The sequence below is a fragment of the Micromys minutus genome (assembly GCF_963924665.1).
Source record: "Micromys minutus genome assembly, chromosome: 18".
Classification (NCBI taxonomy): Eukaryota; Metazoa; Chordata; class Mammalia; order Rodentia; family Muridae; genus Micromys; species Micromys minutus.
Window position 1 is genome coordinate 31,571,629 of NC_137953.1, and position 141,054 is coordinate 31,712,682.

Here is a 141,054-nt window from a genome sequence, read left to right on the forward strand (position 1 = left end):
GCTGTGAAGACAGGCCTTGCCTACAACTCTTATTTTTTAAAAAAAGTCTTTAACTGGGAGCTGGCTTACAGTTCCAATGATTAGCCCATTACTGTCATGGCAGGTAGCATGGTGGCACACGGGCTGACATGGTGCTGGAGAGGTGACTGAGAGTTCCACATCCGGATCCAAAGACAGCAGGAACAGACGGCACCAGGCCTGGCTTGAGCATTTGAAATCTCAAAGCCCATGTCCCAGTGACATACTTCCTCCAACAAAGCTACATCTCCTAATCCTTGTCAAGTAGCGCCATTCCTTAATGACCAAGCGTTCAAGTTTATGAGCCGATGGGGGCCATTCCTATCCAAACCACTACAAATGTCTTATTACTAACCACTTAGATAAGTTGAGTAGATCCTTATGAGTCAAGGCATCTTTGACAATCAAGTTTGATTTGCAACAGATGAGAGCATTTTCTCCCACGGCTCTGTTGGCAGAAGTTTTCACTGCAGAACGGGGCCAGACACACAGGAAGTACTGAAATACCTGTCAACGAATGAATGTGTGAATTAATGAATGTAGAATGTGGTTTACAAAAAGAGCCACTCAACTTTGGCAAACCCATTTGCCTAGGGAATCGGAATCTGGAAACAGAAGAATTAAAATAAAAAGTTTGGCCCTATGAGTAGTGTGACAGTGTTAACCATGAACTGAAACAGACTGGAGATGTTGGTGAGTTGAGGTGGGTGAAACAGTCATCAGCTGAGCCAGTCTCACTGTTTTGAAAGCACTCCTTGTGTGAATGCTCAATCTTGATTCTAAAAGCAAGGATCCAACCTGGACTCCTTCTGTGCCCAAATCCCTCAGATCAAGTATGTGTCAAGGTCTATCCAAGTTGCCTTCTTGCCCACCAAGGCCCTTCTCTTTTCTTCCTGCCCCATCTTCCTCCAGCTACAGTCTCCTGTCTGGACAAATCTTCCTTTCCCTCTGCTCTGGTATCCATCTTTCCTGTCAAGTCTATAGCTCTGGACACAAATACTGAATATTCATGTGCTTTCTGCTGTAGCTGCTTCTTGCCCTGGTTGTACACCTACCATTTGTCATAAACCATTTGAGACAAATAATTGTATAGTGGAAAAAATACATGTTTCGATGTAAAACTGTGTTGTCTAGAGGATACCCCCCAAGCCATCTAATTCAAGCTTTTCCTTGCTAGGCAGTATCTGAATATGGTACACTCTGCCACACTATCTATTTCTAGCTCTGATCATTATCTTCGAGTTGTTATAGATCATGTGTTAGTATTTCTATTCTTTGAATTCTCTTTTGAACTAGTTAGAACATCTGCCAATTTCCCTCACTGCATGTTAAATAAAGTCTTTAATACATATTCATTATAGCTCCATAAGAATTGTGATTTACTCTTTTTAAAAGTTTGTCTTTTAACACACTTTCTTCCCACAGCCTGCTTGCATTACACGGTACTTAGGTCATCGCTGTAGAAGGAAGTACCCGGGTGCAGACATAACAGTTAACATGCCGTGGCTCACTACCTTCTTTGACTAACTACCCTCAGCACTAATGGTTTTTCTTTGTTAGGACTTTTTATTATAGTGAAAACACGTGTCTTTGTAAACTGTTAAACCCTTTTAAGAATTGTATGCACTTACTCATTAAAGCCATAATTTATTGGTTTTCAGTATACTCACAGCATGTGCAGGCACAGATACCCACTCTAGCAGACGATCATCTACTTTAAAGAAAGTCCCTCCTAAATCCCCCTCTGAGACACAGCCACCTCCACCCTTCCAGTTTTTGGAAAGCACTAACCCACGTCCTGTCTCGGTGGCGCTCCTTGTTGTAGGTGAGTCATATAAAGTGAACTATTCACTTTGATCACCATGTTTTCAGGATCAGCCCATGTTGTTATAAGTATGTGCTCTTCGTTTCCCTTTATAACCAAATTAAATCTTATTTATAAATATACTACATTTATTTATCCATTGACCAACTGAATACTTGGGGTTTTCCACTGTTTAGCTACCATTAGTAATGCTGATGAGAACATTCATATACAAATTTTTCTATGGATATTTTCTCTTGAACATGTAGCTTCACTGTCAAGACTATTTCCAAGGTTATTGTTTAATCTTCATTTTTCAACACACACACACACACACACACACACACACACACACACTTGAGGGGTTCTGAATTGTCCATTTGTTTGCCAATTGTCAACACTGTGATTATCTGCCCTTTTATTATAGCAATTTTAAAGGTTTGTAACTAGAATTTGAATGGAATTTTACATTTTACATGATCAGTTTACTTGAAAGTACATTTTTTGAGATGCCTTCTGGAATACTTTGGGAAGGAAGATGAAGTTGTTCTAGGGCACTCCTTTGTGAACTCACACCAGTACCTTTCCTACTGCATTCCTGTCTTATCCATAGGATACTACCTTTCTCCACTACCAGGACTGCCATTGTCTGTAGAAGCTCCATCTTTCCCGAATTCCTGTGAACAATGAGGGAAAGAAGTTAGCCTCATACTCATTTTAAATACCATTTTAGAACCATATATTGACATGTATCTAGTTTTTTCCTAAGCTAGACATGGTCATTACTCCAGGTATAATCTCGGAGCTCTATACCAGCACACATTTTGTGCAGTGGGGGTGCGAGGGGAGATGGGATGTTGTGGATATAGGGGAAATCAGGGAAAGGATCAGGGATGTTTATGATCTAAATACATGGAATGAATTACAGAATTACCAAGATAGTAATAAAATATACATTTTCAAAAGAACATAATCCCAGTCTCAAAAGAAAAATATGTACATTAAATCACCATCTAATATAGAGATAAGGGCATAGCCCAAGCATGGCTGAGAAGCTTGAGATAAGCTTGAGATAAGCTTGAGATAACTTTGAATCCCTGGCAGCAAGAACTATCTTAGCAATTCTAAACTATATTTATACTCAGTTTGCCGTGTAAGAGGGAAGACCTTTGTTTTAGCTCTGATTACTATACCTCATGGTAGCTGCCCCTGACCCACAAATACATGCACACATGCTTCCTCACACACTTTTGAACACTAAGTGAAGCTCTGCCCACCAACCTAACCTTTATAGACATCTTTAATAATCACACAGATTAGATTTCCTATGCTCAATTTTAGCTTTTTATTCTTTTTCTATTGCTTAATGCAGTAACTTTTTCCAGGGCAAATTTACTTCTTGTCTTTCTTGAAGTATTTTATGGATATTTATGTTTCATGAGGATTTCCTTTAAAAGTGTTTTCCTATCTTCCTAAGTGACTAATAAAAATACAGTATTTATGACACTGACTCAGTATACATGCACTTGTTCAGCTAATTTTCTTGAGCCAGGGTCTCGCCTGGGATGACCCGATAACAGCTATGTAAGCCAGACGTAACTTAGGCGTCTTGATAAATAGGGTTAGGAATTTATGGCAATCCTATTGTCTTAGCCTCCTGAGTACTCAGTTTTCTGATATGAACACACACACATACACACACACACGTTCGTGTACATACACACATGAAACCAAGAAAAAAGTCAATCTAAAATCAACCTACAAAATTTAATTCCTCTTATTTATCAGTTTTTAAGGCAATATATACATTGTCAAATCTTCCTTTGTTGGCTCTTGTCAGAATCTGACATTCAAAGCTCTATCCAGATGTTTGCTCCCAACTTCCAGGCGATCACAATCTTTAAAGCCTCTGCTTCATATATCACTAGGAGTCGGTTGTCTCTGGTTTTCTTTCTTAGTATCGATGAACATCTTCACTCTCACAATGCTGGATTGTTTTTAAAAAGAGCACGAACATTAGTGGCCCCTTCATCGATGAGCAGCCATACTGTGGGGGGTTGAATAGGTTTGGCCCCCATAGACTCATGTGCTTGAATGCTTGGCCCATGGGGAGTAGCACTAGTGTTAGGTGTGGACTTGCTGAAAAACTGTGTCACTTTGGAGGTAGGTTTTGACTTGTCCTATGCTCCATCTATGCTTAATGTGGGACAGTCTTTTTCTGCTACCTTTGGGTCAAAATGTAGAGCCCTCAGCTCTGTCTCCAGCACCATGCTGTATGCTTCCTGCCGTGACAAAAATAAACTGAGCCTATGAAACTGTAAGCCAGCCCCAGTTAAATGGTTTCCTTTATGAGAGTTGCCTTGTTCGTGGTGTCTCTTCACAGCAATAAAACGCTAAGATGTATAAGTAAATGATTTTCCCCAACAGGTACATATGAGCACATCATGTGAGAATAAGACATCAGAGTGGGGGGTTCTGTGAAGTATGAGCTCAAGAAAGACACAGCTTGCTACACGTATGATTTCCTTTCCTTTCACTCAATTCTGGTAACAAAGCAACAAAGAAAACTAATGACCATAATTGCAGTCCCTGCTTCCCCTTAAACTGGTGTAAGAGTTAATTGGCTCACTTCAGTCTTTTACTTAAGCTAAAATTGGCAATTCTGTATTCCACACTAAATTTACTTACCAGCTCTATAGAAATGGGCTTAGCATGACTTTGTCTGAAAAACTAGCTTCCAGCGGAAACTGCTTCCATTAAAAGAACCATGTGTCTTAAGTGCACTATCTTCATTTTATGAAAATTAAACATGCACAGAATTAGCACTTATTTCATCAGATGTAGAGTGAACATATCTCAGTGATCCAAGAAAACCATCTTCACAACTAAAAATAGCAAGTGTCTCAGTACCAATGCAGCCAAACGTCTGAGAGCTGAAATAGGAGCAATCTGTTTGGGGTACAGAGACAAGCCTTCCACACCACTTCCAAACGTAGGGGAATTCTACATTTCATCCTCAGTGTAAACATACTTAGACAGAAATAGTTGAATTGTACTCCACTGTGAACTCACTCCTCAACCAGGAAATCCTCAGGGAGGGTTGGTGACACCAAACTACCCTAACAGCATTTAGAAAGCAATTCTTGTTTGCTTTTACTGTAGATGCTGGAGGCTCTCTAGGGTGAAGATACATAAGGTTGTGAGCATCCATCCATATCCTACACATTATCTTTCTTTAAACATTTTTTTAATTTTATATGTGATGTGTCTGTATGTTTCTGTGTTTCTCTCTCTCTCTCTCTCTCTCTCTCTCTCTCTCTCTCTCTCTCTCTGTGTGTGTGTGTGTGTGTGTGTGTGTGTGTGTGTGTGTGTGTGTGTGTGTGTGTGTGAGTGTGTATATGTATGAGTTCATGTGTATGCTCTTATGTGTGCAAGTGCCCATGGAAGACAGAAGAGAAGAGTCAGATCGCCTGGGACTAGAGTTACAGAGTTATAAGGAACCCGGTGAGGACTTCTTATAAAAAAAAAAATTGAGTTGTATACATAATTTCTTATATGATATATGTGATCCATGCCAAGACTGTCATATATCAGGGCTAAAGAGATAGCTGAGCAGTTAAGATCATCCACTGCCTTTGCAGAGGAACCAGGTTCAGTTCCCAGGACCCATGTGGTGCTTCACAATCATCTCTAACTGCAGTTCTAGGGAATCTGGTGCTCTCCTGCCCTCTGTAGGCACTGTGTGGCATGTCACACTTAGCCACATTTATATGCAACGAATGTAAAGCCTATGTGCATTAAAAATAAGTCTTAAAAGAATCGTGTGTCTCATACCTCACTCTTTTTCCTCCATGTGGCATGGTGCAGGGGAAAGGCTGGTACCTTTCCCATCTTGCACACCATGCCGTTAAATTCTGTGTAGCCTTCAACTGGGAAATACAGAACATTTATAGACTTAATAAAGGTCTCAGGCTAAATGCAGGAGACTAGGTAGATGCAGCTAAATGGGCAGCCCTGTCTTTGATTTTGCCACAGACAAGAACCAGGGCAACAAAGACAAAGCTGACCTCTAAGAAGGCTGCTAAGAGGATTCTGTAAACCATCCAGTAAAGGGAGACAGCATGGAGAGGCAGAAGGGCAACCTAGAGAAGGAATGGCAGCCCACCTCCTCAGCAACCCATCCTGTTAGGGAAAGCTAAGAGAAGAAGCCACCAGGAATCCAAGTATCTGAATCCAGTCTATTGCCTGGTTCTCACAGGCCTTACCTCCACTTTGGGGAACTGTCTTGTCTAAGCGTAACAGCTCTGCTATAAACAAGGATCTTGCACTGTGCCACTTCCAAAGCCAAGAATCTAAACTGCAACAACAGCCCCCAGTGGATGATAGATATCATCTTGCCTTAGGGGCTGGTAGCTGTCCCTCTGGTGTTTGTTGTTGGAAGTGGTTGGGCCAGTATATCCCTTACTATGTAGATGACATCCTTCAGCTTCTGGAGCAAGGGCTTCCATGGCCATAAGCCTGGGCCATGCCTACCCTTGTCCATTTGGAACTAAGGATCATCTCCAGGCTACAGCTGGAACTGGAGCTCCTAGTAAAACTCCCAGTTTCACTCATTGTATCCTACAGTTCTAGAATTGTGACTGTCAACACTGCAAGCTTCAGCACCATCAGCCTTTTCTTCTGTGGACATTCCCACCCACCTCTTGAAATCCCAGGATTATAGATACCAAAAACACAAGACACAGCACCACCCATGCCCAAACCAAAGACCCTTACATATCTACAAGTCCTCCAACTGCAGGGGCAGGTATCCCAGCTCCGTAAGTGCAGGTGCTACTTTCATGTGTTGTGAGGAATATAGGGAAGGTTCCTCTATGATCCAACAGATGCTGCTGACAAAAACCCTGGCCTATTTTTTTATCCACTGGACACTGGAAAAAGTATCATCAGGGACTCACAGATCTGAGAAAGTGGCTTGTAGGACTACAAAAGCCAAAGGCTAGAAACATCACTGTGCAACCTTAGAACAGTTTTTTTCTACAGTTTATAATCTTGAGGTTCATGGTTAATGATGACACAGATTCCAGTATCACCTGTACGTATTCATGGGAACATGAAGAGGTTCAAATCCACCCAGTAAATATCTACTGAACAATGGATTCTGGAGCCAGTGGTACAGGGTCACCAGCACTCACCCTGCGGGTCCTAAGGAAGGTTTTCTCCACATTTTGTGGCTCTGAAAGCTTGAGTTACTGGAGCCTCAACACTTGGTGTCAATTGTGTACACCCCATAAGACCTGGAGACAGTATTTGGCGCCAACATGATAACTGTTACCATAACCCCAGTGCCATCAGTGCAGAGCTCTGTGGGACCTGCATATATGTTCCTTTAAAAGCTCATGTCCACTACATAAACCATCTTCATAAACCCCTCCAGTCTAGAATCTTGAGACACTAATAAATACGGCTGACATTGATTAAAGGTTTTTTTTGAAAACCACAAAGACTACATTTTTTTAAATTTCTTTATAACCAAAACCAAAGCATCTACTCAAATGACACCATCAAATGACACCATATCCTATGTAAACAATGACAAAACATTTTTCTATCAACCTTATACCACTAAATGGGAGAAGTCAAATATTATATAGACAGTGCAGACATCAATACAGGGACACAAGCATGAACTATGACATCCCCAAAGGAAAATAGTAATTCTCCAGAAATAGTTCTAAACTTGAGAGAAATCTATGAAATTCCCAAAACAAAGTAAAAAATGACCCTACAGACACAAGAGACTACAGAAAACCAAAAATACAATGAGAAAAAAAAATTCAGAAGATGAGTGAGAAATCCTCCAGAGACAGAAGTCATTTTAAAAAATAGACCTGTTAGAGCTAAAACTTCAATGAATAAAATAAGAAACTAAATATCTACCAAAGTAGACCACAACAAGGAAGAGAAAGAAATTCTGAACCTGAAGACAGATCTTTTAAATAATCTAATGATTGAGACAAAGGGAAGAGAAGAAAAAAGAATAAAGAAAATACAAGACTTATGAACCACCATGTAGCAAACTGGTATTTTCACTGCAGGCATTCCAGGTGACAGAAAAGAGGAAAGGCTCCAAGAAATGATCTTCATGAACTAAACACCCAAGCATTCCAAAACTCCAAATACATATTGCATGTTTAGATGTAAAATGCTTAAAGTACCAACTAGGTTCGACCAAAATAGACTATAATATATATATATATATATATATATATATATATATATATATATATATATATATATATATATATTAGTAAAATGTCAAAAAATGATCTTAAGACTAGCAAGAGAGGGTATTAAGTCCATAGAAGAGGGAATTCCATTAGACTTTCAACAGAAGACAGTTGAAAGAAAATGGGATGACAAAACAAAGGTCCTGAAACAAAGGGTGGTTATGGTGGGGAATCTCCAGCAAAATGATCAAAAATATCACTAAAGAATAAATGAGGGGGTTGGACATTGTGGTGCACACCTTTAGTCCCAGCACTCAGAAGGCAGAGGCAGTGGGTCTCTGAGATTGAGGCCAGCCTGGTCTACAGGGTAAGTTCTAGGACAGGCAGGGTTACACAGAGAAACCCTGTCTCAAAAACAAAAACAAAACAAAACCCAAAAAGCAAAAAAGAGATACAGAAGGAATAAAGACTTTTTTATGTAGTTATAACTTTCTTCTTCTTCTTCTTCTTCTTCTTCTTCTTCTTCTTCTTCTTCTTCTTCTTCTTCTTCTTCTTCTTCTTCTTCTCCTCCTCCTCCTCCTCCTCCTCCTCCTCCTCCTCCTCCTCTTCCTCCTCCTTCTCTTCCTTCTCTTTCTCTTCCTCCTTCTCCCCCTCCTCTTCCTTCTCCTCCTCCTCCTTCTCCTCCTCTTCCTTCTCCTCCTCCTCCTCCTTCTCCTCCTCCTCCTTCTTCTTCTCCTCCTTCTTCCTCTTGCTATTTTTATAGGTTAGAAAACAACATAACAGATATCATTATGGCCTTTACATTCATCTATGTCTTTATGTTTTTGGTGTCATTGTTCCAGCTGATGCAAGAGAAACACATCCCTCAGCTCAATGCGGATAAGAGATAGTCTGTTCTGGAATAAAACACAAATGGCCATGGACCAGAAGCACGGATTTAGGGTTCCCATTCAGCTGTCCATGAGAACACTTCCATGAAGTTCTACTGTAACAGAACAAAGACAGCCATAACTTAGAGTGCTTTTCAAATGCCTCAGTAGTAGCAGACTGCAGCAAAGGAGGGACGTCTCTGTGGAGGCCTCGGAAGCCATCTGGCACACTCAGCCTCTGCTTCAAAGAAGCCGGTGCTCTGGCAAGTTAATACATCCCAAAATGTTTTACTCACCTGTCACTGTGATGTTAGGTCAGACAGAGGCAAGCACAAATGCTGTTAAGGGGGGCTGAAGAGAACCCAAGATGCATTGTAATGAGGCTGTGGGCCTGCAGCAGTCAAAATCTCTCCACCATCAATACACTTCTAATCAGTTTGTTAGCCTTGTGGAAGGTTCCGTGTAAGGTGCAGTTTCTTCATAGACTTCCCAACCCCATCTCCCATCCAGATTTGCCCCCTCTGGATAGTTATTCTCTCTCTCTCTCTCTCTCTCTCTCTCTCTCTCTCTCTCTCTCTCTCTCTCTCTCTCTCTGTGTGTGTGTGTGTGTGTGTGTGTGTGTTTCTTCTCTTAATTCCCTCAAGATCACCTTCTACCTCTCATGAGTCCCTGTCTAGTTTCATGATCTATACACTTGTATACACACACACACACACACACACACACACACACACACACACACTATAGATAGATAGATAGATAGATAGATAGACAGATAGAGATATAAAATTTTAACCCAGATTCTTTATAGAAGAAAAAGTATCCCATATTTGCCCACATCTTGTTTAATATCATGGAACTGCTGATTGCCCTATTTCATTATTATGGATAGATTGTATACATGTATCAGATGACCATAATGGAACCTATAAACATACAGATGAATATCGAGTTCCATTTTTAAAAGTTTTTAAGTGAATAAACTAAGAACCCAGGTACATTTGCTTCGATTTTGTTTGTCGCTTGGCTTTTGGGTCAGAGAATGAAACCCAGGTCTTTGAACATCCAAAGTAAACTACCACTGAGCATAACTCAAGCCTCCCAACTACACTTTAAAATCAATGGTTCTATCGGTGCCTGAAGTTGCTTAACTGACTAAAGCTACCTATGACTATTCAGATCTCCGTGCCATAAACCACAGTTTTCCCGGCTTGTAAAACTTTTGAAATTTTGTTCAGATCACTACTTAATAATCAATTTGATAAACCCTCTAAGCATACCTTTAAGCAAGCTATAAAATGGGGCCAAAAGTGATTAACGAATGCAGATAGAGAGGGTTGTCTAAAGTTTTTAGAACATTTCACAGTAGCTCACGGGAAATTACCTAGGCTTTCCACTAAAACCAAGTGCCATTCCGTGTTTATCACTGTAGCCAAAGCGTAGGCAGGGTTTAGAAAAGATGCAGTGGAAATAAGGTTTGGTGAATCACATCAGATTGCCACTGATGATACAAGCTGTGACTCAGGCAAGTACCAGCATCGTGACCAAGATGTGCCTGCACTTTCCACAGGCCATCGTTGGCACTTGTGAGATAAAATAAATGGAGTCACTATCGAATAAAAAATCAATCAGGATGCTCAAGGCAGAAAAGCAAATAAATATCAAAGCGTTGCCCTGCATAATACCCGGGGAGTTATGAAAGTACGATGGTAGCAAGAAAACATATATCTCAGCATGAAGTGTTTTAAGAAATAGTTTATATCCCCAGAATGCCTGTTGGAACCAAAAATATAAGTCTGCAGCAATTTTCTCCAAAGTAACTAGACATAGCAACAAGCAAGTAGGAGGAGGAGAGAGAGATGGGAAGTGATATGGAGGTTCTGAGGCAGGTATGCAAAACCACCTGTCTATGAAGGCAAGAAAATGCCTTCCCAGCCATCCACTGTCTCTAGAGCCAGAAACACTCAACTGTAGAAGAGCTGGGAAAAATATCATGTGGATCTTTTCACCCTCCACCACACTGTGAGCTTACTGTGCTGAATTCTCTTCTGTGGAGCAACAGGGGCCCCTAGTGTTTGAGCGTGTCTCCACCACCTGTACTCCTTGAGAAAGATTTCTTCAACTTATGCCCAAATCCCCAAAACTTTCATGAAGTGGAAACCTCTGGTTCTTTGGAAAGCCAGTTATGTCAAATGATGATTTGCTGGGGCACACAGGTGAAAAGGATGTCTTGCTAATGCAGACACATCACAGGATGTTTTCCTGAAGGAGACACAGGTGAAAGGATGCTTGATGGAGCAGTATAAATATGACCTCCCAGGCAGTGGGAGGAGCACTGAGCTTGGGTTGCTCTGTGTCACTATTCTCCGCCAACCATGCATGTATCTGGTCACCTTACACAGTATTATTATTCCTGACGATGCCACTATTGAGGAAAACTCGCCCACACACTGCTTGTGAGATTTCTGCAGCAGCTTGCCACTTCTGCAGCCTCGACTCAGGCCTGTTGGTGTTTGTGCCTGGTGTCTGCCTGTGGAAAGGACTGGACTGAAGCTGCCAGTTTGTGTGTGGTATCTGCCTGCCTAGAGGACAGGTCTCCAGCTGCTGAGTCATATTTGGTGTTTGCTAAGGGACTGAACTGCTGAGAAAAAAGATGGAGCTCACCACCAAAGAACTATTGTGGAACAGATCCTCTTCCCCATTAATAACTTTTCTCTTCCACTACCTCTGCTGGGTGTTGGGCTAGAGGAGAGGTGGATTCCTTATTAAAAGTAGGGTGCAAAAATTTATGCCTATACTTTCTCTGTGAACTGCTATGGAAAATCCATTTTTCACCTACACATATCAAACTCCTTTAAAAATGCTTGAAATTGGACATCCCTCCCTACACACGCTCACAGTTGTTCTAATACACAGTCTTATTAACTGGCCACACTATTGGATTGTTTTCCACCATTTTATTTCCTAATAAGTAGGGGGAAATTAAGAAATGATGATATTCTAGTATAAACTTTCTATTTAAGGGAAAGAAAACTTTTTTTTAATTAAAATAAATTTTAAATGGGTAGATTGTACCTCCTTTAAACACGGCTTATTTTTAACATCCTGTTCACGCTGGCCCAATATGGAAGTTCCACTGCTCCAGGCTAGCCCAGGTTGGCACATCCTGTACTCTGGTCTGGCAGAAGTGTAGATCTCATTCATCACCATGGAAGCTTTCTTTCCCCATAGAAGGAAACCATTACAGAAAGCAACTACTGGGAGATCCAGGGATGCAGACCTGGTGGAATTGCTCTGCAAGTAGACAGGACACAGAGAGATCTGAGCTAAGCTTGCAGAAAGCACGCCCCCTACACCCAAATGATTCAGGGGAACATGAACTCTGCCATAGGGACTCAGTTTCCACCTGGAGGGCCAATGCATGCAGACCAAACGCTCAGGCCATCTGCCACCAGGAACAGCAGAGATCCAGGGACACAGGCAAGGGACACGGGAGAGACAGGAACCAATCACTGACAACAAGACCACGTATAATCACAGACAACAAGATGGCAAGAGGAAAGAGACAGAACTTACCAAATGGAAACCAAGACAACCTGGCAACACCAGAACCCAGCTCTCTCATCACAGTAAACAGCAGAATGCCAAACACTCCAGAAAAAAGAAGACTCAGACCCAAAATTATACCTCAAGAGGTTGATAGAGATCCTTAAACAAGAACGAGAGGAAAAGCATAAAGAAGAGAAGCTTTTAAAGAGAAAACAAGAAAAACACTTAAAGAACTCAAAGAACTAGAGGAAAACAGAACCAAATAGAGGAAGGAATTGAAGAAGGAATTTAAAAAGGAAATGGAAAAAAGAAAGAAAACATTAAAAGAGACAACACTGGAGGTAGAAAATCTAAAATAGAAATCAGGAGATGCAAGCATCTCCTACTACAAGAGATGGAAGAGAGAATCTCGGGGACTGAAGACAACATTGCAAACATATACAAAACAGTCAGAGAAGATACAAAAGCCAAAAAGCTCCTAACCCAAAATGTCCAGAAGATGCATGACACAATGAGAAGACCAAACCTAAAAATAATAGGAATAGAAGAGGGAGAAGAATATCAACTAAGAGGCACAGTAAATATTTTCAACAAAATCGTAGAAGAAAACTTCCCTACTCTTTAGAATGAGATGACCATGAGTATAAAAGAAGCCTTCAGAACTCCAAATAGAGTGGACCAGAAAAGAAATTCCTCCCGACACATAATAGTCAAAACGCCAAGTGCCCAAAGCAAAGAAATATTACTAAAAGCAGTAAGGGAAAAGGGTCATGTAACATATAAAGGCAGACCAATCAGAGTCATACCCAACTTCTCAACAGAGACTGTGAAAGCTAAAAGATCCTGGACAGACATCATACAGACCCTAAGAGAACACAAGTATCAGCCCAAGCTGCTATACCCAGCAAAATTCCCAATCACCATAAATGGAGATACCAAGATATTCCAGGACAAAACTAAATTTACACAATATCTGACCACAAACCCAGCACTACAATGAATTATAGGTAGAAAACCGAATACAAGGAGAAAAACTACATCCTAGTAAAAACAAGAAAATACCTAAGGAAGAAAACCAAAAGAAGAAAGACATACAGGCATAATTCTACCTCCAAAAGCAAAAATAGCAGGAAACAGCAACCACTATTCCTTAATATCTGTTAACATAAATGGACTCAATTCCCCAATAAAAAGACATAGGCTATCAGATTGGATACATAAACAAAACCCAGCAATATGTTGCATACAAGAAACTCATCTCAGAGATAAAGACAGACACTATCTCAGAGTAAGAGGGTGAGAAAAAACCTTCCAAGCAAATGGCTCCAAGAAGCAAGCTGGAGTGGCCATTCTAATATCGAATGAAGTAGATTTTCAACCAAAAGATATCAAAAAAGATAAGGAAGGACACTTTTTACTCATTACAGGGGAAATTTGTCAGGGAGAACTCTCAATCCTTAACATATATGCTCCAAATACAAAAGCACTGATAATCATAAAAAAAAACCCTACTAAAGCTCAAAAAATACATTGCGCCCCACACAATAATAGTGGGAGACCTCAATACCCCACTCTCACCAATGGACAGATCAGGGAAACAAAACTGAACAAGGATACTGTAAAACTAGCAGAGGTTATAAACCAACTGGAATTAATAGATATCTACAGAACATATCATCCTAAAAATAAAGAATGCACCTTCTTGTCAGCACCTCATGGCACCTTCTCAAAAATTGACCACATAATTGGTCACAAAACAGGCCTCAATAGATATAAGAAGATTGAAATACTCCCATACATCCTCTCAGACCACCATGGTCTAAGGCTGGTCTTTAACAACAGGGCTGGAGAGATGGCTCAGTGATTAAGAGCACTGACTACTCATCCAGATTTCCTGAGTTCAAATCCCAGCAACCACATGGTGGCTCACAAACCATCTGTAATGAGATCCGATGCCCTTTTCTGGTGTATCTGAAGATAGCCACAGTGTACTTATATATAAAATAAATAAATAGTAAATGTTTTCCTTAAAAAAAAACAACAACAAAGACAACAAAAAGCCCACATACACATGGAAACTAAACAACGCTCTGTTAAATGATAGCAGGGTCAAAGAAGAAATAAAAAAAAAGAAATCAAGGATTTTCTAGAATTAAAAGAAAACAAAAACACAACATACCCAAAACTATGGGATTCAATGAAAGCAATACTGAGAGGAAAACTCATAGCTCTGAGTGCTTCCAAAAAGAAACTGGACAGAGCATACATCAACAACTTGACAGCACAGCTGAAAGCTCTAGAACAAAAGGAAGCAGATACATCCAAGAGGAGTAGACAGCAAGAAATAATCAAACTTAGGGCAGAAATCGACCAAATAGAAACAAAAAGAACCATTCAAAGAATCAACAAAACCAAGAGCTGGTTCTTTGAGAAAATCAACAAGATTGATAAACCCTTAGCCAGACTAACTAGAAGGCAAAGAGAGAGTATCCAAATTAACAAAATCAGAAATGAAAGTGGAGAAATAACAACTGAAACTGAGGAAATTAAAGAAATCATGAGATCATACTACAGAAGCCTATACTTAAGAAGCTGGAAAATCTGGAGGAAATGGATGAATTCCTAGACAGATATAAGGTACTAAAGTTAAATCAGGACCAGGTAAACCATCTAAATAATCCCATAACACCTAAAGAAATAGAGGCAGTCATCAAAAACCTCCCAACCAAAAAAATAAAGCCCAGGTCCAGATGGGTTTAGTGCAGAATTTTATCAGACATTTATTGACGATATAATACCAATACATTCCAAAACTATTCCACAAAATAGAATCAGATGGAAAACTATGTAACTCATTTTTTGAGGCTACAATAACCCTCATTCCTAAACCACACAGAGACCCTACAAGGAAAGAGAACCTCAGACCAATCTCACTTATGAATATTGATGCAAAAATACTCAACAAAATCCTTGCAAACCGAATCCAAGAACACATCAAAACAATCATTCACCATGACCAAGTAGGCTTCATCCTGGGGATGCAGGGATGGTTTAATATAAGGAAATCCATCAATGTAATCCACCATATAAACAAACTCAAAGAACAAAATCACATGATCATCTCACTAGATGCTGAGAAAGCATTTGACAAAATTCAACACCCGTTCATGTTAAAAGTCTTGGAAAGAACAGGAATCCAAGGCCCATACCTAAACATAATAAAAGCAATATACAGCAAACCAACAGCCAACATCACACTTAACGGTGGAAAACTTGAAGCAATCCCACTAAAATCAGGGACTGGACAAGGCTGCCCACTCTCCCCCTACTTATTCAACATAGTACTGGAAGTCCTGGCCGGAGCAATTAGACAGCAAAAGAAAATCAAAGGGATACAAATTGTAAAGGAAGAAGTAAAAACATTATTATTTGCAGATGACATGATAGTGTATTTAAGCGACCCCAGAAATTCCAGCAGAGAACTCCTACAGCTGATAAACAAGTTCAGCAAAGTGGCTAGATATAAAATTAACTCAAACAAATCGGTAGCCTTACTCTACTCAAAGGACAAACATGAGGAGACAGAAATTAGGGAAAAGATACCATTCACAATAGTCACAAAAACTATGAAATACCTTGGTGTGACTCTAACTAAGCAAGTGAAGGACCTGTATGACAAGAACTTCAAACCTCTAAAGAAGGTAATCGAGGAAGATCTCAGAAAATGGAGAGATCTCCCATGCTCATGGATTGGAAAGATCAACATTTTAAAAATGGCCATCTTACCAAAAGCAATCTACAGATTCAATGCAATCCCCATCAAAATTCCAACCCAGTTCTTCACTGAGTTGGAAAGAGCAATGTGCAATTTCATTTGGAATAATAAAAGACCTAGAATAGTGAGATCCATCCTCAACAACAAGAAAACATCAGCAGGAATCACTATCCCTGACCTCAAGCTATATTACAAGTTTATTGTGCTGAAAATTGCATGGTACTGGTAGAGAAATAGGCTCATGGATCAATGGAATAGAATAGAAGATCCAGAAATGAGCCCTCACATATATGGTCACCTGATTTTTGACAAAGGAGCTGTAAACATTCAATGGAAAAAGGACAGCCTATTCAACAAATGGTGTTGGTCCAACTGGCACTCAGCATGCAGAAGAATGAAAATTAACCCTTTCTTATCTCCTTGCACAAAGTTCAAGTGCCAGTGGATCAAAGATCTCCACATTAAACCAGGTACACTGAAACTATTAGATGAGAAAGTAGAGAACACCTTAGAACTCATAGGTACAGGAGAAAATTTCCTGAACAGAACACAATGACTCATGCTCTAAGGTCAAGATTGACAAATGGAACTTGATGAGATTGCAAAGATTCTGTAAGGCTAAGAACACTGTCAAGAAAACAAAATGGCAGCCAACAGAGTGGGAAAAGATCTTTACCAACCCCACATCTGATAGAGGCCTAATATCCAAGGTATACAAGAACTCAAGAAGTTAGACACTAGAGAATCAAACAACCCTATTAAAAAATGGAGTACAGAGCTAAACAAAAAGTTCTCAATTGAAGAATATCGAATGGCTGAGAATCATCTAAGGAAGTGCTAGACATCCTTAGTCATCAGGGAAAAAGAAATCAAAACAACCCTGAGATTCCACCTCATACCATTCAGAATGGCTAAGATCAAAAATTTAGATGACAGCAGATGCTGGCGAGGCTGTGGAGAAAGAGGAACACTTCTCCACTGTTGGTGGTGTTGTAAACTGGTACAACCACTCTGGAAATCAGTCTGGTGGTTCCTCAGAAAATTGGACATAGTACTACCTGAAGACCCAGTTATTCCACTTCTGGGTATATACCCCAGAGACGCTCCAACATACAACAAAGACACAAGCACCACAATGTTCATAGCAGCCCTTTTTATAATAGCCAAAAGCTGGAAATAACCCAGGTATCTTTTAGTAGATGAATGGATACAGAAATTGTGGTATATTTACACAATGGACTACTCAGCTATCAGAAACAATGACTTTATGAAATTCTTAAGAAAATGGATGCATCTAGAGAATATCATCCTGAGTGAGGTAACGCAGTCACAAAAGAACAGACATAATATGCAGTCACTGATAATTGGATACTAAACCCAGAAATATCTGAACACCCCAGAAACAACTCACAGACTATATGAAGTTCAAGAAAATACAAAGGCCAAAAAAAGAAAAAAGAAAAAGAAAATGAAAAACCATTATGCTTACTCTTTACACATGAAGAAAACTTTGACTATTTCCAGGTTACATCTTGTTTTACATGTACTTATGATAATTGTAACTAGTAAGATTTTAAGGCATACTATCAAACATTTAAAAAATCAAGTACTGACAAAAATGTATTCATATACTGGTATGCAAAAATGCTTTTTAAATCTGTACATTTATCTTTGTTATTTAAAATAAAGTTGCTTAAAAATTAAATAAATAAATAAATAAATAAATAAATAAATAAATAAATACTTTTCTTTCTTACCAAAAAAAAAAAAAAAAAAAAGCCACGACTGTTCAGAGCACAGGGAACACTGACGGTGGTATATGGTATACTGCCCCCAACTGTACATGAGCAACACAACCCTACACCCAGGGCTCAGGGAATACTACAACAGAGGGAGGAAAAGACTGTACACAGCAGAGTAACGCCTGTATATCACAGGAGATACACATGTGTCTTTGATGTGACACAGAGAAGTTGTACTCAGGAAATCTCAACAATCCAGTTGCTTAAACAAGACCTAAACTATGCTAATACCAGTCGACATGCTGACATGACAAGATGGATGGGGGCCATCCCGCAGGGCCCCATCCCTAGAGGAAGAGCTACCGACTATTAGTGACTGGTCAGAGAGGGAGAACTAGCCTTCTTCAGGGATGAGCACCCTAATTGTTATCTTACACCAGGTGATCGGCCCTAAGAACATATATGCAGACAACACAGAAAAAACTCAGCAGTTGCATTTATGTATTTATTTGGTGATGTATAAATAAGCAAAAATAATAATAAAGGGGTTTATGAAGGAAGGAGATGATGTAAATACAGTGCACATCTATGAAATTAAAAAATAAGCTTGAAATAAAAACTTTTTTGTAAGTAAATAAACAGTAAGTCTAAGGCCTGTTTTTAGACATTTGATGGTACAATTATTGAATGAATAAAGATGGGAACAAGGTCATTCTTAAGGTGATTTAACAACTATTACAAAATAGCCTCTAGTCAAAGGCTCAAATTATTCTTCCCACATATTCATTCAAAAACAGTTACTGGATGCCTTCTTACACACAGGCTCAATGTCTTCACATAGTTTATACTTACAGAGATGCAGAGTTAACCATTAAACCACACTAAAGAAAATGACTTGCAATGAGTTTTGACTGCACAAAAATGTCTGAAGCCTGAATATCCATAAGTAACTTAAATCCTCATGTTCTTAATATCATTCCAAAAAGCTACTTACATACACATACTGCCCAGTAACCTTTCAGCCTGGCTACTGTTGAGTAATAAAGTCACGTGCAAGGCAAGAAATTGTGATAGACAATTTGGGGCGATAAAGAAAACAGAGAACCAATACATACGTCATTGGAGAGTCTTCTGGGCACGGCGCTTGGTTCCGTATTCCTTTGATATTAATGAAGGATACCTGTTTACTCTCCCCTCGTCCTTCTCCAACAAACAAATCAAGTCTGCTCTCCCTCAAAACCCAATGCTTAGACTTCCTGGGCCTGGATCAGGTTCAGACACCACAGGGTTAGAGCGACACCTGCTGACCATCTGCAACCTCACACAAACCCATTCTACACCTCAAAAAACTAAAAAGAAAGGAAAGGAAAGGAAGGAAGGAAGGAAGGAAGGAAGGAAGGAAGGAAGGAAGGAAGGAAGGAAGGAAGGAAGGAAGGAAGGAAGGAAGGAAGGAAGGAAGAAAGAAAGAAAGAAAGAAAGAAAGAAAAAAAACCAAACAAACAGAAAAAATGTGCTTAACCGAAAGTCCTTCAATTAGCACACTCGAAGTGAAGCATGGACGACTCCCTGTCCCCAGGAAACAATCTGGAGAAAGCTAAGAGCTAGGAGAAAAACGGTGGACAGTCTAAAAAGGGAGGGAGTGATACCACGATGTCCAGTGGGACACCTGCACTAGCAGAAGCCGGGGCAGGGGTGGGAGTAGGGAGGAGCCCCCTCTGCTTGGCCTGGAGAGCACAGCACTAGCAAGCAACAGAGCAGACACAAGACAGAATTTTGTGGAGAGCCGTTTTGGCACCTCTGAACAGTTGATGGTGGAGTAATATTAATATTATCCCAGGACATTTTAAGGCTAGCCAAGGCAGGAATCTGGCCTCTGTGCTACGCCCTGTAAGGGCTATTATTTTCATCTGTAGCTCTAGGAAGGTTCTAAGAATACGGAAGTTCATCTGCATCTGAAGTATGGGGCAGGGCCTTTTAGAATGCAGCACAGGGAAGTACATTCGTATTTGATGCTCCAGGCAGCGTCCTTAGAAATGCAGCTCAGGGCAGGGTGGATTTCGGAATGTAGGGACAGCAGTGTCCATTTCTGTCTCTGACCTTTTCACCTAACCTCCAAGATTGTTAACTCGTTTGATCCCTGTCTCTGAGCAAGTTGTTGCCATTTTTGCATGTAATTAAAACGGTTTAAAAAGAGGACAAATAAAAAAGCTTCACTTCGGCCACAAGGCTTGGGCCTCAAGTCCGGCCAAAGTCATTTCAGCTTTAACTAACTTGCCTTTTTCTTTCAATCCTCACTCTGGTTCTGGGAGGACCTCTTGAGAGTTCGAGCTGGTCTCAGACAAATTTCAAAAAGATTCTATAGAACATTTCAAAAAGATTCTGTAGAACATCTTGGCAGCCTCGGTGAGCACTCTTGGGAAAGCAGACTGAAATTCGTGGACTCTTCGCACTGAAGCCTGACGAATAGATCTTGTGGGAATGCAGCAGAAAAATTCCGAATCAGATCTGCATACCGTTCAGCAACTTGAAAACCTGGTGGGAATCAAACTTTAGAAAGTAGCTTTCACAGGGACTCCATACAGCAAGCAAGACACTGGCAAGAGCTGCACAGAACCAGCAGCAGCCCAAACCTTGAAGGAAATCGCAGGGTGTGACCAATGCCTGAGACTGCCTGTGAAAGACTTCCCATCTGCCAGGACAGCACGGTGATTTGAACTAGGGAAGACTCGGGGTAGAGGAAAATGGAACTCCAAGGAAAAGAACGGGTTCTAAGACGGTTGGAGGAAACATGAGAGTCTGAGAGGAATCCAGCAAACATCTACATCTTCATTCAATACTCCTTTTGGTAAGCCAGTTTAGCTCTGATACCACTCAATGCATTGCCTTCTCAAACATCTTTACCTCTCTCTTTCCACATACCTTCAGCCCTGCCCCCCACCCCCTGTTCTCCCCCACAGATCCTCTCCTCTGATTTATCAGCCCAACACTAATCACCAGTCTCATGGTGTCATTTTCCTTGTGTTCACACTTAGAATGACTAACATATTGTGCACACAGTGTTAGCAATGTCCCCTTCCTCACTGCAGAGGTTAACACTTGAGCAATTGTTCTGCAGCTGACTCCTGCTCTCTTCTCCATTGCAGTTCTACTTACTCCCAACAGCAGCTTCTGTTGCATAGCTTTCTGCTCTCATGGGAGAGCTGGGGTACAGCCTCTGCCTGCAACATCAGCCTAGGTAGAAAATGGAACCTCAGCCCTGTGTCTATATATATATATATATATATATATATATATATATATAATCAACCAACAACCTACCTCTGAAGTGGAAACTTTAGAATTCTTTGGAAAGCCAGTTGTGTTGGAAGGTGTTTTCTAGGGCAAACACATGAAAGAGTGTTTTCCTAAAGTGGACGCAGATAAAAGGCTGAGGTAGACTTGTGAAGGAACATTTAGCTGAAGCAGACATAGGAAAAAGGATGTTCTGCTAAAGCAAGCATATTAAAGGACACATGATGAAGGAGTCTTTGCTAACAGCTTGCATGTGTTGGTCTGCCTTCCATTGTGTAGTTGAGCTGCATTTGCTGGGACTCCATAGATTTCTGGTGATGTGCTGCGGTTTCTCTCCAATTCCTCGGACTTGGGCTGATTGGCAGAGTGATGTCAGCTGAGACAGACGCATGTGCTGAGGCTAGACCCATGGAGGACACGTGATGTCTGGAGAGAGTATGAATAGAACTCTGCGGACAGTGACGGAGGCTGAGCTTGGCTTGCTTATAGAGCTCGCTGTGCAGCACTTGCTGCTCTTCTCCGCTCTTCAGTTTGCTAAGAGGGGCACAGCTGAGAACTTCTGGAGTTCCTGCTGGTCACTGCTGTTGACTTGTGCTAAGGTTGAGGCCCGGCTGTCTCTGCCACGTAATGCCACTGCTGCTGGTTCATGTTTGCTATCCTGACTCTACTGAACTGAACTGCTGGTGTATCTGGGAAGTGTTTGCAAGTTAATTGAGCTGATGCTGCCTGCTAACCTGTGAACTGAACTGTTGGTTTCTAAACAACAGTTGGGAGTTGCTCCAAAGAACCTTTCTAAACAGATCCACTTTCCCCATATCCTTTCCTTCCCACTATATCTGTTGGGCGGTGGGCTTAAAGGGAGATTAAAGAATTTAAGAACCATCATTAAAAGTAGACTTTGAAAAAAATGAAAGTTACATATCTCCTGATGTGAACGCTTCATCCAAAAAACAAAAAAATAGGAACATGTCCCCTTAAGAAAGTACTGACCCCAAGGGCCAGAGAGATAGATAACTCTGTGCTTAAGAACACAAGTTACTCTTGCAAGTGACCTAGGCTTGATTCCTAGCACTCCGCATGGTAGTTCACAACCTTCTGTAACTAGCATCAAGGGCTCCGATGTCCTTGTCTGGTATATCGGGGCACTAGACACCCATGTGTTCCAGGGACATACAGGGAGGCAAACACCTATCCATACACATAAAATAAAGATTAAAAACTGTAATGACTCTCAATAAGAGAGAACTACACAAAATGCTAGATCAAGAATTCAGAAGAACAACTGTAAAAAGGTTCAAAATAAATGGTGCAAAACTCTTGAATGAATTTCATGAGAACTCAACAGCTGAATTAAAAAGTAGAGTCAATACAAGAAGTGAAAATAAGTTCAATGAAGAGAAAGGAATATGGAAGGAAAAACAAACTGATGCGGGATTTGAAAGTGTCAAGTCAAAAGTTCAGTGGGAAGCCTAGTTAACAGCACAGCCCTTTGAGAGGACAGAGTACCAGGCTTGACGGGAAAGGAAGGAAGAGGAGGAGCATTGGTTGAGGACAATGATAAAGTATTTTTTAAAGCACAAAAGGAATTTGCAAGATCTTTAAGAAGCCATGCAAAGAACAAACCTTCAAACTGTAGACATAGAAGCCAAAGGTGTCAAAAATATTTTCAATACAATTACAGCAGCAATGTCACCAAATCTAGGGAAAGGGAGGCTCATCCAAACACAAGAAGCATATAGAACACTAAATAAGACAAAGAAAGAAACTTCTCAATTCATCTTATAGTTTAAAACATTATATATACTGAACAAAGGGGATGTCCTGCCGCAAGAAACAAGTCACATATAAGAGCAACCCACCAAGGAACAGATGGCTTCAAAACAGAAATTTGAAAAGCCAAAAGAAAACAGGATGGAGTATTTCATGTTCTGGAAGACTCTACCAACCCAGACTGTTAGATGTAGTAAAACTGTTTCAACTGGTGAAGAAAGAAAAAAATTTCATAATAAAACCAGGATAAAGACATTTAAAGCCACTAACACAGTTCCACAGAGGGTTCTGGAAAGAGTTCTTCAGACTCAGGAAAATAATAAACATACATAAGAGGGCACAGAGAAGAAAAACAAAGATAGAATATTCAAGCAAATGTTAAAAAATCAATTTAAATGATAACAATTAAAGACACCTCTCAATATTTACTCTGAATATTAATTCCCATGTCAAAAGGCACAGAATAGAAGAGTGAAGAACAGGACCAATCTAGTTGCTGCCTCCAGCAGCAGATGCTGAAGCTTGCTTTAGCATCACAGTATCTTACAGTGAAAGGGTGATAAAAAGGATTCAAAGGAAATGGAATTCAGGAACGAGGTAAGACAGATTCCAAACTAAAATAAGTCACAAGAGGCACAGAATGCCACTTCATACTTTTTAGGGAAGATTCATGTAGAGGACATGACAATTTTCAACATATATACACCAAATATGTTCCCAATTTTATAAAATACTACATTTATAGACTCAGATTGATCCCAGTGCAGTAATAGTAGGTGACTTAAACATTCCAGTTTGACCAAAATACAGGTCATCCTAACAGGAAAATAAACAAACAAACAAAAAAAAAAATACCCTTAGAGTTAAATTCCATCACAGGTCAAAGAAACACAACAGACTTCTACAGAACATTCCATCCAAACACTGCAGAATACACTTCTATTTAGTTCATTATTTCATTTATTATCATCTGGTATTATTGTCCAGTTCCTTATATACACAATTTTAATCCTACCAGGTGCACAGCTAGCTGGCAGAGGTATTCTCCCATTCTGTAAACCATCTCTTCCCTCTGTTTGCTTTGCTGTGTAGAAGATTCAATGTGATCCTATCTGTCAATTCTTGCCACTATCAGCTGTGCTTTAAAGTCAAAATTAATTTTAAAAAACAAAAGAAATTTTAAGAAGTATTCAACAAATTGGATTAAAAACAAAAACAGTTGAAAAAATCACCAAGAGACTGGATCAAGTAGAAGAAAAAATATCCGGTTGAAAACCTGCTGGAGGAGTACTAACATTCAAACATGCAAAAACAAAACATAGCCACAACTCTAAAGACCTAGGACATAATGGTTGGCTACAAGCATCTGAATCTGCATTGGTCAGGTGGTGGAAGAACCTGCCAGGGAGGGAACAGCCACACCAGGTTTCTGTCAGCAAGAACTTCTTGTCAACAGCAACAGTGTCTAGGTTTGGGTCTGCAGACAGGATGGATCTCCAGGTGGGATGGTCCCCAGATGGCCCTTTCAACTCTGCTCCATTTTTTTTGTTCTTGTCTTTCCCTTTGGACAGGAACATTTCTGGGTTAAAAACTTTGAGATGAATGGGTGGCCCATTACTTGACTGGGGGTCCTGCCTATCTACTGGAGGTGGTGTATACATGTTCTATCTCCCCTTAGCTATGCACATTTTGGATAGTCATCCCCATTGGGTCCTGGCATCTGAGACCCTCCAGTGGCTACCCCCAGTTTCTCATCCCCCACTGTCACATAATTTTGAGTTCCTGACCCTCTGTACCTCACTCTCGACCTCTCCAGTACCTGTGCCTGCTGTCCCTTTTTCCTCTACCTCCTCTGGAAAGCCAAGGTCCTCCCCGACTTCTTCCACCTCCCATTATCATCCTGTTCTGCCTCTGTACAGGACTGAAGCATCCACACCCTGGTCATCTTTCCTCCTAAGGTTCACATGGTCTGTGGGTTGTATCATGGGCATTGTGAGGTGATAGGCCAATATCAATTTATCAGTGACTACATACCATGTGTGTTCTTTTGTGACTAGGTTACCTCATGTAGAATGAGTGGATTTGTGGGTGAATTTCATGAAATCGTTGTTTTAATAGATGAGTAGTACTCCATTGTGTAAATGTACCACATTTTCTGTATCTATTCTTCTGTTGAAGGACGTCTAGGTTCTTCCCAGGTTCTGGCTATTATAAATGAGGCTGCCGTGAACATAGTGGAGCATGTGTCCTTGTTATATGTTGGAGCATCTTTTGGGTATATACCCGGTAGTGCTATAACTGGGTCTTCAGGTAGAACTATTTCCAATTTTCTCAGGAGCCACCAGACTGATTTCCAAAGTGGGACCAGTGTGCAGTCCCAACAGTAATGGAGAAATGTTCCTCTTTTTTCACATCCTCGCCAGTATCTGTTGTAACCTTCATTTTGTATCTTAGCCATTCTGATTGGTGTGAGGTGGAATCTCAGGGTCATTTTGATTTGCATTTCCCAGATGATTAAGGATATTGAACATTTCTTTAAGTGCTCCTCAGCCATTTGAAATTCCTCAGCTGAGAATTCTCTGTTTAGCTCTGTCACCCATTTTTATAAAAGGATTATTTGACTCTCAGGAGTCTAACTTCTTTTCTTTATATATACTAGACATAAGCACTGTATCAGATGTAGGGTTGGTAAAGATTTTTTTCCCATTCAGTTGCCATTTTGTCCTTTGCCTTAAAAAAGCATTTCAATTTTATGATATCCAATTTGTTTATAATTGATGTTAGAACATAGCCATTAGTGTTCTGTTTAGGAAACTTTCTCCTGTGCCAATGTATTCGAGGCTCTTCCCCATTTTTTCTTTGACTAGATTCAGCCTATCTGGTTTTATGTGGAGGTCCCTGATCCACTTGAACTTGAGCTTTGTTCAAGGAGATAAGAATGAATCAATTTCCATTCTTTGACATGCCAAGCACCAGGTGAACCAGCATTATTGAAAATGCTCTTTTTTTCCACTGGATGGTTTTGGCTTCTTTGTCAAATATTAGGTGACCATAGTATGTGGGTTCATTTCTGGGTTTTCCATTATATCCCATTATCTACCTGCCTGTCTTGGTACCAACACCATGCAGTTTTTATCACTATTGCTCTGTAGTACAACTTGAGGTCTGGGATAGTAATTCCCCCAGAAGTTTTATTTCCATATATTGAACCATCCCTGCATTCCTAGAATAAAACCTACTTGGTCATGGTGAAGGATCATTTTGATGTGTTCTTGGATTTGGTTTTCAAAACTTTTATTGAGTATTTTCACATCAATACTCATAAGGGAAATTGGTCTGAGTACTCTTTGTTGGGTCTTTGTATGGTTTAGGTATCACTGCAACTTTGGCTTCATAGGAAGAACTGGGTAGTGTTCCTTCTGTTTCTATTTTGTGGGATAGTTTGAAGAGTATTGGTATTAGGTCTTTGTTGAATATTATGTATGAATATTATCTGATAGAATCCTGCAATAAAACTGGTCCTGTCCTTTTTTTTTTTTTTTTTTTCTTTTGGAGACTTCTAATGACTGCTTCTATTTAGGGTTTATTATAGGACTGTTTGAATAGTTTATCTGATCCTGATTTAACTTCGGTATCTGGTATCTATCTGGAAAATCATTCATTTCACCTAGGTTTTCTAGTTTTGTTGAATATAGACTTTTGTAGTAGGATCTGATGATTTTTGAAATTCTTCAGTTTCTTTTGTAATGTCTCCCTTTTTCAGTTCTGATTTTGTTAATTTGGATACTTCTCTGTGCCCTCTGGTTAGTCTGGCTAAAGGTTTATCTATCATGTTGATTTTCTCAAAGAATGAGTTCCTAGTTTTCTTGATTCTTTATATAGTTCTCTTTTTTCCTACTTGGTGGATTTCAGCCCTGAGGTTGATTACTTCCTGCTGCCTATTTCTCTTGGATGGATTTGCTTCTTTTGTTCTAGAGCTTTCAGGTGTCCTGTCAAGCTGTTAGTGTATGCTCTCTCCAGTTTCTTTTTGGAGGTACTCAGACCTATGAGTTTTCCTCTTAGTACTGCTTTCATTGTGTCACATAAGTTTTGGTATGCTGTGCTTTCATTTTTATTAAATTCTACAAAGTCTTTAATTTCTTTCTTTCTTCCTTAACCAAGTTACCATTGTATGGAGAGTTGTTCAACTTCCATGTGTATGTGAGCTTTCTGTTGTTTTTGTTGTTACCAGCCTTAGTCCATGATCATGCGTCTAATGGGATGCATGAGATTATTTCAATCTTCTTGTACTTGTTGAGGCCTGTTTTATGAGCAATTGTATGGTCAATTTTGGAGAAGGTACCATGAGGTGCTGAGAAGAAGGTATATTCTTTTGTTTTAGTGACCAAGCCAGATCAGTCAGTCAAGGGAGGGAGTGAAGATTAAAAAGAAAAAGACAATTAGACAACATTAAAACATGACTCCAGCCAGTGCTTAAGCTGAAGCTGCTTTATTTTTTCCCAGTCAGCTTTTATATCAATCTAGGTACATTCAAAGAATAAGGTCAGTTCTCTGATCAAATACAAAGAGATCAAGCAAGGTAAAGATGCAAGATCACACCAGGTAGCAATCAAACAAAGCAGTAAGGTTTCCAGAGTCACTGAGTTTGGGTGCTTAACAGGATTATCAAGACAAAAGGGAAGTCACACATTCCTTGGCTATATCTACCTTGATCCTTGCATTAGCCCAAATAAGAATATTCTTATCTAAGCCTACTTCCTTGAGCCCAGTGACAAGTAGTTGCTAAATTTTATATAAGCTGCACCAAAAGCTCTCCACACTTTAGTTCATAATTCCATTTGATTTATAACTTGTTAGTTTCACTGTGTCTCTATTTAGTTTCTGTTTCCATGATCTGTCCATTGATGAGAGAGCAAAGTTGAAGTCTCCCACTTTATTGTGTATGGTGCAAAGTGTGCTTTGAGCTTTTTCTTTTATGAATGTGGGTGCCATTGCATTTGGAGCATTGATGTTCAGAATTAAAAGTTTACCTTGGTAGATTTTTTCTTTGATGAGTATGAAATGTCCTTCCTTATCTCTTTTGATAACTTTTGTTTGAACATTGATTTTATTTGATATTAGAATGGCTACTCCAGCTTGTTTCCTGGGACCATTTGCTTGGAAAAAACTTCCAGCCTTTTACTGAGGTAGTCTCTGTCTTTGTCACTGAGGTGAATTTCCTGAATGCAGCAAAATGCTGGGTCCTGTTTACACATCTAGTCTGTTAATCTATGTCTCTTTATCGGAAAATAGCAACAGCTGCTTCCTGTTATTTTTGTTGTTAGAGGTTGAATTATGTTTGTATGGGTATCTTTCTTTTTTTTAACTTTATTTTAAAAAACAAAGATAAAAGAAAAAATTTTAAACATTTTTGCATAAATGTATACAAATACAATTGTGTCAGTGCTTGGCTTTTTTTTTTAACAACTTTATTTTAAGAAACAAAGATAAATGTACACATTTTAAGCATTTTTTTGCATGAAAGTATACAATACATTTTTGTCAGTACTTTTTTTTTTTTTTTTTTTTAAGGTTTGATAGTGTGATCAAGATCCCACTATTTACAATGAGCATAAAGTACATGTAAAGCAAGATGCAACCTGGAAATAGTCAAAGTTTTCTTGGTGTGTAAAGATTTTTTTTTTTTTTTTTACAATGAGCAGACAGTACATGCAATATAGGGTGCAACCCGGAATTTGTCAATGTGTTCTTGGTGGGTAAGGATTGAGCATGACTTTTTTTTTGTTTGTTTGTTTTCTTTTTTTCTTGGACTTCATACAGTCTGTGAGTTGTTTCTGGGGCAGTTCAAGCCTCTGGGCTTAGCATCCCACTCTCAGTGACTGCATATTATGTCTTTTCTTTTGTGACTGGGTTATCTCACTGAGAATGATATTCTCTAGATGCATCCATTTTCTTAAGAATATGGTTAAGTCATTGTTTCTGGTGGCTGAGTAGTATTCCATTGTGTAAATGTACCACAATTTTTGTATCCATTCATCTACTGAAGGACATCTGGGTTCTTTCCAGCTTCTGGCTATTATAAATAGAGCTGCTATGAACATTGTGGTGCATATATCATTGTTGTGTATTAAAGTGTCTCTGGGGTATATGCACAGAAGTGAAATAGCTGGATCTTCAGGTAGTACTATGTCCAATTTTCTGAGGTATCGCCAGACTGATTTCCAGAGTGGTTGTATCCGTTTACAACCCCACCAACAGTGGAGAAGTGTTCCTCTTTCTCCGCAACCTCGCCAGCATCTGTTGTCATCTGAGTTTTGGATGTTGGCCAATATGACTGGTGTGAGGTGGAATCTCAGGGTTGTTTTGATTTGCATTTCCCTGATGGCTAAGGATGTAGAGCACTTCCTTAGATATTTCTCAGCCATTCAATAATCCTCAACTGAGAACGTTTTGTTTAGCTCTGTACCCCATTTTTTAATAGGGTTGTTTGATTCTCTGGTGTCTAGCTTTTTGAGTTCTTTGTATACCTTGGATATTAGGCCTCTATCTGATGTGGAGTTGGTAAAGATCTTTTCCCATTCTGTTGGCTGCTGTTTTGTTTTATTAACAATGTCTTTAGCCTTACAGAAACTTTGCAATCTCATTAAGTCCCATTTGTTAATCTTTGACCTTAGAGCTTGAGCCATTGGTGTTTTGTTCAGGAAATTTTCTCCAGTGCCTATGTGTTCTAAGGTTTTCCCTACTTTCTCATCTAATAGTTTCAGTGTATCTGGTTTAATGTGAAGATCTTTGATCCACTTACACTTGAGCTTTGTACAAGGAGATAAGAAAGGGTCTATTTTCATTGTTTTGCATGCTGAGTGCCAGTTGGACCAACACCATTTGTTGAAAAGGCTGTACTTTTTCCATTGAATGTTTACCGCACCTTTGTCAAAAATCAGGTGACCATATATGTGAGGGCTCATTTCTGGATCTTCGATTCTATTCCATACATCCACATGCCTATTTCTGTGCCAGTACCATGCAGTTTTCAGCACAATTGCCTTGTAATATAGCTTGAGGTCAGGGATAGTGATTCCCACAGATGTTTTCTTGTTGTTGAGGATAGATTTTGCTATTCTAGGTCTTTTGTTGTTCCATATGAAATTGCATATCGATCTTTCCAACTCAATGAAGAATTGGGTTGGAATTTTGATGGGGATTGCATTGAATCTGTAGATTGCTTTTGGTAGGATGGCCATTTTTAAAATGTTGATCCTTCCAATCCATGAGCAGGGGAGATCTTTCCATTTTCTGAGATCATCCTCAATTTCCTTCTTTAGAGGTTTGAAGTTCTTGTCATACAGGTCCTTCACTTGCTTAGTTAGAGTCACACCAAGGTATTTCATAGTTTTTGTGACTATTGTGAAGGGTACCTTTTCCCTAATTTCTTTCTCCACATATTTGTCCTTTGAGTATAGGAAGGCTACTGATTTGTTTGAGTTAATTTTGTATCCATCTACTTTGCTGAACTTGTTTATCAGCTGTAGGAGTTCTCTGCTAGAATTTTTGGGGTCACTTAAGTACACTATCATGTCATCTGCAAAGAGTGATGTTTTTATCTCTTCCTTTCCGATTTGTATCCCCTTGATCTCCATTTGCTGTCTAATTGTTCCAGCCAGGACTTCCAGTACTATGTTGAATAGGTAGGAGGAGAGTGGGCAGCCTTGTTGAGTCCCTGATTTTAGTGGGATTGCTTCAATTTCCCACCGTTAAGTTTGATGTTGGCTGTTGGTTTGCTGTATATTGCTTTTATTATGTTTAGGTATGGACCTTGGATTCCTGTTCTTTCCAGGAATTTTAACATGAATGGGTGTTGAATTTTGACAAATGCTTTCTCAGCATCTAGTGAGATGATCATGTGATTTTGTTCTTTGAGATTGTTTATATGGTGGATTACATTGATGGACTTCCTTATATTAAACCATCCCTGCATCCCAGGGATGAAGCCTACTTGGTCATGATGAATGATCGTTTTGATGTGTTCTTGGATTCGGTTTGCAAAAATTTTGTTGAGTATTTTTGCATCAATGTTCGTAAGTGAGATTGGTCTGAAGTTCTCTTTCCTTGTAGGGTCTTTGTGTGGTTTAGGTACGAGGGTTATTGTAGCCTTAAAAAATGAGTTAGGTAGTATTCCATCTGATTCTATCTTGTGGAATAGTTTGGAGAGTATTGGTGTTATATCCCCAATAAATGTCTGATAAAATTCCGCATTGAACCTGTCTGAACCTGGGCTTTTTTTGGTTGGGAGGTTTTGATGACTTCTTCTATTTCTTTAGGTGTTATGGGATTATTTAGATGGTTTACTTGGTCCTGGTTTAACTTTAGGATCTTGTATCTGTCTAGGAATTCATCTATTTCCTCCAGATTTTCCAGTTTTGTGGAGTATAAGTTTTTGTAGTAGGATCTGATGATTTCTTGAATTTCCTCACTTTCATTTGTTATGTTTCCACGTTCCTTTCTGATTTTGTTAATTTGTATACTCTCTTTGCCCTCTAGTTAGTCTGGCTAGGGGTTTATCAATCTTGTTGATTTTCTCAAAGAACCAGCTCTTGGTTTTGTTGATTTTTTTCCAATGGTTCTTTTTGTTTCTATTTGGTCTCTTTCTGCCCTAATTTTGATTATTTCTTGCCGTCTACTCTTCTTGGGTGTATCTGCTTCCTTTTGTTCTAGAGCTTTCAGCTGTGCTGTCAAGTTGCTGATGTATGCTCTCTCCAGTTTCTTTTTGGAAGCACTTAGGGCTATGATTTTTCCTCTCAGTACTGCTTTCATTGCATCCAATAGGTTTGGGTATGTTGTGTTTTCATTTTCATTGAATTCTAGAAAATCCTTAATTTCTTTCTTTATTTCTTCTTTAACTCTGCTATCCTTTAACAGAGCGTTGTTTAGTTTCCATGTGTATGTGGGCTTTTTGTTGTCTTTGTTGTTGTTAAAGACCAGCCGTAGACCATGGTGATCTGAGAGGATGCATGGGAGTATTTCAATCTTCTTATATCAATTGAGGCTTGTTCTGTGTCCAATTATGTGGTCAATTTTCGAGAAATCATGGGGTGATGAGAAGAAGGTGTATTCTTTTACTTTAGGATGATATGTTCTATAGATATCTATTAATTCCAGTTGGTTCAAAGTCTCTGCTAGTTTTACAGAGTCCTTGTTCAGTTTCTGTTTCCATGATCTGTCCATTGGAGAGAGTGGGGTATTAAAGTCTCCCACTATTATTGTGTAGGGTGAAATGTATTTTTTTGAGCTTTAGTAGGGTTTCTTTTATGAATGTGGGTGCTTTTTTATTTGGAGCATATATGTTAAGAATTGAGAGTTCCTCCTGACAGATTTCCCCGGTAATGAGTAAAAAGTGTCCTTCCTTATCTTTTTTGATAACTTTTGGTTGGAAATTTACTTTATTCGATATTAGAATAGCCACTCCAGCTTGCTTCTCGGGGCTGTTTGCTTGGAAGTTTTTTCCCCACTTTTACTCTGAGATAGTGTCTGTCTTTGTCTCTGAGATGAGTTTCCTGTATGCAGCAAAATGCTGGATTTTGTTTATGTATCCAGTCTGATAGCCTATGTCTCTTTATTGGGGAGTTGAGTCTATTTATGTTAATATATATCAAGGAATAGTTGTTTCTGTTTCCTGCTATTATTGCTTTTGTGGGTTGAGTTGTGTCTGTGTCTTTTTCTTATTTTGGTTTTCTTGTTTAGGAGTTTTCTTGTTTTTACTAGGATGTATTTTCCCTCATTGTATTGGGTTTTCCACCTATAATTCGTTGTAGTGCTGGGTTTGTGGTCAGATATTGTGTAAATTTAGATTTGTCTTGAAATATCTTCATCTCTCCATCTATGGTGATTGATAGTTTTGCTGGGTATAGCAGCTTGGGCTGGCACTTGTGCTTTCTTAGGGTGTGCATGATGTCTGTCCAGGCTCTTCTAGCTTTCATAGTCTCTGTTGAGAAATCGGGTGTGATTCTGATTGGTCTGCTTTTATATGTTACCTGACTTTTTCCCTTACTGATTTTAGTATTCTTTCTTTGCTTTGGGCACTTGGTGTTTTGACTATTATGTGTCTGGAGGAATTTCTTTTCTGGTCCAACTTATTTGGAGTTCTGAAGGCTTCTTTTATGCTCGTGGTCATCTCATTCTTAAGGGTAGGGAAGTTTTCTTCTACGATTTTGTTGAATATATTTACTGTGCCTCTTATTTGATACTCTTCTCCCTCTTCTATTCCTATTATCCTTAGGTTCGGTCTTCTCATTGTGTCCTGGATTTCCTGGATATTTTGGATTAGGAGCTTTTTGTTTTTTGCATCTTCTCTGGCTGTTTTGTCTATGTTTACAATGTTGTCTTCTGCCCCCGAGATTCTCTCTTCCATCTCTTGTAGTCTATTGAAAATGTTTGCTTCTGTGACTCCTGATTTCTTTTTTAGGTGTTCTACCTCTAGGGTTATCTCTTTTAGTGTTTTTTTTATTGTGTCAATTTCCGTTTTAAATTCCCTCTTCCATTCCTTCATCTCTTTGGTTCTGTTTTCCTCTAGTTCTTTGAGTTCTTTGAGTGTTTTTCTTGTTTCCTCTTTAAGAGCTTCTGATTTTTTTTTGCTTTTCCTCCCGCTCTTGTTTAAGTATCTCTATCAGCATCTTGAGGTATGATTTCAGGTCTGCATCTTCTTTTTCTGGAGTGTTTGGCATTCCAATGTTTGCTGTTATGGGAGAGCTGGGTTCTGGTGTTGCCAGATTGTCTTGGTTTCCTTGGAATATACTCTTTCGCTTTCCTCTTGCCATCTTGTTGTCAGTGATATGTTCTCACCTTTCCCTTGTATCTGGTCTGTGTCTCTGGATCTCCACTGGTCCAGGTGGCAGATGGGCCGAGCCCTGTTCTGCGCCCCAGAGTCGCCGGGTGAAAACAGAAGTTCCAAAGTTGTGGTCCTGGTCCCTGGATCAGGCAGGGCGGGGGTGGGGGGTGTGCTTTCCGTGCGCACTCCGCAGAGATCTCTCTGCTCCCTGGCTGCCCAGATCTCCTACTCACCAGTCTTTAAAGCTTTAGGAGCTGCTGGTCCGGGTGGCTGATGGGCGGAGCTCTGTTCTGCGCTCCAGAGACGCTGGGTGGAAACCTTTTTTTCTTTTTTTAAGGTTTGATACTCTGCATTAAGGTCTTACTAGTTACAATGAGCAAAAGGTACATGTAAAACAGAATGTAACCCAGAATTAGTCAACGTTTTCTTGGTGTGTAAGGATTGAGCATGACGTTTTTTTGTTTGTTTGTTTGTTTGTTTGTTTGGTTTTGTTTTCTTTTTTTCTTGAACTTCACACAGTCTGTGAGTTGTTTCTGGGGCAGTGCAAGCCTCTGGGGCTAGCATCCCACTATCAGTGACTGTATATTATGTCTGTTCTTTTGTGACTGGGTTATCTCACTCAGGATGATATTCTCTAGATGCAACCATTTTCTTAAGAATTTGGTTAAGTCATTGTTTCTGATGGCTGAGTAGTACTCCATTGTGTAAATGTACCACAATTTTTGTATCCATTCATCTACTGAAGGACATCTGGGTTCTTTCCAGCTTCTGGCTATTATAAAAAGAGCTGCTATGAACATTGTGGTGCATGTATCTTTGTTGTATATTGGAGTGTCTCTGGGATATATGCCCAGAAGTGGAATAGCTGGATCTTCAGGTAGTACTATGTCCAATTTTCTGAGGAATCGCCAGACTGATTTCCAGAGTGGTTGTATCCGTTTACAACCCCACCAACAGTGGAGAAGTGTTCCTCTTTCTCCGCAACCTCCCCAGCATCTGTTGTCATCTGAGTTTTGGATCTTGGCCAATCTGACTGGTGTGAGGTGGAATCTCAGGGTTGTTTTGATTTGCATTTCCCTGATGGCTAAGGATGTAGAGCACTTCCTTAGATGTTTCTCAGCCATTCCATATTTCTCAATTGAGAACGTTTTGTTTAGCTCTGTACCCCATTTTTTAATAGGGTTATTTGATTCTCTGGTGTCTTAACTTTTTGAGTTCTTTGTATACCTTGGATATTAGGCCTCTATCTGATGTGGAGTTGGTAAAGATCTTTTCCCATTCTTTTGGCTGCCGTTTTGTTTTCTTGACAATGTTCTAAGCCTTACAGAAACTTTGCAATCTCATTAAGTCCCATTTGTTAATCTTTGACCTTAGAGCTTGAGCCATTGGTGTTTTGTTCAGGAAATTTTCTCCTGTGCCTATGTGTTCTAAGGTTTTCCCTACTTTCTCATCTAATAGTTTCAGTGTATCTGGTTTAATGTGGATATGGGTATCTTTCTTGGGGGTTGTTGAAAGAAGATTAATTGCTTACTTTTTGTTGGGTATAGTTTTCCTCTGTGTGCAAGTAACTTTTCCCAGCATTTTACTAATTGGGGAGACAGCATAAGCAGAAGGCCCTAAAACAGTCCTGAAACCCATAGTCCCTCCAGGTTATCTTGTTTGAGAACTTTCTAGCTTCCTTGTCAGTCACCAGGAGTTCAGATGACCACTGGATATCCTCAGAGAAGGGGCTTGGGGAACTTCCAGGGGAAAAACCCACATAAACCCTGTGGAGGACCAGCAGCAGCAGCAGGGCCAGCAGCAGAGCAGAGAGCCACATCTTGCAGTCAGGGCTCAGAAGACTGTGTCCTTCTGCACCTGAGATTCTCTCTTGTATCTCATGTATTCTGTTGGTGATGCTTGTGTCTATAACTCCTAATCTCTTTCCTGGGTTTTCTATCTCCAGGATTGTCTCCCTTTGTGATTTCTGTATTGTTTCTATTTCCATTTTTTTTTATCTTGGGTGGTTTTGTTCAATTCCTTCACCTGTTTGATTATGTTTTCCTGTAATTCTTCAAGAGACTTTTATGTTTATATTTTTAGGGCTTCTACCTATTTGCCTGTGTTATCCTATATTTCTTTAAGGGAGTTATTTATGTCCTTCTTAACATCCTTTGTCATCATCATGAGATGTGATTTTAAGTCTAAATATTGCTTTTCCGGTGTGTTGGGGTATCCAGGACTTGCTGTGGTGGTAGAACTGGGTTCTGGTGATGTCAAGTAGTCCTGGTTTCTGTTGCTTAGGTTCTTCCCCCTTGCCTCTAGCCATCTGGTTATCTCTGGTGCAAGTTGGTCTTACTGTCTCTGACTGGAGCTTGTCCTTCCTGTGGGTCTGTGATCTTAGGAGTGAGAGCACTCCTAGGAGACAATCTCTCTCTGGGCAGAATTTGGGTCCAGAGTGCTGTGTGACACCCTTAGCTCTGGGTGCAAATGGCGATACTGAGTCTTAACTGACCATTTCTTATAGCCAGGCAAGGCTTCCAGTGGTAGGACAAGGTTACATTCAATTGAGTTGTTGGCCAAGGAGGTCCCATAGAGATCCCCAAACAAGCCAGGCTGTTCCTAAGACAAAATGCTGAAAATTGACAGCAAGTCCCCAATGCTAAAGACAACAACCACACAACTCACCTAACACGGAGGTTGAGTAGAGCCCTACATAGAGCCTTTATCCCATGTTCTAGAGTCTTTAACATGGAAAGGTAGTCTGCAGGCTACCAAAAGAGAAACATAAACACCACTCCAGCCACAAAGCCTTTGACCTACAATCTTCCCTACCTGCAAGATATGCTAAGGTAATAGTTCACAGAACTTTGGGGAGTAGCCAACCAGTGTCTGATTTGACATAAGGTCCACTCCGTGAGAAATACCCAACACTGCTTGGGTGACCAAGAACTGATAACTAGTTCAAAGACTTAAGATAAAACCAAACACTACTAATCTTTATTTTTAATTAATAAAATAAATCCTAATTATATTCTGCTGTACTCATATCAGTGCCTTATCCGGTAATCATCAGAGAAGCTTCATCCAGCAGCAGATGGGAACAGATACAGAGAGCCACAGAAAGACATTATGTAAAGAGAATAAATTGGCAATCTCCATCAAATCTCTCCCCTCAGAACTCATTGAATTGGTGGTCAAGTGGCCCTTCCAGTGCAGGCAGGGTGCTGAGGAGCTTGCCAGCCTCAAGCCGCCTCCAGAGCCGCAGCAGGATGTAGCACCCAGGCCCATGGCCCCCAGCAGAGGTAACCAGCTAGGCCTGTCCACCATCACAGGAAGATCTTTGCCCTCTGGGGCTGAAAGACCCCAACCTTTCCTCAAGCTGAAGCTGCAAGGCACTGAAGTATCAGCCAGATGTCTTCCCACAAAGGATCTGCCATGGCACAGGGCAATGGGACTTCTAGCAAGAGAAGCAGACATGGTGGAGCTGACTGAGCTGGGACCCCTGCCTGGAGAAGGGCAAGTGGGAAGCCACCAGCCCAGCCAAGGCTGAAGAACAAGCATGCCCCGTGCCTCAGGAAGAGGAGTTGCGGGTTATGACCCTTCCTCTGCAAGCCCACCATGCCATGGAGAAGATGGACGAGTTCATATATAAGGTCTGGGAAGGACGTTGGAGGGTGCCATACTTTGTGCTTCCTGACTGGTTGAAAGACAATGGCTACCTGCTACATGGCCACAGACCACCTATGCCCTCCTCTCGGGCTTGCTTTAAGAGAATCTTCTGAGTCCACACAGAAACTGGCAACATCTGACTTATCTGCTTGGTTTTGTGCTATTTCTCTTTCTGGAAATCTTAACCATACTCAGACCAAATATGTACTTCATGGCTCCCCTACAGGAGAAAGTGGTCTTTAGGATGTTCTTCCTGGATGCAATGCTCTGCCTCAGCTTCTCCTGGCTCTTCCACACTGTCTATTGTCAGTCAGAGAAGGTCTCTCAGACTTTTTCCAAACTGGACTATTCAGGGATTGCTCTACTGATTATAGGGAGCTTTATTCCCTGGCTCTATTACTCCTTCTTCTGCTCCCCACAGCCACGGCTCATCTACCTCTCCATCATCTGTGTCCTGGGCATCTCTGCCATCACTGTGGCACAGTGGGGCTGGTTGGCCACTCCCAAGCACCGGCAGTCAAGAGCAGCCCATTAGCCAATCAGTGCAGCCCAGGTACACAAGGTATGGAGTCATCACTGAAGCATGGACAGCCTCCCAGTGGCCACACCCCTCAAAGAAAAGGGGCCCACTTTCCCAGGATCCATCAACTGTCACTAGTTCCTATGGGATGGGACTTGGTGAACTTCTCTCCAGTCAGTGCTGCAATTTTGACTGGCTTGATTCTGTGCAGGTTTTTTTTTTTTTTTTTTTTTTTTTTTAATGATCTTTAAAAAAGAAAAGGAAAGAAAAACTCTTTGAATCTCATGAAGAAGAGAGTCTTAGAGAAGGGAGAATGGAGAAATGGCTCTGCAGTTAAGAGCACTGACTGCTCTTCCAGCGAGGTCCTGAGTTCATTTCCCAGCAACCACTGGGATAGTGGCTCACAACCATCTGTAATGGGATCTGATGCCCTCTTCTGGTGTGTCTGAAGACACTTACAGTGTACTCATAAACATTAAATAATTTTTAAAAGGAGTCTGAGGGGATGAAGAGCATGAGAAGAACAAGGCCCTCTGAATATCTAAGTAAGGTGGATATGAGCTCACCAAGATTGAAGCAGCAAGCACAGGGCCCACAGGAGACACACCAGGTCCTCTCTGTGTAGCTATTAGCATGGTACATGGTATTTTTATGGGCCTCCTAACTGTGAGAAGGAGTGGATCTCAGATTCTTGCTTTTGGGACCCTTCTACTGTTAGGTTGTTGTGTCCAACTTTGATATGATAGTTTTTGCTTATATTTGTTTTGTCAAAAATTATAGTCCCTTAAATTGGAAACTCTTAGAGAAATGGATTTCTAGATGAATGTAAGCTACTGAAGTTAAACCAAGATGAAGAAAATAACTGAAACATATTCATAACAAACAAAATAAAAGCAATTCAAAATCTCCCAAAATAGGACTCAGCACAGAATTCTAGATTTCAAAATAAAAGGGAGGAAAACTTCAAACTCTTTTTACAAAGTCAGTACTGTGATACTAAAACCAAATAAAATCCCCACAACTTAAATGCAAATTATAAGCCAGTTGTTAATCATGATGAATACATAAATACTGACAATGGGCATATAGTGCAAGTGTGGATTTTCTGAACAAGACCCTGGTGATACCCAGGAAATAGGGACAATATTCAGCAAGTGGAACTTCATGACATTAAAAAGCTTTTGTACTATTAAAAAAATTTTTAATCAGCTTTAAAGGCCTCCCACAGAATAAGAAAAATCACTGCCAGCTATACATCTGACATAGGGTTAGTACAAAGAATATAAAGATAACTCAAAAAACTAAACACTAAGGACACAATTTAAAATTAGCTATAGGAATGAAAAGAGATTTCTTTTAAAAAGACATAAATGGCTAAGAATTATTTTTAAAGTGTTAGCCATTTTACCCATGAGAGAAATGCAAATTAAAATTACATTTTGAGACTTCATTTTATCTCAGTCAGAATGATCAAGATTAACAAATAATAACAGGTACTGACAAGAATTTGAGGTAAGGGGAAATGTCATGCACCACTATGCAAATCAGTATAACAGTAATAATAGAGCTGGGTCTACTGTATGATCCAGCCAGCACACACCCAAAGGACCCTACACCTACTGCAGAAGTAAATTATCTTTTACAAAAGTGCATTGCTGTTCAGATCTCTGTCAACTGATGGATAATGAAAACTTAGTACTTATACTCATGTAAAGTAACATGAAATTGTGCAATTTGCAGGTAAGTTGATAGAACTTGAAAACATTATATTGTGTAAAGTAACCAAATATACAAAGATAAATGTTGTACACTCTAATTCTTATATGGATCTTACCATCAAATCTTTAGTTTGTGGGATTAACTTGGATGTCTGTTAGAAGCCAGGAAACTATAGACAGTAGTGTCTGTGGAATGTTGGGTCATAAATGGAACATATGTATTACACTCTCTCCCTTCAAGGCTCAGAGATCATTACAAAAGCAGGGGTACCAATGGCTGTAAAAGTTAGATGTCAAGGAAGACCAAGTCTAAAACAGTTGTCTTCTGGAAATAATGGGACCACTGCACTCATGAATTCATAGACAGATCTCTTTAAACATTGAAAATTTCTCAAACTGTTTGCCCTGTAAGTACAAGGAAAATGTCTTATTTTTATGTGGCTAGAACTGAATACAAAACAGATGTTAATTCTCCTTTGCTATTAAAAACATCAGTCTTTACCACAACCAACTAGCATACACCAATAGAGAACTCCCACTAGCACTATAATGACTTAATTCCAGTAAGTCTAAACAGAAACTCCTTCCATATTGATGCCAAGTTAGGCAAAACTGCAAAGAATATGAATGATTTTCAGATAAAACCAAAACATGTCTTTTATTTTTTACAACCCAAATCCAAAGATGCAATCTAACTAGTTCCAGAACATTTACACACGTTTTTGTCTACTAGGCATACAGAACAAAGTTTTTAAAGGGGACATATACAACAACAATAAAGGACTAATTCGTTAGTCAAGGGTTGGCTTCACCATTTCTTGTTTTTTCTTTATACCATCCAAACTCTCCATCCTTGACTGGTCTTCCATGTTATGCTGAGTATATTCAATCTCTTTTTCTGGGTTTAGGATTGTTTTCCTCTTTGGAAGCGAGAAACATTCAGCATTCAAAACTTGCTCAGCAGTCACTGAACTTCTAAAATATATCAAGCTACAGAGGAGAGACTTGACACTATCATCCTGCAAGGAAAAAGAAACATTTAATAGAGAATCAGAGCCCAGGCTATACAGAGAAACCCTCTCAAATATATAAATAGTAAAAAAATAATAATAATCAAAACCAAAACTAATGGCAAAAGAAACAAATCTGTAATGACAGAAAATCCGATTTAAAAACAACAAACCCTTTTCATTACTAACATAGGCTAACATCAGTTTTCTATTTTTAGATTCTTTCCGCGTTTATCTACATTTCACTGGAAAGGGGCATCTCTAGTAATAAGAAAACAAAATTTACTTACCAGGAGAAATGCAAAAGCAAAGAGAATCATAGCTATAATAAAATGAGTGAAATATGAACAAAATTCTCCCCTTTTATGGGATAATGGTCAGAGTTTCACATGAAAATTTCACACTTCCACTACCCAACACTGTACTCCATTGGACTCCAACAACTTAGGCAGGGAAGATAAACAAAAATGAAACAAAAAATTGAAAGAGGAAGATATAAACCATCACTATTTGCAGGTGATATAGAGGTATGTTAAATCATTAAGAAGCCCATTAAAAGTTATTAGAACTAATAGCTAAGAATAATTAAACAGGGGGGCTGGAGAGATGGCTCAGTAGTTAAGAGCACTGACTGCTCCTCCAGAGGTCCTGAGTTCAATTTCCAGCAACCAAATGGTGGCTCACAACCATCTGTAACTGACTTCTTTGTAGGTGTGGACAAGCTACCTCTGAAATTTATAGATCAGAATAATAATTGTGACCATTTAAAAAGAACAACATGTAACAATTCACATATCCCAATTTCAAATGTCTATTAGCAGTGCTATCAGGATAACACAATACTGTCAGAGTAACAGACACAGACTGTCCTTGACTTCTGCTGATGCTTAGTCTTATATTTTTACTTTACAATGATATAAAACCAAAAACATTTTACTAGGACTATACTTCAGATTTTAAATTTTATCTTTCCCATGTCAGAAATATGTAATATAATACTCTCACTGATGCTGGGCATCCTCAGTGATCTGCACACTAAATCAGCATGTGATCACCAAGATACCCAAGCAATGGTCTGAAGTGCACTGTGTGCTAAGCTATAAATTCTATAGGTAATGTGCATTTTAAACTTAAAATATGTTTGTAAGGCCATAATCCTATCATAATAATAGAGGAACATCTATAAGACAGAAGAAAATTCAGAGTCTAGAAAAAAACCCATACAGCTATCATTTACTGATTTTGACAAGAATGACATAACCTTCTAGTGACTTCAAAATAGACAAAGAATCTAGATATAAAACCTTAAATTATACAACTATAAGAAGAAAATATAGAGATAAATCTTTCCAACTTTAGATTTAGTAAAGAACTCTTGAAAATAATGCCTTAAGTACAAGCAACAATGAACAAAGTTCATTGAAAATTATACTTTTGCTTCAAGTGACACTATCAAGAAAATGAATACTGCCCACAGAATGAGGTTAACTATTTGCAAACCACATGCCCAATATGTTATTTGTTTCTAGAACACAGAAGCAACCATTAAAATTCAAAAATCAAAGGGCAACACAATTTTTAAACTGTAAAAAAAAAAAAAATAGAGTCCACACAGGCATTTCTCCGAGAAAGACACCACAAATTTAAATGAAGCCTATGAGTGAGATAGCACTCCCATTATGTTGGCTAGAATCAAAGTCTTATAACCAATGTTAATGCAGAGAAACTGGAGCTCTCACATACGCTACAACTAATTTAAGATAACTTCTAGGAACCTAGTGAGTCTTCAAAGTACTAAATAAACTGCTGCCACATGGCCCATTAACTCTACTGCTAGGTATATACCCAAAAGAAATGAGATATGTCTGCTCAAATGTCTGTATATAAATGTTTGTGTCATTCTCCATAATAACCAAAGGCATATATAACCAAAATGCCCATAAATGGGTATCAATACATTGTAGTAAATCTATCACTGGAAAATTATTTAGCCATTAAAGGGATAAAATACTAATACTAGAATTTATATGAAGCTTGAATCATGCTAAGTGAAAGCAAAGCATAATCTACCTGTTATGATTCCATTCACATGAATGCCCACAACAGAAGTTGTACAGAAATAGAAAACACATTAGTTGGTAATTAGCACTAAAGTAAAGAAATGCAGTTACTGAAAGATGGCAGATACAATGCAGTGAGTTTATGGTGCTGGTTGGACACATACAACTAAACTACAAACTACTAAATTAACACTTGAGGTGGATAAACTGTAAAGTTGGTTATCTTTATACTGTTTTTAATTTTATTTAACACTTTACAGAAAGGCATTCTGTATATCACTAAACTTTAAGATGCATTACAATTCTAAGAAAATTAAAATGTCAATCCATGAATGAACCATGATTTAAAATTTAAAAAACAGACTCCAACAGGGGGGGAAAAAGCCTCATGAAGCTTTCCTTCCTTAAACTGCTTCTTGGCATGAATTTGACCACAGAAATGAAAAAAGTAACCAACAGAGAAATTCCATATTGAGAGTAGGGGTCAATGACCTGAGCCTGTAGTTCTTGGGTCTTTGGAACTGTACAGGAGGGCTGTGGAGGAGTTCAAAAGTTGGTGTTAAAATCCCCTGGAGTGTTGCAAGCAGAGCACTGTGCTTCTAGTGGGAGTTAAGAAGGCAAGAATGTCAAAAGGACATCAGATAATGGCAGTCTACTCCTTAAGGTTTCAGAGGGAAACAGGATTCTTAATGTTAACTGGGCCTAGATGTAATCCATGTGATATTCTAGAGAAAAGAAAAAGATCAAAATTTGTGCTTTCTTCCCTGTACCCTGAGATCCTGAGTGTGAGGAGAACCCAAATAAAGAAATGATACGTTGATGTATTTGGCAGGAGAAATTTCAAGACAACATTCAAGCTGTGGAATGGCTGCTGATGACTTTTCCCATTCTATTCTACAATGCAAGAGAGCAAAAAGTAAAGTAGAAAGGTGCGCACTCGCGTGCACGTGCACACACACATTCACATACACACACACACACACACACACACACACACACACACAAATTATAGTCAAGAAAAAGAATCTAGGGAATATTACATTATTAATTTCACTTCCAATGTTTCCCTGTACCTAGTACCCTAATAACCTAAAACCCTAGTACCTAGTTCAGTTCCTGATACCAAAAAATGTTCAAAATAAGTTGTTTGAAGACATACATATATGGATGACAAAGCTACATCAACAACATACATGAATTTCAAAGACAAGATCTACATTTTAGATACTTACAAAAATAAGACATTCATTTCAAAACAAAATAACCTTGGAACATATAGTAAATACTATATTTCTTTATTATATAGACAATTGGCTAGTTACCTGGCAGCAGTACAAGTAGGGTATATCTATTTCCTTCTATGCTTCTCCATTTCTAATGCAAGTTTGAATTTTTATAAAAATTAGAGGACATTTTCAAAGACTTGTAAATTTTTATTTTTACATATTCCAAAAAAGTAAATAGCCAAAGGAAACCTACCAAATGAAACTGGTCTACTTTTGGAATTCCTTCTTCATTTGTCTCAAATTCTTGATTCTGAACAGAAAGCTGAAAAAGAACACAAAAGTGAATAGGCTTCAAAGGTATCTAAATCACTGGTTCTCAACATACAGGGGCCACATATCAGATGTTTATAATGATTCATAACAGTAGCAAAATTATAGTAATGAAGTAGCAATGAGATAATTTTATAGTTGGGGTCACCACAACATAAGGTATTAAAGTGTCACAACATTAGGGAAGTTTAATTAGTATTAAATACTAATCCTAGAGAGTCTCATCTCAATCATTTTCATAAATAATCAACCCATAGCCTACTGGCTGTAAGTATGTTAGAAAAACCAGGATTGAAACCCAAGAGTTTGGAAATTACAACATCATACCACAATGTCTGGATACCTCTAGATTCTAGTAAATGCAGAAAAGCACAGAAAAGCATATTTCTCATGCAGGATAACAGCTTAGTAAAAGCTACTTGCACAAATAACCAAACTGCTTCTGAAGCACCTACAGAGATAGTTGATAGGCATACCATAAATAAGCAGTGCATACTCCCTTGCTTTTTTTATTGAATATTTTCTTTACTTATATTTCAAATGTTATCCCTTTTCCCGGTTTCCCCTCTGGAATCCCCCTATTCCTTCCCACTCTACCTGCCTCCATGAGAGTGCTCCCCCACCATCCACCCACTTCCTCTCGCCTCCCCACCCTACACTTGGGCATTGAGTCTTTACAGGGCCAAGGGCCTCTCCTTGATGCCTGCCTGATAAGGCCATTTTCTGCTACATATGTGGCTGGAGCCATGCGTCCCCCATGTGTACTCTTTAGTTGGTGATTTAGTCTCTGGAAGCTCTGATATTGTTGTTCTTCAACAATATCAGTTGAAAACCCCTTCAACTCCTTCAGTATTTTTTCTAGCTTCTACATTGGGGTCCTGTTTTCAGTCTAATAGTTGGTTAAGAGCATCTAACTCTGTATTTGTCAGGCTCTGGCAGAGCTTCTCAGGAGACAGCTATATCAGGCTCCTGTCAGCATGCACTTCTTGGCACTCACAATAGTGTCTGGGTTTGGTGACTCTATATGGGATGGATTCCCTAGGTGGGGCTGTCTCTGGATGGCATTTCGTTCAGTCTCTGCTCTACACTTTGTCTCCGTATTTCCTCCTGTGAATATTTTATTCCCCCTTCTAAGAAGGACTGAAACATCCACTCTTTGGTCTTCCAATTTCTTGTGCTTCATGTAGTCTGGATTGCATCTTGGATATTCTGAGCTTTTGGGCTAATAACCACTTATCAGTAAGTGCATACCATGAGTGTTCTTTTGTGATTGGGTTACCTCACTTAAGAAGATATTTTCTAGTTCCATCCATCTGCCTAAGAATTTCATGAAGTCATTGTTTTTAATAGTTGAGTGGTACTCCATTGTGTAAATGTCATGATCCCTAATCTCAAGCTGTATTACAGAGCAATAGTGATTTTAAAAACTGTATGTTATTGGTACCAAGACAGGCAGGTAAATCAATAAAATATAACTGAAGATCCAGAAATGAACCCACACATCTATGATCACCTGATCTTTGACAAAGGAGCTAAAGCCATCCAGTGGGAAAAAGACAGCATTTTCAACAAATGGTGCTAGTTCACTGGAGGTCAGCATGTAGAAGAAGGCAAATGGATCCATTCTTATCACCTTGTACAGAGCTCAAGTCCAAGTGGATCAAAGACCTCCACATAAAACCTGATACACTGAAACTAATAGAACAGAAAGTGGGGAAGAACTTAGAACACATACACACAGATTAGGAAAAGATCTTTAACAATCCTACATCTGATAGAGGGCTAGTATCCAATATATACAAAGAACTCAAGAACTTAGACTCCAGAGAATCAAATAACTCTATTAAAAAATGGGGGACAGATCTAGACAACAAATTTTCAGCTGAAGAATACTGAAAGGCTGTGATGCACCCAACAAAATGTTCAACATCCTTAGTCATCAGGGAAATGCAAATCAAAACAACCCTGAGATTCCACCTCACACCAGTCAGAATGGCTAAGATCAAAAACTCAAGTGACTGCAGATGCTGGCAAGGATGTGGAGAAAGAGGAACACTCCTCCATTGTTAGTGGGATTGCAAGCTGGTACAACCACTCTGGAAATCAGTCTGGCGGTTCCTCAGAAAACTGGACATAGTACTACCTGGGGATCTAGCTACAACACTCCTAGGAATATACCCAAAAGATTCTTCAACATATAACAAGGACACATGTTCCACCATGTTCATAGCAGTCTTATTTATAATAGCCAAAAGCTGGAAAGAACCTAACTGTCCTTCAACAGAGGAATGGATACTTTAAGAAAATATTATAGGAGCTAGAGAGTTGGTTCCGTAGTTATATGCACTTACTGTTCTTACAAGAAACCTGGGTTCTATTCTCAGGATCCACATGGTGGTTTACACCATAAATAACTACAGTTCCAGGAAATCTAATGCTGTCTTCTGACTTCTTCAGGACCACATACACATTAAATACATACATTCAAGCAGGCAAAACACTCACTTAAAATACAGTAAATAATTCTATTTTTAAAAAAAGAAAGAAAGAAAAAGAAAATGTTCTGAAACTTAGTAATTGTATTATGTTGTAGTTACTTAGTCTCAAAACTTAAATACTGGGCTGGAGAGATGGCTCAGCAGTTCTTCCAGAGGTCCTGAATTCAATTCCCAACAACACATGGTGGCTCACAACCATCTGTAATGGGATCCAACACTCTCTTCTGGTGGGTCTGACAGCTACAGTGCAGTCATATAAATAAAATAAATAAATCTTTAAAAAAAAAAAACCTTAAATACCAAAAAAATAAATTCAGTGAGTTTTCTTTCATTCTAACACCTTCTGTTCCTAAAATATAAAATATCAACTTTAAGAAACTATTTCTTCTGGTTAGTTCTATGTCAACTTAATACAAAATAGACTCATTTTGAAAGAGGGATTCTCTATTGAGAAAATACCTTTTAAAAAATTGGCCTATAAGCAAATCTGTTGAGCATTTTCTTGATTAACAATTGATGTGGGAGGATCCAGACCACATAGAATGATAACAACAGTACAGGTGGGCCTAAGGAAAGAGACTGAGTAAGCCATAAGGAGCAAGCCAGTAAGCAGTATTCCTCCATGGCTTCTGCTTTAGTTTCTGCCTCTAGGTCCTTACCTTGACTTATGATGATGAATTCTGATATGGAAGTGAAACAAAATAAACTTTTTCCACCCCAAGTTTCTTCTTGTCATGGTGTTTTATCACAGGAAGAGAAAGCTAAATATACCGAATATCTACATTCAAAAAGGTTTTCTGACTCCTATCTATATTATCACCCATCCCTAACAACCATTAATCAACAATTGTTCTTTTCCTATATGAAAATCCATATCCCATATTTACTACTATTTTGGTGAGGAGAAATATAGGTACACAAGCATGCGTGCGTGTGTGTGTGCATGCACATGCATTTGTATATGCAGAGAAGTCAACTTCAGTTATCCTTCCTTGGAAATTATATTCACTATTTTTCTATTGCTGAGGTGAGGCTCTATGACCAAGGCAACTCATTAATTTGAAGTCCATGGTTCAATGGTTTCAGAATATGTTAATCATGGTAGTGAGCACAGAAGACAGGCAGGTGTGGCACTAAAGTAGTAGCTGTGCACTCAGATCTCCAAATATAAACAAAAGATAAAGGAAAAAGACACTGGGAATAGTTAAGTCTTTTGAAACCTCAAAGCCTGCCCCCAGTGACACACCTCCTCCAACAAGACCACATCTCCTAGTCCCTTGCAAACAGTTAAGAGTTAAAAGTTTTACTTTTTACCTAGACAAAAAAGGGGAAATGCTGCCAGATATTTGATCACACTGTGACCCTGAGATCCTGTTGTTTAGTGGAAAAATCTGTTTCTAGTTGTGGTGTGGCTCACCCTTAGCACATACCTTTAATCCCTCTGATTAGAATATAGACACTTTAGCACACACCTTTAATACTAAACAATAAAGGTAAAATTAGTTTTTAGAAGGAAGCATCCACCTTTCAAAGTGTTATCTAGTTAAATGGCAGACAAAGTAACAAATGAAAGATTTGACAGAAGAGGATATGCCAACACTCAGGTGGAAGAGAGAGGAAAAGGAAGCGACTTGAGAAGCGGAGCAGAGAGAGAGAAGAAGCAGTTTTACTAGTCGAGTTTTACAGAGACAGGTTGCAATAAGAGAAGAAGCTAACTTAGTTTGAGGCCAAGCATAGCAAAAGTTAGAGGCCAAGAGAGAACCATAGACTTAGAGAAGCATTTGAACCAGAAGGGCTGAGCTGAACCAGCCAGAGTTTAGAAAGAGCTAGAAAGAGTGAATTTATTCAGCAGCAAGTGTCAGAGGCTGAAAACATTGTAGGTATAGATAAGATTGTATGGAAACTAGAAGCCAAAGTGAGTTCATAGGAATAGTAAGCCTCAGCAACAAGTCAATCCGGTGAATAAAAGATACTTCTATACCTCTAGAAGATACTTTAAATACTTTAAAAAAAAAAAAAAGTATTAGACCACAAGCCAACCAAAAACAGGCAAAGAGTATGAAGAGACTTCATCAGGTATATCTAAAACAAAATGTTTCAACATAATTATCCATTATGAAAATAAAAGCTAAAATCATGACAGCATATTTCTACACATCCCTGTATATGGTTAAATAGAAATGACAATACCAGGTGGTAGCAATAGTGTAGACAAGGGAACTCATTTTCATGACTAGAGTAAAAAATGATAGTCAGTCTGCAAAGTTTGGCAGAGAATAAAACCTATTAAAAAAATGGGGTACAGAGCTAAACAAATCATTTTCAGTTGAGGAACACCGAATGGCCAAAAAACATCTGAGGAAGTGTTCGACATCCTTAGCCATCAGGGAAATGCAAATCAAAACAACCCTAAGAGTCCACCTCACACCAGTCAGATTGGCCAAGATCCAAAACTCAGATGACAGCAGATGCTGGCGAGGCTGCGGAGAAAGAGGAACACTTCTCCACTGTTGGTGGGGTTGCAAGCTAATACAACCACTCTGGAAATCTGTCTGGCGATACCTCAGAAAATTGGATATAGTACTACCTGAAGACCCAGCTATTCCACTTCTGGGCATATACCCCAGAGACACTTTAATACACAACAAAGATATATGCACCACAATGTTCATAGCGGCTCTATTTATAATACCCAGAAGCTGGAAGGAACCCAGATGTCCTTCAGAAGACGAATGGATACAAAAATTGTGGTACATATACACAATGGAATACTACTCAGCCACCAGAAACAATGACTTAACCAAATTCTTAAGAAAATGGCTGCATCTAGAGAAGATCATCCTGAGTGAGATAACCCAGTCACAAAAGAACAGACATAATATGCAGTCACTGATAGTGGGATGCTAACCCCAGAGGCTTGCACTCCCCCAGAAACAACTCACAGACTGTATGAAGTCCAAGAAATAAAGAAAACAAAAAATATACATATATTCACAAAACAAGAAGACTTTGACTATTTCCATGTTGCGTTTTGTTTTGCATGTACTTTACGCTTATTGCAACTAGTACGTTTTCAATGCATACTGTCACGCCCTTGAAAAAAATCAAGTACTGACTAAAAAACATATTCACATGGTTTTATGTAAAATTTATTTTAATGTCTGAAAAAACAGTACTGACAAAAATGTATAATTTTAAGCAAAAAATGTTTAAAATCTGTACATTTATCTTTGTTTTGCAAAATAAAGTCGTTTAAAAAAAATTATTCACACAATTGCAATCTGACACATCAATCTCACTCCAATATGGACTGTTAAAAAAAAAGACATTCTTTATAACAAAACCTATACACAAAGCTATTATAAGCATTATTATTATTATTATTATTATTTTATTTATTTGCTTATTTATTTATTTATTTATTAGGAAGGAGGCTTACTTGGAAAAAGAAAGAATTCAGTGAAGAAGCCAGGAGATAATAAGGTAATGGGGGGGGATTGTGACTAAAACTCGGTATATATACGTTTGAAACTGCCAACATTAACAACAAAACCCTTTAAATAAGTAACCAGTCTACAGGGTTACTCTAAAGAACAGATAATAAAATCAAACTTTTCAAGGATGTATTAAACAGAGCATCCACTGCAAATGAAGTCTCTTGTTATGAATACAAAACATAGTATTTTCATTAAATTGATACTTGACCTCAATCAAAATTATTTTCTTCCAAGCATTGACTATCCACATGATATATTTCATCTTTTATAATAACTTTTTCTAGGAGATGATAGTTCAAGCTCTCATCATTAAAAAAGAATAAAGCAACTTCTAAAGTAAGCAAATTATTTGAGATACATCTTTTTCCCCAAACAACAGTATTTATTTAAATATAAAATAATCCCTTAAAGCATATAAACATAATTAAAGAATTCTGGAGTGGTGAAGATGATAGATATGGTGGAAAATAGTCTCTCTTGCAGCATTATTTGTAATAACCCAAAACTAGAATTACCCAAATATTCTTTAATATGTGAACAAATTAAGTTGATATACTCATACAAAACTACATTAAACAACATGTATGAGTTTCAAGGGCATTACACTGAAAGAAAATATTCTCAAATATTGCTGTGGCCTTCAATAGACAAAACACAGGTGTTTAAAAAAAAACAATGTTTATTAAGGGTGAAAGAGTACTCTTACACATGTGTCCAAACCAGGGTCCATACACCACATGCCAAGAGTATTTATGAATTGACCTAATACAAAATCACAGACTTACTTAAATCATTATGAGATTCTGTGTGTGGTTTATGTTGTTATTAACTAAACTGATGACAATTTGTCACAATGTAAAAAGGTTAGACACATTTAGACTAGAAAAAAAAAAAAAAAAACCTTGGCTACAAAAGGACAATACACATCAATTTGAGCACATGACAAAATTCCTTAACAGCAGCAGCAGTAGTTATTATACTGCTGAGTAATTGGATAACAAAAGAGATCAAAAATTCCTAGCTCTGAATGAAAGTGAATACATAACATACTAAAATGAGACTTAACGAAGGCATTTCTAAGAGGAAAGTCTATAAAACTAAGTGTCAAAATGTAAAAACATAAGATCTCTTATAATTGTTGTACTTGAGGCTTTGGAAAAATAAAAACAAATCAAACCCATAGAGTAGACAGAAATAAACTGACAAAATTTGGGTTAAAACTGATGAAACAAACAAACAAAAAAAAAACCAAACAACAAAAAGCATTACAAAGAATCAATGAAATGATTTGTTTCTTTGAAAAGATAAATGAAATTAACAAAGCTTTACTCAAGTTAGCCTTAAGAGAAAAGAAGACCCAATGTAATAAAATTACAAATGAAAGGGGAGATATTATAACACAAATTAAATTCAGAAAGCACTAAGAAGATACTTTTTCTTTTTTATTAGACACTGTATTTGCATTTGAGATGTTATCCTTTCCCCCTCCCTCCACTTCCCCTCCCCCTCCACCTGTCTTCACAAAGGTGCACTCCCTCCTGATCACCCTCTCCACCCCAATGCCTTGGCATTCCCTACATTGGGAAAATGTGCCCTCCCTGGACCAAAGGCCTCTTCTCACATTGATGCCAGACAGTGCTATCTTCAGCTACAGATGCAACCAGATCAATAGGTCTCTCAATATGTGTTCAATAGTTGGTGTTATACAAGGTCAAATAGAGAAATGGGGATTGAAGAAAAGATCATTCAGATGCAGCCACCAAATCCAAACACTACTGCTGATGCCAAGAAGTACTTACTGGCAGGAACCAGATAGATATGCCTCCTCAGGGGCTCTCCCAGAGTCATACAGATACAGCTGAGCATGCTGGCAGCTAACCATCAGACTGAACATGAGGACCCCAATGAAGGTGCTAGAGAAAGGGCTGAAGGAGCTGGAAGGGGTTGCAACCTCATAGGAAGAACAACATTATCAACTAACCAAACCCTCCAAAACTCCCATGGACTAAGAACATACTTTTAAAACCTCTACACCGAGAAATTAGAAAATCGACAAAATAGGAGGTGACCTGTAGCCAGGCAGGATTCCCAGTAGAGGGATAAGGGTCCCAACACACCCACAAAACTTTTGACCCAAAATCTGTCCCATCTAAAAGAAATGCAGGAACAAAGATGGAGCAGAGCCTAAAGGAATGGCCAACCAATAACTGACCCAACTTGAAACCTGACCCATGGGCAAGCATCAGTCCCAATGATACTCTATTATGTTTGCAGACTGGAATCTAGCATGCCTGCCCTCTGAGAGGCTGCACTCAGCAGCTGACTGAAACAGATGCAGATGCCCACAGATACACACTGGATGGAGATTAGGGAATCTTATGGTACAGTTAGAAGGATCAAAGGTCCTGAAATGCATAAGAACCCCACAGAAAGACCAACAGTATCAACTAACCAGGACCCCTGGAAGTTTTCAGAGACTGAGCCACCAACCAAAGAGCATATGTGGGCTGGACCAAGGACCCCAGCATATATGTAGTAGACATGTAGTTCAGTCTCCATGTGTGTCTAACAACTGGAGCAGAGGCTCTCCCTAAAGCCTGACTATGATATCTAGTCCCCAACAGGGCTGGCCTCGGTGGGAAAGGATATGCCTAATCCTGCAGAGACTTGATGCAGAGTGGGGGGATATCCAGGGGCCCACCCTCTCAAAGGTAAAGGAGAAAGTAGAGTGGGAAGGGACACTGTGAGGTGGGAACCAGGAGCAGGGGTAGAATTTGGGATGTAAATAAATAAATAAATAATTTTTTTAAAGTCAATTAGCCATACATGGACAGATCTATTTCTACTAATCTCTATATCACTGCTTCTCAACCTGTGGATCATTCTGATATACTCCATATCAGATATATACATTACAATTCATAATCATAGCAAAATTACACTTATAAAGTAGCAACAAAGTAATGTTGTGGTTGAGAGTATTCACAACATGAGAAACAATATTTAAGGTCTCAGTATTAGGAAAGTTGAGAACTACTGCACTAAACCATTCTAGTCATCTATGTATCTAACTTCACACTGATATCAGCCTGGTTTTATAAGCTATTACTTTTTTGTCTTGAAATCAAATCTTACAAGCCTTCCAATTTTGATCTTTCACAAAGTTACCTTGGTTACTAGCAATCCTAAATATTTTATGTAAACTGTAACATATATTACAATACTTAATTGCTGATTTCCACACTCAAAACAACTACCAGCATTTCTGTTGAAAGCACTTTGAATTTATATGTCAATCAAGAGTAGAACTTTCATAAAACATCAGGTTTTCTAGTCCATAAATAGTGTATTTCTCTACCTGCAGCTTTAATTTTTCTTAGGAATGCTTTGTAGTTTTCTGTGTACATTGTCTTGTACATTTTTAGTTAAACTTATCCAACATTTCATATTTTGTTATTTTTAAGATTTTCTATGAGTATGCGAGGAACTGCACACACAAGTCCATGTGCATAAGTTGTCTTCTTCTGTTCCTCTCTTCCTTAGTCCCTGAACTAGGCACAGCATGAAGCCATGCTTGCTTTTTCATGCTTCTAAGGCTTCAAATCCAGATCCTCATTCTTACGCAGTAGGTCTTTTTGTCCACTGAGCCATTTACCAAGCTGCTTTTATAATTTTTAAAATTATTTAATATGTGTTTTGTTTGTCTGTATGTATGTATGTATAAAATGTGTGTGCCTAGTGCTTACTGAAGTCAAGAGAGCATCAGATCCCCTGGAACATGAGTTACTCATGATTTATGAGCCACCATATGATTTCTGGAAACCAAACCTGGGTGGGTTCTTAAGCACTGAGCCATCTCTCTGGGCCATATATTCATAATTTTTAATTTCTTATTTTCTACTAGTATGTTAGGAAATATAATTGCATTGAAATTAAAACTGTTACCTTGATAAGTAGTTCTAGCAGATTGTATATAGACTTCTAAAAATATTCTACATTGACAATTATGTCATCTGCAAATAAACACAGCTTCATTTCTTTGCTTTTAAATTAAATGACTTTTCCTTTCATTCATCTGTACTAGCCGGAACATGGATTAGCAAACTATAACCTCTGCAGCAAATCGATGATACTATTTGCTTTGTATAAACTATAAGCAAAAAAATTGTTCTCATGTTTTAAATATTTAAAAGGATATCAAAAAAGCTGTCCACTTTCTCCCTACCTATTCAGCATAGTACTTGAAGTACTAGCCAGAGCATTAAGACAACAAAAAGAGGCCAAAGGGATACAAATTGGAAAGAAAGAAGTCAAAATATCACTATTTGCAGATGATATTATAGTATATTTAAGTGACCCTAAAAATTCCACCAGAGAATTTTTACAGCTGATAAACCACCTTCAGCAAAGTGGCTGGATATATAATTAACTCAAACAAATCAATAGCCTTCCTCTACTCAAAGGACAAACAGGCTGAGAAAGAAATTAGAGAATCAACACCCTTCACAATAGTCACAAAGAATATAAAATACCTTGGTGTGACCCTAACCAAGCAAGTGAAGGATCTGTACGACAAGAACTTCAAGTCTCTGAAGAAGGAAACTGAAGAAGACCTCAGAAGGTAGAAAGATCTCCCATGTTCATGGATTGGAAGGATCAACATTGTAAAAATGGCCATCTTGCCTAAGGCAATCTACAAATTCAATGCAATTCCCATCAAAATTCCAACTCAATTCTTTATAGAGTTAAAAAGAGTAATTTGCAAACTCATTTGGAATAATAAAAAAAAAAACCAGGACAGCAAAAACTATTCTCAACAATAAAAAAAACTTTTAGGTGAAACACCATCCCTGACCTCAAGCTGTGTTACAGATCAATTGTGATAAAAACTGCATGGTTTGGTACAGAGACATTCAGGTAGACCAATGGAATAGAATCAAAGACCCAGAAATGAACCCACAAACATATGGTCACTTGATCTTTGACAAAAGAGCTAAAAACATTCAATGGAAAAAGGACAGCCTCTTCAACAAATGGTGCTGGTTCAACTGACAGTCAGCATGCAGAAGAATGCAAAACTATCCCTTCTTCTTGTACAAAGCTCAAGTCCAAGTGGATCAAAGATCTCCACATAAAACCAGGTACACTGAAACTAATAGAACAGAAAGTGGGGAAAGGCTTAGAGCATATAGGCACAGAAGAAAATTTCCTGAACAGAACACCAATGGCTTATGCTCTAAGATCAAGAATCGACAAATGGGACCTCATGAAATTGCAAAGCTTCTGTAAGGCAAAGGACACTGTCAAAAGGAAAAAATGGCAACCAACAGATTGGGAAAAGATCTTGACCAATCCTACATCTGATAGAGGACTAGTATCCAATATATACAAAGAACTCAAGAAGTCAGGCTCTAGAGAATCAAAGAATCCTATTTAAAAAATGGGGTACAGAGCTACACAGAGACTTCTCAGTGGAGGAATATCGAATGGCTTAGATGTACCTGAAGAAATGCTCAACATCCCTCATCATCAGGGAAATGCTAATCAAAACAACCCTGAGATTCCACCTCACACCAGTCAAAATGGCTAAGACCAAAAACTCAGGTGACAGCGGATACTGGCAAGGATGTAGAGAAAGAGAAACACTACTCTACTGTTGGTGGGATTGTAAACTGGTATAACCACTCTAGAAATTAGTTTGGTGGTAGTACTACCTGAGGACCCAGCTATACCACTCCTGGGCATATACCCAAAAGTAGCTCCAATATATAACAAGGACACATGCTCAACAAAGTTCATAGCAGCATTATTTATAATAGCCAGAAGCTGGAAAGAACCCAGTTATCCTTCAACAGAGGAATGGATTCAGAAATTATGGTACATTTACACAATCGAGTACTATTCAGCTATTAAAAACAAGTTCATGAAATTCCTAGGTAAATGGATAGAACTTGAAGCTACCATATTGAGTGATATAACCCAGTCACAAAAGAACACTCACGGTTATGTATTCATTTATAAGTGGATACTAGCCCCCTACCCCCCCCCCAAAAAGCTCAGAGTATCCAAGAAATCATCCACAGAACTTATGAAGCTCAAAAAGAAGGAAGACCAGATGTGGATGCCTCAGTCCTTCTTAGAAGGAAGAACAAAACAGGGGAAAAAATATGAGGTCAAATAGAGGAGCAGGGACTGAAGAAAAGATCATCCAGAGACTGCCTCACCTGGGGATCCATCCCATATGCAGCCACCAAACCCAAGTACTATTGCTGAGGCCAAGTAGTGCTTACTGGTGTGAACCAGACATGGTTGTCTCCTCGGAGGCTCTCCCAGAGTCATACAGATACATATGAGGATACCTGCAGCTAACATCAGACTAAACATAGGAACCCAGTGAAAAAGCTAGAGAAAGGACTGAAATAGCTGAAAGGTTTGCACCCTCATGAGAAGAACAACATCATCATCAGTCAAGGCACTGAGGTAAAGAGGGTGATTGGGAGAGGGAGCGCCTTCATGGAAGCAAGTTGAGGGGAAGGGGGTGGGAAGAAGGGTATAACATTTGAAATATAAATACAGAGAATTTCCAATAAAATTGAAAAAAAGGAAAAAAAGAATTAAAAAAAGAATATCAAAGAATTACTATTTAATAAGATATGAAAGCTATATAAAATTCAAATTTCAAAATCCATTAATAAACTTTTATTTAACAGGTCACATCCACTTGTTCATGCTTTAGTGCTACAGCAGCAGAACTCAGTACTGACAACACATAACATGCCATAGAGCCTTAGGATTTAATGAGCTGGCCAGTTACAGAAAACATTTGCTCATCCCTGGGTAAATACAATGTTCACTGGAAGAACAGGTATCTTTCCCTTTCAATACCTAACCACTCAAACTCTTAAGCACCATGCCATCTGTCCAGTACTTACTCAAATTCTTAAGCAATGTGTAACATTATGCATACACTAAAAGCAAGAACATATCAAGTGTTCACTTAGCATTATCTCCCATACATGCATAAATTTGTTACATATTACTGTAAAATAAAAACATATTTACTGTCAATATTGAGTATAACAAAACAATGTAATACTTATAATTTATATATATATATTATAGAAAGTTAATAGTAATAAAAATGATATCAACAGTTTATAATTTAAAAAAAAAAAACTTCTTTAAAAGTTCTAAGCATGAGAAGATAGCATAGTCAGTAAACTGCTTGCCACCCAAGCACGAATACCTGAGTTTGATCCCCAGAACTCTTGTAATAAGAAGGAAAAAAAGAAGCTGGGCTTAGATGCACATGCCTATCACACCAGTGTGGGAGGGCAGGCAGGCAGATCTCTATAGACTAATGGGCAGCCAGCCTAGCCTGCTTATTAGCAAGTTCCAGGACAATGACAGGCCCTGACTCAACAGTCTAAGAAGATGACGCCTAAATAATTCATCCAAAGTTTATTTCTGGCCTCTACATGCACACACACACACACACACACACACACACACACAGTAAATTCCACTTTTAAAAAGTGTAGCATTGCACAAGACAGACTAGAGCAAAAACATTTGCCAATTTGCCAAGAATGTTTTCATTAATCAAGAATGAAAGTCAGGTTCAAAGACGATCAGATACTATCATAGTTCAGACCATAAATGATGCTGACCGGCTACGTGGCAGCATTATTCCCATAACCCGCAGGGCAGCTTCCAAGAAACCAAAGTTTTTGGGTTGGGGCTGGGGGAAGTATAGTTGCAAAGCTAAAACTTAGAGGAATTGAAGAAAGGGCACCACCAGGAGTGGAGCCTGCAGCTTAATTTTACTCAACACAGGAAACCTCACCTGGCCTGATACAGAAAGGATTGGACAGATTTGACAGCTCTTTCTCCTGGTGGTGCATGGCCATTCTTAGTTGGTGGAGCGATTTGTCTGGTTAATTCCCATAATGAACAGACTCTGGCATGTTAACTAGTTACTCGAACCCTGAGCCGTCAGCATCTCCCAACTTCTTAGAGGGACAAGTGGCATTCAGCCACCCTAGATTGAGCAATAACAGGTCTGTGAGGTCCAAGGCCACAGGCACACCACACTGACTGGCTCAGCGTGTGCCTACCCTACACTGGCAAGCTCAGGTAACCCGTTGAACCCCGTTCCTGATGGGGATCAGAGATTTCAATTATTCCCCATGAGTGAGGTGGATCATAAGCTTGTGTTGATTAAGACCCTGCCCTTTGTACACACTGCCCTGTGTTGATTAAGTCCTTGCCCTTTGTACACACTGCCCGTCACTGCTACCAACTGGATGGTTTAGTGACAAGGTGAACCTGCAGATGGATCATTAACTGAGAACTAAGGTGGGCGCGTCCCTAGCTCAGCTCCCTGGTTCTTACATTCACTCACCCGGAGGTGCGTGCGGGGTGTCCCGTCTCGGGTGCATGAGGGCCAGACTCTGGTCATGGGGTGTGGGGGTGGGGGGGCCAGTCGTGCCGGGGCGGGGAAAGAGGGCTTCGGTGCGGTCAGTCCAGGGACCTCCTCTGCTTTCTCACCTTCCCTTTCTCCGCCTCATCTCCCTCCCTTCAGCCCACTCCCCAATTCCCTGGCTCTTCCCTGTATAACCCGGGCTGTGATCAGGGTGCGCTCGCCTTCCGGGCGCCCCCGCCGCAGCTCCGGCCTTTTTACTGCGCCAAGAGCGGTCTTAGCATACGGGTCGCTTCCCTGCGGAGGTAAAGACCTGTGGGGGCTGGGGGGCGGGGGGAAGAAAAGAAGGGTCGCCCTTCCAACCCCGGTGGGGCCCGAAGTCGGTCGATCCTCCTCAGACTACAACGACCCTTCCCGCCGCCCACTCCAGGCTACAGACTGGAATACAGGGGGTCGAGAGCCCCCTTTGGGCGCCCAAGGAGCCCGCCTAGCGGCCCGGCTCGCCCACTTTTCACAGTCCACTGTTGGTTGCCGGGTGCGGAGCCCTGTGTCCTATTCGGTCTTCCCGTTTCAAAACAAAAGAAAAGAAAAAAAGTATAGCATTATTCTCCATTAAAAAAATGGTTGAAAATAGCTAAAATCATCCCTTTACATTATGAAATGTGTGTAAATTATTAATGATTTTTAAAGCAACATACCCATAATAAAAGACAGCCATAAGCATACAAGTCTGAACTTGCAGAAGGAGGTTTTCCAATTTTCAATTCTGGTGATAGCAAACTCAATCCACCAACCAACGTGCTCACTGAAGCTCGCTGACTCTACAAAAACAGTATTTTAGACAATAAAGGCTTTATGTGAAAGACTCTGTTCTCAATTTTAAGATTCTTTTGAAATATTTCATTGTCTAGCTATCAAATATATAATTTTCTATTCTTACAAATTTTACTTTTATTATACTCAGATACAGATGTGGACTGAAAACGCCTGACTCATGTTTTTATCACAGACATTGTTTTGTGTGTTTCTTTTATTTTAATCTACTACGTGTATATGCACATGTGCATGTTTGTATAATATGGATAGATGGAGAAGCAAGCATGTGCATCACTAAACATATGGGGTCAGAGAACAACTTTCTGGAGACAGCCTTTCCCTTTGCCTTACTCAAGCAGGGTCTTTTTGTTCTTTCTGCTGCTACACTTCTTACTTAAAGCAAACTGGGCAGCAAACTGAATTCTCCCGTTTCTACCTCCCATCTAGAAATGCTAGGATTGCAAGCTCAGGCCACTGCACTGGTTTTTCTTGACCTTTACACGTTTCCAGGGATTAACTCGGGTCATCAGGCTTGCACAGATAACGTTTTACCCATGAAGTCACCTCCCCTACCCCCTACTTGGATAGTTTAATAAATTGACAAAGCAGTACTATTTTCTAATTCATTATAAATAGACATTATAAATATTTTAAGTGAAATTATACAAATTACTTTTTCTTTGTGACCATTTTCTAAATATAGCATTTTCCAAGAAATCAAAGAATAATTAATGACAATTCATGATACTAAATTCAGTCTGCCTTTAAGTTACAATTCTGACTCTCACATTTATTTGCTGTATGATTAAAATTTTAATTTCTCTAAGTCCACACTAATTTTTAAGATGGAAATAACATTTACATTATAGAGCTGTCATAAAGTTAATGATAGTTAGCACAGTGCCCACCATAAATCACTAAGTCTCAACTGTGTCTTCTCCACTTACTATCTCTACCCCAACGTCTCAGACTAAAACCCAGAAGCTAAGACATCAACTGGGAATGTTAAAGAAGCAACTAAAATAGCACACTGGGAAAAAATGCCTGATGATGACTGGATTAAGAGGAGGAGTAAAGGTCAGAACAGTCATGTCCACAACTGTACCAATGGTACACTAAAAATAAACTGACATGAATTCTTACATTTACTTGTAAAATCCTTATTTTCTCATGTTACTGTAATTCTTAAAATAAATTAATATGGAAAATAGAATGTTTTAGAAAATTAATCTATAAATCCTGTACAACTTTTGATTATTTTTATATTCATTTTTCATTCTTTTGAGCTATCATATAAAACCACTAAGACTATATACCTATATACAGCATTTATTCTAAAACTTATAAATGACCAAATTACCAAAGTACATAACAGCAATGCTTGACAAGAATGTATGTGAAGAAACCGGACATTTGTCTGATGCTTATGAGAAAAAAAAATGATAGGCACTTAAAAAAAGTTTCTCAAGAAGGCCAACATTAAATTGGCCTTATTTATTATATTTAAATATAATAAGTATTTATTTTAAGCCTATCAGAATCGCTACGTTACTTAAAATTTTTATTGTTCATTACTATAAACTATTTTATTGGATATTCTCTGTATTTGCATTTCAAATGTTATCCCCTTTCCCCCTACTCCCACCCCCCTCCCCTTGCTTTCATAAAGATGCTTCCTCTCCCAACCATCCACTCCCACCACAATGCCTTGCCATTCCCCTACTCTGGGAAAACAAGCCTTCACTGGACCAAAGGCCTCTCCTCCCATTGATGCCACATAATGCCATCCTCTGCTACATAAGCAACTGGAGCCATGGGCCTCTCCACATGTGCTCATTGGTTGGTGTTTTAGTCCCTGGGAGTTCTGGAGGGTTTGGTTGGTTGATAATGTTCTTCCCATGGGGTTGCAAACCCTATCAGCTCCTTCAGTCCTTTCTCTAGCTCCTTCTTTGGGGTCCCTGTGCTCAGCCTGATGGTTAGCTACAAGCATCCTCATCTGTATCAGTATGCTAAACCAACTCTTATAAATATTTAATTGGAGCTGGCTTACAGGTTCAGAAGTTAGTTCATTATCATCAAGGTGGGAAGCATGGCAGCAACTAGGCAGTTGCACTACAGAAGCTGAGAGCTTTACATCTTGATCAGAAGACTGTTTTCCAGTAAGCTACAAGGAGGGTCTCAAAGACTACTTGCACAGTGACACACTTCCTCCAACCAGGGCACACCTCCTAATAGTGCCACTCCCTTGGCCAAGCATATTCAAATACCACAGTGACTTATTTTTTTGCAAGCTAGTTTTGTTTGCTAGTTGTGTTTTGAGATATGTGGACATCAACTGTAATACAAACTATTACTCAACCTGTACGTGACTTGTTAAGTGTTCTATCAAACACTAGGGATTTTCAAAAGGAAGTAAACAGAATTACATTACAATTCCCCAAAGCAATGAGAATGCCTGCATAAATAACTTGTACACTAATGTTCATAACATCCTAACTCATAATAATTAAAAACCATAAACCTAGAGATAGGCTTGAGGATATGTACTTGTAATCTCAGCACGTAGGAGGCTGAGGAAGGAAGATCACTTGGAGTTCACGACCTATGCTACAAAGATGGTTCAAAGCTAGGATTTGCTATCCAGTGAGATGCTGTCTCAAGCAAAAGCAAAAGTGTAAACCCAAATATCTATCCACTGATGAAAACACACACCAAAGTATCACATATACATACAATTAAATACATTTGGCCATAAAAATTATGTTCTTAAACATTCAACAACATAGATTAACTCTGAATGTTGCACTAGACAACAAAAATGATCCACCAAAGACCAACTATTAGATGGTTTTACTTATATGAGAGTACAGAACAAGTAAATCCAGAAGCACAAAGTATATTACTGGTTTCCAATGGGTGAGAAGAAGCAGAAATGAAAATTAACTGTGAATCAGTAACTACTTTAGAATGTGATAATCAATATATCATTATATGGATATGCTAAAAACTAGCACTGAATTCTACAATATCTCCTGTGTAAACTCTATCTCAATAAAGCTGTTTAATTTTAAATGGGAACTGTTTAGCCATTTATGTTATACATATTTTAATTGGCTATATATAATAAACATATATATCTTTGTCAATTAAACAGAAAAATTCTTTGTGATCATATATATTCTTAGAACACTATTCCACACATACACATAAAAATATCATGTTCCCTTAATTGTCTGAACTTTGTTCTCTTTCCAAACTGCCTAATGGAAGATAATGTGGCAACAAGTTAAAAGCCACATAGTTGAACCTAGATTTAAACTAAATAAAAAAATCCATGGCTCCCAGGCTTTCAAAATGTACTGTATGTATGCATATTTAAATTTAATCTGTGAATGAAAGAAGGTTCTCACATGTTTCTAGCAACTGTTTTCTACTGAGAAAAGTAATGATCGATGCCACTGAGTACATCATATTGTTTCTGTATTTATGGCAAAGCCACACACTGCTCACTACCATCCAGATGACTATGACAGATTCTATTTATACCACATGACACACCTTAACTGAAAGTGCAGATCTTAAATCAATCAACACATTGTGTATAAATACTGAACCACTTTAATAAGTAGTTTCTATCCTATAAATCTATGATATTTTACCTCAGATTTGGTGAAATCAAAATCTCCAACAATCCCTTGTTCACGATTTAAGGCAAATACATTGTTCTGATGAAGTGATCCATGAATTATGTTAGCACTGTGCAATGTATGCAGTCCTCGGGCAACACCTTTCATGACTTTTAAAGCTTCCTGCAAATAAATACACATTGAAAAGGCAGAGTTTAGAAAACTGACACCTCATTTTAATATATAAATTTTGTCCTTATTAAAAGACTATCCTAGACCTAAAGTAAAGTTTCCTTCAAGGTAAAGATACAGCATAGACAAAAAGGCTAGATAAAGCTTAACTATGTGGAGTGGTTTAAACAAGAATGGCCTCCATGGGCTCATGTGTTTGAAAACTCAGTCCCTAGATGATTTGGGAAGGTTTGGGAAGTTTGACCTTGTTGGAGAATATATATCACTTCAGGGCGCACTTAAACATTTCAGAAGACTTGAGTCATTCCTAGTACACTCTATGCCTCCTGTCTTGAAAAGAAGGCTGATGGCTGCCACCACCATGTCTTATTCTACCATTGGGACACTCTGGAATTTTAAATCCAATTAAATGTTTTCTTTTATAAGTTGCCTTACTTGTGGTTTTCTATCATAGCAATAGGAAAGTAATAGTTTATGTAGTTGATTTAAAGTCTAAATGGTTTTTACACACACACACACACACTTCTAAGGCAACTAAAATTATAAATAAGCACTACATAAAGCAGCTAGAAGAGAATGAATAATGCTACTAAATAGGAATGATCAGAACATCTTTAATAATTAGAAATAGAAATTACTATTTCTAATTACAAATTTATAATGATAAAAGCTAAAGCTGCCACTTAAAACTTCAGATACTAACTACTGTTCTAGGCAACTACATAAATGTGTGTGTATATGCGTGTATAAATATATGGATGGATGGATGGATGGATGGGTGGGTGGGTGGGGTGGGTGGGTGGCTGGGTTCTGGAACCAGAAAGATGTAACTTCAAGTTTCAGTTCTACTTCTGGTTAAACAAGTTTTGTGAAAAAAATCACTTAATCTTTCTCAGCCTCATTTTTCTCATGTATAACAAAATAAAGGCAAGAATGAAATAGAATAATGCAGCCGTCAGGACTAGCGGCCTACCTGCAGTGAGCTGAGCACCCAAAGGAGATGCAGAAGCTTTCTTCCTCCTGAGGCCATGGGAGAGCCCATGCTCTCTCTCCACTGCCTATCTGGGGAGAGACCTCCTGGAACTCTCAGGGCGCAGGTATCACAGTACCTCTTGAGTATATCCTCCAGGCCTCCATCTCCACCCAGAGCTAGAACTGGCCCATCGCCATTAAAACTCACAGCCTACCCATAGAGGGCTAAACACCCAGACCTGTCTCCAGAGCCCACAGCCCACAAACGCACAGGACAGACAAGCTCCATTCAGAGACAAGATCAACTAACATCAAAAATAAGAAGATGGCAAGAGGCAAGTGCAAGAATCTAAGCAACAGAAACCAAGACAACCAGGCAACATCAGAATCCAGCTCTCCCACAACAGCAAGTAGTGCATATTCCAACACACAAGAAAAACAAGATTTGGACTTAAAATCGTGCCTCGTGTTGATGAAAGAAGGCCTTGAGAAGCATCTGAATAACTCCCCTAAAGAAATACAGAAGAACACAGATAAACAAGTACAAGCCCTTAGAGAAACACAGGAAAACACAAACAGATGAAAAAAACTGAATAAAACCATCCAAGATCTAAAAACAGAAATGGAAACAATAAAGAAAACACAAAGAGAGACAACTCTGGAGATTGAAAACCTAGAAAAGAGGTCAGGAGTCATAGACACAAGCCTCACCAACAGAATACAAGAGATGGAAGACAGAATCTCAGGGGCAAAAGATAACAGAAAGCATTGACACAACAGTCAGAGAAAATGTAAATATTAAAAAGCTCCTAACCCAAAACATCCAGGAAATCAAGGACACCATGAGAAGACAAAACCTAAGATATTAAGTGTAGAAGAGAGTGAAGATTCCCAACTAAAAGGCCCAGTAAATATCTTCAACAAAATTATAGAAGAAAACTTCCCTAACCTAAAGAAAGATATAACCATGAACATACAGGAAGCCTAAAGAACCCCAAATAGATTGGACCAGAAAAGAAATCCCTCCATACCACATAATATTCAAGACACCAATGTTCAAAACAAAGAAAGTATGCTTAAAGCAGTAAGGGGAAAAAAAAACAAGCAATATTAAAAGGCAGACCGATCAACATTACAAAAGACTTCTCAACAGAAACTATGAAAGCTAGAAGATCCTGGACAAACATCATACAGACCCTAAGAGAACACAAATGCCAGCCCAGGTGACTATAGCCAGCAAAACTCTCAGTTACTACAGATGGAGAAACAAAGATACTCCAGGACAAGACCAAATTTACACAATATCTGTGCACAAATCCAGCCCTACAAAGGATAATACATGGAAAACTATAACACAAGCAGGGAAACTACACCCTAGGAAAAGCAAGAAAATAATCCTCTTACAACAAAACTAAAAGAAAGGCACACAAACATAATTCTACCTCTAACAACTAAAATAACAGGAAACAACAATCATTATTCCTTAATATCTCTTGACATCAATGGACTCAATTCCCCAATAAAAAGACATAGACTATCAGACTGAATACGTAAACAGGACCCAGCATTTTGCTGCATACATAAAACTCATCTCAGCCAAAAAAAAAGGGGGGGGGGGCAGTACCTCATATTAAAAGGTTGGAAAAAAACTTTCCAGGCAAATGATCCCAAGGAACAAACTGGAGTAGCCATCTAATATGGAATATAGATTTTCAACCAAAAGTCATCAAAAAAGATAAGGAAGGACACTTTTTACTCATCAAAGGAAAAATCTATCAAGATGAACTCTCAATTCAGAACACCCATGCTCCAAATACAAGGGCACTCAAATTCATAAAAGAAACTCTACTAAAGCTCAAAGCATATATGGAACCACACACAATAATAGTGAGAGACTTAAGCACTCCTCTCTCATCAATGGACAAATCGAGGAATCAGAAACTGAACAGAGACACAGTGAAACTAACAGACGTTATGAACCAAATGAATTTAACAGACATCTATAGAATATTTCATCCTAAAACAAAAAAATATACCTTCTTTTCAGCACCTTACAGCACCTTCTCCAAAACTGACCATATAGTTGGTCACAAAACAGGCCTCAACAGATACAAGAACATTGAAATAATCTCATGTATCCTATCAGATCACCATGGACTAAGGCTGGTCTTCAAAAACAACAAAAACAACAAAAAGCCCACATACACATGGAAGCTGAACAATGCTCTCTGCTCAATGATAACATGGTCAAGAAAGAAATTAAGAAAGAAATAAAAAACATTTTAGAATTTAACAAAAATGAAGACACAACATACCCAAACTTATGAAATACAATGAAAGCAGTGCTAAGAGGAAAACTCATAGCTCTGAATGCCTCAAAAAAAAAAATGGAGAGAACATAAACAAACATCTGGACAGCACAGCTAAAAGCTCTAGAACAAAAAGAAGCAGATACACCCAAGAGGAGTAGATGGCAGTAAATAATCAAACTCAGAGCTGAAATCAACCAAATAGAGACAAAAGGAACTATACAAAGAATCAACAAAACCAGGAGCTGGTTCTTTGAGAATAATCAACCAGATTGATAAATCCTTAGCCAGACTAACTAGAGGGCACAGAGAGAGTATCCATATTAACAAAATCAGAAATGAAAGGGAAGATGTAACAACAAAAACTGAAGAAATTCAAGAAGTCATCAGATCCTACTACAAAAGCCTATACTCAACAAAACTGGAAAATCTGGATGAAATAGACTATTTTCTTGACAAATACCAAGTACCAAGGTTAAATCAGGATCAGATAAACCATCTAAACAGCCCCATAACCCCTAAAGAAGCAGTCATCAAAAGCCTTCCAGCCAAAACAAAAAAAAAACAAAAAAAACAAAAACAAAAACAAAGAAACCCAGGACCAGATGGGTTTAGTGCATAATTCTATCAGACCTTCATAGAATACCTAATACCAATATGTTCCAAACTATTTCACAAAATGGAAACTGAAGGAGCACTACCCAACTAATTCTTCAAAGCCACAATTACAATCATTGCTAAATCACACAAAGACCATGCAAAGAAAGAGAATGTCATACCAATTTCCCTCATGAACATTGATACAAAAATACTCAATAAAATTCTTGCAAACCTAATCCAAGAACACATCAAAATAATCATACACCATGATAAAGTAGGCTTCATTCCAGGGATGCAAGGATGGTTCAACATATGGAAATCTATCAATGTAATCCACTATATAAACAAATTCAGAGGAAAAAAAAAACATGATCATCTCTTTAGATGCTGAGAAATTCAACATACCTTCATGTTAAAAGTCTTGGAAAGATCAGGAATTTAAGGCCCATACTTAAACATAGTATAAGCAGTATACAGCAAACCAGTAGCCAACATCAACCTAAATGGTGAGAAACTTGAACCAATCCCACTAAAATCAGGGAATAAACAAGGCTTCCCACTCTCTCTAGCCAGAGCAACCAGACAGCAAAAAGGGGTCAAAGAGATACAAATTGGAAAGGAAGAAGTCAAATATCATTATTATTAGATGATATGACAGTATACTTAAGTGACCCCTAAATTCTACCAGAGAACTCCTACAGCTGATAAACAACTTCAGCAAAGTAGTTGAATATAAAATTAACATAAACAAATCAGTAGCCTTCCTCTACTCAAAGGATAAAAAGGCTGAGAAAGAAATTAGAGAATTGACACCATTCACAATAGTCACAAGAATATAAAGTATCTTGGTGTGATCCTAACCATGTAAGTGAAGAACTTCAAGTCTCTAAAGAAGGAAATTGAAGAAGACTTGAGAAGGTAGAAAGGTCTCCTATTCTCATGAATTGAAAAGATCAACACAGTAAAAACGGCCATCTTACTTAAAGCAATCTATAGATTCAATACAATCCCCATCAAAATTCCAACTCAATTCTTCAGAGTTAGAAAGAGTAATTTGCAAACTCATTTGGAATAACAAAAACAACAGGACAGCACAAACTATTCTCAACAATAAAAAAAACTTTTAGGGGAAACACCATCCCTGACCTCAAGCTGTGTTACAGATGAATTGTGATAAAAACTGCATGGTTTGGTACAGAGACATTCAGGTAGACCAATGGAATAGAATTGAAGACCCAAAAATGAACCCACACACCTATGGTCACTTGATCTTTGACAAAAGAGCTAAAAACATTCAATGGAAAAAGGACAGCCTCTTCAACAAATGGTGCTGGTTCAACTGACAGTCAGCATGCAGAAGAATGCAAATCTATCCCTTCTTATCTCCTTGTACAAAGCTCAAGTCCAAGTGGATCCACATAAAACTAGGTACACTGAAACTAATAGAACAGAGAGTGGGGAAGAGCTTATAACATATATAGGCACAGGAGAAATTTTCCTGAACAGGACCCCAATGGCTTATGCTCTAAGATTAAGAATCAACAGATGGGACCTCATGAAATTGCAAAGCTTCTGTAAGGCAAAGGACAGTGTCAAAATAACAAAATGGCAACCAAAAGATTTGAAAAAGATCTTTACCAATCCTTCATCTGATAGAGGGCTAATATCCAATATACACAAAGAACTCAAGAAGTTAGGCTCCAGAGAATCAAAGAATCCTATTAAAAATGGGGCACAGAACTAAACAAAGAATTCTCAACTGAGGAATATCGAATGGCCCAGAAGCACCTAAAGAAATGTTTAACATCCCTAGCCATCAGGGAAATAGAAATCAAAACAACCCTGAGATTCCATCTCACACTAGTCAGAAATCGCTAAGATTAAAAACTAAGGTGACAACAGATGCTGGCAAGGATGGGGAAAAAGAGAAATACTCCTCCACTGTTGGTGGGGTTGTTAAGCTGGTACAACTCTGGAAATCAGTCTGGCAGTTCCTCAGAAAATTGGACATAGTTCTACCTGAAGATCCAGCTATACTCCTGGGTATATACCCAAAAGATGCTCCAACATATAACAAGGACATATATTCTACCATGTTCATAGTGGCCTTATTTATAATAGCCAGATGCTGGAAAGAACCCAGATGTCCTTCAACAGAGGAATGGATACAGAAATTGTGGTACATTTACACAATCGAGTACTACCCAGCTATTAAAAACAATGACCTCAGGAAATTCCTAGACAAATAGATGGAACTTGAACCTATCATCCTGAGTAAGGTAACCCAGTCACAAAAGAACAGTCATGGTATGCACTCACTGATAAGTGGATACTAGCCCAAAAACCTCAGAATACCCATGTAACAATTCACAGAAACTATGAAGCCCAAACAGAAGGGCAGGTGGACGCCTCAGTCTTTCTTAGAAGGGAGAACAAAACACTCATGGGAGGAAATAATGGGACAAACAGATGAACAGGAATTGGAGAAAAGATTATCCAAAAACTGCCTCACCTGGGAATCCATCCTATATGCAGCCACTAAACCCACACACTATTTCTGATGCCAAGCAGTGCTTATGAGCAGTAATCTGATATGGATGCCTCCTCAGAGACTCTGCCAGAGCGATACTGATACAAAGGAAGATGCTTGCAACTAACTATAGGACTGAACACAGGACCCCAATGAAGGAACTAGAGAAAGAACTGAAGGAGTTGACAGGGTTTGCAACCCCATGGGAAGAACAAAATTATCAACTAACCAAACCCACCACAGCTCCCAGGGACTAAAACACGAACCAATGAGTACACATAGAGAAACTCATGTCTCCAGGTGCATATGCAGCACACGATAGCATTCTCTGGCATCAGTGGGAGGAGAGGTCTTTGGTCCAATAAGGGCTAATTTTTCCAGTGTAGGGGAATGCCAAGGCATTGAGGAGGGAAAGGGTGGTTGGGAGAGAGAGCACCTTCATAGAGGTAATGGGAGATAATGGTAAGAGGGTATTGGGGGAAAGGGAATAACATCTGAAATGTAAAAAAGAGAATATCCAATAAAAAAAGAAAGTACAAAAAAGGGAAAAAAGAATTTAGGCCAAATATCTGTGCAGAACAGCATATAATGCTGGGTGTTACATAGTAAATATTAGTTTCTCATTTCATGTAACTAGGAAATGATTTTTACTTACTTCTGAAGTTAAAGGCATAGTGGCTTGAACTGCACTCAGGTTTGCCTTAGGGTAATATGGGACCATCAGATATGCCACAGGGTCAGACTAAGAAGCAAAGTAGAAAATGTATCTCATGTGAACAATTCATCAATATATTTGTATTGTATACTAATTCTATGAGGTAACTACTATTTTACATTAAGAAGAATATATTACTACTTTAAAACCTATTTTTAAAGAGTATTCTCCTGTAGACTAACTTAAGCACTTTACCTTACACATGAACAGGAATATCAATGGCAGTAACCCAGACTCTTCTTCTTTAGCATATCCACAAGCTCTATGATAGGAAGCTGCTCTCTGAATCACCATCCCTTCTGTGTCAACATCCACAGAATAACCCTAAACAACAACAAAAGTCAGCATTCATAATTTCAACGCTAAAAACCTAATTCTAATTTTTTATTTTAACTTAAGTGTTATAAATTATATTATTTCTCTTTTTTATTTAACAACTTCATTTTAAAAAATAAAGATAAATGTACAGATTTTTAAAACATTTTTGCATAAAAGTATATGAATACATTTTTGTCAGTACTTGATTTATTTTAAAGGTTTGATATTATGCATTAAAATCTTACTAGTTACAATGAGCTTAAAGTACATGTGAACCAAGATGTAACCTGGAAATAGTCAAAGTTATCTTGGTGTGTAAAGATTAAGCATAATGATTGTTCATCTTTTTTTTTTTTTTTTTTTTTTGGCCTTTGATTTTCTTGAACTTTATATAGTCTATGAGTTGTTCTGGGGTGTTCAGAGCTTTCAGGGGTTGGTATCCAATTATCAGTGACTGCATATTATGTCTGTTCTTTGTGACTGGGTTACCTCACTCAGGATGATATTCTCTATATGTATCCATTTTCTTGAGAATTTCATAAAGTCATTGTTTCTGATAGCTGAGTAGTACTCCATTGTGTAAATATACCACAATTTTTGTATCCATTCATCTACTGAAGGACATCTGGGTACTTCCCAGCTTCTGGCTATTATAAATAGGACTGCTATGAACATTGTGGTGCATGTGTCCTTGTTGTACGTTGGAGCTTCTCTGGGATATATGCCCAGAAGTGAAATAGCTGGGTTTTCTGGTAGTACTATGTCCCATTTTCTGAGGAACCACCAAACTGATTTCCAGAGTGGTTTTACCAGTTTACAACCCAACCAACAGTGAAGAAGTGTTCCTCTTTCTCCTCATCCTGCTGTCATCTGAATATTTGATCTTAGCCACTCTGACTGGTGTGAGGTAGAATCTCAGGGTTATTTTGATTTGCATTGCCCTGATGACTAAGAATCCCGAGAACTTCCTTAGATGATTCTCAGCCATTCGATATTCCTCAATTGAGAACTTTTTGTTTAGCTCCGTACCCCATTTTTAATAGGGTTTTTGATTCTCTGGTTTCTAACTTATTAGTTTTGAATGCCTTGAAATTTAGGCCTCTATCAGATGTGGGGTCGGTAAAGATCTTTTCCCAATCTGTTGGCTGCCGATTTGTTTCTTGACAATATCCTTAGCCTTCAAAAACTTTGCAATCTCATTAAGTCCCATTTGTCGATATTAGACCTTAGAGCACGAGCCATTGATGTTCTGTTCAGGAAATTTTCTCCTGTGCTTATGTGTTCTAAGGTTTTTCTCTACTTTCTCTTCTAATAGTTTCAGTGTGCCTGGTTTAATGTGAAGATCTTTGATCCACTTGCACTTGAGTTCTGTACAAGGAGATAAGAAAGGGTCATTTTCATTCTTCTACATGCTGAGTGCCAGTTGGACCAACACCATTTGTTGAAGAGTCTGTCTTTATCCACTGAATATTTATAGCTCCTTGTCAAAAATCAAGTGACCATATATGTGAGGGCTCATTTCTGGATCTTCTATTATATTCCATTGATCCACGTGTCTATCTCTCTACTAATACCATGCAGTTTTTAACATAATTGCCTTGTAATATAGCTTGAGGTCAGGGATGGTGATTCCTGCAGATGTTTTCTTGTTGTTGAGGATGGATTTTGCTATTCTAGGTCTTTTGTGATTCCAAATGAAATTGCACATTGCTCTTTCCAACTCTATGAAGAATTGGGTTGGAATTTTTATGGGGATTACATTGAATCTGTAGATTGCTTTTGGTAAGATGGCCATTGTTATAATGTTGATCCTTCTAATCAGTGAGCATGGGAGATCTTTCCGTTTTCTGGGACCTTCCTCGATTTCTTTCTTTAGAGGTTTGAAGTTCATGTCATACAGGTCCTTCACTTGCTTAATTAGAGTCACACCAAGGTATTTCATAGTTTTTGTGACTATTGTGAATGGTATCTTTTCCCTAATTTCTTTCTCCTCATGTTTGTCCTTTGAGTAGAGTAAGGCTACCGATTTGTTTGAGTTAATTTTATATCTAGCCACTTTGCTGAACTTGTTTATCAGCTGTAGGAGTTCTTTGGTAGAATTTGTGGAGTCGCTTAAGTACACAATCATGTCATCTGCAAACAGTGATGTTTTTACTTCTTCCTTTCCAATTTGTATACCTTTGATTTCTTTTTGCTGTCTAATTACTCCAGCCAAGACTTCCAGTACTATGTTGAATAGGTAGGGGGAGAGTGGGCAGCCTTGTCTAGTCCCTGATTTTATCAGGATTGCTTCAAGTTTCTCACTGTTAAGTTTGATGTTGGCTACTGGTTTGCTGTATATTGCTTTTATTATGTTTAGGTATGGGCCTTGGATTCCTGTTCTTTCCAAGACTTTTAACATGAAGGGGTGTTGAATTTTGTCAAATGCTTTCTCAGCATCTAGTGAGATAACCATGTGGTTTTTTTTCTTTGAGTTTGTTTATATGGTAGATTATATTGATGGATTTCCGTATATTAAACCATCCCTGCACCCAGGGATGAAGCCTACTTGATTATGGTGAATGATCGTTTTGATGTGTTCTTGGATTCAGTTTGCAAGGATTTTGTTGGGTATTTTTGCATCAATGTTCATAAGTGATATTGGTCTGAAGTTTTCTTTCCTTGTAGGGTCTTTGTGTGGTTGAGGAATGAGGGTTATTGTGGCCTCGAAAAATAAGTTAGGTAGTGTTCCATCTGACTCTTTTGTGGAATCGTTTGGAGCGTATTGGTATTAGGTTGTCAATAAATGTCTGACAGAATTCTGCAATGAACCCATCTGGACCTGGACTGTTTTTGGTTGGGAGGCTTTTGATGACTGCTTCTATTTCTTTAGGTGTTATGGGATTATTTAGATGGTTTACCTGGTCCTGGTTTAACTTTAGGATCTGTTATCTGTCTAGGAATATATCCATTTCCTCCATATTTATCAGCTTTGTTGAGTATAGGCTTTTGTAGTAGGATCTGATGATTTCTTGAATTTCCTGTTTCAGTTATTATGTCTCCACTTTTATTTATGATTTTGTTAATTTGGATACTCTTTCTTTGCCCTCTAGTTAGTCTGGCCAAGGGTTTATCAATCTTGTTAATTTTCTCAAAGAACCAGCTCTTGGTTTTGTTGATTCTTTGAATGGTTCTTTTTGTTTATATTTGGTCAATTTCTCCTCTGAGTTTGATTATCTCTTGACATCTACTCCTCTCGGGTGTATCTGCTTCCTTTTGTTCTAGAGCTTTCAACCTTGCTGTCAAGTTGCTAGTATATGCTCTCTCCAGTTTCTTTTTGGAAGCACTCAGAGTTATGAGTTTTCCTCTTAGTGCTGCTTTCACTGCATCTCATGGGTTTGGGTATGTTGTGTTTTTAGTTTCATTAAATTCTAGAAAATCCTTAATTTCTTTCTTTATTTCTTCTTTGACCATGTTATTGTTTAATAGAGCATTGTTTAGTTTTCATGGGTATATGGGCTTTTTGTTTTCTTTGTTGTTATTAAAGACCAGCCTTAGACCATGGTGATCTAATAAGATGCATGGGAGTATTTCAATCTTCTTATATCTATTGAGGCTTGTTTTGTGACAGATTATACGGTCAATTTTGGAGAAGGTGCCGTGAGGTGCTGAGAGGAAGGTGTATTCTTTTGATTTAGGATGAAATGTTCTGTAGGTGTCTATTAATTCCAATTTGTTCATAACCTCTGCAAGTTTCACCGTGTCCTTCTTCAGTTTCTGATTCCATGACTTGTCTATTGATGAGAGTGGGGTTTTGAGGTCTCCCACTATTATTGTGTGGGGTGCAATGTATTTTTTGAGCTTTAATATGGTTTCTTTTATGAACATGGGTGCTCTTGTATTTGGAGCATATATGTTAAGGATTGAGAGTTCCCCCTGACAAATGTTCCCTGTAATGTGTAAAAAGTGTCCTTTCTTATCTTTTTTTGATAACTTTTGGTTGAAAATCTACTTTATTTGATATTAGAATGGCTACTCCAGCTTGTTTCTTGGGGCCGTTTGCTTGGAAGGTTTTTCACAACTTTTTACTCTGAGATAGTGTCTATTTTTGTCTCTGAGATGAGTTTCCTGTATGCAGCAAAATGCTAGATTCTATTTATTTATCCAGTCTTATAGCCTATGTCTTTTTATTGGGGAATTGAGTCCATTTATGTTAACAGATATTAAGGAATAGTGGTTGCTGTTTCCTGCTATTTTTGCTTTTGGAGGTAGAATTATGCCTGTATGTCTTTCTTCTTTTGGTTTTCTTCCTTAGGTATTTTCTTGTTTTTACTAGGATGTAGTTTTTCTCCTTGTATTCGGTTTTCTACCTATAATTCATTGTAGTGCTGGGTTTGTGGTCAGATACTGTGTAAATTTAGTTTTGTCCTAGAATATCTTGGTATCTCCATCTATGGTGACTGAGAGTTTTTGCTAGGTATAGCAGCTTGGGCTGATACTTGTGTTCTCTTAGGGTCTGCATGATGTCTGTCCAGGATCTTCTAGCTTTCATAGTCCCTGCTGAGAAGTCGGGTGTGATTCTGATTGGTCTGCCTTTATATGTCACCTGACCTTTTTCCCTTACTGCTTTTAGTATTCTTTCTTTGCTTTGGGCACTTGGCGTTTTGACTATTATGTGTCAGGAGGAATTTCTTTTCTGGTCCTCTCTATTTGGAGTTTTGTAGGCTTCTTTTATGCTCATGGTCACCTCATTCTTAAGGGTAGAGAAGTTTTCTTCTACGATTTTGTTGAAGATATTTATAGTGCCTCTTAACTGATACTCTTCACCCTCTTCTATTTCTATTATCCGGTTTGGTCTTCTCATTGTGTCATGCATCTTCTGGACATTTTGGGTTAGGAGCTTTTTGGCTTTTGCATCTTCTCTGACTGTTTTGTCTATGTTTTCAATGTTGTCTTCGGCCCCTGAGATTCTCTTTTCCATCTCTTGTAGTCTGTTGGAGATGCTTGCATCTGTGACTCCTGATTTCTTTTTTAGGTTTTCTACCTTCAGGGTTGTCTCTTTTAGTGTTTTCTTTCTTGTTTCCATTTCCATTTTAAATTCCTTCTTCCATTCCTTCATCTCTTTGGTTGTTTTCCTCTAGTTCTTTGATTTCTTTGAGTGTTTTTCTTGTTTCCTCTTTAAAAGCTTCTATTTCTTTATGCTTTTCCTCCAGTTCTTGTTTAAAGATCTCCATCATTATCTTGAGGTATGATTTCAGGTCTGAGTCTTCTTTTTCTGGTGTGTTTGGCATTCTGCTATTTGCTGTGATAGGAGAGCTGGGTTCTGATGTTGCCAGGTTGTCTTGGTTCCCATTTAGTTAGTTCTTTCTCTTTCCTCTTGCCATCTTGTTGTCTGTGATTATATGTGGTCTTGTTGTCAGTAATTGGTTCCCGTCTCTCCCGTGTACCTGGCCTGTGTCCCTGGATCTCCACTGTTTTATGTGGCAAATGGCTTGAGCATTTGGTCTGCACGCAAGGGCCTTCTGGGTGGAAACCGAGTCCCTATGGCAGCATTTCTGCTTCATATAGTGCCAGCACCAATCAGGGGTCTGTGATTTCCATGCACCAGGCCTAGCCCTCTCTGTGCCCCGGCTACTCCCAGCGCAATCTTACCAGGCCTGCGTCCCTGGATCTCTGCTGTTTTTGGTGGCAAATGGCCTCAGTGTTTTGTCTGCACACCAGGGCCTTCCTTGTGGAAACCGAGTCCCTAAGGCAGATTTCCTGCTCCCCTGAACCAATAGGGGGAGGCGCGCTTTCCGTGTGCTCAACCCAGACCTCTCTGTGCCCCAGCTACTCGCAGCGCAGTCTCACCAGGCCTGCATCCCTGGATCTCTGCTCTTCCAGGTGGCAAATATCCTGAGCCTATTATTTTTCTATTTTAGTTATTAAGTACCTTCTTCATCTGCACTGAGTGCTATATTATGGAAATGTAGTAAATTGCCCTAAAAAAGAAAATCAATAACCCTAGTAAAGACAGTACTCATTAAGGAAAGAAGGACTTTGAAGTCAAAATAAGCTCTAACATGATAACCATACCAGTCAGCTTTTATACTTTTAAGAATAGCAAGTTTCTTTTTCTCCTTAAAAGTAAAGCCACCACTTCCTTTATACTTCTGAGAGTTCCATAGATCAGAGCGTAAACTTACCTTTAAGAGAACTGTCTGCCCATTAACCTCAGAGCACACCAGAGGACGCTTGCTGCTAAGCTCCTTCATGGGCTCAGTGTCAAGAAGGTCCCGCTCTAAGCTCGTAGTAAGAAGACCACCTGAATTCTAGACACAAATTTTTATTACATTTAGACAATGTCTCAGGGCTTTCAAATCACAAGATTAGGGACATGCAATAAATGCAGTGAAGGTCATCAAACTAACTAAGAAAGAAAAAAATGCTTATTAAAGTTTAGATTCTTTTAAATTTCCGGCTCTTGAACTCTTATCTACTATGTAATTACCAGACATTTAGTCACTGCTCTAAATTTAGAGCAGATTGTAGAAACAAATGAGGTTAAGAAGACAAGCTTAAAAGGAAATGCATTACTTAACTTGAAAAACTTCATATATGTCCTAAAAAATTAAAATAAAGACAAGTAAAATTAGCTATAGAACAGCAATGAGAAATCTAAAACTTATGACTACAACATAATGGCTGACACCTCTATCCTGCCTAACATCCTTAAATGAAGAAATTATTGCCATTTTTATATATTTAGTAGATTATTAACTTATTTTTAAGTTTTCATATACACGTACTGTATTTACATCATGCCCCCTCTTCAAACCCCAAGTCTCCTTACTCGCAAATTCATAGTCTCTTTGTTATTAATATTTGTTACACACATATACAAATAAATATATAAATGCAACCTGATAAGTCCACTTACCATTGCTCACATGTCTATGTTTTTAGTGCTAACTGCTTTATATTGAATAACATTGGGGCTTATCCCTGGGGAAGACTGATTTTCCCTCTTTCATGAGTCAGTAACTGACTGTGACTTTTTTTTATCTAAGATGGGGCCTTGTGAGAATCCCTGTATCCATACTGTGATGAAACTACTGCTATCATTTTCCCATTATAATTTCTAACTGTATTATACTTCTTGGTGGCTATAAAGTTAAGTATTAAGGATACAGTATAGGGTATCAGACACAAGACAGTCTCTAAAGATACAGTTACTGCCTTCAAGGAGAAACAGACTTTTTTTAAACTATTTCTTTGGGGGTTTTCTTTACTATTTTGGTTTGATGTTTGGGTTCTTAAGACAGGTCTCACTTGGTATCCCAAGCTATACTGGAATTCAGGTCACCTAGGCCAGACTGCCCTCAAACTGTAGGTAATCCCACTGCCTCAGTTTCCCAAAAATCTGAGATTATATGAATAAGTTATGATACTCAGTTCACACATCATTTTTAAATATCATATGGACAGACTTTATAATAACTGTTCAAAGAATGTTTTTGTTTTTGTGGCATTGGGAGCAATGAAGTTACATAAACTTTAATCTTACACAACTGTGAAAATAAACTCATAAACATTTCTTTATAGAGTGACTCTGCTATTATCATTACTTAATAACACCTTTTTTTTTTTGAAACAGGGTCTCATGTAGCCCAGGCTAGCCTTGGACTCTGATCCTCCTGTCTCTATCTCCAAAGTACTGAGATTGCTAATGTGTGCCACTAAATGCATTTTATGCAAATCTGGAAAGCTGAAAGAAAGGCTCCATGCATGCCAATCAAGCACTCCACCTTCTGAATCATATCTCTGGCCATGCACTAATGACAATCTCAATAAATAAACACAACTGTCTTTTCAATCTGTGGATTCTGCTTCCTTGTATCCAATCTGTTGTTAAGTGAAAATATTCAAAATAAAAGTTTTGTCATGCATTTCCTAAACACTGTATGCTGGTTAATTTATGTAAAACTTATATTTTTCTAGGTATTCTAGATATGATTTAAAAGTATACTGAGAAAACAGGATATGGTTACTCAAGTCTGTAATCTTAGAACTCACAGCAGGGTCAAAGGAGGATGACAAGTTCAAGGTTAGCCCAGGCAGTGTCCCAAGACCCTTTCTCAAAAATCAAAAACAAAATCACATGTTCAAATATTGTACCATTCCATGTCAAGAACTTTTACATATTGGATTCTGGAATCCAAGGAGTCTAGGGAGTAATTTTAAAAATCAGAGAATAGCAGTGCGTCACCCAGTTCTTTATCCACACCAGGAGTATGATAACTCTCCCCACAAAGTTAATTCCTAATTATTCTTTGAGTTATTTAATGTACTAATCTCCCACCTTTGTGAGTCCTACTTAGAAAGACAACTAAGCTCACATCCATATCTCTACTTTAAACTATTTGGTTTAAGACGGTCTTGAGGAACAGTTCAAATAACCCTTTTAATTATTTTATTGGGAACATTTTCATAGAAATAATACTATAAATCTGATGCTGAAATGGTGGCAATTCTCAGGGGAAACATAGCTTACCATATATTTAAGCAATCCTATTTCAGGATACAGCAGAGGCAGCTCAGGGAACCATTTCTGGGTCAAGCTATTCAGCTTCTCCTAAAGTTAGAAAGTATTTTTATTATAGATCAACATGCACTCAACTGTAACACAATGCTTTTATATTTCCATCTGCCTTTTTCCTCTAATAAAATACTTAATCTTTAATATTTTACTTCTACTTCAAGAACTATCAAGCAAAATACGACTCACTCCATATTCAAAGTAAAATAAAAACAAGATATTGTAATCTTTATAACATGCTGTCATTTCTCAAAATATTAAGAATATAATAACATTTTTAAAATGACTACTTAATTTAAGAAAAAAATCCTAAAAGCCTTGAGATAAAAAATAATAAGTATGTAAGTCTGCATAAAGCACTTTGAAGCAAATAAGAAAACTGAAAATTTTATAAAGAAAAGTCATGTATCAACATGTTTACCAGATTTTACTAGATGACTCAAAGGTATTCCATAAATACATAGATTGTATCATAGTACATAAATTGTACTTAAAATATCTATTATTTGCATACTATATTTAAACAACTGTCCCTTAACTAACTTCCTTATAGTATCTCTCGGACAAAAAAAATGCAGTATTGTCTCCACTGTGAAGAAAAAGTAGAGTGCTGACTTTCTAAGGTCACAGAACTTAGGAGAGTGGAGATATGGTGTAACCTTTCTGGTTATAATTCTCAGGTGAATCAAACTGCTCCATTCATGTTTTTATTGATTCTCAAGCTAAAAGGGTATTCGTGTAAATCTGTGAGAATCTCTATGTCGTATGTTAAATAACAAAAAATTATGTGAATATGTGTTACAAGCTCAATTCTAAAATCAAGCAGAAAAAAAACTATGAAGAAATTAAATTTTAACTTACTGCTTTTACCACTGAGAACATAAAAAGTGATTTTTTTCTTCTTTATGATAACCCAAAATTTCTACATTGGTATAATGCTCATATAACATTTCATATAAATTTTGTCGTATGAAATTAACTTGTAAATTCATGTGAACATTACTATGCCCAGATAATATCTTTAGTGTATGATTATGTGGAATCTGTGACTTTAAATTCAATTTTATGAGTAAAATCTAACTTTAAATTTCAGAGAAATACTTACATATTCCTCCCTCTCATGATAAATTTCCTGAAAGACACTATTGCGCAATTGAGTTATTTCTTGCTTTATTTTCTCAATTTCAGTTCCTTCATGGTCATCAGACTTTATCAGAGAAAAAGAGTCGACAGGATTACTACACTAGAATGACAACAAGCCTTCCTCTAAGAACTAATGCAATTTCCTCAGTAAATCCTTCTGTGTAGTTCTCATGAGTCCTTCCATTTCTGGCATATAGCAAGTCTTCTAACTTTAAATAAATTCATTTACTTTAACACTAGCTTTTCCCATGACTATTAAAAAGTATTTAAATATAAAATGTTATTAAATATGTTTAAGTTCCTGCACATTTTCTTGGCAAAAACAACTAACTTCAACTTTAACATAAGTATTAAGAAGAACAACTGGATTGGATTCTGTGAAATTTGTACTTGAAATCAGATTTTTAAAAGCACACTCAACAAAATGATGAATGACTGTCTAAATTATCTACTATGAGAAAACCTATGATTTAACAATGTTTCATATGACGTCAATGGAGTGGTAGTAAATAGGTTGTCTGAAAAGGTATAGGTGCATGAAACAAGTTACACATGTGCACAATGTCTACAGCCTAGTAAACTGAATGTACCCAATTTCATCCCATGTTTCTCTCCAAAAGTTGGAAAGTAAGACTGAAAAAGACTGCCTTCTCCACAACCTAGAATATAATAGACAGGAAGCCTCTTAAACTGCAATTAGTTCTAGGAAAACTCCCACTTTGCTTCCAGTTAAATCCAAGAGGAGGAATAGGATGAAGTTGGATAAAGACATACTTCAGATCTCTTCTGTATTAAAAACCCCAAGAAAATTTATATAATTACTAATTTATTCACAAAAGGCTTCATGCTTAAGAAGGGTAGTCAAAATTAGAAAATGCTAATCCCTTCAGCTCTAGTATCATGTAAAAACAACTTTTAAAACTTGCAAGAAATACATCCAGTGTTAAAATATATTTACAAAAGTGACATGCTGTTTAAAATTACTTTATCACAAAATTCTATATTTAGAGATGGGACTCAATCAGTAAAGTGCTTGTCTTGTAAGTGAGAGGGTCTAAATTCAATCTCATATTTTTTTAAAAAAGGGAGTTGGGGGGAGGAAGCAAGTAGTGAGAACCTTTAATTCCTACTCTAGGGAGACAGAGACTGCTGGTTCCCTAGGGCTCAGCCTAACCTATCTGGTGAGCTCCAAGCCAGTAACACAGTATATCTAAAAAATAAAAATAAAGGAGACAGTGCCTAGAAATGACACCCAAGTTTGTCCTCAGACCTCCATGTACATATGAACACACATGTATCTATGTATACACAATAAAGAAACCCAACTTGTGTGGAAATAATTCTACTACCCAAATGTAGCAGGTTTTTATTATAACAGACATTCTAGCAGTCCAGTGGAAATAAAGCATTTAAAATTTTATTCTACAATTTTTGTGTTAATAAAAATCAATGTATGGATATAAAACATTTACTTTTTTAAATATTTAATTACATGGGAGACATGTATTCAGTGTGAATGTCATTTCACATTTATTTCCATATACAAAAATAAAAAGATAAAGTACTGGGCCTGTAAGATTGCTCAGTGGGTAAAGAACTTGCCTCTAAGTCAAGTGACCTACATTCAATTCCTGAGACACACAGTGGCAAGAAAGAACTGACTTTCACAAGTTATCCTCTGGCATCCACATGTGCACAGGGATACAGGCCACTCATACATTCACACATATACACTAAATAATGTAATTAAAATAAAAATGTTAAACTATCAAAGTACATACACAAAATATGAATATGATGGTTCTCTGATTTTAGAAAGTGTATTTATATATGGCTTTATTAAATAGGTCAACAAAAGTGAACAACCAAAGAAGAATTTTTTCCTTACTTCTTCCAAATTACTCTTCTCAACCAATTTCCATCTCAGTTGAGCTTTTAAGCCTTTCAATGTCTTCTTAATGGATAGCAAGTAATCCACACTGGGGCTCTTATTTAAACAGTCAATGATCTGTTTTTTAAACTATATAAAAGAAAGAATTTCCATATTTTTAAACACATGAAACAACAGTCACTGAACATCATTATTTTATGAGTACCTGGGTTTAGAATAAATATTAAGAAAATTCCATAACTTTCTAAAAAGCAATGCTATCAACTGATTTTCCTAATTGTCCACATGTCTGTTTAAGAAAATTACAGGTTTGGTGCTCAAGGTACCAAAGGAAATACCCTTCAATTCAATTGAGACATGAAATTAGACACATTTTGCTGACATAAATACATATTGAAATTTACAGTGAAAATCTATGCAGAAATGATTCTTCTCCAAAGTGGTTGATAATATGTATCAAGTTTCATAATGTTCATTCATTTCAACTTAAAAGTTATAAATTATAAGAATCTGAGAAGATATATGTAGAAACTGGTAGAAAGAAGCAGCCATGTTTAAAAGTAACTTCTAGTTTGAGGGGCAAAGTAATGAGTGGAACAACAGTTTGACAAATGAGTCAGGTAGGATAAGTCCAACTCTCAAGAACAGAGAGGAAATAGAGTCTGCTTAAGAGCGGGCAGGAAGAGAAGAGGAGGGAGAGGGTATTAATGTTTTACATAGAGGTTACAGAGAGAACAAGCTAGACACAATTGAAGACAGAATGCACCAGAGAATAAGAAGGAGTCAGAAGATTAGAACAATTACAAGTGTTAGTTTGAGGCCACACAGAATAACTCAGTGAGAAGTTGAGAGAAGCCAAATTAAATCAGTCGGCTTGGAGAGGAGTTTGAGCCAAAACAGATGAGTTGAAAAAGTGATTGGGAGAGGGAGCACCTTCATGGAAGCAAGTGGAGGGGGAGAGGGGATGGGAGGTGGAGGGAGGATAACATATGAAATGTAAATACAGAGTTTATCCAATAAAATAATTTTTTAAAAGGAGAACAAAAGGAAAAGGCCAGAGTTTAGAAGAGCTAGAAAGGGTAAGCTTATTCATCAGTAAGCCTTCAAGATAACAATTACATGGGGTGAATGAAAGGAAGTCTTAATTATACATAGTTATGTTCAGAGATACATAAAGCATTATCTATATGGTAAAAAATAGAAGCAACCTCACATCCAAGAAGATAAGGTTATATAACATTATATATGAAAGAAAATCATTCAAAAGAACAGTAAAAAAATCATTGATTATATGGGAAATGTTCATAATATGCTATGAAGTTATTAGAATACCTTCACAAGACAACGAAATGCAAGGCATATGTGTGTACTCATAAATGTGGATGAATGTTCCCATTCACATTCTGTATAACTATCTCTTACACTCAAAGTACTAAAAACAGTGTTTTCATTTCTCAAATTCCTGTTTAAATTTCCTATAGTAAATATGCTAAACAGAAAATGATGACAGATATTTTAAGTTCATAAAAAACTCAACTATTCCAAGCAAAATGTATATCATCAACAAAAATCACCATTAATTCTACAGTGAAGTCAATTACATACCGGATCACAGTGGTATACCATTTTTCTAGGAATACTAATTAGCACACTGGATATTAAACTACTTGAGAAAAATTCAACAAGTAAAAAACAATAAGTATCAATTCATCAGACAAATCAGAGAAAGCAAAATCCAACCTCAACACTGTCCTTATACTTGGACAGCAAGGTGGCAATGAACCTTTCTTCAGAATGGATCCTTTGCAGCACTTGACTGTATGTACTTAAAATAATCTCTTTGTCTACAACTCCTTGCTCCTAGATGAAATCATAACATAAACAACAAAATAGTTAAAACAATAAACTTGCAAAGTGAAAATGTCTTTGATAATTGCTATATCACATCATATTATTTCTCAAATCTTCTTCTAGACAGAATACTGGCATTAACAGATATTCATGGGTAAAATGTTATCCTAATTATACCACAAATTATTTCTGAAGCTGTCTGAAAGGATCTCAGGACAATCAATATTCTAAATAAAAGCATAAGCAATATATAAAACTTTAACACTATTTTTAGATACTGTATCTCAGCAACAACTTCTAAAATCAAGTCTTATAAAACCCACAAAATCTATTTAATAATACATAGCATTATTACTCACAATGAGAGACAGTTCTAGCTCTTTGCAGACACAAGACTCAGTCTTCTCTAGAATTTCATCAATATTACCAATCGTGTCTTCTGAAGTCAGTGGTTCATCCAAAGACAGATCAAAAACCTTATTTTCAAAAATAAAAACAGGGTATTTCAATTAATTCAAGTAATTCAGTTCACATTCACTGCACCTGAAGTAGCACATAAAGCTACACTATGGACAAAGAAGAAAGGGGGAAATTCTGGAAAGGAACAAGAATACATCCTCATAAAACTTAAATACAAGAACAAAAAAGACACATAAGCATAATATTCTTTCAAAAACACTGGTGGTTAAGGCAAGTAGCTAATTCAAATGAAAAGAGAAAAAGAGAAACAAAAGCAAGATGAACTTTTTATACCATAAAACCAACAATCTAACTCAATGCTGATGCAAAATCCTGACTGACCAGTACGTTAGCTAGAAGCATATAATGTCAACTTTTGAACAAGAAAGAAACAGAATTAGAACAAATATATGACCTCTGCTTCCTCCCACAAACACTGCTAATTGGGAGCTCTGCTTACCTTCTGGCTATTCTGGAACCATGCCACAAGATGCTGCAGAGAAGCCTCTGTGTCACTCCTAATACTGGCAAACTCTTCTCTTTTGGTACACTGCCAGTCATAAAACTTTCTAAGTATTTCTTCAGAGTTAGCTCCTTCTTTGGTCTTTCCATACACTGATTCTAAAGAAATTTCTAAGTCCTAAAGACAATGTTAGGATTTAAGCACTGTGTTACGATCCAAGAGATAGAATATCATAAGATTGAATGCTAACTCTTTTTGAAAAATGTATAAATATAACTAAAAGGCAAAAAGAAAATATCCTAATAAACTAAATTAGAAATAAAAGGGGAGACATAACAACAAGCATGAAGGAAATCCAGAGAATCAAAAGAACATACTTTAAAAACTTATACTCTACTAAATTGAAAAAATCTAAAAGAAATAATTTTTTTACCAAAGTTACATCAAGATCAGATAAGCAATCAAGACAGACCTATATGCCTTAGTGAAATAAAAGCAATGATTAAAAGTCTCCCAACTAAAAACTTTCCAGGGCCTGAAAAAACTTTCAGCACAGAAGCCTACCAGTGTTTTAAAGAAGAGTTAATGCCAATACTCCTCAAATTATTCCACAAAATAAAAACAAAAAATACTGTCCAATCTATTTTACAAGGCCACAGTTACCCTGATCTCTAAGCCATATAAAAACCCAACAAAGAAAGAAAATTACAGAACAGTTTCCCTTACAAACCAAATATAAAAACACAATCAAAAGACTTTATCCCAGTGATGAAGAGATGGTTTAATATATGTATATCAATAAACAAAATCCACCACATACATAAACTGAAAGACAATAACACATGATCATCTCATTAGATGTATAAAAGGTTTTTGACAACATCTAACACGCATTCATGATAAAAGGCCTGTAGATATCAGGAATACAAGGGACATACCTAAATATAGTAAATGCAGTTTACAGCAAGCCCATAGCCAACATCATGTTAAGTGCAGAGAAACTCAAAGGAGTTCCACTAAAATCAGGAACAAGACATGGTAATCTATTTTTTCCATAACTATTCAGTACAGTACTTGAATTCTTAGCTAGAACAATAACAAACTGAAGGAGTTCAAGGTAATAAAATTTAGAAAAGTCAAAGTATTTTCATTTGCAGATGATGTGACAGTATTCATAAATGGCCCTAAAAAAAACTCCTACAGTTGATAGACATTTTCAGCTAAGAATCTGGATACAAAATTAGCTCAAGAAATCAGTAGCCTTCCTATAAACATATGACAAACAGACTGAGAAAAAAATCAGAGAAACATTACACAAAAACCTTGAATAATACAAAATATCTTGGGATAACTAACCAAGCAAGTGAAAAACTTGTATGATAGAAACTTTAAGACAGTGGAGAAAAAAAGCTGAAGACAATATCAGAAGATGGAAAGGTCTTCCAAGCTCATGGATCATTAGAATTAATATATGGGCATGGAACTAAAAGTGATCTATACATTCGACACAATTCACATTAAAATCCTAACACAATTAATCAGATATTAAGAATTTTCTGTTTATATGAAAACACAAAAAAATAAGGATAGCTGAAACAATCTTTAATAAAAGAACTGCAGGAGCTATCTCCATCCCTAATCTAAATTATATGGCAGAGTTATAATAATTAAAACCACTACCCAGAAGCCAGGCAGTAGTGGCATGTGCCCTTAATCACAGCACTTGGGAAACAGAGGCAGGTAGATCTCTGTAAGTTCGAGGCACAGCCTAGTCTACAAAATGAGTCCAAGACAACCAGGGCTCTGTTACAGAGAAACCCTGTCTAAAAAAATAAAAGTAAATAAACCATATGTACTGTCACAAAAACAGATGTGTTGATCAAGGGAATCAAATGGAAGACACAGACATAAATCCACACACCTATAGACACCTGACTTTTTTATAAAGAAAGCAGAAATCCACACTGAAAAAAGTAAACACCTTAAATAAATGATGCTGGGCAAACTGAATGGCTATATGTAAAAGGATGCAACCTGACCCACACTTACTACCTTGCACAAAACTTACCTGCAAATGGATCAAAATCTCAACATTAAACCAGATACACTGAACCTGATAGAAGAGAAGGTGATATGTAGCCTTGACTCACTGACACAGGAAAAGACTTCCTAAACAGAATACTGTTCATACAGGAACTACAATCAACAATTAATAAATGGGACCTCATGAAACTGAGAAGCTTTGGTATGGTAAAGGACACTTTCATTCAGACAGAGTGGCAGCCTACAGAATGGGGAAAGATTTTCACTAACTACACTTTCTTTTTTTTTACATTTCACGCTTTATTTTTTGAGTTATTTATGGTTGATCACAAGAAACAGTTCTGTTTAGGTTTAAAGCTGAATGAAGTTGCTCAGCTGCTGTTGCTCTTCATTTTTCTTTCAGGATCAAGGTGGGTGCTTTCATATAAAATCTTATTTTTTATTCCTTCTCTGGGAATTCTTTCCTGGATCCTCTGCTTAGCAAAATCATACCTACAGTGGAACCAGCATCCTAAAGTCACCAGGATAAATCCTCCTACTCCAACATCACACGATCTTCTAATTCTACTGGTCACCAAGAAATGTCCAAGTCCAGTCATAATAGATCCTAATGAGCCATAGAGTATATAGATTCTTGAGCACATGGCGTGTTTTCAACATCTAAGATACCCAGGAGCTTGAAGGGCTAGGACAAAATGAAAGAAAACCTAGTCTTTTTCTCCGGCTCGTGGGGCTCCGGGGCGGCAGCCATGGGTGCCAGCCGTCGCCTAACTACACTTTCAATAAAGGCTAATAGCCAAAGTATATAAAGAGCTCAAAAACCTGTATGTCAAGGAATTGACACAACTTTTAAAAAAAGGTATACAGATCTACACAGAATTCTCAATATAAGAAACTCAAATGGCTAAGAAACACCACAAAAATAGTTCAATTTCCTTAGCTATCAGGAAAGGCAAATCAAAACTACTTTGAGATTTTTATCTTACATATATCAACAAAACAAATGACAGCTCATGCTGGTGAGGATATGGAGTAAGAGAACTCTCTTCCATTGTTGGTGGGGGTGCAAATCCATACAGCCACCATGTAAATCAGTATGGTGATTCCTCAGGAAGATGGGAGTAGGCTTACCTCAAGATCCAGCTACACCTCTCTTAGGCATGTATACCCAGAGGACACTCCAACCTACCACAAGGACATTTGCTCAAGCATGGTCATTGCTGCTCTAGTCATAACTGCCAGAAACTGGAAATAACCAAGATGTTCCTCAGAAAACAAATGGATAAACAAACTGTACTTTATTTACACAATGGAATATTACTCGGCCATTAAAAATAAAATCATGAAATCACAGATAGATTAAAAACTAGAAATAAAAATCATCCTGAGTGATGTAACCCAGATCCAGAAAGACAAATATTAAGTATAGGTTTTCTTAAATATGTGTATTTGCTGTTAAATCAGTGATAAGCAAGCTATAATCCTTAGAACCACAAAAGGTAGATATAGGATAAGGAACTCCGGGGGTTGGGCAGGTCAATCTCTGGGAAATATAATAGAAAAGCAATTGATAGATGATGGGGAAGAAGGGATAAGAGAGATTAGGCAGGAGGGGACAGCTAATATTAAGGGCCACTTGAAGGGTAGTATGAAAACCTAACACAGTAGAAGCTTCCTGAAATATATATGAAGGAAATATAACTGAAATTGCCAAATAGGAGAGGCAACCACAAACTGAACATCTCTTGTCACCAAATGAAGTTTCCAGTCCAGGAATGGATTACATTAAATTGAGTTTTTGGCCAAAGGGGTTCCATAGGAACCTCCAAACAACCCAAGCTATTGCCAAGACTATAGATTACTCTCCACAAACTGACAGCAAGACCCCATTGCTGAAGACAACACCCTACACAACTCACTGAACTTGGAGTTCTTTGGGTGTCTACATAGAGCCTTCACTCTAAAGTGATAGTGTCTTTGGTACTTTGTACAATACCAAAAAAGAAAAGTAAACAACAAGCCAACCACAAACACTTTCATCTACACTATCATCCTACCTGTAAGATATGCTAGTGCAATGGTGGCACAAAGCTTGTGGGTGTAACCAACCACTATCGATGACTTAAGGCCTACTCCATGAGATGGAACACAATCCTGACACAGGTTGTATGACCAAGTCCCTGAGATTAGATGTCCCTAAGACCTTGGGTAAAACCAAGTACTATTGTTCTTTTTCTTTAAAGAAGTAATAAAATTACTCCTAATGATGTTCTACTACACTCATAGATCAGTGCCTTGCTATCATCAGAGCAGCTTCTTCCTGGAGGAGATAGGAATAAATACAGAGACCCACAGCCAGACAATATGAAGGGAGTCAGAGACCTTAGTACATTCAGCCCTAAATATAATGTCTCCATAAAATTCTTTCCCTCAGGGAAACAAGAACCCTGCAGAAGACAAGGCAGAAAGAGTCTAAGAACCAGAGGGGTTGGAGGACATCAAGAAAACGAGACCCTCTAAATCAGTAGGACTGACAGACATGAACTCACAGAGACCGAGGCAGCGTGCACATGTCCTGCACAGGTCTGCACATGGGATCCTAGGGCTGAGCGGAGTGAACACATGCCCCCATCCCTAAGCCAGAAGCTATCTGTAATTGATAGCTGCTTACAAATGAAAATTTAGTTTTCTTTAGGAAATCTCACCGGGGAACCATCAACTCTTAAGGACAGGCTGCATGCACAACAGGAGATGGCCAACAGAAGATTAACTCAATAGCATTTTTGGAAGTTCCTTGTCCCAGATGTTGTTATGGTTTTTCCTTTTGAAATAAATTAATAAATGTTATGGTTTTTTCTTACATCTTTTTACCCTACTTGTCCTTTGAGTAGTAATTAACTCAAAGGAACCAGTAGCCTTCCTTTATATAAATGGTAAATGGGCTGAAAAAGAAATTAGGGAAACAACACCCTTTATCTTGATATAACTCTAACCAAGCAAGTGAAAGATCTATATGACAAGAACTTCAAGTCCCTGAAGAAAGCAACTGAAGAAAATATCAGAAGATGGCAAGATCTCCCATGTTTGTGGATACGTAGGAGAGGATTAACAGTGAAAATGGCCATCTTACCACAAACAATCTACAGATTTAATGCAATTCCCATCAAAATTACAACACAATTTTTATAGACCTGGAAAGAATAATTCTCAACTTCAATATATATCAAAAACAAACAAAAAAAAAGGATCACCAAAAAATCTTGAACAATAAAAGACTTCTGGAAGAAATCACCATCCCTAACCTCAAGCTGCACTACAGAGCAACAGTGAGACAAAAACTGCATGGAATTGGTACAGAAACAGACACATTGATCAATGGAATCTAACTGAAGACCCAGAAATGAACCCACATACCTATTATGGACACTTGATTTTTAATAAAGAAGCTAAAACCATACAACGGAAAAAAGCACCGTCAACAAATAGTGCTGGTCTAACTGGATGCCTACATGCTGAAAAAACGCAAATAGATCTATATTTATTGCCCTGCACAAAACTCAAGTCCAAGTGGGTCAAAGACCTCAACATAAAACTGCATATACTAAATCTCATAGAATAAAAATAGCCTTGAACACATTGGTACAGGAGCCAATTCTCTGAACAGAAAACCAATGGCTCAGGCTCTAGGATTAACAATTGATAAATGGGACTTCATGAAATGGAAACAATGTTAATAGGACAGAATGGTTTCCTACATATTGGAAAAGGATCTTCACTAACCCTGTATCTGAGAGAATGACCTAGAAGCACTTAAAGAATTGTTCAAATCTTTAATCATCAAGGAAATGCAAATCAAAATGACCCTGTGTTCTATCTTACACCAATCAGAATGGCTAAGATCAAAAACTCAAATGACAGCACACGTTGGTGAGGATGTGGAAAAAGAGGAACACTCTTCCATTGTTGGTGGAATTGTGAACTTGTATAACCACTCTGGAAATCAATCTGGTGGTTTCTCATAAAATTGGGAATAGTTCTTACCCCCCCACCAAGACTTGGGGTATACCATTCCTGGGCATATAACCAAGACATTCACTATACCACAGGGACATGTGCTTCACTATATTTATAACAGCTTTATTCGTAATAGCCAGGAACTGGAAACAACCTAGATGTCCCTCAACTGAAGAATGGATACAGAAAATGTGGTCCATTTACACAACTGAATACTATTTAGCTATTAAAAATGAGGACATCATGTGTTTTTCAGGCAAATAGATGGAACTAGAAAATATCATCCTAAGGTAACCAAAACCCAGAAAGACTTGAATGGTATATATTCACTGACAAGTCCAGAATATCCATGACACACCACACAGAACCAAAAAAGTTAAACAAGAAATAAGTCCCAAGTGAGGATGCTTGAATCCCACTCAGAAGGAAGAACATAACAGTCATGAGACAGGGATCTGGGTGGGAGAAGAGAGGGGCACACACATACACTGGTAAAATAATGATCATCTGTTATGCTTGCAGTATAGCATGGCTGCCCTCTGAGAAGCTCCACCCAGCAGTTGACTGAAACAGATGCAGAGACCCAAACCAAACATTGGACAGAGCCTGGGGAGTCTTATGGAAGAGTTGGGGGAAGGATTGAAGGCCATGAGAACGGTAGGAACCCCAGAGGAAGGCCAACAGTGTCAACTATCCTTGACCTCTGCAAGTTCTCAGAGACTGAACTACCAACCAAAGAGCATGAACGGGCTGGACAGAGGCCTCCCCAGCACTGTCCTCCAGACACCACTCCCCTCCCCCACACATATGTAGCAGAGGACTGCCTTGCCCTGCCACAGTTGGAGAGGATGTGCCTAATCTGCAGAGACTTGATGCACCAAGGTGGGGGGGGGGGGGTATGGGGAGGGCACCATCTCAAAGGCAAAGGGGAGTGGAAAAGGGGAAGTGACTGTGGTGGGGGAAGGGGTGACTGGGAAGGAGGCAGTATTTCAAATGCAAATAAATAAGTAATTTTTTAAAAAATATATATGTGTATTTTAATTCCAACCTGCAATGTTTTTAAGCGTTTATCAAGTGGTAACTCATCTACTTCCAGAATAAAAACATCTACAGCCACGAACAGCTTCTGTTGTATTTCATTTCTTTCAGCAATCAAAATGTTACCTTCATTCTGAAGAAAATAAAATAGGATGATCAAGACATCAGGTAATTTCACACATTCACCTATATGGGTAATAGTGATTTTTAAAGCTAGAACTACAGTAAATACAATATTTAAGTTCAACAATCCTGCTAAGCTCATTTTTCCCTGTTATTTTTACCATGAGAAACTTGTTCCTTTAAAAAAAAAGTATACGATTCCTAGGTAGACTCCTTCACATAAACTACCTCCCAACACTGTGGGAATATAATATATACATAATATAGTATATAGTCAGTATATAATAATGTGTCAGATTCTGATACTGTAGTAATATAAAACATACTACTCAGACCAAAATACAGGTCCATGTCAGCAGGTTTAGAAGTCATCCTAGTTAATACCTCATATGAGGCCCTCAAAAGCCAGTATTTCTGTTGAGTCTTCTATGGATTTAGCATCTCAGAGCACTAAAGGACATACCCAGTTGTAAGTCCTCACTGGGTATTTTATAGTCTTCCTAATGCAGATACAACAGGAATATTTACAGTAAATACTATTGACTATTAACATGGTTGAAACATTTTATCAGATTTCCAGGGGAATAGAAAGTTACTCAAATACTAAATACACACAGAGAACATGAAAGGATTTTTAAGCAATGTATCTAGTTGCCAATTTTAACTTTCTCTTAAGGTAAACTTATTTTATGTAAATAAAGTATTACTACAGTATCAGACCCTCTGCTTTCTTAAAAGATTCAACAAATTTAAAAAACAAAAACAAAAAAAAAGAAAAAAAAAAAAGAAAACATACAAGAGAAGATTTTTAACCTACCTCATTAGGACAAGTTTGGATCTTCTCCTGAGCAACATTATATTCAGCCCAAATGTTCTCTAATTCATTCAAAGATGCTAGAGTAGTAAAGGACCCTTCATCTAACACTTGCATAGCATCTGAAAGGTCATTTCCAAACCGAATACTGATGTTAATACGCCTATTTAAAAACACAGAAAAAGAAAAAGGGAAAGCATCAAGAAACTGCAAAGTTTACATGAAATTTATTTAAAACATCTTAAAGTTACTATTTACAACACTGGCATATGACTAGTGTTGGGGTTGTATATAAACAAAGCACTCAGAGAGGTCAGGTAATAAACAAAACTATCAAGTTTTACCATTTCTTTTTCTTGTTTCCAACTAGACTGCTACCATTCTAATCGACAATTTTTCCTCAAAAATCAAGTACACTGTGTTTTTGGCTCATGTCTAGCTCAGAGCTTTGCCAATGCATCCAGTCACCTGGTTTTTAGAATTGTATCAAAAGTTAATTAGCTCTGAGAGATCAAATTACCCAATTCTTTAAGGACTAACAGACCACATGCTATGTGAAAGATTTATACTGGAGAATATAGATTTCCACTGGGGGAAAGAAACCAACATGCAACATATACATTCATGGCAACATCAAAATATGCTAAAAATGAATCGCTGGTTTTATGTCAGCATGCAGCAGAAATGCAAAATACAAAATACCATAAGTTCTAATATAGACTTTGGAAAACTACTGAATACATGCTGTATTAAGACTTTCTAAATTCCTTTTCTTTCATTTTACAAGTAACATAGTATTTCTTTAGATGGAATAAAAATTCATATTAATAAAACCTTCAGCTCCAGTAGACTAAAAAAAAAAACCTTAAAATAGTGCAATTAGATATGCTGGTTACCCAACAAACCACTACTTAGAAGCTGGAATGTGTGTATGTTTTTGAGGGGGTTCTACTTTCACTCTCAAAGTATGGCTTTCAGTGGGAACAGAAAACTGATCAAAAGTTTCTATTAAATTAATCTTAGGTTTAGAACTTTCTCTTTGAAGTCATAAAAACCCAAAGATTAAACCGCAAAAGCAAAGAGTATATACAAATAAAATTTAAACAAAGCACCAACTAATTAGCAGTTTTTACATTATTATTTGCAAAACTAAATACTGAAGGGCAGGTCTAAATAGATCAGTAGGGAAAGTGCTTTCCACAAAAGCATGGAGACCCAACTTAGATCCTCAGAATCCAACACTGAAAGGCTGGGCCTAGCAGTGTTCATTATAATCCCAGTGAAGTAGATGACGGCCAGTGCCTCCAGGCGGGTCTAGGAGGGCAGACAGAAGAGCCTACCTGGTGAGTTCAGGGTAGTGAGAAAACCTGTCTCAAAACCAAGGTAGAAAGCACTTGAGGAATGATACTGAAAGATACCCTCTGACCTCCACACATGTGCCTTACACACCTATGCACAAAATCACACATAAATATCCACATATAAAATATTCTTTGGAGCTGAAACTTTTGCTCAGTAGTAAATTATGTGCCTAGTATGCACAAGACTCTGGGTTCTATAACCCGGATTACAAAAAAAGTACACATAATTTACTTTAAAGTACCTAATTTCTTTCAATAGTTCTACTTTAGCTGCCAGATTCTTCAGTCTGGTTCCTACACATGTCTTCAGAGTGCTTTCTAAATGCTTAGTCAGATCCATGGTAGCCATTTTCTCTTGCTGAAATATTAAAAAAAAAAAAAATCCTTAGTGAGAATCAACTAGGACACCATACTTCTGGCATTCAAATAACTTTTTAGTTAAGACTCAAGCTAAATGTTAAGAGTTAAAAACAATGTTAATGTTAGAACTGAACTGAACTGTGGGACATCTAGCTAGTACCAGGTCTGGGATCCTAGCTTAAAGAGATAAATTTTAAATACTCCATAAAGCAAAATGGTAAATGTGATATAAATGATACTGTGAAATTACTGCTTACTTTACTTTGTACTATATGTGCACTATGGTTACAGTTTGATTGGCTTTAGCTTGGGGAGGGCTGGGATCTAACCCACAACGCCTGCACGTAGATGAACTTCTTTGGAGGAGGTGGTGGAGGTAGAAGGGGTGGAAGCAGTAGTGGCAGTAGTGACGGAGGTAGTAGAGGTGATGATAACAGGGTCTCACTATGTAACTCTGGCTGGCCTGGAACTGTGTAGATCAAGCTGACTTCAAACCCATAGAGATCTACCAGTCTCTGTATCCTGAGAATTGAGATTAAAAATGCATATCCCACCACTCTCAACTCTAGCTTCTTAAATGTCTGCTTATATTTAGATAGATTTTTTTTTTAAGTCTTGGCTGGCCTGGAAATTGCTATATAGAACAGGCTGGGCTCAGATTCATTAAGATCTGTCTGCCTTGACTACTCCAGTGCTGGAATAGTCCAATTTTTACTTGTTGTTGTTGGGTTTTTTGTTGTTGTTGTTGTTGTTTGTTTGTTTGTTTTGTTGGAGTTTTTTGTTTTTTTTGTTTTTTTTGTTTTTTTTTTTTTTTTTTAGCTTTTCAAGACAGGGTTTCTCTGTGTAGCCTTGGCTGTCCTGGAACTCCCTCTGTTGATCAGGTTGACCTCAAACTCAGAGATCTGCCTGCCTCTGCCTCCCCAGTGCTAAGATTAAAGGCATGCACCATAAATGCCCTATAAGACACATTCTTAAGAATATGAAATACTGTTAATTGGACTTATTTTGAACAAAAGACTGATGAAACAAAAACTGTCAAAATGGTAATGAGCATTACATGGACTAATTAAGAATTCTTTCTGGAATGTTTTGAGATATTTCCAAATTTTAAGGGCTGGAACTCAGGCTTAGTCAATAAAATGCTTGCTAAAAAAGCATGAGGACTTTTGGTCCCCACCACGACATTAAAAGCCAAGCATATCAGTGGCACACATCTGTAACCCAGCACTGGAGAGGCAGAAACAGGAGGGTCTTTGGGGCCTGCTCTCCAGCCAGTGCAGCCAGTCCAGTCAAACCAGCATGCTCCCGGTTCAGTGAAAGACCTGACACTGAGCTCTGATCTCCACACACATATACATGCACCTGCACACATGCACACACACAATCAATATACACACAAAAAGTTTAAGAACATAAGGAAAATATAAATGAGAAAATAATTAAATTTCAAACAGTCAATGAAATATGAATATGGTTATCTTGCAATGTAAGCAAACAGTTTTCTCCTTCCATATGTATGAAAAGAGAACAGATGGAGACAGAGTGACCATAACTAAAAGGGCTTGTTGCAGGGTATCTGATGACACTGTGAACCCCAGTGATTATGTTATTTACTGAAAAAAAAACCTGCTTCTAGCTGTGGTGTAGCTCATAGTTAGCACATACCTTTAATCCCTCTGGCTGCAATATGGACATGCCTTTAGTACATACCTCTAATCCCAAACAATGAAGGTAAACTTAATTTGTTAAAGGAAGCACCCATATCTGAAAGTGATGTCTAATTGAGGGGCAGACAAAGTGATGAATCAGAGAAAGATTTGACAGAATGGGATCTGCCCAACTCTCATGAGAAGAGGAAAGAGAAACTACTTGGGAGTGAGGGAGAGTGCAGGGCTAAGAGACAGTTTTCCTGGGACCATCATACAGAGACAAGTTGGAGAGAGAGAACATGTTAGACATGGGTGAAGACAAAAAAGGAGCCAGAGAATGATAAGGAGCCAGATAGTTTGAAACCAAACAGAGTAATTTAGCAGTGACCAAGAGAAGCCAGATTGAATCAGTCAGCTTGAAGAAGAGTTTGGGCCAGAACAGTTGAACCAGCCAGCTAAAGATCAGAAAAAAACTAGGAGGGATGAGCTTATTCAGCAGCAAGTCTCAGAGGCTAAAACACTCTAGGCCTAGATTAGATAGCATGAAGGCTAGTAGTTTCCAGGACTTGGCCTAGGTTGGCAGACAGAGGCAGTAAGCCTCTGAGACATTTACATCAGGTGAATAAAAAGTTACTTTTATAAGTGCTAAGTGCACACATTTCCCACAAGCCACTGACATACCTGAAGCTCTTGGGCAGTCTGTTCAACTTTCAATTCTAATGCTTTGTAATTTTCTAGAAGAACTTCTTTCTCTGTTTTAAGCTTTTCATTCTCTTCAATAAGTTTCTGGTCCTGTTTAATTTTTGCCAGGCTGACATTAGACCCTAAATTAAAGTCACCAGCAGCCAAACTCTCCCTGTTAAAAACAAATTTACTCATTTTTAAAAATATGCTTAAGTCAATTGTAACTCAAAAACTGAAATTACCATAGGCTTTTGATAATACACCTTATAATAATTGTGAATATTAAAACCATTGTCTAGCTCAACATTAAAAAATAATTTAAGCTGAGCATGTTGGCGCAAACTTGCAATCCCAGAATTTGGGAGGCCAAAGTGAATGCATACAAAAATCTGAGGCCATCTTCAGCTACATACAGGTTTAAGAGCAGTCCTGGCTACACAGGACTATATCAAAACATGAAAATAAAATAGTTTATGTTAACTGGGGCATGCTTCAAAAACAATGCCTCCAATGTCTTATACTCCAAATCCATTCATTATACTACGATCAACCTCAAAGAACATCATGTTTGATCAACAAATTGTTCTGTCCACTTTTTTCTAATCCCTCCTTCCTTGTACCTTTTTATTTGTGTAGTTCCTAAACCACCAGTAAAATCCGTCAAACTGCCATGACATCATTGCTTGATTCACCATAAATAAGAATACACTGGAATACACTAGAGCTAGAGAAGATGCTCAGTGGTTAAGCCACTGGCTGTTCTTGTAGAGGACCCTGGTTCAATTCCTACTACCTACATGGCAACTCTCAACTTTCTGTAAATCCAGGCCCAGGGGATCCAATGCCCTCTTCAGACCTCTAACTGCATCAGGCATGCATGTGGTGCACAGACATACATGAATTTAAGCCAAACACCAACACATAAAATAATTATTTTTAAGTAATATATTAGTATGCATGAGTATCTTGACTGACTTTCTGACTCAAGTAGATAGTTCAACATTATCTAAAATGGTAGCTCAAATTATATACACCTGTGGTAACAGATATGATACTTTGTCTGATATTTTAATTATGACACACATAAAATGAAACAATGTATTATGTCTTAGAAGTATATACAATTATTCGATCAGTTAAGTATTAAAAATACAGGTTAGAGGTGGAGATCAATTGTTAAGTATAGGCATTTATGCATTGCATGCATCAGACCTTAGGTTTGACCCCCAAACACTACCAAAAAAAAAAAAAAAAAGAATGCTGAAAAATACTTTAAAAGAAATTAATTCCTTAACAGAGCACCTTAAAATCTCATAACAGTTTTCACACATAAGATCTCTTAAATACATGAGAAGTATTCTAACAGTCAGAGAGGAGGGAAAAAAAATCAATCTTTTTTTCCTTAAGAAGATGGGGATTGTATCCAGAGCCTCATGCATACTAGGCATGTACTGCACTGAGCTACAACTCCAGCTCCAACTTCAAATCTTATTGTGAATTCTGGACTTTGAATAATTAATATTTGGGGAAATTTTTATTTTTGTTAAAGATGTTCAAAAACGAAATAAAAAGTTAGAAGGGAACTTTCAATAATTCAAGGACAATTTTCTAATTGGCTTTTAAGGAAAACACCCCAGGTAAAGAACAGAGGAACAAGTGCTTGAGGGGGAAAAAACAGAAATTATGTAAGACCACTCACAAAATCAGACTCTGTTAAGGATTCCAAAAGCCTAAGAACTGAGTTCTATAAAAACTACTCCCATAAATTTTAAATCAATTAAAGTTTTAAACAGTGCCACAGTCTTACTTTGGAAATGTCACGTGATTTCCTGCATTAGTCTCATACTTCACATCAAGAGTCAGCCTCCCATTAAAATGCCCCTTTGGCCTATTGAAGGATGACTGGTTTGATCTGCGTCCCCACAGGGGGATAGGGTTCTTGAGACTCCTGAGAGCAAGCTGATTAGGATCTGGCTTCTTTGCCTCACAGGCATCAATGCCTGAGGTCAATCTGCACTTTTCTGCAAACCCTTTCTTTGCCACTTCTTCCCCTATATCGACAGTGCCATACTCAGCCTGAGCAATAACTGTTCCATCTTGATAGGTTGCTTTAATTCTCATTTTAATTTCTTTTTCAAAAATCAAACTCCCCAAAAACGTTCTGCCCTAAAAAAGATAGGGAAAAAAGACATAAGTCATTAACACTTTTTTCACTTACTTTGTTTCTATTTATTGTTTCTAAGCATTGTATTTCTTTTTCCTAAAATCTATATACAGGAATCTTACTTTGTTGCTGACTTGTGAAAAGATGTATTCCAATGTGTGTGAAAACATTCTTTTCCAGAAGTAAAGCTAGAATTCAACCATATTTATAAATGTTTTGATGAATGCTAATTAAATATACTAGAAATTTTCTGTCTTGACTCCAACTAAATGTAATGATGTTCTTTTGTGTGTTGGTTTGGTTTGGTTTTTCAACACAGGGATTCTTTGCATAGACATTGTCCTGGAACTTGCTCTGTGAGCTAGGCTGGCCTTCTTATATCTGGATATCTCCCTGACTCTGCCTCTCTAGTGCTGGGATTAAAGGTGTATGCCAGCATGTATGGCTGTGATGATGTCCTAAGAAAAGAAGAATTCTGGTACCTCTAAAAGAAATTCAACAAAACTTAAATTATTTTAAAGGCAAAGTCAGACACTTTGATTTTTAAACTAAAATAAGAACAAAGACAAAGTAGAATCTCAAAACAAAACAGGTGCTACGATATAGCTCAGTGGGCTTGCCACCACAACAGGGAATCTTCAGAAGCCACATGGCTGAAGGAGAAAAACAATTCTCACAAGTCCTCTGATTGCCACGTATGCCATGCCACATGCATGTCCACATATGTACATACACATACAATAAAAAAAAGTTAAAAACTTTCAATTACAAAATTCCAGAATCTTTTTTTAAATTACCAAATTTAAATTACTGAATGTGAGACACTAGGAATCATGTATTCAAATCTCCCTTAAACAGAACTTTAAGGACATTATCCATGTCATCATATGAGGAAGTTATCTACTTCCTAATTTTTCATTATTACCAACACACACCACACTGAGAAAGCTATAATAAAATGTATTTGAGATTGGAAAGCATCTTAAGACCTCATTTTACCAGAAATGTTATTACTGTTGAGAATCTTAATTTCTAAAATTACTTTGATATAATCTAAGTACTTTTTTCCTCAATTTCTCTATATTCCTTTTCCTAATTTCAGCCTACACTATAAATGAAAATACTAGTATTTCAGAATATATTAAATATAAATTCAAAAATAAAAATGAGAGATCACTGCTCACATTTACCTGTCCATATCTTCCTTGAAACAGGAGGAGCATTAAAATAAGAGGACCTTTCTCTCTTAAGAGAAGAAAGTTTTAGTTTTAACTATAGTCTCAATAAATAGGAAAAACAATATACCTGGGTTGGATGGGAATACAGTAGCATGATGCTTATCTAGCACCTAGAAAGCCCTATATTCAAATCCCAACACCACTACCAAAAAGAATATGTATGAATGATGTATGCCAACCAAGTAAGACTTATGTCAATAACAATCATAAAAACAAGGATGGAAAAAAAAAACAAAAAATAAAACTAGTCTCACTTTTAAAAAACAAAATTCAAGATCCAAAAATTTTTATAAAACTAATAAAAAATAAATATTTTATTCCCCTAACTCTACAGAAGTAAGACCCATGTAGTCTTCTGAGAATTTTTTTCAATACAAAAAAAAAAAAATGCACTGTATGACAAAGAGAATATTTCATTGTGGGTTGGACTTATCAACAACCTAAGAACAATCAAGCCTGGAAGAATGCATCTAAAGGATCAAAAGTGATTCAATTATAACCAATCATCATTATTATTATTAAAAAGACAAGAGGAAATCACTGTCCCTAGATGAGAACTTACTAGTGTAATTTTACTAAATTGACATGTTAAACTGCCTTATAAGTGCTATGTTTATATCCACAGATGTAGTGAAGCGCTCAGCCTTGTTCAGGTAAGCTGCTTTTTGCAGTGGACAGCAGCTAAAGTGAAGACTCAAACTGGTCTAAGTTCATGTATGGAATAATGGGCAAAAGAGTGTAAAACCCAAATGAGGAACAGTACTCTGAAACTGTCTTCCAGACTTGACATGACCCTTGCACTCATGAAAACTCAGCAGCTGTGCTACTTCATAAGACCTGCATAAGTTCAAACTCAACCATACTCCAAAATGAATAGGGAGGGGCAAAGAAAGTCACACTCTAGCTGAGGATCTATTAGCAGTTGGTGGCTGCCAGTGGAAGCAGAGTCATTTTTCTTCTTGGGTATAACCTCTGAGAAGTTGCCCATGGTCCAGTAAATAACCCCACACTGACACGTATGCAAATAACTTTAAATAAACTCAGTAGGTAATGGACTGTTTGTTGATGCTGGGTGTTTTAGGGTTTGTTTGTTTGTTTGTTTGTTTGTTTGTTTGTTTGTTTAAGGAAAGAGAAAAAAGATAATGTATTGAGAATAAAGTTTCCCGAAAGAGAGAAGAGGAAACTGGGGAGTAAGGTATAGATAAAAAAAAAAAAAAAAAAAGACAGAATGCTAACTCATAAGCCAAAGAACAACATAGTTATATTAAAAGAAACATAGGCTTTATAAATTTTTCAAGCAAAAATAATTAAAAATAGACACTAGTTATGGTGGCAGGAAAACTAAGTAATGTAACTTCCAATCCATTCTTGAGGCAAAAGCTAGACCACCAACCAAGGAGTGCACCTGGAGGGACCCATGGCTCCAGATACATATGTAGCAGAGGACAGTCTTGCCCGGCAGCAACAGGAGGGGTCCCAGGAGGCTTGATGCTCCAGAGTAGGGGATAGTGGAGGGGTGTGGCAGAAGAGTATGGGTGGGTGGGGGAGCACTCTCATATAGACAAAGGAGAAGGAGAGGGCAGATTGGGATGGGGGGCTGGTGGAGGGGTATCTTGGAAGTGGGATATCATGGGATGGGGGCAGTTGGAGGGGGTACCCAGGAAGTGGGATATCATATGAGATGTAAAAAAATGGAATGGTTAATTTAAAATAATACAAAAGGTATCCTACATGGGTATAAAAGGACATTCCAGAGACCATAAAGTTATTAAATTAAAAACTCTAGTGCTGGGAGAAGGTTTTTCTAGATGGACATGATATGCCTGCCAAATTCTCATCTAAACACATGCATTTAGATGTATCAGCCCCAACTTATAACCCCTGATAAAGCTCCTGAGATCAAGTAATTGTTACTGTGTCATGGTGACCTATTTTCTAACTGTAAGTAGACAACTGCTGTCAACCCCTTTAAGACTCAGGGATCTTTGTTGAAGAGGAGACAAAAAGAATATAAGAGCCAAAGAAAGGAGTATAGTATTGTGTAATAGTTTCCTCCTAAATTAAAACATTCCATTCTGCAGGAATCTCCTTAATCAGAAAGGTAAACAACTCAAAATAGCGTCAGGAAATCCAAAACTGACCAGATTCACTAGGCCCCTCCCTGCCTGAGTTAACAATAAAAGCTGAAAGTCCCTCTCAGAAGAGGAAACTGAACAGCCAAAAAGACTGAGATGAGATGAGCTGCTACAAGGACTCAGACAAGCCAAACTACAAAAAGACTCTCAGAGGAAAAAAGCTAAAAAGTCTCTGATACCAAAATAGCTTCCGAGAAAGCAAAAACCAGCCCAGCTTACTCCAAGAGGTTTAGACAAAAAGCACCTGGAAAGGATACTCTCTGAGAAACCTGCTGAGCTGCCCCGAAGGCTGTCACCCATACTGGGTGGGCTTTGGTAATCAGACTTTGAACCATTTCTGCTTCTGTAAGTAACCCAATAAAACTCTTTGGTTCACCAAGTTTGGACTTTGGTCCATACTTTAGTCTGTCATGAGATCCCTGTCTGGCGTGAGCAGACATGTGTTGTGTCTCCCCAGAAAAGTTTTGTCACACAGCAAACAGAAGGAAAAAAGTTTATTTGCCTTATAATTCCAAGTAATATTCAACACTGTAGGAAAGTCACAGAGGCTGAAACAGCCAACCATGTCACATCCTTGCTTTAAAGTAGAAATGAATACACCAGGTTGCCTGCTTCTTCCTCTCATCTAGATATCTCCTGTGTTGTATCATTCAAGACACCCTATCCAGAGACAGTACTGCCCACATGAATGGACTGAGCCTTCCCACATCAACTAGCAATCAAAACAAGCTCTAACACACATATCCACAGACTAACTTGATGTAGATAATTTCCTTAATTGAGACCTTTCCCACATTTAAAACTATCATATTGCCTAAAACATAAATCTAATTACTTGTAATACTAGTAATTTCAAACTACTGATATTAATGGACAGTGTGAAAGACCATTGAGGGTACTTGAGATTTAATCTCCACTACTGTGAAAACAAAATAAACCAATACATTCACAAAAACAAATGTTAGCAGAATTTTTTTCATTATATAAAAGACAATCCTTTTACATTTTTACAGAAGAAACTATTCACACGTAGAGCTTTGTTATTGTTGTTTGTTTTTCCATATTTGTTTTATTTACTTACATACATGCATCCACTTTATTTGATCATTAAGAATGATTACCTACCAAATATGAGAATAAATACATGATTGTTTTTCATACATTTGAAGGGACACTGGCCAGCTAGAGCATAGCAAGCAAACATTGCTCTGGCAGACTGTGTTCTTCTCCCCAATTCCCTCTGCCTTGCTAAAAACTTAGATTGCATCCCTAAAACTAGCCACCAAGGTCTATTCTCTTATTTGACTGCTGCCTCCTTCTGAGACTGACCACCAAGGTCCACCTATCCAACTATTTAAGTCCAGCCATCAAAAGCCCCTTTGACTCACCTAATTAACATGCCCAATTAAAATCTCATTCTAACATGGGTTTCCCTTCATAATCTTCATAAAAAATAAACTGCCATTTTCCTGTGTGCTGTGTCTGTCTCCTCTCTATCCAAAGGCAGTCCTTCGCCCCTCCCAGACAAATATCCCTACTCCTTTTCCCTTGTTCCCTTTCTCCCTCATCTTCTATCTCCAGTCTTTGTCTCTTATTCATGCTCTCTGTCCCTATGGGACAAATACATCTCCTTTGTGCTAAGAACTTGGTCTTGAGAGTCCTGAGCCAATACTTTTCCTAACAGTATTTATGTTCATTTTTCTGTTCATTTATAAGTACCAGGAACCAAATCCAGGGTCTGATCATACTGAATAAGTGTTCTACCATAAATTGTATGTATCTATAACCCTGAATTACTTTTTCATATTTTACTTTTCATTCTTATTTTTTATATTTTTATAAAATATTTTATTGTATTTTCCTAAAAAAATTCATAATTTCCTAAATATTTAATAGTGCATATGCTTTCAAGCATATAGTTTCAAGTATAATACATTAACAAAAATATTTAAATGTATGGCTTGCCTGATCAAACTGGGTAACTTCTTGGCCAGAAGGAATCTGTAGTCCCCAGAGTCTATACTTCTTGGCAATACTAGAAAATTGTAGCTCCGGAGGAATTTCTACTATATCAGATCGGTTTAGAATTTCAGTATTTCCATAGTCAACATACCTCACCAGGCACTATAAAAAATTGGAAACAAACAGTAGTATTAAACATAGATTACAAATCTGTAAACAAGACCTGTAAATGTTACCTCAGATGATGAACACCTTCAGAAAATAGTTCTAATACCAACCTCAAAGAAAATCCTACTTTTGAGACTAATTACCATTTGTCATTTGTATTTTTTAAGAGTTATTTATTTTATGAATGAGTACACTGTAGCTGTCTTCAGACACACCAGAAGAGGGCACTGGATCTCACTAGAGATGGTTGTGAGCCACCATGTGGTTGCCAGAAACTGAACTCAGGATCTCTAGAAGAGCACAGACAGTGCTCTTAACTGCTGAGCCATCTCTCCAGCCCTTCATTTGTCTTTTTTAACCACTGGTGTTTTTATACAAATGTGAGTATATAGCATTGTGATCCTTTCTAATCTCTAATATTAAAATAAACCTATATTCTTACATTCAAATTGTAAACAGTAGAACCTGGAGAGTCCACACACACAGGGAAAAAAAGTTCTTTGATAAAATTAAACCCAATGGCTAGACCTGAAACTGACCAAATTCACCCTGAATTCCAGCCCCATATCTATCTGTTCAAACTTTCTCTGGGGGTTATACAGAGAGCTCAGCGACTAGAAGCACTGGCTGCTCTTCCAGCAGACTCAGGTCCAGTTCCCAACATCCACATGGTAGCTCACAACCATGGGTAGCTCCAGCTCTAACACCTTCTAGCTTCCACAGACACTACGTATGCATAGTATACATGTCATATACATGTTACACACAAACAGAGAGAAGTCCCAGACACACTTTTTGTAATTTTTAAATTTTTTCTAGAAGTATAGTCCACAATTATTCACCCTCTCATACCTTAATTTAAAATTTTAAAGTCAATCCAAAAGACAAGTGTAAAATATATTCTTCGACTGTCAAATTAAGATAAAACATTATGGCACTGGTAAATCATGTTTTAAAAACAAACCAACCAGAGAAATTTTTAATTTTCTACTTATTTTACCAAGAAAAATATTTATCACACACATACATTATAAAATATATCTACTTTTAGATAGCCTGACTATGGTACAGAAACTTAAATTCTGAAGAATATTTTTGAATCTTATTTATTTTCATATTTACCAGAAAAAAATACTTTCATAAATGTTAAGTTTATTAAACTATATATTATCCCTCTGAATGAACAATAATAGACTCAGTAGGCATCAAGTTTCAGAAGCAGTGTCTGAGTAGGTTAAGGATGTTTGCTGTTATGCTGATGACCCGAGTTCAGTCCCAGATGGTGGTTAGAAGGAACCAACTCCCTCAGGCCTCACATGTGCTATGCACTATTTATTTGTGTGTGTGTGTGTGTGTGTGTGTGTGTGTGTGTGTACATACACACATATATACAAAAACAATTGTAAACAAATTAAAAACTACATTTTTTAAAGTGTTGTAACCAAAATAAACATTTATTAAGCCCAAAATATAAACACATATCTCCTGCCTTATCGTCGCTGATAGTTTTGAGCACTTTGCATCTGTACCAGCACTTATCTTCAGAAAACAATCCACCATAAATCTGCAGAAGAAAACAAATAATACTAAGTAGGTAGAATATATGTTATCATTGTACACGATTTTATGTTAATAAGTACTTTATATACAATAACTTATCTAATTTTTCTAACATACCTGTGAGGCAGGTACTTTGTTTATACCATTATGAATCCAAAGTCATAGCCTTGTCTTCATCAGAACCAAGATTCAAACTTCTGATTCTAGAGCCCATTATACTAGGCTACCTCTCAAAAAGGTACATAAAATGTTTTTTAAAAAAAAAAACTTTCTGGTCTTCTGGGAGAGGATAATACTCAGCCATCAAAATCATGTACTTGCAACAACCACATGTGACTGCACTGAGTCTATATAACCATGGGACCATCAACAGCCAGGAACAGATAAAGAAGAAGCCCAGGGGAGCTCACGTCAACTGAACAATTCCTGCATCACTCAAGTAATAGTCACTTCCTTTCCGTTGTGCACCTACAAGTGAACCCACCCACCAGGCTCCAATGTTCACACAGATTTCTCTGGTTAAACTAAAAGGGCTACAAAACAAAGCAGAAATCTGTAAGTCTGGGAAAGTGGCAGGCAGGGAACAGGATGAAAGGGATGGCATGGAAAAAGAATGAGCAGAATGCATTGTATACGTACAGATGAAATTGTCAACTAAACTAAATTTGAGGGTAACCTGCAGGACAAGAAAAGACTGTGGTGGAGTACAGAAATCCAAGGTAACTACCATGGAAGATCTTACAACCTCCTCCATACAAGCCAAAGCCCCAAGAACTCTGGGGCTGCAGTGTTCCTACTGCCCCCTCACACAACTGGGAGCCTGCTTAGAGCCATAGGAATCTGAGGGTATCCCTTTTCAATCCAGCACAGCTGCTCCAGAAAGTTACACCCTAAGTATTCTTTTTATTTCTTATTCTCTATTATTTAGTCTTCGGTCTTCCATATGTGTCTCATGAAGATTACCTTTCTGTTCACATATTGTTCAGACAGGTGTCTAACGTAAAGCATTCTCTACTACACTCCTCTCTGACATCTCACATATCACCACCTCTTATTCCTATGTCTTCCTTTCATCTTTACCCCACTTATTTCTACTTAAGTACAACATTCCATAGATATGACAGCCTCTAATATCTGTGGACCCTAATAGAATCCTAATTTTCCCTTCCTAGTTACATTGTACACCTTGATTTTTTTTCTTTTCAAAGTCAATCTAATACTGTACTGGCTAGATTTATGCCAAGTTGACACAAACTGTAGTCGTTTAAGAGAAGAGAAAATACCTTCATAAGGTCAGGGTGTGGGTCAACCTGTAAAACATTTTCTTAATTAGTGATCGATGGGAGAAGTCCCATCCCATTGTGGGTGGTGCCATCCCTGGACTGATGGTCCTGGGTTCTATCAGAAAGCAGGCTAAGCAACCCATAAGGAGCAAGCCAGGAAGCAGCACTCCTCCATGGCTCTGCATCAGCTACTACTCCAGGTTCCTGCCCTGTTTGAGTTCCTGACGTCCTTCAATGATATACAGAAATATCAAAATGTAAGCAGAATAAACTCACCTTGCTTTTTGGCCATGGCGTTCTGTCACAGCAATAGAAACCCTCACTACAACAAATACTTGATCCTTATACTTACCCACTCCACCTCCCTACCACTGCTAATTTTACTAGCTAAAATCTGAGTATATTCTATACTATCCTTAGTTATTTATCCCCCGGCAGTTATGGAAGCCAAAGGGGCCACTGTCATTAACTGGCTAGTATAGTGTCTCCATAGTAGTACTACCAAGCAGCTATGGTTGATTTCGAAATTTACATCCTGCTCAGAAAGTAATATATAATTTGCACCAAGCATCCTGACCTCCTAACTGGGAAACTGTCTTCTGAACTATACACTCAACTCTACCACATCTGAGTCCCACAAAAATACTGCAAATACTTCAATTGAAAAAATATAGCTGATATAAAAATATAAGTGTATCAAGTAAAATAGCACCACATGTGTAAACCCTAACACAGTGACATAAGAAACACACACACACACACACACAAGACAACATAATTCCTCCAAATATTACTAATCTTATAGCAATGACATCTAGCAAAAATGAGTTAAATGAAATCATAGAGAACTCCAAAGAATTCTATGTTAGAGGAAATCAGAAAAAAAAAAAAAAAAAAAACAAGCTCCTGATTGAGGACACAAAACAGTTGGATAAAATAAGGAAAGCTAGGTAATACATGAAAGAGGAAATTAAACAAAGAGAAATACTGAGGAAAAACAATGAAATGTTGGAAATAAAAGACATAATAAAATCAAATTAAAAGCTCTGTGAGAAGTCTAACTAGATATGTCTCCATAGAGGACAGAATATCTGAGCTTGAAGACAAGGTTGGGAAATGAACAATCAAACAAGGCAAAGTTAAAACAGTAAAGTAATAGAAGGAATTCCATCTGAAAAGGCATAGAAAAGAAAAAGAATCTTGTTCTAAAGATACAGAAAACAGTTTTAAGAACAGGAACAGAAACTTTCCCAGAGTTGAGAAGGGAGACATGCCAATTCAGAATCAAGAGGCATTTACAAATAAGACCAGAAAAGAACCTCCTATTGTCAATACAATTAACATTCAAAATATACAGGACAAGGAAAGTATTCTGAAAGCAGCAAGAAAGAAACACTACAAATAAAGATGGACCCATAAAAATAACAACAGATTATTCAGTGAAACTTTCAAAGCCAAGAGGGCCTGAATAGGTATTATTTCCAGTTCTGAAAAGCAACTGCCAATCCAGACTACTATGCCTAGCAAAGCTACTCATCCTAATTCAAGAAAATATAAAATCTTCCCATGATAAGAACAGGCTAAAGGAATTTATGACCAACACTCCAGCTCTACAGGAAAATGCTTCAAGAAATTCATTAAACTGTAAAGTAAAACAAACCTTTCATGAAGCCTCATGAAAGGCTAACCTGTCCTATCAAATAATGCTGAAAGATAACTGGATCCTTGAAGAAATAAAGAAGTGAATAAAAACAAATTCCTAGAACCAAAATGAAAAACACAATATGCCAAGAGCTATGGGATACAATAAAAGCATCCTAAGAGATCTGTACAGTCTAAGTGCCTATATTAAGGAATCAGCGAACCCTCAAATAAGTCAAAAACCTTAGAACCCTGAAAAAAATATGTCAAATAACAAATCAGTAAGTAAAAATGGGGCAAAAAAATAATAATAATGAAATGAGGCAAAATATACAAAGAATCAATTAAACAAATAGTCGGTTCTTTGAAAACATGATAAAACTGACAAGCCTATATCCAAATAATCAAAATAAAAAAGAGAGACAACACCAAACAGCAATTAACAATGATATGAGAAACTCATTAGATACTACCTTGAAAACATACATTCCACCAAAGCAGAAATAGTAAAAGAAACTTATAAATTCCTAAATGCAAATGACATAACAAATTAAGCCAAATGAGATGAATAATTTAAACAGGTCTATAACAGTAAGTCTGAAGGAGTAATTTAAAATTTCCTAACTAAAAGAATTTCAGGTCCAGCTGAATTCACAGGTAAATTTTACCAAACCTTCAAAGAAGAACCACCACTAATTTTCACAAACCTTACCATTAAAGGAAGAAGCAAGTAGCATCACTCAACTCTATTTAGTGAGCTACCATTACCCTGATACCAAAAGTATAGAAAGACACAATAACAACAAAAAGAAAAGTTCAGACTCCCATGATGAAATTATGCAGACAAAATAAAACCTTCAACAAAATACTTTCCAACAATTTAAGAGTACATCAAAAAGATGATCTACCATGACCAAGCTGTCTTTATCCCAGAGATGAAGGGATGGTTCAATGTGCGTAAATCAACTCCCTATGCCTAACTGGTCAGAGAAGTATCAGAGTTCCCCAAAAATTCATAGGTTACTGCATTGCCCTTGGCTGACCATCATAATTAGATGGTAAGATTCTACTGAAGACCCAACACACTTTGGTTATAAGATATAGAGAAATAAAACTGCACTTACTAAAAACTTCCTACCTGCTTGCAATCTTTCACAGTGCCATAAGGTGCTATATATATATATATATATATATATATATATGTATGTATGTATGTATGTATGTATGTATGTATGTATGTATGTATGTATGTATGTATGTATGTATGTATGTATGTATATATATATATATATATATGCCACTGAGAAAGAAAAGTCATTCATGGTTTTACCCAGAAGTAAATCTGAATACTACAATGCTGTTCATTGTGGTAGTAACCAACCACTCTCTGACTGGACTTAAGGCCTGCTCCAACAGGAGGAAGGAGTTCATGCCTGGTACTGTAAACCTGGCCAAAGGTATATAACTTGGAAGGTCACTGGCCATAGGGGAGAGTGTTGTTTTGCTAAATGGGCATGTTGATAAAATGCTTTCTAAATATGTATGTCCAGGTTTTTTTTGTCAACTTGACATAAGCTAGTCATTTTGGAAAAGGGAACCTCAATAGAGAAAATGCCCCAGCCACACTGGTCTTAGGGCAAACCTATGGGGCATGTTCTTGATTGATAGTTGATGTGGGAGAACCCAGCTCTTTGTAAGTGGTACCACCCCTGGCCAGATAGTCCTGAATTGTGAAAGAAAAAGGGCTGAGACAACCAGAAAATAATGCTCCTCCATGGTCTCTGCTTTATTTCCTGGTCTAGGTTCCTGCCTTTAATTTCTGCCCTGAGTTCCTGATGGACTACAACTTGCAAAGTGAAATAAACTCTTTTCTTTCAATGTTGCTTTTGGGGTTTTTCTTTTGTTTGTTTGGGGTTTTTTTGGTTTTTGGCTTTTTGCTTTTTGGGTTTGTCACAGCAATGGAAAGACAACTTATGTTTATACCTGCAGATTAGTGCTACTTTCCACTTCGGCAGAGAAGTTAATTTTCTGTAGTGGGCAGCAGTTAATGCAGGAATTCTTTGCTAGTCCAAAATGTTGACACTAAGCGACTATTGAGTACTCATCTCTAGATGGAAGATCTATATCAACCTCTAAGGCTCAGAGAACATCATGGAAGAGAGTGCAGAAAGACTCTAAGAGCTGGAGGATGGGGCAAGTGCTGGATAATGGATTCTCCTGGACATGACATGGCCCGTGCACTTACAGACTCACTCCAGCACTTACCTGCATCAGACCTACCTAAGATCAGTCAGCACTCTAGAAGGGAGCACTTACTGGGCCTAGGAAGCTACAAAAGAAACTAAAAAGGACAAAGAAAAAAACATAAAAGTGGAAGGGAACATAGCAGGGTGTCTGAGTGGGTAGAGGGATTTGGGGTTAGACTGTATCAAGATATATTGTACACATATATGAAACTGTCAAAGAATAAATAAAATATACACAAAAAAGAAAAAGAAATGCCAACCAAACATTAAATATGTAAAAAGGTATGAAAAAAGATATTAAAAAACAAAATTTAAAATTTAAAAATTATCTTATTGTTTTAATGTCTGAAAAAACAGGTAAAATATGTTTATACCTAAACATACCAAGAATATTCTATTTAAATATAATCCTGAACCTGGTAGAATCCATATTTCCTATGGGTCAAGAATAATTTTTGTGCTTTTTACTTTATGTAAGAACATTAGAAACACTTTTAACAAGAAAAAAAATTCAACTCTCGAGTTTCTATGTTCTTAGTTAACTTCAAAATCACTAATAATTTTGGAGGCCAATAAATTATCAGATAAATTTGCTATATATTTGCCTCTATTGTGTGAGTTGTAGTAACAGTCATGTGGCAAGGACTTGAAGGCCACTTTTTATGAAAGCACTGATTCTCCTTTGGGCTTACACATGTCTGTGACTAGAACCAGACCAAAAGATTGGTATCTCTGTGTCCATTAAGACTCTAACTTTGGTTAAATGTGAAGATAACAGGCCACAGAAGACAGAAAAACACAGCACACACGTTCTTAAAAGATTTGTGCCTATTCACAGAGAAGGCAGATACTTCATCCTGGAGTCTCTTCCTCATTATTCCTATACTGTAACTCCTCAGGACCCTGGAAGTGAGAGGCTAAACTGCAAGCAGAGATGCCAGTTCTCCAGTTTTTGGCCAATTAAGTTGTCTTCATTTATCACTCTCTCTAGAATTACTGTCTGATCAAGCAACAACAAAAATCAAATGCTTCACTGCTGCATGATTAACTGAATAAAATTACACAATATTCTTGATACCAAGCTTTCACTTAAATGTATACTTTAATGATGTTTAATAGAAGGAATAAGGAATTATGCTATGACTTTTACTCCCGCCTCAGCTCTACTGACATTTTTAGAGGTGAAACCTATATAGGATGTTTACCAGCATTTTCTTTGGCTTTCACCCATTTGATGCCAGTAGGACCACTTCCAGTTGTGACAACCAAAAGTATCTCCTTTCATTGTCAATTGTCTCCTAAGAGTGAAAGTGTTGGCTATAAAACTCATTCCACAGTGATAACCACTTAAAAACATATATTCTCCATGTTGAAACAATATTGTCTCCATGGAAACAAAAAGTAGATTTGATAGTAGGATACAAGGGAAATCTTAATTATAATGGTTTATAGCCCTCCAAAGTCCCACCCTACTAGACAACACATACAATGTATCCATAATATATTATAATATCTTATTGGAAAAGACCCATTAGGAAAAAATTAGTCTAAAGTGCTTTTTAGGAAGAAATGATAAAAATAAGGCAGCAAGCTTAGCCAAAACAGTTCAGCCTCAGCTTTAATGATAGACCCTGTCTCCAAAAAAAAATAATAAATATTAAAAATTAAAATGGAAAACAATCAAGAAGGACAAATAGTCTCTGGCCTCCACAAGAACAGGCAATCAATCAAAATCGATCAATCTCAATCTCCCTCTCCTTCTCCCTCTCCCCCTGCCTTTCACCCTCTGTCTGGCTCACTCTCCTCTTTCCTCTCTTTATCTCTCCTCTTTGTTAAGTTTCAAAGCCAGGACAAGTGGCTGAGGTGCCTATTTAACATATCAAAGTGGACCTGTCCCCCAGGTTCTCCCAGCATCCCACAATCCCTATCTGTTACAGGGTATGGCTGGCATACCTGAATTCTCCAACCCAGGGGCTTAGCAACCCTTACCTCAAAGGCTCTTTGCTATATAATCCAGACACTTTGGTCACCTGCCTTTTGTACCTTGGAACTCCTAGCTGCTGCACCTGGTCCTCCTCTCTTCCCTCTCCCTAGCCCTCTCCTTCTCCCCACAAGGCCCAGCTCAGACTGGTCATGCACACTCTGGACATGCTCTCCCACATGTCTTTAATATATTTTCTTCTCCACTGTACCTAGGAGCAGTCGTGTTCTTTCCTTCCTTTCCTTTTATTTCTTTTTTTCATTCATTCTCCCCCATCTGCCTTCCTTCCCTATCCCCCATCTCTCTTTTTAGATGAAGAGTTGAAACAGAAAAGAGAAATCACCTATCAAAAAGGAAATTATTAATATATAACAGATTTCAAATGATATTCAAAAGATAATAAAGTTAGCCACAGACTAGGAGCAGTACTAACCACACAGAGAAAACCCCTATATAGAGGGCTGAAGATGTAGCTGTTAGTACAGTACTCACCTAAGACGCACTAGGCCCCATGCTTAATCAAGAGTCATCCATACTGTAGTTTGTATCAGAATTTCTGTCCATAAGTTATTTTAATAAATTTACTATATAGTTTATACAAAATCTGTCTTTTCTATTCAAATAGGCCACAAATTCCAAAGTCTAGATTCTGAAATTTTAAAAAGCTGACATGTAGGATGAATGACTACATCCAGAAATTAAACTCACCTTCTTAGGATCAAGATTCCCAAAAACTGAATTAGCATGAGGACAAACTTCCGATAGAGAACAACCAATCTTCATAATATCCTTATTTCTACTGACATTCTAAGAAAAAAAGAGAAAAAGTATGAGATTCAATCACTGATTTTCTAAAGGTATCATATATAATTAAAGTTTCTACTAAGCCTAATTTTTAAGAAACTATGAGGTTATAATGTCTAGTGACTGAAAACCTCTCAAAGGGCAGTTCCAAGAGATAATGATGAATGTCAATGTCGTCATACAAAAAAATAAATAAATAAAAACCAAGAACTAGGAGTTGTGGTAATAGCACAGGTGATAGAACGTATTTATCTAGAATGCATGAGGCCCTAGGTTCAATCCCCAGCACAAAAAGAAAGGAGGGGGAGGAGAGGGACAAGGAAAGAGAAAGAGAAAGGATGGAAGAAGGGAGTAAGGAATGAAAGAAGGAAGAAAGAAAAGAAAGTGAAGGAAAAATACTTATGATTCCTTTAGTTGCCATTCATCTAAGAATACTGACAACCCTAAAGTATTCTCTTAACAGAAATCAGGCCAAAGAAGCAAAGAATAGATCTTCACCCTGGTTAGCCTCTGTATTTCCAAATCTCTCCTCTCATCCCAACCTAATCTCAAAAATGACTTGCATCTTGGGATAGGCATTAGATGTATAAAAATAGCAGCAGTAGTTTTAATGTTTTTAATGCATTCATCTAAGGAATGTTTTCTAACTTTTTGCAGTGTGTATTACTGTGAGTTTGAGACCTGCCTGGTCTACAGAGTGAGTTCCAGGGCAGCCAGAGCTACACAAAGAAACCAAGTCTTAAAAATAAATAAATAATATAATATAAAATGAGAAATACAAAATGTCTTGTTCATATTTTATACCAAGTGCATGAGTGCACCTTCTAGCATTAAAAATGGAACCCATTCCATCTGGCAAGTACTGTACAACTAAACCACATCCTCAGTCCTTGCTTATTAAACAGGGTCTAAGTTTTCAAGCCAGCTGCAAACTCAAGGTCCTCTGGCTTCAGCACCACAGTAGCTGGAATTACCATGCCCAGTTTGCTGACAAGATTTTGAAGCAATATTTTGGATATATTAAGTTAAATTAAAATATTAAAATTAATTTTACCTGTTCCTTTTACTTGAACCAATGTGGCTGCTAAAACTAGTTTTTAATTACTCACAGGATTCACATTGTATTTCTACAGTAATAGCACTAATCTAGGAAGTATTAGGTTAGTACATGTATAGTTCCTATATAATGGCCTTAAAGATATAATTTGTCATTCAGTGTAGGGTACCACTAAGTGGTACATCTGCTAGTAGTACAGAATACAGAGCCATATAGATCCACAACATGTGAGCACCATTTAAAAAGTATGTACAACTGGAGAAATGGATCAGCTGTAAAGAGCTCTGGTTGTTCTTCCAAAGGAACCAGGTTCAATTCCCAGCACCAAAAGGCTAAGTTACAATTGTCTATAATTGCAGTTCCAGGGGATTCAATACCCTCTTCTGATCTCCATGGACACCAGGTACATAAGTTGTACACAGACATAAAAACAAGCAAAACACACATGCATATATATCTTTAAAAATAAAAAGTTTGTAAGTATACAATTTACCAGAAATTCTGCCAATTTTTCAGTAGTTTTTAAGAACTCTTAATCATATTCTTATATAGCTCTTTATAACTTCTAATTTATACACTGTACACTTAACCTCATCATAAAGGAGTTCCCAGGCCATGGGAAGTGTAGTTAAATGCAATTTCCTCCCCCTCTCCCCATCATGTACAGTTTGCAGAATCAAAAATTCATCAGTAACAGTACATTAGAGATTCACTTCTTAGCATTTGAAACCCAAGAACGTTGGTACTTAACATTGTTGTTTTGTTTGGTTGAGAAAATATCTGTGTAGACCTGGCTTACCTTGGAGATCCACCTTCCTCAGCTTCCCAAGTGCTAGGATAAAAGGGGTACACCACCACACCCCACTTACCTTTTTATTGTCTATTGTTGAAATAAGACACACTCTATTAGTTCTCCAAATTTCATAATTATATATACTTACTTATCTTACAATAAAATGCAGATCACTAAAAAAAAAAAAAAAACCCTGGTTTTTCTTTGTCATCTCCCAGTGTCTAGAGAACAGAAGCTTTTCCTTTCTCTAGCTTTACTCCTTTTACAATCTACTGCCTTCTGATATGCTAGAAACGTTCAAGAAATTTACTTGAAATGGTATAACTGTAGTCAAAATGGTCCAATGCTTGACATATCATCTGGGCTTCCACACAACATAACTTCCTACGAAACGATGCTGTCCCAAGCCCCAGCATGGAAGAGGGGAAGTGGACACCCCTAGCAAAGAAGCTGCTCAAATTTCATAGCTTGTGAGAAAGAGAAAATCGGTATTCCTTAATGGAGTGATACTGGATATACATCAATCACATTGTAGAGCAGGCCTCAGGCTCAGGACTAGTCAGTCCACACAAACTGAACACCATGGGTTTGCATTTCTTTTGTTTTGTTTTGTTTAAAAAAAAAAAAAAAAGAACATCAAGTTGTGTGGGTACAGAGGTGGGTGAGGATCTAGGAGTTGGGAGTGGAAATGATAAACTCAGGTTATACTATGAAATTCTAAAAGAATAAAAAATTAAAATATAAAACAGAAGTATGCTAAATATTATTTTATAAAGATATGAATGGTATATTTCACTATATTAATAAGTTAACTATAATCAATGTTATTTTTAAAACTAGACTGCCACAAACCTCTATCAACAGAACTATTCACTTTTATACGAAGTTGGAAAAATACAAAATTTCTGCGTGTGACTTACAGGTAGGCCAACTTGGAAAGGTGCTACTGTTCTGAGATGCCTACAGTTCCTTTAATGTCAGCAGGGACTATTATTCCACACATGCTATACTGGTCCGTAACAGGATCAAGAACATACCTTTATTTTGGGGGGGGGGGCATGGGGTGGCTATATACACAATACTCTGAATAAAATCCTCAAAAAACTAATAAAAATGAGAAAAATATTGTGAATGTGTTAAGAGCACAAAAAGAGAAACACACGCACACACACACACACACACACACACACAAACACACGCAGGTCAGAAAGCTGTGTTTTTGGTTTTTGATTTTTGGAATAAAGGTTTTAGAGTAATTTAAAACCTTTAAAATTTAAATTAAAACACACAGTTCACCCCAGTTCTCAGGAAGCAATCTTATGAAGGACCCTTAGGTGGAGCTACAGCTTTACAAATACATAGCACATGGCTTCCGGACCCCACTGGACATGTCTAAGTTCCAATCTTGATTGTTTTCTTGTTTAATTCAGCTATACTATAAACATTTTTTTCAGCATAGAAAAACTTAAAGTTGTAATCAATTAAATTTTAATTATGTCTTGTGACTACATAATTTAGTCAAGATCAGGTACTGAAAATTAAAAGCACATTTATTCTTAGATTTTTATGTTTGTTAAAAACGACTTGAGTTGGGTAAGAAGAATGTAGAAAAGAGAAAACAACTCAATATTATGTTTACCTGGGCCCAAAATGTTACTGCATCTTCTACATGACTTCCAACAACATCTTCAACTACAATAAAACCACAGTGCAAAACAAATTAGAAGTTAATCAGCATCATTTAGCTCTTATACCCCCAAATAATATTCAATGCCAGTACCTTTATTGTAATGTGTATCTTCATCCATTTGGACAAGTCCTGGAAAACTAACAATTCAATACCTTGAATTAGGTCTTGATATCTATTAACAATGAAAAATCTAAACCACATATACTAAAAAGTATTTGCCCTAAGATGATTATCAAAACTCAAACGCTATACTAAAAACAGCCTGTTTTCTCTTGGCGATTTCTTGTATTCTGAAAATATTATAGTTTTCAATGGCAAAATATATCGTCTCTCATCTTTAGCCAAACCTTGACAGATTTACAAGTAGGATAATTCAAACATTATTTTAATCACATATAAATCAATATTTTGAAAGAACATGCATATTCTGTGTGTGTGTGTGTGTGTGTGTGTGTGTGTGTGTGTGTGTGTGTGTATTTTGTGTACATGCAGTGCATGCTATGGTCAGAGAGGGCCAAAAGTAAGCTACAGGTCCACTGGGACTAAGTCACAGCCATGTAAACGGCCATGTTGATGCTTCTAAAGAACTATGGTTCAACTTTTAACAAAACCAAGCTGTCCCAAATCCCAACACGGAGGAGAGGAATTGAACCAAGTCCTCTAGAAAAGCACAATGCTCTTCTTAACTGCTGAGCCATCTCTCTAGATCCATATTAAAAAAAAAAAAAAAAAAAAAAAAAAAAAAAAAAAAAGCTCTCAAACAAGAGGAAGAATTCTACAATAAACAAATGCCTGAGAGTAGCTATTTTGTTTTTTTAAATGCCCTAATATTAAAAACTGAAATATATCTAATTTGTCTCTTACTTTAAAAACCATGTTCATTACATTAAAAATTTTTTCAGATGAAGTGTCTACTACTTTACAATTTGATTTCTCAAAAATCCAGCAATCACTTTCCACTCATGAATCTTAAAATGATAAAATGTGTAATCTACTTCACTGTTCAATTCCAACTGATTTTATTCTCAAAATAGGCACAATCTCCACCCTCCAAAGCTGGGTGTGGGGGGATGGGAGGTTAGAGTATAGGTTGTCCTTCAACTTTAAGGCAAATATTCTACACATTCCGATAAAAAGGGAAAAAAAATAATTTTTCACAAAGCTACCTTTAAAACGTAGGGTACATGCCATGTTTTGAAGTGCATTTTTTGAGAGCTTTTAAATTATCCAAGAACATCTACATCAAAGTTTCAAATGCTCTCAACTATGAAAAGAGAAATTAACTCATCCCAGAAAAAAAAAAAAAATGGAGCTTATTTATAGGAATCTAAAACTTCCAATTTTTGTCTAGCTTAATTTTTTTTTTCAAATAGTGTCACTGAAACATCTTCAAATCGGGGATACTTTTTAAAAGTTTTGAAATTCAGCTGTCTGGTAAGCTGTTTTTTTAAAATGGAATCTTTTAGAAAGAATATTTCTCTGGAAAACACTTTTTTCGTTTGTTTGGTTGGGTGGGTGGGTTTGTTTCATTTTGTTTTTCAAGACAGGGTTTCTCTCTCTGTAGCTGTCCTGGAAGTCACTCTAGAGACCAGGCTGACCTCCAACTCAAAGATCTGCCTGCCTCTGCTTCCCCGGTACTGAAATTAAGGCATGTGCCGTGTGCTTAGTAAAAGTTAAAAGGTTAGCTTGGAGATCCTGCCACTTGTTTTAAGAAACTTATTTTCTAGACTTATTCCAAATCGTTTTTTAAAAGACCTGCGAAGGAACTGTAATGGCTTTAAGCAGAGGTGGATGGCTGATCTCGCCTCCACATGGAAGTAGGGAAGGTGGAGGAGGCCACTCTCCACTTGCTTCCTGGGAGATCTGGAAGCCTAAAGCACAGAATTCTCCAGAAGGGGAAGAAATACGGCCACACGGTGGGTCTCCGGGCGCCTCCTGGGGAAGCTGCGAGGCCGTCGAGCTCTCGAGGCCCGAGGGCGGCGGGAGGCCGGAAATAGGCCGCACCCCAGACCCTGAGCCCTAAAACGCCAGCAGCGCGGACAAAACCGCCCTGGAAGCGGCCCCTGTCGCCCTCGCCACCAACCTCACCACTGACCTTACACTTTCCGCCACAGCCACACCAGCTAAGAGCCGCTGGCCCCACATGCCAGGCGCTCCACCCACAGCCCACACGCTCCCAGGCCAGCCCTCGGGCGCGCTTACCGCCTGAGCTGCCGCGCCTCGGGACACACTCTGCGCTTGCGCACAAGGTGCTGCTGCGCCATCGCGGACGGGGCGCAGCGGTGGTCACGTGCGTGGCCTGCGGGAAGGCCTCGAGCGCTGCAGGCCGCACTCGGCCCACTCACGCTCCGAAAGCAGGCGCCGCCCCTGGGTGCGGTGAATTTATAGGCCGGGCGCCCCCACACCTCAAAGCCAATGGCTGCTTCCCTTCACCAGGCGCCGGTGACGTAAGACCGTGACGTGAAGTTGCGTGGGTTTTCCTAATTTGTACACTGAAATTTAAACGATGGGGGGAGGGGGACGGAGCCCAAATTAGGGCAAACTGGATATTCTTTTCCCAAAGAAAAGGGTAACGTAATAAGAGATAATGTCATATTTACACATATTTCTTCCCAGACTTCGCATCCACAATCAAACGTTTCTGGTGACTGCAGGGATCGGAGGGAACCGGGATGGGATAGGGTTATAAACAAGTTATTACACTTGGAGTAAACATCGCACAGCTAAAAACCGTCTCTAGTTCGCTTTGCAAAGAAAAGAATTAAACCCAAATCCTCCCTCAAGGTCAATGAACCCTCCAATTAATTTCTAAAGCTTGAAGTATGATTTGCACAGACTACAAATATTAAAATGTAAACTATTTTAATATTTTACCCACTATTGAAGTCACCCCCATAATAAAACATTTCTACAAACCTCAAACATTCCTCGTGCCATTTACAATAACTGGCCTTCTTATGTACCTTTCTGTTTCTTGTTACTGAACACTAATTTTTTTTTCTGTTAACAGGATCACACATAAAGACCATTTTATCTGCCTTCTTTCAAATGGCATTGGTATCTTAAGATGTTCCATGTTTTCTTCTATATATCAACAGCTTGTAACTTTCAATGTACTAGTCCACTGTCAGTGCATAACAGCTTTTCTATATTTCTGAGTATAGGGATTTTTTGGACTTTAGACATCTTTCAAATAAAGCTATTATGGTCTCCAAGTTTTTGCGTGAACATATTCTTTCATTTCTTTTGGGTTAATGTTTCCTAGTGGATGACTAAATCATAGAAGAGTGTAAAAGAAATTGCCACACTATTTAACAAATAAGCTACTCTATATTATCACCATTGAAGTTTGTATATTCTGGTTGCAGGGCTGAAGAAATGCCTCAATAGTTAAGAGTACTGTCTGGTCTTCCAGAGGACCTGGGTTTTGTTCCCACAACCCACCCACTTGGCAGCTCACAAAGATCTAACTCCAGGTCCAGGGAACCCAACACCCTCTTTGGCCACCTCAGGCACACGTGTGTTGCAAGCAAACCTCCCATACATATTAAATAAAAGCGAATCTTTAAAAACTAGTAAATATTAAAGAGTAATCATTCCAGTTGCTCCTTACCTTCCCCATCACTTAATATGATCACTGTGTTTAATTTTAAGTATTTTTATATAGTGGGGGACTTCCTTGAGGTTGTTTGCATTTATTATTTATCTATTAATTAAAAACATTGGATATCTTTTTGTTGTATGCCTATTTCCCATACATCTTTCTATATCTTCTTAGATACTTAGGTAAAGTATCTCTGTTCAAACATTTTTAGATTTTTTTTAACTGGATTTTTTGTTTGTTTGTTTTTGAGATAAGGTTTCACCATGTAGCTTAGACCAGCCTGGAATTTGCGATATGGATCTACCTGCCCCTGCTTCACAGAGTACTCAGAGTAAAGGCATGTGCCACCACACCTTTTTAAAAAGACAGGGTCTTGTGTAGCTCCAGCTTGCTTCCAGCTCACTATGGAAACCAAGGATGACCTTGGCCTTCTGACCCTCCAGTCTTTACCTCTGACTGCTGAGGTCAGGCATTCCTCATATGTCCATTTTTCAATTGACTGAGTTATTTATTTACTTGACATCCTGGCCAGTCATCTGTGGTCCCATCCCTCAAATTCTGCTCCATCCCCCAACTCCTACACATCCTATAGATAGGATAAATTATGGGTCGAAGTTTTTGTGGTTGGGTTGTGTACTGGCTGGTTTTGTGTCAACTTGACACAGACTGGAGTTATCACAGAAAAAGGAGCCTCACTCAGTTGAGGAAATACCTCCATGAGATCCAGCTGTAAGGCATTTTCTCAACTAGTGATCAAGGGGGGAGGGCCCAGCCCATTGTGGGTGGTGCCATCCCTGGGCTGGTAGACCTGGGTTCTAGAAGAAAGCAGGCTGAGCAAGCCAGGGGAAGCAAGCCAGTAAGCAACATCTTTCAATGGCCTCTGCATCCACTCCTGCTTCCTGACCTGCTTGGGTTCCAGTCCTGACTTCCTTTGGTGATGAACAGCAATGTGGAAGTGTAAGCTGAATAAACCCTTTCCTCCCCAACTTGCTTCTTGGACATGATGTTTGTATAGGAATAGAAACCCTGACTAAGACAGGTTGTTATCCCAAAACTTCCATTTGCCTGGTTATAGGAGATGGCCCATTCGGGATCTATATCCCCCACTGCTAGGATTGTTTTTTTATCATTAGCTTCTGATGATTTTTTAATATTGTGAATGTAACTCCTTTAGACTTGTAAACATTTCACACAGGTTATGACTCTCTTTTTATCCTCTAGCAAAAGTATTTCAAGAACCTCAGAAAGCTCAAGGGCTGGAAGTGTAACCCAGTTAGTGTGGCCCAGGCGTAAATCCCCATCACGCACACACAGAAAGTACCAAATTTTTACAATGTTATTTGAGGAAAGGGAGGTTGGCAGAGACTGTAAGGCCCTGTTACATGCCATTGCACACATGTCAAAGTGAGAGGACAACTTTGGGAATCGGTTCTCACTACTACCAGGTAGTTTCCAGGAATTAAAGTCAAGTCATCAAGCTTGGCAGCAAGCACTCTTATCCACTAAACCATCTCACTGGCCCATTAAGTTATTTTGATGAAGTCTAATGTATTTGTTTTGCCTTCTAGATCTTGCATTTGCATTGTTTTTAACAAATCCCTAGCTGACTAGTTTACAAATGTTTCTTTCCTGTATTTTCTTTCTAACAATATACATAATGTTACATATTTTAGCATATATATGCTATGCAGATCTATAGTAGATGTGCAGTTAATCTTTAATAAGATGTGGAAAGTGACTCTAAGTTCACATTTTATATATGTTTGTTCAATTTTCCCATCAGCATATCTGGAAAGTGCTGTCACTTCTGTACTGGATTGTCTCTGCAACACTGCCAAGGATGGATAGGCCACATATGAAGGAATCTATTTCTCCATTACTTCTTTTATGATGTTGAACTCTGTTCCCTTTAAACTGTCCTGAGCTCTGAGGCTTTACAAGTCTTGATGACAAGTACTCTAAGACAAATTCTAACATATTTTTTGAGACTGCTTATTTTGAGTTCCAAGAAAATGAAAATCACTTGTCAGACAGAGGCACACACTAATTATCAGGATTATACTGAATCTACACATCTAAGTCTTCTGACCATTGAACACAGAACACACACACACACACACAAACACACACACATTTATTCAATTCTTTTATTTTCCTGAACAATGTTCTATATTTTCAGTGTAAAAGTTTTACTCTTCCTTCATCTGATTTCCCCAAGGATTTCTATTATTATACTGTTGTAACTTTTTTCTTAATTTCAATTTCTCATCATGTACTTATTTCTAGTGTAAGTAGGATCATGATTGATTTTCTGTAGACTTGGCAGATTAACCTACAAGAATGATTTGTTACATGCAAATATTCTTTCACTTTCTCCTTTTCAGTTTGGTTCTCTTGTCTTAATGTTGTGTTGACTCAGTGTCTGAAACATCCAGTGTGAGACTGTATAGGAGTGCTGACAGAACATCCAGTGTGGGCTGTATAGGAGTGCTGACAGAACATCCGGTGTGAGACTGTATAGGAGTGCTGACAGAACATCCGGTGTGAGACTGTATAGGAGTGCTGACAGAACATTCAGTGTGAGACTGTATAGGAGTGCTGACAGAACATCCAGTGTAAGACTGTGCAGGAGTGCTGACAGAACATCCGGTGTGAGACTGTATAGGAGTGCTGACAGAACATTCGGTGCTCCTTCCTGTTAAGAAGGAATTTTCCCTTTGCCACCAGGTACTCTCAAAGCTGTGTGGTTTTAGCAGATGCCCTTGACTGACAAGGTTACCTTTTTTCCACAGTTTGATGGGAAATTTTAGTCACAAATAGACATTGAGGATTTAAAATTTACATTTATTAAGTTTCAAGTGTTAAATCTATCTTGCATTTCTGGGCTGAAGCCCACTAGGTGAAGATATATTAGTCTTTTTATATATGTTAGACTTACGGAAAAACACTCAGAATTAATGCATGTATGTTCAAAGGGTATATTTATGATTTTGAGACAGGATCATGCACGTGTATAAGGCTGGTCTGAACTCATTATGTACCGAGGATGACCTTGCACTACTGATCCTTTCATCTCCATCTCCCGAGGGTTGATATGACAGGCATTTACCACCACATCTGGTTTACACAGAGCTGGGGATGAAATTCAGGATTCATGCCTGCCAGCCAGACAAGCTCTTTACCAAATGAGTTCATAGATTCAACCTCCAAAAGGGCTATTGTTGTAAATCTTTTCTTCTTTCTTTCTTCCTTTCTTCCTTTCTTTCTTTCTGTAATGTCTTGATGTGTTTTTTATAAGAGTAAGTGTTGTTAAAAAATGTACATCTTTGGTTTTCTAGGAAAGTTGGCATAAATATTCCTTGTTCCTTAGTTAGTTAATAAATACTTTTGTGGCAAGATTTTTGACTGCAGGTTGAATAATATAATAATTTAATAATTTAAGTAATACAAAGCTAATAAGACTATCTTATTTATTATTGAATATGCTTAATAGTTTATTTTCAAATTTTTACAACTTTCCTGGTGCTTGACTACACCCACAAACAGACGTGAGCACTCTGTTTAAGCAACTAGGTGTGCTAGTTTGACAGCCTCTGTCACAAGTTCCCTGCCCGTCCTCTTCTGACTGTGACTTCATGACCTTCCAAAGCACCAATGAGATGCTCTCATGCCTTTCTTTGTATGTGTGCTCTGTTCCCACGCCTAACATGAGGCCTGCAGACGGGTGGTCACATTCATTCCCTGCCTGCTTCACTGAGCCTGTTCCCTTAGTGACTCTCCTTCCTACAGAAACCCTTAGCCTTGCCTTTCCAGGACCCATGAGTACAGGAATCCTTTCATCTAACATTTCTCTGTAATTTACCCAGCATTATCGGAATGTTCCTTAAAGATTCCACATGGAGGGCTCACTTCCCCCTCGGTGTTTTCCAAGGGCTTTGTGTGGTCCTGTTAGCAAAAGGGGGGGAGAGTTTTACATTTTTAGTAACTATAAAATCTATGGTAATGGCAACAGTCACATTCCTAACATTTACAGTTTGTGTCATCACCCCCTGTCCCCACCACACACACATTGATCAGTCATGCTGCAAGATTGCTGGTCTCAAAGGAAAACAACAAACTTTATTGACTTCTCATGTTTTCCTGCTTGTTTCAGTTCATGGCCTAATCTTTATTATTTCCTCTTAACTACTTATTCTCTCTTTGTTATATATTAACTCCACAGAATAATGGGTCTTACTGGAAGATTTTCACATGTGCACATAACTGTCTTGATCCCATTACCCTGGTCATGTCACCCCCCTCCCAGGTTCTCTTTCTCTTCCCAGATAGTCCTTCTGCTTTCCTGTCTCTTTTTCTAGATTCTACATGAAAATCTAGAAAATTTCATTTTGTCTTTCAAAAGGTCTGCCTTATTTCACTTAAAATGGTGATTTCTTGCTCTATCTATTTTTCTACAAGTGACATTTAATTCTTCTTAAATAAAATAGTACTTCGTGGCATTAAAAAAAAAAGTGTGGTTCTTTTACCCTTCCTTCATTGAAAGGCACTGGGCTGAGTCCGTATCAAGCACTGTGAATGATGCTGTGACATAGGTAGGTTTGCAGGTACCTGGTATTGTACAGTAGATACTTTCGGGGCATGAGCCCAGGTGTGGGACAGCTGACTCAAATGCTAGTTCTATTCTTAATTTCTTGAGAAGCCTCCAGACAGATTTCCACATTTGCATCCCCACCAGCACTTTGCTTTCTAGGTCTCAGGAGAGCTTTGGTCTGTGTTTCTCTTCTGCTGTTGAACATTTTGTCATTTGCTCTTCCTCGAAGGTCAGCAAAACCGGCTTTGCCCATGTACCAACTGGACTGTTTAACAAAGTGGCTGGGACCACCAATTTGAGTTTCCTTCTTTGCTGATATTAAACATTTGATGTCATAGGTTTTCCTGTGAATACTACTGTACCTACAACCCAAGAATACTGTTTTTACATTTTTTAAGCACCCTTTCAGCAAATGGCTAAATATTAGACGAAAGACTAAATGCAAGTAATGAACAGTTATGAAAGGCTATATAAAGAAAGTTCTTCTAGTTCCAACTCAGTTATGGGTTTCTGTGGTAGATAAGAGTATAAGAATATATTTTCGAGTGAAAGTGTGATATCGGATGTGAAGTGCCACAGCTTCGGTTTTGAATGGCTATTTCAGCTGGATAGAAGTTTGTTGCACTGCACGGTCTTTGGATATAGCTAATTTTGCTGCATAATGCTTTTTGATTTGTAGCTTTTTTATAACAAAGTTGTAAGACAAATTTTTAAATACACCAAATTCCAGCCTGCAACCAGATCTGTGAGTACAGCAATCAGCATCTAAATACATAAACCATCACCCAACAAGTACCCTGGTAAATATGTGCCTCGCAAGGGTTTTCGGAGGATGTGGGGTCCTTCTTGAAGAGATTTGTGCTCTATCTTCCTCTGAGAACCAAGAATGAACTCCCTTGGAACTGGTAAGTAGGTAAGAAACTGTGTGGGGAGGGGTTGTTTGGATGGTTGATTTTTGTTTTTTCTTTATTCACTACCATGACTTGTGTGAGCCTTCTGTTTGCCAGTTATCACAGTTTGGGGGGCTGCTTTGCTGTATTTTATTTGTTGTGTTTGAGAGATGGAAGATGAGGCAGGAGTTATACACCTCAAGTATCCTAATTGTCTCTCTGTCCTGCCCTGTGGATCATTAATTTAAATGTAATCAGACTCATGCCTGTTGCCCATTAAATCATATTAAGCCTCTCACAGTTAAATCTCACAACATGATACACCATCATCAAACTGCTCTAACAAGAATCCAAGATAATGGCAGTGCCTTCCTCTAATTCTAGCCTGTGTTGGTCTAATACACTGCCTTCTCGGTTTCCAGAACATTCTTAGCCATTACATGTTTTAAGACCTTACTGGTGAATATAATCCAGAGCTTCTAGGGACAATTCAGACAATAACTTCCCCGGGATTTTTCTCCCTCCCAACATAATATTGTTATTGTTTGGGAAATTTCACATAATGAATGTATGCCCAATCACATTTGATTCCCAGTCCTTCCAGGTCTACCCTCTGCAATGGAAACTTAAGGGGTCTTTGGAGAGTCAGCTGTGTTGGAAGGTGTTTTGTTGGAGTAAACATCATGAAGGAGTGTTTTCTGAGGTGGACACAGGTGAAAGATTAAGTCAGACTCCTGAAGGAATGTTTCACTGAAGCAGACACAGGAGGAGAGGATGTTCTGCTAAAGCAAACATGTGAAAGGACACGGGATGAAGAACTCTTTGCTAACAACACGCATGTATTGGTTCCCCTTATAGTTGAGATCCATTTGTCGGGACCTTGAGGACTTGGGCTAATTGGATGAACATGCTGAGGCAAGGCATGTGGAGGACACGTAGTATTTAAAGAGCATAAATAGGAGTCCACGGAGTGCTGGGGACAGAGCTTGGCTTGCTGGTATTGTTTCTCACAAACAGCTTTACACGCAAATGCTTACTATAACTAGTTATTGGTCTGATTCGAGGTTTCTGAAGCATCATAAATACTGAGTGGTTGCTAAGATTCCTGTTGTACCCAGAGGCAGGGTGACTGTGTGGGTGGGTGGTGTGGCTGGAGGCGTAAAACTGGATGAAGGGCTCAGAACCTCAGGGGTAGGAGAATGTTAAAGACTGGAGAAGAAGCGCCGTGGTAGCAGACAATGAACAGGTCATCGCTGAGCGGGGCCAGTCCTCAGCTGGCCGGGAGGTGAGGCCATCCTAGAGTCCTTGTTGGTTTCCCTACTGAGGGGAGGAGGGCGTGGAACTTAGGCGCTGCCCAGGCCTGAAAGTATAATGGTCATAGCAGCTGAGCCAGCTGAGTGACTGGCACTGAGGGTACAGAGGAGTGCGGCGTTACCCAGCCACACGGCCACCATGGTTCTGGGCCACAACTCGATAGTTAAGACAAGTCTTGCTACGTTGAATGAAAAAAAACTGACCCTATGTATTTGTTTAAAATCTTTAATGATATCCTTAATTTTTTAGATAGACTAGAAAAGTTAAATTATGATAAACTTAAATATTTACAGTACTTTCATGATTTAAATCACATGAAAATAACATATAAAACCTGCTGAGAGACAGAAAGCATATATCTGCTGAGGCAGGAGTAATGTGATTTCAAAGCCAGTCTGGGCTACCCAATAGACTATCTTAAAAAGACATATAAAGTGCTTAAGTCATGAATTCTGACAAAAAAAAATCATTTCACTTGTTTCAGTAAGATAAGCGAAATTCAAAAGGACATTTAAACAATTATAAAGTACATAGACCAAGAGAAAATAAACTTAAATAAAGAGAAGATGCATCAGGATGGTGCCCAATCTGTCCAACAGACTTCAAGAAGGTTTTGTGTTTGTCAACGGCGGCACTTTTCCTTTCGGCTTAGCAGCCTTTTCCATGTTTATCTGCAAATTTAAAGCATTTATTGATAAATTTTTTAATTATGCTAAATAAAGGTTGAACATGCCTTGTTAGCCATGCCTTGTTTAACATAGTCACGGGAGTTGTTTAACTGCTAAACACTAAACCCAAAATCTGATCACAAATGAGGAATGCCCGGATGTCTTCAAAAGGCTGGCTTTAGCTTCTCAGGAGAAGTATAATGAAAGAATATATAAGTGAATATTGCCTTGAGTAGAAATGAATTTGAACTGTCCCTGGTGTGTTCCTAAATGCTTAAAATCCTAATGTACATCCAGCCTATGTGTACACCCTGCAGCTACAGACACCCCTAACTCAGCAGGGTCCTCTGAGAAACACCAACACCCATAAGGCGGGGTTCCTAGGACTCAGAATCGGGGCGCTCCAGCAGCAGCTGTCTAATTTTGAGACACACGAGCCTTTGCATGACAGTGAGGACTCCGAATAACATGATGCACTATTTCTTCATCACCACCCCGAATGACAACTTCCAGGCCCAGTGTCAGTGGCTCAAATTTTCAAGGGGACAAACAAAAGAGAAAGGGCCCAAAAGTAGAAACAGGGCCTCTAGGCTTAAATGACAGAAGTAGTATCAAGAAACCACAGAGAGCTGGAGCAGGGGTAAATACAAGCAAAATACATTATATACACTATGAAATATGAACATATATTCACATACATGAGTATGTATTGTTCTTAAGAAGAATGTAAGTTGGGAGGAAGGTGTAGCATAGTGGCAGAGCACTCGCCCAGCGATACCAAGGCTGGAATGTCTCCTGCAGAAAGGATGAGAAAGGACAGGAGGGGAGGAGAGTGGGGGCAAGAGGAGCAAAGGAGAGAAACGAGGCGGAGCCTGATAAAATCAGTGTATGCTTTCTGTCAAGTTACAAGTTCCCAGTAATAAGATCCAGGTGAGCCATCCTTCCCATTCCCCTTGCCGGTCTGACCTCCTATTGCTCTCACAGCTGTCAGCCGGAGGGTCACTCCGAGGACCGCTCTGTGACAACATTATAGGACCTCTTCATTAGTGTTGGGGTTGGGTTAAGTTGGGTTGGGTTGGGTTGGTTGATTTTTCAAGACATGGTTTCTCTGTGTAGCCCTGGCTGTCCTGGAAATCCCTATGTAGACCAGGCTGGCCTCAAACTAAGAGATCTGCCTGCCTCTGCCTCCCAAGTGCTCAGATTGAAGGTGGCACCACCACCACCTGGCTAGTCTTTTGTTTTGTTTCCATTCAAAGTCATAGAAACACAATTATGAAACCTATATGTGCTTTTTGCTTATCCTTTCCCCCACCCCTGCCTCCCCTCCTACTGCCCCACTTCTCCCCCTGTTGTCCCTCTGCTCCTATGTCATCTACTTATTCCCTCTCCGGTTCTCTTGTTTTAAATGGAAGAGCATTTGAAGCCTACCTCTTTCTTTTATCAAACACATAGGACAGGTTTCCATTTGTTTTGTTTTGTTTTGTCTTTAAACACAATACAGATAGTGCTCAGGGATTATTCAAGAAGTATCAATAAAATAAAATATAGAGAGCAATGTACTTAATAAGCACTCAGCAAGATAGGCGCAGTGGTTTGAATGAAAGTCTTCTAGTAGTCTTGGGCATTTGAATACTTGGCCACCAGTTGGTGGCTGTCTGGGGAAGATTAAGAACTGTGGCCTTGGTTGTGGAAGTGTGTCACTGGGGATGAGCTTTGAGGTTTCAAAAGCATCACATCATATCCAGCTAGCTCTTTCTGTTGCATGCTTGTAGTCTGCAGTGTAAACTCTCAGCTCTTCCTGCCTCCATGCATTCACACTCCCACACTGGACACTCTCCCCCCAGAACTGTAAGCCCAATTAAATACTTCCTTTTACATTGCTTTGGTCATGGTGTCTTATCAACAGCAATAAAAAAAATTAATTAATACACTAGGAATGGTGACTTATACCTATAATTCCAGTACCTGGGAGATGGAGACAGGAGGACTGGATATTTAAAGTCGGGCTCAAGCTACCCAATACCTTAATTTCCCAGTCCCCAAACAGCAAAACCAATCAATCTACAGATTGATACTCAACAAATGCTAGCCTCTATTTCCATCTCACTTAAGGATAAGTGTTAAATTCTTAGTAATATGAGAAGGGGGAAAAACAGAAGGTATGCCAAACAACAGCAAAAGGGCAAAGCAGCCTTTCTCATCCAAAATAGTATTTAACAAAGCAAAGTAATACACACTGAGCTCTCAGCATAACAGAGGCTGAGGCAAGATGATGGTAAGTTCAAGGTATTAGCATGTAGTAAGATGATGCTCAAAATATAAACAAATTGAACAAGAAAGAAAAATTTAAAGATAAAGAAATAGTACTTATCAAATAACCATTTGGTGGGCTAAGGGCCAAGGCATCTCTTTCCCAGATCATGCCCTGCTTTTTCAAACGTCCCCTTTGACATAGACAATGTGCCTTGCCATTTGATGTATGGTGCTAGTTTCCTTAATTAAATTCTCCTTTCTTTGGGGACAGAGACCAAGCCCTATCAGGGCAGAATAAGAAAACATAAGCTGATATATAAAGTAAATACCTCTCCAATAACCCATGAAAAAAGAAAATAACCATGTAAACACAGAAGCTTTCAACTGCCAAAGCCAGCATCCACTGACTGTTAAGATTGCCCACACTAAATGTTCCAAATGATTAGCAAAGGCCAGAGGCAATGGCTCTCGAACAAGGCCCTGAAACACCAACACAGCTTCCTAATTGTTGTCCCTTTTGCTCAGTAGTTTTGGAGCAAGGAACAAGTACTCACAACATGCACGGTCCATGCCAGCTCAAGGGTGAAATGGAAACTTCTAGTTCTTTGGAAAGTTAGTTATGTCAAATGATGTTTCACTGGGGCACACAGGTGAAAGGATGTCTTGCTAAAGGAAACGTGTGAAAGGCTGTTTTCCTGAAGCAGACACAGGTGACACGTGAAAGGACACTTGAAGGAGTAAAAATATGTCCTCAGAGACAATGGGAGATGAGCGCTAAGCTTTGGTTTGGTTTGCTCCACCTCTCTATTCTTTGCTAGTGACACATATGTATTGGTTCATCATACACAGCATTGCTGAGCTCAACTTGTGGTAACACCGCTACTTAGAGAAACTCACCCAAGAACTGCTCATGAGGTTCCTGTGGCAGTTGCCACTTCTGCAGCCTCACCTCGGGCTGGTTGGGGAGCCTGGTGGTTTCTTCAGGATTGAACTACAGCTGCCTGGTGTCTGCTTCCTAAAAAGATTGAACTGTAGCTGCTGGTTCGTGCCTGTTGTCTGCCTGTACAGAGGGCTGGTCTGCAGCTGCTGAGTCACATTTGGTGTTTGATACAGGACTGAACAGCTGCCCAAGAAGATCAAGCCCACCCCCAAAGAACTATTGCTGAACAGATCCACTTCCTCCATATCCTAATAACTTTTCTCTTCCACTACTTCTGCTTAGTGGGCTAGAGGAGAGGTTGAACCCTTATTAAAAGTAAGTTGCAAAAACTTTATGCCTACACAAGGGAGAGCATTTCAGTGTGGACTTCTTACATGGATTTATTAATGTAGGTTTATTTATAATAAGTAACCTGAAACATTCATAACTAAGAACTCCACCATCTGTCAGCAAACAAATAGTATGGGCGTGGTTTCAACACACCCAACAGTATCCAGGCCCATGGGGAGGGACAGAAGGTACTTCAGAACCCAGAAAAACTAAAATTAATCTGTAAGCATGTATTCCAAGAATGAAGACTGACCACAAAAGAACACATATGTTATGCACTCACTGATAAGTGGATATTAGCCCAAAAGCAAGTACAATTCACAGACCTTATAAAGCTCAAAAAGACAGAAGGCCGAAATGTGGATGCCTCAGTCCTTCTTAGAAGGGAGAACAAAACACTCACAGGATGGATACAGGAACAAATAGAGGAGCAGGGATTGAAGAAAAGATCATTCAGAGGCTGCCTCACCTGGAAATCCATCCCATATGCAGCCACCAAACCCAGTCACTATTGCTGATGCCAAGAAGTGCTTCCTGGCAGGAGCCTGACATGGATGTCTCCTCAGTGGCTCTGCCAGAGCCATAATGATCAGATGAGGATGTTTGCAGCTAACTATTAGACTGAACACGGGGACCCCAATGAAGGAGCTAGAGAAAGGACTGAAGGAGCTGAAAAGGTCTGCAACCCCATGAGAAGAACATTATCAACCAACCAAACCCTCCAGAACTTCCAGGGGCTAAAATACCAACCAATAAGTACAAATGGAGAGACCCATGGCTCCAGTTGCATATGTAGCAGAGGATGGTATTGTTTGGCATCAATGAGAGAAGAGGCCTTTGGTCCAGTGAAGGCTCATTTTCCCAGTGTAGGGGAATGCCAAGGCGCTGAGGTGGGGTTGGGTGGTTGGCAGAAGGAAGCAAGAGGAGGGGAAAGGGGACAACATTTAGAATGTAAATACAGAGAATATCCAATAAAAATGAAAAGAAAAAAAAAAAGAATGAAGACTGACTGGATTATAAGTCCTAACCCTAACAATGCTTCAAAAACAGCCTTTTTACTCCAACTCATCTCTAAGGTTCTTTGGCTCTCTTTCCCTTTGCTACAACCTCCAGGTGTCTGTATCCCTGCCAAACTCACACTCTGAAACTTAATCACCAATGATACTAGGGGCTGTGAACTTTTGGTGGTAGGCTGATTATGTGGACGACTGTGGGCGTGATGTTATTGTGGCCTGTGTAATGATTATCCTTGTATTGTTCAAATGCTGGTTTCAGTGTCCCTATATCCGGTTGCAATCCTTAGTGTAAGAATCTCCTGTCTCAGTGTTGTGTAAACATTGTTCCCCAGTTGTCCCTTGATTGGTCAATAAAGCTAGCTGATCAGCCAATGGCTGAGCAAGGGAGAGAATAGGACTGGACTTCCTCCAAGCCAGAGGAGGGAGAGGAAGAGAGGGAGGGAAGGAGAGAGAGGAGGGGGAGGAGGAGAGAGGGAAGATTCTCCATGGGGAAAGAGTCCAAAAGAAACCATGAGAAAACACCTGGAACCCAGAAAGCCAGATCAGTACTAAAAGGCAAGTATTGTGGGGATTTTGACTGGAAGTAGCCAGGTTAGAGAATTAAAATCAAGTAATACTGCTCAGTTGTTGAGCCCTTAAAGATTGTTAGCTACTAATAATAGTCCAGTCTCAATTATTTGGAAGCTAGAGGAAAAATGCAATACACTTTATAAAAATAACACTAACGGGCTGGAGAGATGGCTCAGTGGTTAAGAGCACTGACTGCTCTTCCAGAGGTCCCGAGTTCAAATCCCAGCAACCACATGGTGACTCACAGTCATCTGTAATGAGATCTGATGCCCTCTTCTGGTGTGTCTGAAGACAGCTACAGTGTACTCATATAGAAAGAATAAATAAATAAATAAATCTTTAAAAAAATAACACTAACATTTTGGCATCCACTGTCAGGCATAGAATTCAAACTTAGACAAAACAACAACAAAAACAACACACATAAAAAGCCAACCGCAGACAATCCTCAGGAGTGCAGTTAGTGTCTATGAAAAAGATGCCAGCGAGCTGCCTTCTCTCGTTCACTGCCACACAGAAAGAAGGCACCAACTGTGGACCGGAGGCACCCCTCAAGGGACATCAAATCCGCAAGCACCTTGACTTAAGATTCCCTGGCCTCAATTAGTAAGTTTTGGTTGTTTATGGTATTTTGTTAAAGCCACCAAAGGGTGATATCCTTAAGACCAAGTTCTCCAAAAGAACTTTTTGTAATGGTGGAAAGGATTTCTATCTTTGCTGTCCAAGTGGGAGCTACTAGACACGTGATTATTGAGCACCTAAGCTAGTGTAACTAAGGGACATTTCTTCATTGTATTTAAATTTAGACTTACACAATCATATATGGTAGATTAAGGCCTAGATAGAGACAATTCTATCACTGTGAAATGTTCCGCCATTTCTTTCTGGCCTACACTATGTCCAGGGTGCCCCCTCCCAGCTTCAGGACCCTCCCCCTCGGACTTCAAAATTCCTCATGGGGGAAACTGAAACAATCCTGTTTTTCGGGTCGCTGCCTCTGCTCTTGCACGGAGAATTGATTTAATACTGTACTTCCACCCCCTCAGCTACATGGGAGTTTAACAAGGCACCACAAAGGAGGACAGTAAGAGGGAGAGCCTCGCCGTGTGCAGTGTTTAGCTGATTGTGTGGACTGCTGAGGTGCAGTGCGGCTCAATACCCACACAAAACGTCACTGCTTCCATCAAGGTGGGTCTATTGTCTCAAACATCGGCCACTACTTTGTCCGTTCACAGATGGGAAGCGCCAGGCACCAGGCCCTATCCACCGAGAGACCAAACTCCAAACGAGGCCAGCCCTAACACTGGAGACCCAGGCAGCAAGTTTTCTCCCTCGCTCCCCTTCTCTCCTCTCTTGCCACTCAAGCCCTCCACTAGCCATTCTGTACCCACTGCAAACCATGACCACCCTGGTGTGTGACAGAAAATTATAGGGTATTCTCCTATGCACCCCTGCCCTCATTAACCAGCCTCTCCAGAGCCTCACCCCTGACCCTTACATATTGTAATTGTCTTAAATCATGTGTGAAAAATTCAAAATATACATCACTTACAAATACGCAGGTGGTTGATGTTTCTTTATTGATGTATTTAATCAGCATTTATGAGTTTCTGGTATAGTAGTCCTATTTACTCATTACTCCTTTTTCTATGTGAATTGTTCTAAGGAAGCTGCAAAGCCTAACATAATCTGTGAGCTAAACCTTTACATATTTCTTTCAAAGATGTTCCACATACAAGATCTATTCTTTCCATGCTCTCTGTTTCAGGTAAAGCCTTATGCAAGTAGATTTCCACAAATACTTACCCTTTCCTGGTATTGCCTTTCAAAGTAAGCTATATCATCCTCTTCGGGTTTCCTTAAGGAAGAAATCTGAGTGCTTGGACCTACTAACATGAGGGAAAAAAATCTGTCATGAATTTATAACATTACATGTTTCCCAAAAGGAGATGGGGAGGAGATAAAATTCCTTTATACCAAGTAATAACAATTCATTATTGAAACCAGAAATAGCCTAAATGGTCCTAATATTGAACTCTTTCTTGGCAAGAATTCCATCATAAAACAAAAGTAACTTCCAGAGGCAAGCATTCTCCAAATATTCAACTGGCTGGTATTAAAGAACACCACACAGCTATATGACATGAGTAACCCAGAGCCAGACAAAGCTCACATCCAATCCAAGTCATTGGGAGGTTGCAGCAGGAAGAGTTAAAGCTGAAGGCCACCCTGGGCTACCTATACAGTGAGTTCCAGACTAGCCTGGGCTACAGACTAAAATACTGTCTCAAGAAGTAGAAGAGACAGACAACAGAAAACTTGGTAGGTAAAATGCCACCAACCTAACAAGCTGAGATCATCCCCTGGGACCCACAAGTTGGAAGGAAAACACCAACTTCAGCAAGTAGTCCTCTGACCTCCACATATACACCTACCAACTCCCACCCCCACCCCAACTCACACACAGTGCAAGTAGTCTTCTGACTTTTATATGCACACCTACTAACCTCCACACCCACACAGCAAGCAGTCCTCTGACTTCCACATGCACACCCACCCCCAACAAACACACAAATACACAATTTTCCAACTATTTTTAGGCTGTAACTAGAAATTCATATTACACTTTTTTAGATGATGCAAAGCATTGTGCACTATTGAGGCTTTCTATTGGCAATCATAGAAATAATACTTAACTGCTTTGGAAAGTTCCAGAACTAAAGTGTGCATGCATGCATGTGTGCCTGTGTAGGCTAGAGGTTAAGGCCGGGTGTCTTTGTCTATCATTCTCCACTTTACATTTTAAGACCAGGTCTATCATAAAACTTGGAGTCCAGGTACTGAGATAGACCCACAGCCCAGCCCCCATTAGGCTACAGCCTTGGAGGAAAATTCAGAGTCAGCAAAAGGTCACCAGTAGTGGGAAAACAAGAATTCAGATTTTTAGAGGGCTCCAACCCAGCAGTGGCAAAAAAAAAAAAAAAAAAAAAAAACTAGAGTGAACCATTGCTCAGGAGAGGGCAGCCAAACCGTGGGAAGAGACCCCGGCTGGCCTGTGAAGCTGCCAGAAAACTGCATGGGGAGCTCCTGGATGTAGCTCTTCCCTGAGCTATCCCTGCTCCTCACCCATGTTCTGTTGGCAACCCCAATTAAAACACATTGATTCTCTACACTGGACGGTGGTAAAGTCCTTACTCAGGGCTGTTGTCTGGAAAGCAAATCAGAGCTCTATATTGTTACTTCACCAAAAACATACTTCTACCTTCGTTACCACCTGCTAGTGGTTGTGGAGAAGAAGTAGACGGTGCGTGCATGGCTCTTAGGAATGGATGGTCCACGGCCGAAACCGGAGAGTCCAAAACACCAACCGACGGTGCACCTGGAAACAGAAAATGTGGAAAATGGAAATCAAATGTCTGTTTATAAAGATGCAAGCAGGGGTTGGAGAGATGCCTCAGTGGTTAAGAGCACTGACTGCTCTTCCAGAGGTCCTGAGTTCAATTCCCAACAACCACATGGTGGCTCACAACCATCTGTAATGGGATCTGATGTCCTCTTCTCATGTGTCTAAAGACAGCTACAGTGTATTCATATAAAATAAAAATAAATAATTCTTTAAAAACTAAAAATAAGTGTTGGATCTTCTGGAAATGGAGTTACAGACACTGGGAAGCTGACAGATAGGTTCTGGGACTCAAACCCAGGTACTTGGCAAGAGCAAGTGCTCTCAACCACCCACCCATCTCTTTAGCCTAAGGAATTTTTATTTTTAAATTTTATCTTTCACCCAAGGGGGGGACCACTTTAAAAAAGAATTTTTGTATTTCTCAGAAACTTTCCAGGAGGAAAAGTATTAGGAAGCAATGTAACTATGTCAGGAAAGAAGTCCAGGCTCTAATATAGTCATGAAACACTACAACAAAGCATTCAGTATGAGGTGAGCTGAGCTTCTTACTTCCTCCTCAGTAGAAGACCAGTGAGCTGCTCAGAGTCTGTCAATGGGACACCAACTAGAATCATCTGAAGAGGGAACGTCAACTGAGGACCTGCCTGTATCAGTCTGTCCTGAGGGTATGTCTGTAGGGTACTTCCCTAGAGAGATGGCTCAGTGCTTAAGAGTACTGCTCTTCTAGAGTTCAATTCCCAGAACCCCTATCAGGTAGTTCATAAATGCCTGTAAGAGCAGTTCCGGGGATCTAGCGCCCTCCAAAGGCACCTGTATGCATGTGGCTTACACATATACCAATTAAAATTAATTAATTAATTAATTAATTAATCTTTTAAAAAAGGAAATGATAAATGTAGGAGAGCCCAGGCCCTGTGGGTAGGGTTGCCTCTGGACAGGTAGTCCTTTTTGGTTATTTATTCAGGGTGTTTGTTTTGTTAGACAGGGTCTCTAAATGTCGTCCTGGAACTCACTACGTAGATCCCCTGTCTCTGCCTTCCTAGTGCTAGAATTACAGGCATGCATCCTCCCACTAGAGGTCCTGGGTTGTATGAGGTAGAGCAAGCTATGGGAACGCTCCAGTCAGCAGGGTTCTTCCATGGCCTCTGCTTCAGTTTCCAACTCCAGCTTCCTGCCGTGGCCTCCCTCAGGAGTGGATTATCACTGGTAATCCTCTCCTCAATTGCTGTCTGGGTCTCCAGTGTTAAGGGTTGTCCTCATTTGTAATTTGGTCTCCATGTGGATAGGGCCTGGTGGTCTCTCACTTGGTCTCACTGAAAATCCAGGTTCTACCAGCTCCAAGCTGTCACTTCCCACACTGAATCTTCCAGTGCTGAGGACCCAACATTCAGCTATGCTCTAAGGTCACCTGAACCCCAGCATAGCAGACCCTTCATCTCAGGGCTCACCTGTCTGCCATGCCCTTCTAGGAGCTGTGTGGACTGCTTTTATATCACACAGAAATCAAGTCCCAGGCAGAGAGCACCATTGTCTAGAACCCTACATGGCTCAGAGCCGAAGCCCCAACACCCCTGGGTTCTCTTTCAGCAGGACAGAAATTTCTGTATCTCCTCTCCTCACTTCCCTTTGCTTACCACCCTGCTTCTTCATGGGTTTTACTATCTTGAATCAGAATCGTCCATAGACTCAAATACCTGAATACTTGCCCCCTGGTGGGTAGAACTATTTGGAAAGGATTAGAAGGTGTGGCCTTGTTAGAGGAGGTTTGGCACTGGGGTTGAGGTTTGAGGTTTCAAGAGCCCAAGCCATCCCCAGTTAGCTCTCTGCCTCCTAGTTGTGGCTCAAGATGTGAGCTCTCAGGTGTTCTTACAACCATACCTTCATTCCCTATCAGAGACTCCAACCATCTGGAACCACAGGCCCAGATTAAACACGTTGCCCAGGAAACGGTGTTTTATGGCAGTAATAGAAAGGTTTTCGGTTTTTTTGTTTGTTTGTTTGTTTTTTGTTTTTTTTAAGGGTTGGGGGCAGGATGAAATGTTTCTTTCTGTACATTGCAGTGACTTGAGGAACAAATATGAAAGGTCAGGATGGCAGTTTACCACCGCCTTTCAGAAAGGTTATAAAACCACAGAAAGGATTACTAAGACTTGGGTAAAAATGAGGCAAAAATAGTATTATTTGCAAACTACACTAAAAAGCTACCTAAAACTCACAAAATCATGGTCCTGTGTGACAGAGAAAAATTACTCCAAAAAGTTATCCTCTGATACACATGTGTGCCTACATATACATAAACACACACAATAAATACATTTAATTTTTAATTAAAGATTAAATAGAAATAATAAGAGTTGTGTGGGCCTTCTAGAAAAATAATTTCAAAATTCAACTTCTCTGCACAGAAGAACACAAATGAATGAAGACAATTTATAAATTATTAGTTTTCTCTGCATGACAAAAAATTAAGCCAAATTTCTGAAAAACTTTACAAATAAATCAGGAATATTCTAAGGTAGTAAAATCAAACCATAAGTGAATTCGTGTATCTACTCTGTGCCTACAATATAGAAACAATATGGTGGCTATACAGAAAAAGACAAGAATGGGGCAGACCATGGAAGTTAGCGCAACCTCTGCATTGCACCCAGTCAACTAGCTGATGACCAAGAGCAGTAGCTCTCAGTCTTCCTAGTGCTGCGACCCTTTAATCCAGTTCTTCATGTTGTGCTGACCCCCAACCATAGAGTTAATTCATTGCTACTTCATAACAGTAATTTTGCTACTGCTGTGAATGGTAATGGGACTATGGATATGCAGATATCTGATGTGTGACTCCAGTAGGGTTGCAGCACACAGCTTGAGAACCACTGAACAGGAGCAGCCTCTGTAATCTCTCTGTTACTCATCTGTAAAACAGAAATGACCATTTAAGTCACAGACTTGCTATCGGGAATAAGTGAGGTTATGTGAAGTGGCTGGAACAACTCTGAGCACGAGAAAGCTCCAACCATCTTCATCACCTTTGTGTTTAGTTTTTCTGAAGCTGTCACCTAAAATGATCTTAAGAAAACCATGTACAGCAGGTGTTGCTGCTGCTGCCACCTTTAGTCCCAGCACTCGGGAGACAGAGGCAAATGGGTTTCTGTAAGCCTGCAGCCAGCCTGGTCTACAGAGAGAGTTCCAGGACAGCCAGTGGTAAACAGAGAGACCCTGTCTCAAAAATCAAAAACAAAACAAAATCAAAATATCATGTATATTCAATCTATAGAAGAGTTTATGTGATTTAACAAACTAGATATAAAGAAGACAGCCTTGTGGCAATTTTTGATATTTAAAATCATTATGTCTAATCTATATACACCAAGAAAACTTTGACCATTTCCATGTTACATTTTGTTTTACATGTACTTTATGCTT

General features: G+C 38.4%; 2 protein-coding genes and 2 pseudogenes across 4 annotated transcripts in view; 1 reads left to right on the forward strand and 3 right to left on the reverse strand.

The window, feature by feature from the left end:
• Positions 1–37,263: 37,263 nt before the first annotated feature.
• On the forward strand, positions 37,264–38,056 carry LOC308432596 (adiponectin receptor protein 1-like; annotated as a pseudogene). The gene has a single exon. The product of its transcript is annotated as an adiponectin receptor protein 1-like (transcript).
• Positions 38,057–40,554: 2,498 nt separating this feature from the next.
• On the reverse strand, positions 40,555–120,197 carry STK31 (serine/threonine kinase 31; the record flags this gene model as incomplete). The annotated part of the gene is given in 25 exon segments (XM_080932615.1): positions 40,555–40,595; positions 40,598–40,778; positions 44,309–44,377; positions 59,501–59,623; positions 63,278–63,427; positions 70,503–70,589; positions 70,758–70,886; positions 77,045–77,170; positions 79,393–79,473; positions 80,543–80,644; positions 82,469–82,600; positions 84,212–84,331; positions 84,682–84,798; positions 85,242–85,421; positions 92,350–92,472; positions 93,280–93,439; positions 94,880–94,995; positions 97,328–97,502; positions 99,138–99,496; positions 104,833–104,991; positions 106,487–106,561; positions 114,417–114,515; positions 118,002–118,054; positions 118,143–118,189; positions 120,148–120,197. Coding segments are annotated over 25 exon segments (3,054 nt in total).
• On the reverse strand, positions 87,659–88,038 carry LOC308432331 (cytochrome c oxidase assembly protein COX20, mitochondrial-like; annotated as a pseudogene). The gene has a single exon. The product of its transcript is annotated as a cytochrome c oxidase assembly protein COX20, mitochondrial-like (transcript).
• Positions 120,198–129,022: 8,825 nt separating the features above from the next.
• The window catches only part of FAM221A (family with sequence similarity 221 member A), a gene marked incomplete at its 5' end in the record, with an annotated part of 20,887 nt that continues 8,855 nt past the window's right edge, over positions 129,023–141,054 (reverse strand). The window contains 4 exons of the mRNA XM_080932377.1: positions 129,023–129,122; positions 136,035–136,117; positions 137,491–137,607; positions 140,540–140,543. Coding sequence (XP_080788503.1) covers positions 129,054–129,122; positions 136,035–136,117; positions 137,491–137,607; positions 140,540–140,543 — 273 coding nt within the window. The 3' untranslated portion in view covers positions 129,023–129,053. The remainder of the gene's footprint in view (positions 129,123–136,034; positions 136,118–137,490; positions 137,608–140,539; positions 140,544–141,054) is intronic.